General features: G+C 44.6%; 1 protein-coding gene and 1 pseudogene across 1 annotated transcript; one reads left to right on the forward strand and one right to left on the reverse strand.

Annotated features, from left to right (window-relative positions):
* Positions 1-39,410: 39,410 nt before the first annotated feature.
* On the reverse strand, positions 39,411-109,897 carry CLIC4 (chloride intracellular channel 4). The gene is made up of 6 exons (XM_032360599.1): positions 109,657-109,897; positions 75,614-75,723; positions 63,506-63,631; positions 57,133-57,239; positions 43,609-43,790; positions 39,411-42,888 (listed from the first exon to the last, which is right to left on the reverse strand). The coding sequence occupies exons 1-6, from the start codon at positions 109,726-109,728 to the stop codon at positions 42,724-42,726; spliced, it is 762 nt and encodes a 253-aa protein (XP_032216490.1). The 5' UTR covers positions 109,729-109,897; the 3' UTR covers positions 39,411-42,723.
* LOC116567306 lies at positions 66,794-71,763 on the forward strand (annotated as a pseudogene).
* Positions 109,898-144,179: the final 34,282 nt, after the last annotated feature.

Consider the following 144,179-nt stretch of genomic DNA (forward strand, 5'->3'; position numbering starts at 1 on the left):
GGGTGGTGTCTGCCAGGGATGAGCACAGCTGGTCCCTAACAGGCCAACACTCTGTTTCCATGAGTGCGTTGAGCTGGGGCCATTTTGTAGGCAATCTTGGACATTAGGAGGGGACCACAGTTCAAGCCCACCCCACCCCCCCGCACCACCACACTTTGGTGCCACAGCTGATGGGAGAGGAGCTGTGGCTTCTAGAGCCCCTGACTCAAAGCTCCATTGCCTTCCCCAAGCAGGCACAGACCAGCACGCCCAGCGCTTCCAAGGGGAAAACAGGCAGGAAGAAGTCCTGGGACTTGCTTTTGGGGGGGGGGGGGGCCGGGGTTGCTGTCCAAGAGCTTGAGGGCTGTGGGGGCAGTGCTGCAGTAACCACAGTGGCCTGCAGGTGGCAGCAGACAAGGACCCTGTGGGGGTCCCTCAGGGCGGTTGTTGCAGGGACTTCCTAATCTTGGGAGGTTCGTCAGAAGGGCCTGGAAATGTCTTGGTTGGAAGAATTGGCTTTCCCCGCTTCAGCTGTGCAGCAGTGGGTGGTCCCTGGCCCTGTCTGAGCTTCCTTTTCTATTCAAACAGTACCTGAGCATACACTGCCAAGCCCCAGTGGGTGTGTGGAATCACAGGTCTGTGATGGCTAAAGGCTCGGTGTACACAGCTTGAAGGAGAGGTTGACGGCCCTAGTTCAGCAAGCCCGGAGTCCTGGAGCCCTGGCCAGTTGCCCCCATGTCCCTAGAGCCGCCATCAGGAGCTCAGGACAGGAAGCAGCCCATTCAGGATGAGGAGGTCACTTTGTCCCGGAGTCTGGGAGCCCCTTGGCCTCCAGCAACTCCAGGAGTTGCTCTGGGCTGAGGAGTGTCTACAGTGTCACCAAACCCCACGCCTGCCCCACAGCCTCTGTGCTGGCCTGGCCACAGGCTGAGCGTGGCAGTGCAGGCTTTTGGACTCCCAGGGGTGGCCTCCTGGACACGGGGATGTGCTTGGCACCCCCTGAGAAGGGATGTGGGCCCCAAACAGAGGACTGCCCACCCCTCCCTCCCACCCCAGCCGGACTGCAAATGCAGGGCTTCGGGCCATGGGGATGGCTCTGGCTTCTATTCTGAGAGGGACATCCTGGAGGGGCTTTATGGCTCGAGATAGTGACACGTGCCCGAGGGGGGAAATTGTGAGGGTCTTAGAAGACTCCTGGGGGGCCAGCAGGGGGTATCCTGGGGAGGGTCATGGCTGGACACAGACCCCATAAACACAGGCACCCAGGTCTCTCCCCTCCCCCCGGCACGGCCCAGGGGACAGCTCTCAGCCACACCAGACACCCGCTTGGCCACGTGAGCAGGGAATGGCACCTCAGCGGGTCGGTTCATTTTGGGGTCGTAAATGAAATGAGCTGTCAAACAAATGGGAGTGGGGGCAGCCAGAGTGAAAGAATGAACTGTTCCTTGCGGAAACCCGGAGTGCCCCCATTCCTCCCCCATGAGGGCCAGGGAGTTGGAAGGGGGAGGGGCGCACCCCCCAACATCCGCACCCACACCTGTGTGGTCCAGCAGCTAGAGGAGCCTGGGGGGCCGGATTCCAGGCTTCCTATTTTTAGTTTTGCAGCTAAACTCGTGCTGTTTTATATATTTATATTCACCCGCAGAGAAAGCCTGCCCTGAGGCCGGGCCGGGAGGAAGGCTTCAGGGGCAGGGGAGTAGAGCAGCCCCAGAGCCAGTTTTCTGGAGCCACCCTTCCTTTGTGCCCACACGGGCTGCTGGAAACAGTTGTGGCCTCGCTGGCGTCCTAATGGATGGCAGCTGTCTGGGCCGCACCACGCCACTCTGCTCTTTTGGCCTAATGTCTGCAAGGCCTTAGCCAGACTTGTTCGCTCTTTTGCAAAACAGAGCCTCAAGCCCCACCATACCACCAGCTGCCACACGGCAAGAAGAAAAGGCAAATAAGTCACAGCCATGCTCTTGAGGAGCCCATAGGGCTGACAGGAGAACAGGTGTGCTAACCCATAGAATATGTGAGTGGATGAGACAAGATGGAAAGATCAGGAAGTTCATCCAGCAGAGATGGGGCAGCTGGGCCTTCTAAGCAGAGGGCACTGCCTGCACACAGGCCCGAAGGACAGGAGCATGACGGTGGGAAAGGTGGAGTAACAGCGACAGGATGGGAAGACAGGTGGGCCCGGGTCCCAGGGGCCTGAGGCCAATTGGAGGGGATTTGGTTATACAGGGACCGGGGAGCCAATCTGAGGTGTGGGGCACATGCAGATAGGTGTGTGTTGGAGGGGATAGCACTGTGGTGGCGTGGAACGTGGGCTGAATGCAGGTGAAGAGACCTGTTCACAGGCTACTGCAATAGTCCAGGCAAAGGAGGGCAAAGCCTGTGCAAAATGGCGGGAGGAGGAGTAAAGCGTTCCGAAGGCACTTTCAGCACTAAAGTCACAGGAACGACCCCATGCCCCAAACCTCAGCTCTGTCTTTCTGGGTTTCTCAGGGTTTGTAGCAGCCGATGGAGCCACCGGAGACAAGGTTGCAATAATAGTTTGCAATAAGAGTTTTAGTTCTTACCAGCTGTGCAAAAACAGCCCTGACCTCTCCCTGACCTCCCACTCCACAGGTTGTCCTGTCTCATGACATCCCCCTGACCACGACACTCAAGACCACCGGCAGCCTCTCAGACTAAAGCTTTCAGGTTCGGAGGCTCGTCCAGCCATCCTACTCTCCACCGGGCCTGAACATGTAATAGTTATAAGACCCTGAGTTTGAGGTTCCCAAGTTCTCTATATTACAAATTGTAAAATCACATTTAAAATTACACTAAATAAGGGGGCGCCTGGGTAGCTCAGTCGGTTAAGCATCTGACTCTTTGTTTCAGGTCAGGTCATGGTCTCAGGGTCCTGAGATCGAGCCCTGTGTCAGCCTCTGTGCTAGGTGTGGAACCTGCTTCAGTGTCTCTCGAAAAAAAAATTAAAATAAAATTTAAAAAAAACACACTAAACAATACATAGTCATGGGAGAAGAAGGAGATAATACAGATTACCAAAAAGAACACAAGAAAAATTTACTACAATCCCACCCCTTCAAAGATAATCATTGTTAATATTTTCAGTGGGTTTTTTTCCCCCATCTAGAACTCTCTTTTCTCTAAATATGTAAACACTTTTCTAGGGATAAACAGTTTTTAGCCTTATATACATTGTGTAACAGTATATCAAATAATGTATCTTAAAGATAGAAACAAAAGTAATCTAGAATGAAATCACTGGAAGGATGGGGTTATAGCTGTTTTCTATATTCTTCATTTTTTGGTGTTTTCCAAAGTTCTCCAAAATGAGCACATTTGTCAGTGAGATCACATACTAAACTTCTAGACCTTGATAAATATCCAAGCAGAGGAGTTCAAGATCAGATTTGGACCAATGCTTTTGACAATAGCTGAGGCATCACCACTTCCAGGAAGCCTTCCTTGATAACTCCATGCTTTCTCTGGGCATTTATCTTTGAAATAAGAACAACAACCACAACAATAACTGATACTGCCTGGCAAGCGCTGTTGTCAATATTTTGTCGTTTTTAACTGAGCTCCTTGAGGTTTATGCTATCACTGTCCCCATTTTACAGATGAGGAAACTAAGGACCAAGAACAAAATTCCCTCCCAGTCCTAGTGAGGGCGGAGCAATACCTGAAAAGTCTGTTTGCTTCCCATCAGCTGAAGGTATTAGGGGCTCAAAAGTAAGAACTGACTTCAGGGAAAAGGCACTATTTCCTGCACATATGAGTTCGTACCCCAGGGCTCATACTTGCATAAAGACTGATCATTAAAATGGAAAAGGAAAAAAGAAAAAGAAGTCAAAAGGAAAAAAAGTCAAAAAAGGAAAAAGAAATTGCTTTGTAATTTTTTTATCTTTTGTTTTAAAAACCAGGAGCAGATGGGACACCTGGGTGGCTTGGTTAAGCATCTGCCTCTGGCTCAGGTCATGAACCCTTGCTCCTGGGATGGAGTCCTGCATTGGGCTCCTTGCTCAGCAAGGAGTCTGCTTCTCCCTCTCCCTCTGCTGCTCCCCCTGCTTGTGCTCTCTCTCTCAAAGAAATCTTAAAAAAATAAAACAAAAAGCAGAAGCAGAAAGGATACAAGGCTTCATGGCCCTTTCACTGCTTCTGAGAGGGATGTGTCTGCCTTTCTGGGTCGTGATTCTCAGAGTCACGAAGCAGGAAATCAAAAGACGGAAATCCGTGTCTCAGCACCCTCTGGTGACCCCCCAGGCCCTCCTTCCCCATTTGAGAGGACGCCCCATGAATGAGGCTTCCTTGGAGGTGAGCCGCGGGGCCCCCTTCCCCCCAGATCTGCACACAGGGGGCCCTATCTGCCAAGGTGGCGGTCTCGCCCTGCCTCACACAAGTTCTATTTCTTTTTCCATGAAAACAACTCAGTCCTAAATCACCAATGCCTGAAATTAGAAAAATACGAGGCCCATATTATCATAAAATGATTTTAACACAGTGGGGCCTTCCTGGTGGCAGGAGGGGTAGCCGAGAGCTCCATGGCGACCCCTTCCAGTCACAGCCCCTGGAAATGCTCAGAGGGACGCGAAATTTGGTTTTCATTAGCAGCGAATGTGAGGAGTTCTGTCGCTCTGAATGGACCTTTGATTCTGGCTGGCGGTGGAATCTTTCCAGGGCCCAGTGAGTTTTGTTTTGTTTTGTGTTTTTTTCACAGAAAATGGGCCAGGCCCTCCTCGCTTATATCTCCCTGGACTACGCGGGGATTGGGCAACACCCCAACCTCTTGACTTCTAAAGTCAACACCTGGGGCCGGCAAGAGAGGCACCGAGACCATTCGGCTTTATTGACTCTGAGGTTTTATTAAAAATGTTATGTTTCCTTGAGGTCTGCGCCAGACCCAACAAGAAGACCAGCCAGTGAGGGGCTGGCCGGGGCCAAGGGGATTTTCAGCACCTGAAAGACAGCCTACCTTGACCTGATTTCTCCCACCCCAGTGACCCCCAGAAAGGGTCTTTGATTTAGAATCTCCACAGGATGCCTGGGTGGTTCAGTGGGTCAAGCCTCTGCCTTTGGCTCAGGTCATGATCTCAGGGTCCTGGAATCGAGCCCCGCATCGGGCTCTCCGCTCAGCGGAGAGCCTGCTTTCCCCTCTGTCTCTGTCTGCCTCTCTGCCTACTTGTGATCTCTTTCTCTGTCAAATAAATAATAAAATCTTTTTTAAAAAATTAAAAAACAAAAAAGAATCTCCACAGAAAACCCGAATTCTTCCCTTCTGTCCACTTCAAGTGAAAGAACATGGCCTGCTCTTTTATTCACTCGGTGGGTGCTGGTTCAGCACCCCTGGGACCGTTGGGTGCCTGCGAGGCAGCTACGAAGTCTCCTAGTCCCAGCCCCACACAGCAGCAGCCCTCGGTAGAGAGGAAGGCCATAGTCGAACCTGTCACCTGATTTCAGATAGTAATAAGGGCTGTAAGACATAAAATAGGAGAGGGAACTGGCGGAAGGCTAGAGCTCGGGACCTGCCCATCTCAGCTGCCAGGCCTGCTGTGGTCTCTCCAGTGGGCAGACCCACACAGTGGCTGGAATTGGGTATGCGGCTACTGATTTAGTCAAGACTTTCTTCGTGACGCCTGGCAACAGCGAGAAGCCAAAGCCGTTGACCCTTATAAGGCAGGGGCCGCAGTACACCTTCCTGGCCCTGCCCCGTTCACCATCAGATCATGGCCAGGGGACTGTCTTAGCTCAGGTTTCTGGAGGCAGGTCCGGAGGTAGGGCTCTGTGGGCCATGGGCTTTCAGGAGTGGAATGAGGGCAGGGGCACAGAGCAAGGGGAGAGAGCTAATCAGCGAGGTCTTTGGGCTGGAGTCGGGCCTCACTCTGGTCTCCCAGGGGCCTCTGAAGCATGAACTGCCCATTGAGGCGCCCCTCCCCCACCAAGAGCCCAACTTTTGGACTCACTCCAGGGTCAGACAGTCAGACTGTGGCTTGCCAATCCCCAGGAAAGATCTCTACTGTTGGGCAGAGAGTAGGTCTCCAGAGAAAGGAGCAGATGTGCGCTGTTAGCAGCCAGCACTCACACAATGTCTGCATGATGGACGTGGGTGATGCCTGTGGAATGCCAAGATGAACGAGGACATGGTCATGGAAGCTTCTAGAAAGTTACCCACATGCCCTTCATGGGCCAGTGCCCGCTTCCCCTGCTGCTGTGACTCTAGGGAGCAGAGAATGGCAAGCCCATGTGTGCCAGCCCCATGAAGACTCAGGGGTCCATCATGTTGATGAAGCTATCAAGAGCCAAGGGGCTGAAGCTGAGCTGTCACCTCTGAGACAACGCATATTGTTGTACCTTTCACCTTCTACCATGCAGTAGGCCAAAAAAAGCCCCCCAAAATATTTGTCCATGTTCAGTCCATGAAACCTGTAGATAGTATCTTATTTGGAAAAATGTGTCTTCACTTTAAGGATCTCAAGATGAGGATATCATCTTGGGTTATCTGAGCAGGTCCTAAATCCAATGCCAGATGTCCATGTAAGAGATACACAGAGAAGAGGAGGAAGCAATGCGACCACAGAAGCAGAGATTGGAGTAACGAAGCCAGTGAATGTCTGGAGGCACCAGGGGCTAGAGAAGGCAGAGAACAGGTTCTCCCCAGGAGCCTTCAGAGGAAACACAGCCCTGCTGACACCTTGATTTCAGGCTTCTGACCTCTAGAACGTGGAGGAATCCATTGTTTAAAGGCACTGACTGTCTCCATCCTCTTTGAGTTTGGAAGCAGCATATGCCACACTTGGGAATACTACTCTGCCCTATTTACTAGGTGATTAGAATACTAGTGGTTTTTTAAATAAGATTTTATTTATTTATTTATTTGACAGAGATCACAAGTAGGCAGAGAGGCAGGCAGAGAGAGAGGACGAAGCAGGCTCCCTGCCGAGCAGAGAGCCCGATGCGAGGCTCGATCCCTGGACCCCGGGATCATGACCTGAGCCAAAGGCAGAGGCTTTAACCCACTGAGCCACCCAGGTGTCCCACTAGTGGGTGTTTTTAATTGTGTTAAAATACACAATTTACCATCTTAATCACTTAAGTCTACAGTAGCCATCCTAAGTGGCATCAAACAGATTCACACTGTCATGTGACCATCTCAATCATTCACCTCCAGAACTCTACACCTTGTCCAAATGAAACTCTAACCCCATTAAACAACAACCACCCAACTCCTGGCGGTCAACTTTCTCCGTGATCTTGACTATTCTAAGTACCTCATTTAAGTGGACTCATACGGTGCATGTGCTTTTGTGACTGGCTGGTTTCACTTAGCATAATGTCCTTAAGATTCATCCACAGAGTAGCATATGACAGAATCTCCTTCTTCTTTAAGGGCAGATATTATTCTATTGTACAGATGCACTACATCTGGCTCACTCATTTATCCCTCGGTGGACACTTGGGTTGCCCCCATGCTCTAAGTATTTTAACGCTTCTATGAACACGAGTGTACAAATATCTCTTCAAACCCTGTGTTTCATCCTCGAGGGTACATACCCAGAGGTGAAATGGCTGGATTAGACGGTGGTCCTACTTTTAATGTTTGAGGAGCGCCATACTCTTTTCCACAGCGGCTGCCCCATTTCACATCCCCACCAACAGTGCACAAGGCTTCCAAGTTCTCCACATCCTCACTGTCCTTTGTTAGAGAAAGCGATCAGCTTTGAGACAAGAGAGAGACAACTCTGACAACGTACTACGATGCCTTGCTCTTCAAGCCACACAATCGAGAAGATTCCACAGAGCAAGAGAAGAAAATTGGGCGGAGTCATTGGCGAACCCGGTAGAAGTGTGCTAGTGCGGACCCCTAGGGTTGTCAGCAGCAGAAAACAATTCTCCTTCTGAAAAACAGTGTTTGACCTGCTACTGGGTCCTAAGAAAGACTGAACACTTGGGACATTATTACTTGACCTTCCAGTGTGGAGCTAGGGATGATCACATCCACAGGACATAATAGTAGGAGGGCATAGCAGCAACCCCATGTAGAATAGAAATGGTATACTGCTTCGACTCGGGACTGGGCAGATCCAGAGGAGCCAAGCAGGTGAAGAGGTGTGTTGGACCCTCCCTCCCCATGTCACCTGCTTCTGTCATCCCTTTCTCTATCTCTAGCCATACCCCTATGACCTCATGGTCACAGTTCCCTACAGTCAACTGACAGAGAAGCAAATGACAGGTTTGGTTCATGGGCCGGCCCACAGGACTATGAGCGAGGCATCTGGTCACCCCCATCGTATGGAAAAAGAAGTGCTTCTGTCGGCACTAACTCCCACGCTCAGATCCAGGCTGTTAGAAGAAGAACCACACAGGAGGCTCTCAGAAACAGAGTGTCAGCTGCAGCCTTTTCCCAGTTATGCCCTTGGCATTGCCTGGTGTCCCAGATGGCATTTTCTCCCCTCCAAAATTCATGTCCTTCCTGGAACCTCAGAATGGGATCCTATCTGGAAATGGGATCGCTACAGATGTAATTAAGATTAAGTCATACGGGAGTGAGGCGAGCTTTTAATCCAACAGTGTCCTTATATGAGGAAAAGACACAGAGACAGAGACCGGACTGACGTTCTACAAGACAAGGGACACCAAAGATTCCCAGCTGCCACCAGAAGCCAAGAGAAAGGCTTGGAAGAGACTTTCCCTCAGAGTCTCAGAAGGAACCAACTCAGAGGACACTTCAGTCTTGGACTTCCAGTCTTCGGTCTGTGAGAGAATACATTTCTGGTATTTTATGTCACTCAGTGTCAGGCACTTTTCTATGATAGTCCTAGGAAATGACTATATCTAGGCTGTGTGGGTGATGAGAAGATGGGCAGCACATGGAGTCTTTAAAAAAAAAAAAAAAAAAGAATCAAAAATAGGTGTTCAAACAAGTACTTGGATGCAAATATTCCCAGTAGCACTCTTTGCAACAGCCACAAGATGGAAACAACCCAAGCCGGTCAATGGTGGAATGGGTAAACCAAATGTGGTCTGTCCATACAGCGGGAAATTACCCAGCCACGAAAAGGAATGGAGGACTGATACACTACCACATGGATAAACCTTGCAAATAAAAGGCTCAGTGAAAGAAAAGATCACAAATGATATGATTTCATTTATATGAAATGTCCACAATAGGCAAATCCATAGAGATGGAGAAGAGATGTTGCCAGACGCTGGCGGCGGGGGAGGGAGGGGCAGGGGGAGATGAGCAGTGACTGACAAAAGGTACATTTCTTTGGGGACAATGAACTTATCCTGGAGTGAATGATAATGGTCGCATAACCTCATGACTATACTAAAAACCACTGAATGGTACACTTTATAAGAGGGTTAATTGTATGGTGTAGGAATGACACCTTTTTTAAACACAATAGTCTTCCCATCTGGACACGCTGGGGACCAACGTGCATGACTGAGACTTTTCTCTTTATGAAAACAGGACCTACCTCCCAGGACGGGTGGGCAAACTCCTGAGCTCATGCCGTGATTTGCAAATGTTAGCTTTCAGCAGCACCTTCTGATGAACTTGTCAAAAGATAAACTGCTGGCCACATCCCCAGGGTCTCAGATCCAGCAGGAGCCCAAGGATTTGCATTTCTGGCAAGTTCCTGGGGGATGCTGACACTGCTGGTCTATGGACCACAGTCTGAGAAGTGAATGGATTCATGCCAAGGGCTCTGTGTCTGGCCCCAGAGCAAAAACCCAAATGGCACGTGAATCCTGACATCTCCAAGAGGTTCACATGAGTCATGTTCTCAACTCCCCAGAGCTCCCTCGAAGCCATTTCGCATGGGCAAAATCTCAGGTGCTCCTGGGGATTTGACAGAGAAGAGGCTTTCTCAGGGGCAGCAAGACAGGCAGGCTTCAGAGGGAAGTGTTTCCATCCCTGCTCTGCCGTCTGCTCATTGATCCAGATATACCCCGGGCACTTGCCCCCAGTCAAGGGCCTGCTGGGCTCTTGTGGGAACACAAGGGTGATTAAAAGCTAGTCTCAGAAGGTCACGGCCAGGTGGAGAAGACGATGCTGACCCTGAAACAGTCATCGCAGGGGTGTGTCCGAGGTGCAGCCCAGTAAGGGATACTTGGAACAATCCCCAGAGACGTCCAGAAGCAGGCTGGTGGCAAAGCCGAGATTTTCCACAGGGTTCCGGTGCTCTTTCCAGCTCGGGGCCAGAGGCGGTAACAGCCGGCTGACCCCAGAGAAGCTGGCGGGCCCTGCTCATCCAGGGGCGGCTGCCCCATGAGATCGCTGGCCATGAGGGAACACAGGCACAGCTATTATGGCCTCAATCTCCGAGACGAGCTGCTTCTTAAAGGCAACCGGAAAGGAAGACATTAAAAAGGGCAATAGGGCAATGTATTTCAGTAGTTCTAAGAGGCTCCATTTTTCACATTTTAATATCTCTGAAAACTGGGGTGTGTCTTACCATAGCTGTTGGCCAGGGGCCCTCTGGATGGAGTTCTTAAAGTCAAGCATCTCTCTAGTGTGGGTTTCTGTGGCTTGGAAAAAAAAAAAAATCCTGGAGACAATACAGGAGTGTTCTTTGCCTCTAGGAACCAGAAGGCTGTGGGTACAGGGCAGGGAAGGTGGGCAAGCAGACGTGTTTTGCAGCATTCTTCCTGTGGGAGTCAAAAGTAGGGTGAACCACCCAACGTAGAGCCAGTGGAGGGCCCAGAGCCCGTGGCCATCCGTCCACCTATGGATTCTTGGAAGAAATGCTGCTTCCGAATGGATAGCTTGTGGCAAAGGGGATAGGGAGAGCATGAAGTTAGCCTTCTAGGGGTGCTAGAAATCTCTCTCTTCTAAACCCAGTGGTAGCTCAGGACTGTGCTGGTAAACTGGACCCCGAGAGGGGAGAAAAGCCCGGAATTGTAGCATTTGCCTGTTTCCATGGAGTAAATACTCCCACGATGGCTGATTTTGGACAATAAATAGTTTAAAAGCTGGTTTGCAAAATTCCTATGTATTTAACCATCAGCTCACCACTGATCACAGATGTATATCACATGGATGAAAACTCATCAGCCATACTTATGACTTGTGCACTCTATTATATGTAAGCTTTTGCTGAACAAAATGCATTTAAAAACATAAAGAGAGAGAGAGAAAAAAATCACCAAAACTTGCTGACACAGAGGACCATATTGTTTGAAAATGCACAGGTGGGGATGCCTGGGTGGCTCAGTCGGCTAAGCATCTGCCTTCAGCTCAGGTCATGATCCCAGGGTCCAGGGATCGAGTCCCGAGTCGGGCTCCCTGCTCAACGGGGAGCCTGCCTCTCCCTCTCCCTGCCGCTCCCCCTGCTTGTCCGTGCTCTCTCCCTTTCAAAAAATAAACAATCTTTTTTTAAAAAAGCACAGGATAGGACATCTGGGTGGCTCAGTTGGTTAAGCAGCTTCCCTCGGCTCAGGTCATGATGCCAGGGTGCTGGGATCAAGTCCCTCATCAGGCTCCTTGCTTTTCTCTCTGCCTCTGCCTGCCTCTCTGCCTACTTGTGCTCTTTCTCTCTGATAAGTAAATAAAATCTTAAAAAATTAAATAAATAAACATAAAAATTTAAAAAGCACAGGCATTGTTCACTCTGACTCAGAATGTGATGTTTATCTTCATGTAAATTTCATATCATTTCATTTTCATATAAATGTTCCTTTATGTGTGTACAAGACTGCTATCTGTATGTTATGCACCTAAGTCTGAAGGAGCTTTTGGATTAAGTGTGAAATTAAAAAATTCTAAGTGATAAGAAAGTATGGTCTTAGCCTCATTGAAAACATTTTTATTTCCTATGGCATATAAAATAATGGTATGTCTATATGCAGCGATGTCATAGATTTGTTGAGATAGAGCAATGCATTTGTGCTCAGTTTTACAGCTGTTCTCAAGAGTTGGCTAGATGGGTCTGGATTTGCTGCTGTGTGACCTTGGGCAAGTCAGCTACCCTCTCTGAGCTTCAAGTTCCCTACTTCTAGAATAGGAATAAGAATGTTACCTGCCTCCCACATCGCGGTCCCTCAGGGACGCAGACCAAGGGCTCAGCCAAGGACTGTAAACTGTCCCTGCTGTCATTACATAGACTCCTGGAACCCTCAGCTGTCAAATAAGCCCCGTCCTAGGTTTGCTGGGAAGATCCACCGAGCTAACACGTTTAACCAGGCTCTGCAAACCAGAACGTGCTGTGCTCACAAAAAGGACTGTTAAGAACAGTCTAAAGATTGTGAACAATGGACATGGGAAACACACCAGGGCCACGAAACCAGGACGGGTCACATCACCCAAGGAAAAGAGCCAAAAAGGGAACCGCAAAAACAGCGCCTCAAGGCTCAAACCCCACTTCCACACATGGAAACATCTGTCAATCTGTGGTTAGAGCCGCCGTCCCAGCCTGGCCGCTTGGTCATCTCAGAATGGAGAAGTGGCCATGGGAACGGCATCCTTGTCTGTAAGGGGCTGACGTAGAGGCTGGGACAGAAGGTGGGGGCCGAGGCACCAGAAGCTGAACCGAAAGTGTCCCAGTGAGGCCGTTGCACCCTCTGCCCAGCTGTGCTGTGACAAGACCACGTGGTCCACGGTTAAGGGACGTGGAGTTCCCAGTCAGAAGCTGGGTTCAAATCCCAACTCTGCGCAGATCCTCCTGCCGAAAACCGGGGATTAATCATAGCTACTTTCAGGGTCATTGAGAGGATTAAGTTAGATCACGTATGCAAAGCCCCGATAGGCTAGACATCCTGGAGGCGTCTTTGCAACATGGTGCTGCCCAAGGCCATCAAACTCCATGTCCCTGGTGAGTCAGGGGGGCCGAGCATGGAAGTCCACATTTACTGTGACGCGGTTAGTTCTGAACAGAGAATGAAGGATGAGGTGCTCTAGAAAGTCACAGGGTGTGCCCGAAGGTTCCCGGAAGAGCTCAAACTCATCAGATGGGTAAATTAGCCAAGCAGTGGAGGGTGGGAAGGGCATTCCTGGCAGACATGAGAGTGTAGGCAAAGCCTGGAGGCTTGAGGCAGCCAACTGTCCTACTATACAAAGGGGCTGACGCTCTGAAGACAGATCCCTTGGTTTAGGTGGGGAGACGCAGGGAAATTTCTCCCTTATTCTGAGCCAACATTCAAACTGAGCTGGCAATGAAATGGGCTGTGGCTGCTCCCTCCAGAGTTAGAGAGTGAGCTCCCCAACACCTGAAGCATTCAAGGACAAGTCATCACCGGGCCAGTCCCAGTTCTCTCGCCTCAAACACCTTCCTTCCTGTGTTGCAGGGTGGCCGGTGGCTGTGGGCTGCATGTCCCAGACTCCCTTGCCAGTGGGTCTCCAGCTGGGTTCTGGCCAGGCAAGGCACAGTCTGGGGAGACAGGAGAAGGGGATAAGGAGAGAGAAGCTGGAATCTTTCTCCCCAAATGAGATGGCCAGCAGCAACTGCATCTCCACCCGGGTTTCTGGGTTTTGCTGACCCTGCCACCTGTCCAGCTCCCTCCATCCCCAGGGCAGTGACAGGTTTCCCACATCAGCTAATCTCTGGGCTGACTCGTTATCCCCTCTTCGGCTCTCAGCTCTCCCATGACCTGTGTAACTAACTCCCTATGTTAAGTCTCTGTCTGAAATACCTAGAGTGTTTCTGTTTCTTGTTGGGCCCTAAAGGACAGAAGCCCTCCTGCGGTCACGTGACCGCAAGTCATAGCAGGGAGGCTGATCCGGAAGGAGATTCTCACCCAGCCATCCACGGCCCCCTCTCATCCCACTGCCACTTCTGTCTGATGGGGCCACAGGCAGGCCAGCCCTAACGAGACAGGTCCTGGAACAGAAACCAAACCCCAGCCCCAACTCCAACCACCGGAAAAGTCCAAGAGCCCTTCCATGGTTACCCCGAGTGGAGAGAGTCAGCTCTAGATCACAGGGAAGAATTGCATAGAGCGCTCCAGTTTTAGAGACTGGGTCCTGCTTGCAAGGCAGGCAAGGCCTCCAGTAGCCCTGGGCCAGCATCCCCATTTGAGGGTGGCAAAATGGGCCCAGGGGGGAAAGGGAATTTTTAAAATTCCCAGCAGGGGAGCAGCAGAGCTGGGGCTGCGAACCAGGTGTCCGGGCTCCTGGCCCGGGGCTCTTTCCCCACCACTGTGTTATCCTCTCCCAGCCTGCCTCTCGGAAACAGGGGCCCTCGAGGTCACTGCCGAGACTGTGTGGTCCCTTGATCTCAACTGGGTGTTTCTGTGGTCCAGCAGCCCCTTTGGGGATGTTTCCTACAGGGGCCCAAGGGCATCTGGGCCGTGGGATGCCTGTAGCCTTGTCTGAGAGTGAAAAGCTAAGGGTGACCTAAGTGTCATCAGCTAGAGGTGGGTCACAAGCATGGCCTTGTGTCCCTGGGCAGCCACGAGACTGCACGCGGAATGACCTCCGCCCGTGGCATTTCCGCATCAGAGCCCACGATCGGGTGTGCGTAGAGAACTCAGAGCCGGGGTCAGTGCAGGGTTAAGAGGAGCTTCTGCATTGGGAATAATGTGCTTTTCACTTTAAATCCTTCGTGCTGCTTCTGGGCCGGCCACAGGCACACCGTTGTTCTAAGAATAGTTAATAAAATTGTCTTTAGTATGTCACTTAAAACATAAGAAAAAAATGGGTTTGGGCTTTATGTGCCAAGTGGAAACAGGGCCCAATCAATGAGCTATCACTATGTGTAGTGTGCCCTTTGGGAGGAAAAAAAAAATTACTTACATATGGGGGGGGTCGGGAATATGCCCGGAAGGGGCCACACCAAACTGTCAACATACCTTAAGATTTGGGGAGGGGGTGGGCAGAAAATGATACTACTTTTTACTTTATAGACTTCTGAATTGTTTCACTTTTTTTTTTCCTATGAACTTGTTTTATTTTGTAATTAAAAGAAAAGAGGAAAAAAATCACATTTTCGGTTACAAATGCCTACAGTTGGCTGAGGTCACCTGTGATCTTCCTGGCACGTGGCAGACTCAGCCTGACCCTCCTCTGCCTTAGAGGGAGGAAGGGAGGTTGGACTAGGAGCCCTACCTTTACGTTGAAGAAAGCTGGGCCTTTTAGGACACCCAAAGAAAGATAAGAATGAAAGGGGGACCACGTCATCAGTTAAGTCCACCCCACAAAAGGAAGCTGCGAGGGCCCTTGTGTCTTATCTGCTTTCTGCACCCAGAGTTTGTGTTCAGGCCTGCAGGGTGGAAGGTCAAATAAGAAGGTTGGAGGTGGGAGACAAGAAGACTGGGGGGCCTGGAGCATCCTGAGGGATGGCTAGAGAGACGAGAGAAGACCCAGGTGCTTGCAACTTGGTAGTGGATTAGATGTGCCATGTGCTCTCCATGCGGTCCCAAGAGAAAGGACTGGACCCCATGGGAGGGGACCCCCAGTGCATGAACTGGCCATTGAGAAAAAAACAACAAAGCTGGAGGCACCACGTGCCCTGATTTCAAAGCCATCGTCATCAAAACAGTGTGTGATTGGTATAAAAACAGATCAACGAAACACAATGGGGAACCCAGAAATAAATCCACACACATATATATGGTTGATAGATCTATGACAAAGCAGCCAAGAACACACACTGGGGCAAGGGCGGGCTCTTCAATCAGTGGTGCTGCAGGGAAACTAGAGAGCCACCCGCGAGAGAATCAAACCAGAACCCTCTCTTACACCCGTCACAAAAATGAACTCAAGTGGATGAAAGACTTGAATGCAAGACCTGAAACTATAAAACTCTTAGAAAAAAACATGGGTGGGAAGCTCCTTAACTTTGGCCTTGGTAATAATATTTTGGACTTGACACCATAATAACAACAACAACAAAACAAAAGCAAAAATAAAAAAGGGGAACACATCAAACTAAAAAGCTTCCGTAGAGCATAAGAAACCACCAACAAAATAAAAAGACAACCTGAGTAGAAGAAAATATTTGCAAAACATATATCTGATAAGAGGTTAATATCCAGATCGCAGAAAGAACTCATAAAACTCCATAGCAAAAAAACAAACAAACAATCCAATTTTAAAAAGTGGGCAGAGGAACTGAATAGGTATTTTCCCAAAGAAGATATCCAGATGGCCAGTAGGCTCCTGAAAATACGCTCAAGGTCCCTCATTGTCAGGGACATGCAAAATCAAGACCACAATGAGATATGGCTTTCCACCTGTCAGAATGGTCATTATCAAAAAGATAGGAAATAACAAGTGTGGGGGAGGATGTGGAGAAAAGGGAACTTTCGTGCATTGCTGGTGGGAATGTAAATTGGTGCAGTTACCGTGGAAAACAGTATGGAGGTTCCTCAAAAAATTAAAAATACAACCACCGCATGATCCGGTAATTCCACTTCTGGGTATTTGTCTGAAGAAAATGAAAACGCTAGTTTAAGAAGACATCTGCACTCCGTGTCCATTGCAGCACGATTTACAATAGCCAAGATATGGGAAACAAGCCGAGTGTCCATCCATGGGCGAAGGGCTAAAGAAAATGTGGTCTCTAAATACAAGGGGATATTATTCAGCCACAGCAAGAGGGAAATCTTGCCACTTGCAACAACATGCATGGACCTTGAGGGCATTAGGTTAAGTGAAATAAATGAGACAGACAAAGACAAACACCGTATGATCTCTCTTATATACGGAATCTAGGAAAAAAAAAACCCAAAACCAAAGCCAACTGAACCCATACCTACAGAGAACAGATTTGCAGTGCCAGAGGTTGGGGGTGGGAGTGGGGGAAATGGGTAAAGGGAGTCAAAAGGGACAAACTTCCGGTTATAAAATAACCAAGTCATGGGGATGTAATGTACGTTATGGCAACTATCGTTAATAATACTGCATATTTGCAGTATTATTAGTAGTATTGCATATTTGCATATTAATATTGCATAGTATTGCATATTGTATAATTAGTATTGCATATTTGAAAGTTGCCAAGAGACTAGATCTTGAAAGTTCTCATGACGGGAAAAACATGGTGGCCCTGTGTGGTGACAGTTGCTCACGAGACTTACTGAGGTGATTGTCGGCAATCTACACAAAGATCGAATCATTACATTGTAGACCTGAAACTAATGTAATGTGGTATGCCGATTAAAATTTTAAGAAGTTAAAAAAGAAAAAAAAAGGAAGAGCTGCCAATAGACCAACACGAGATGGAATGAACTGCCTTGAGAGTGAGCGTCCTGTCATTGGAGGAGATCAAGCAGAGGCTGGGCTCTGGCCAGCGGGACACCGTAGAGGTGATTCAGTTGCAGATGGACAGGTGGATTCTCTGACGTCCAGAGTCCCTTCCACCCTGAGAGTCGATCCTGGGACAGGAGGACCCAGCAGAGAGACTGCCCCGTTCACTGAGTTCTCATTATGGGCCCAGCGCGGTGCGAAGGGTCCTTCCAACTCTAGAGCCTCAAGCCTCGCGGCAAGGCCGAGAGCGGGGCGCCCCTGCTCCCCTGTTCTACAGATGAGGAAAGGGCTCAGGGGACCAGGTCCCTCAGTGTCACCCCCATCACCCTCCTAAGCTGCAGGTGCCCAAATCAGCAAGGCCTGCCTCTCACTCGTCTCCCCTTCACCGAGAAGACACTTCGCCAGTCTGTCTGATTCTCTTTGTCCTCATAAAATACATACCGTCTTAAATCAGCACACATGCATTTTCATATTCTTACTTTAAATTAGAAAAAAAAAAATGAAGACCTCCAAAAGGTGACAAGAAAAGCACCATAAACTCCCATGTCCCTTTCACCAATTATTAACATTTTGCTGCATGTGCTCTCTCTCCGTGTATCTACTACACTTCATTTTGGGGGCCCATACGCACACATTAGGACCCTTCAGCCCAGATGTCCTGGGTGCCTCCGGAGAACAAGGACATTGTGTTACGTAACCCAGGACAGTGATCGCATTCAGGAAAGTTCCCACGCACAAACCCATTCCCTGACATTACAGTCCACATTCCTTCCACCAACTGTCCCAACACTGTCCTGTGCTGTCATTTTTCCATGTGCGTGTTTCCAATACTTGGGTTCTTTTCCCCATTCCCGCTTCTTCCACTCGGCCCAGGACGTGAGACCCCTGCGTGTCCCTGCAGCACAGGGCTGCCCTGCCTCCAGCTGTGGCATGCCCTCCCTGCTTCCCCCAACCCCGTCCCCCAGCAAGGGACCCCTGACACAGACAAGGCTGTGCTGGATGTCATCCTACCCTCCCCTAGACCAGCGATGCTCAGACTTTGCTCCCAAATGACCTGTGGCTCTTTTTTTTTTTTTTTTTTAAAGATTTTATTTATTTATTTGACAGAGAAAGAGAGATCACAAGTAGGCAGAGAGGCAGGCAGAGGGGGAGGGAAAAGCAGGCTCCCTGCTGAGCAGAGACACGATTCAGGGCTTGATTCCAGGACCCTGAGATCATGACCTGAGCCGAAGGCAGAATCTTAACCCACTGAGCCACGCAGGCGCCCGACCTGTGGCTCTAGTGAGAGGTCAGAGTCTGGTGCGGTAGGACGGCAGTGGGGCCTGGAGATGGGCATTTTGGACCCACTCCCAGGAAAGACTGACGCTGCTAGTCCCCTCTTGGAGCCGTGAAGTCCCTGTGCTTGCTTTTGCAGGGGACGGGAGGTTGGGGTTGGACCAGGAGCACGATGGCCGTGTCTTGGAGCTCGTGGACTTCACTGTCACAGAGCAAGGCCACTCTGAGCTCTGCAACAGATATCCCTTGTCTGGGCCCTGACAGAGGTCCAAGCTCTGCTGCCTCCCTCATCCCTCCCCCCAGACTCCCCACCCCCCACCCCCGACACTGTGACCAAGGAGGTTAACTGAAGCTGCGGTTTCCAGGGGCCAGCACTGAGTCTCTCTGTCCCCGAGCCGCGCTAGCATCTGCAAGGCTGGTTCCAGCCCTCCGGGCAAGACCCAGACCCCTGTCGGGGAAAGGCATCCAGTCTGTGAATGAATGCGTACACCCCGAACTGAGGATCCCTACTGTAGTCACAGACCTTGTCCAGCCCCCCTGCCTCTAGCTCGCCTCTGCTTCACAGTCAAGGAAACAGAGGCACAGAGAGGTGGTGCCGCTTGCCAATGCTGCACAGCCAGAAAGGACTTGCCCCAGCTCAGAATCACAAGGACAAAGCCAACGACTGGGGGAGCTTAAAATTAAAAACACCTCAGTCAGACCAATTTCAGTGGGGAGGAAATGACATTTCTAGAAGGACGCATCTTGCTAAGGCTCATGATCCGTGAATGGGCACTGGACCTTTGGGGGTTTTTTGAGGATGCAGGATTTCTGGGTTGACCAGGCCAACCCCTGCCTGTGGGGTGGTGGTGAGGCAGCCTCGAGAGCCATTCTGGAAATGTGTCCCTGAGCCTCTGTGGGTCCAGCTCCAGGCCCTTGCCTGGCCTGTCCACGCCCTCCCCAGTGCCCTCCCCCCACCCCTGGCACCTGTGGACCTCAGGGCCCCTCTTGCCCCCTTGCTGGTTCCTGCCCATTAACCCTTCCCCTTCATCTTCCTGTCAGGCCGGAGGCATGAGGCGCTCAGGCAGATGCCTCATCCGGCCCTGAGGGGGTACTTTGCACGCAGGCAGCACCCAACAGACTCTTGGCCAGGCTGGGGACTGAGAGTCACACCAGCAGCCTTGGAAAAGGCACCTGCCATCTTCCCTCTGGCCCTGCCTCCTGCTCCGCTCTGGCCTCCCTGCCGAGACCCACTCTTCCCTTCCTTGGCACTGTCCATCTGTTTATGACGTGTGCCCCAAAGAGCCCAGCAAATGACCTCTCACGTCCCAGTCTCTCTCCAGATGTCACCTCCGCAGAAAGGCCTTCCTGGGCCCAGCCACACCGGCATCCCACAGCCCGCCCTCACCACTGCCCTCCAAACTGTCTCACTGGCTTCCTGGCTGACCATCCCGCTCCGGCCCCTGGAAAGTCACCTCCAGGGACTAGAACCTTGTCTGTCATGCTCACTTGTCTTCCCTCAAGCCCTGGAGAGGGGCCTAGCAGGAAGCAGGTGCATTACAGATGCTCATTTCTAGAACGAATAAGCAGCACTTTACAGCTTACCTGCTGTTTTCGTGTCCACCACATGCTCACGCCCTACAAGCCTGAAAGGCAGGTAGTTTCTCGCCCCTTTAAAAGATGAGCAAACTGAGGTCCCGAGAGGTAAAGGGACTTGCCTGAGGTCTCTTACCCAGGAAGTGGCACAGCTAGAACACAAACCCAGGTCTTTCTGACGCCAAACATGTTGTTCTCGTGAACACATTCTTCGGGCTTTTTCTCCCCTAGTATGAGGACGGCGCTCTGGATCCCTGCCCTGCTGTGCCAGCCGCTCGGGGGCTGCTGTGACCAATGTCCATTTAGGGACCAACAAGTCCACACAGGGGTCCACCATCCGTGCGGGAGCTGGGCCACTCACCTCTCAGGCTTCAGCTTCCTCATCTGTAAAATGGGCATCTTTATAGCCCTCATAGTCGGCTACAGAGTTCAAACCATGGAGACTATTATTAATGTTATTTTATTTGTGTGTATATGTTTTCAATACACAAATAGACTCCCACTACATTTCTGTTACAAAAATAATAACAATAATAATAATAAAACACTGCAAATAAAGGAACAAACTAAGGCTCCAAAAGGTAAAGACACCTGCCCGAGGTCACGTGGGAGGAAGGAGTGGGACCACATCCCAAAGCAGCATCTTCCACTACCAGATGGCTGAACCCGTGTCTTCTGGGATCCACGGCCCACGTGGGGACAGACCGCCCAGCACAGCTTCCTTCTTTTCGTTTATTCATTCTCTCCTTCATTCAACCTTTGGGACGAGCAGCCCTCCCGTTGTGGTATAGACCTTCCAGCAGCAGCCTGACATTCTAGAACGGGGGCACAAGAAATGGACAGCTGTTCCCAGACGCTGCCAATCCCACGGGTCCTGCAGGGAAACAGATTCAGACGAGAAGAGAGGGGAGATCGTTGATTTAGCCTGCTTATAGTCTTAGAGGCAAACACACATTTCTGCCGTTCCTATAAAGAAAAACCCCACAACCCCACAACCAGAGCAAGTCCACGACAGGCAGAGGGGAGGCAGGGTAAAGCCCCATGAGAAACCAAGGGGCATGGCCAGGCCCACCAGAGCGGGTGCCCCAGCACTGGGATTGGGAAAGGGTCAAACGGGGGAAGTGTGGAGCTGTCAGCAGCGCTAAAGCCCCATTAAAAAAAGTCCCCGGACCCGGAGGTCATTTCCTCCTGCACAGCAGATGCATTACTTTTTATAACTGGCCAAACACAGGAGAAACGCAGGTTGGGTAGCCAAAGGGCCAATGGGGTTGGGGGGGGGAGAAAAGGAAACAAGGTGAAGTGGAGTTTTACGAGAGGCACTAAGTCGCCTCCCACGAGGGATCACACAGGCCTCTAACGAGGACGACTCCGGAAAGTCTAGGGGACTGAGTCAGGGGACACGCAGGCGACAGAGAAGGTTGAGTAAGAATGCATGTGCAAGTGTGTGCGAGTGTGCGCACACACACGCACATGCACACGCACACGCACACACCTACGTACACACGCACACACAGAGAAAGCGAGCCATGCTGGGAAAAAAGGCATCAGAGGAACAAAGCAAACCCTGCAAGGTAGAATTCTGGAACCATCCCCGAAGAGTCGTTTCCCGTAGAACCTTCCGTGGTCTGGGACCGTGGGCAATGAGGGAGAGACTGCCACTGTTGCGGGGGCCACCCAGAGTCATGGTCACCTGCAGGGAGCCCCGGGCTCACTTCCTATCCCCCACAGTCCCCTCCTTGGGCCTGGGAGCTGTGTCTGGCATAGTCTCTCTCTCTCACACACACACACACACCGTGCACACTCACACTCATTTACACAAGCACGGCTTTAATTTCTTTTCCTTTGGGTGGGTGGAGGGAGCTTCGAAAGGTCCTCCATGTTCGCCAAAACGGTGGGCGCCCCGCCCCCTGGGCTGCGGTAAGAGATCGTTTTTCCCCATTCTTGGAGTTGTGGGAAAGCCCAGTGACGCTTATAGGCACTCAGCACTGTGCCCGGTACAGTCCCAGTAAATGGGAGGCGTTATTTCTCTTTTTCATTTGTTTTTGTTTGGGAGGGAGGGGCACAGGGAGAGAAAGAATCTTAAGCAGGCTCCACAGCCAGCATGGACCCCAGTTTGGGGCTCGATCTTAGGACCCTGAGATCGTGACCTGAGCCAAAACCAAGAGTCAGACGTTCAACCAGTTGAGCCACCCAGGCTCCCGGCATTATTTTTCTTTTTATCATTGGCAGTGACTTGGGGAGGGCCTGTGCGAAGGAGATGGGAAGGGAAAAAGGAATGAGGAAGCCAGGGCAGGAGTGGTCAGGGAGCAGCCGAGGATGAGCGTCTGCTATGGGGTTAGGCCTCGTGCAACCATATGGGAGCCAGGGTTACCATGGGCCACCCAGAGTGGCGGTCAGGAAGGGAGACTGGAGGTGCATGACAGCAAGGACAACGGGGACAGCACGTCCACTGCTGAGCACTCTGGGAAGGGGGCAATGTGGCTTCTGTCACCAGGATGACGGAAGGAAGGTGGCCGGGGGAGATGCCTGGTGTCCACTCAGTTGTTCTTTGCCTTGAACTCTGTGACACTGGACTCACCACCGGCCACTCCAAGCCTCAGTTTCCTCTCTGGGTGTCTGGGGGCCCCATCTCCACACAGATCTCTAGCTCAGTCTGACATAATCCAGCAGCGCTCCCTCACCCAACGCCGCCCCCTCCTCACCTCCGAGCCTCCATAGCTGGGGGCCACGGCCAAGAATTTTTGCAAAGTACCTCACCCTTCAAACAAACAAACCAGAAGAAGGCACAGCCCAAGTGTCTTTTTGGTCCACTGCCTGATTTCCTTGAAACCCTGCCTGATTTCTTTCAGGCCTGGCTGTAGAAAACATGAACTTACCTAACAACTGAGAAACAACCCTGAGCTCTGATGTAGCTGCAGCGAGACATTTGTCCTAGGCAAAGGTGCCCCGGCCCTTCCGAGCGCCCACCCATCCAAACTGCAGAGGATCTAAGTGAGTTCGTCAGAGTTGACAGTGGGTTCTGCCAGAAGGGAGTGCTAGTCTGAGCCCGCAGAACGTGAGCCAGCATGGGGGGGGGGGGGGGAGGCGTAACTGCTCATTGTCTGAGGGACAGGGATGGCCTTGGGGAGGGGGTGGCCTCAGAAGCTGCTCCCAGACCACACTCCCCTACTTCTTTCCGGGACATGAGCCAGAGGCTTCAGGATCCCCTGACTTGGCTGTCGACCCCTGTAGCCCCTCCAGGCCCAAGCCAATGGTCACAGCCAGGATAGGGGGAGCCCAGGGTGAGTCTGGGTCCCCCGCCCATCCTGGGCCGCTCAGCTGGCAGGGTGACCAGGATGACTGGGTGCCCACGTGGACCACACCCAACCACACCTCCTTCCTGCCGGCCATCTCTGCGTCTGATGCTGCAGGGACAAAGAGTGACAAGACTGGGCCCTTTGTTGCCTGAGTCACAAGCTCTTGATGCCTTCCTGACCCCCCCTTTAGCCTTCAGGTGACTTGACTTCTGTCTTAGGGACTTGGGGTGCCAAGCAGCCCCCAGTAGTGACGTGGCTGGATTTGGAGGTGCTCTTTGCCCAGTGGTTCTCAAGGGGGCGGGACGGGGGCACATCAGGTACACCTCTAGGGGAGGTGGAGGGACCGACTGCTCAGCTCCATCCTCAGACCTCCTACATGGAATCCCCAAAACACTGGCATCCCCTGAGTTAGGCTCCCGGGCCCCTGACAATTACAATGGGGGACACAGTTCTTCAGGCTTAATCCCAAGAGCCAGAAGACGCAGGATGGAGCCCGTTAAGAGGTGTGCAAACTTGAGCACGTAGCTGGACCTCTCTGAGCCTGTCTTCTCATCCCTAAAGTGAGGGTAATACTGGCACCTCCTCCACAGGGGGCATGAAGAAAATACAAGAGCCCTCCATACAACTCTCAGCGCTGGGCTCGGCACAGAGTGAACACTCAGTAAACACCAGCTGTTACTGCTGTTGCCTTGGGGCAGAGAGGCCGCTGTTAACCACCACCCAGGCCACCACCCTGCCTTCTCTCAGGCCACAGTCTTCCTCTGCCCTGCCTCGCTAGCCAAATTATATCCCTCCCAGTCAGGACTGCCACAGGCGGTTGCACAGCTCGTACACTGCACAAAGTGCTGTGGCTGGAATTGGGGCTCAAGTTCCAGCTGACTCTGCCACTCGGCCAGGTGCACCGGCATGTGAGCAGTGCCCAGAAGAGACACATTTTCTAATCTGACCCAAAGGGCCACACAGGCAGCAGCAGGTGACTGTGGATCCCTGGCTGAGCTTGCCCCAGCCTCACCCACTCCCAGGACCTGGATCAGTGACTGCCAAGGTCAACCACTCCATCCGCAGCTCAGCCCCTCAGAGAAGGTGGTGGCCAATGGAAGGCTCCCCATCCTTCTATAATAAGAAAATGCCTGTCTACAGCACCCACCCCCCTAGCCCTGCGCCTCCACAGTCCACGCAGGCTGCAGAAACTGCAGTGTCTCTGCCTGACAGGCCCCAGCAGGAAGACAACAGTGATCCACTGGTTTGTAAAACTCTATCTATATACTTGGCAGACAACTTGGGGAATCTGAAAAATCAGTTTATTATTAGATGAGATTAGAACATGATAGTTAATTTTCTTAGGCATCGAATTATGTAGGAGAATGTCCAGATTCTTAGGAGATGAGGACTGGATTATTTAGGGATGATGCGTCATGATGTTTACAACTTCCTCTGAAGAGTTTCAGAGAAATTATAGAGATACAGATGTACATATGGATACAGAGAAATAGATGTGGGGGAGAAATGCACATAAGCAAAAAAATATGCCAAGTGTCAACAGCTATTATATCCAGGGAGTAGGTATGGAGATATGTGTTGGGCTATTCTTCTTTTTAAGATTCTATTTATTTATTTATTTATCTGAGAGAGAGAGAGAGAGAGAGAGAGAGAGAACACACACAAACAGGGGGAGGAAGAGAGGGAGAGGGAATCCCAAGCGCACTCTGAAATGAGTGCAGAGCCCGACACGGGGCTCGATCCCACACCCCCAAGATCATGACCTGAGCCGAAACCAGGAGTCGGGTGCTCAGCCAACTGAGCCACCCAGGGGCCCTTGCTGGACTATTTTTGTACATTTGTCAGTTTTCATAATAAAAATCATGAAATATTTTTATTTCACACATAATTTTTGTAAAGGAAAGGGTGAGAAATCTCCCAGGGTCAGAGTTCTCTCTGTCTTCCCCCCCAGCCTGCACTATGGTCTTCCTTTCTGAGAGAGACCCTCCTGGGCAGACCCCTGCCTGCTTCGGACATATGGAGAGTGTCCTCCCAGGGCGACGCCTTAGAGCCACTCAGAACCCAGGGCCCGGAAGGGCAGAACATCACTGCCTCTGACTCGGTCCTCCCAGGAGTGTAGATGCACAGCTCGGTCCCCCGAGTGCCCTCCCCCTTGGGATCCTCCTTTTAGAGTAAGGTCTTCCTTCCTGCATTTTGTATAACCGAAGAAACTGGAAATCACAGGATTGTCTATGAGTAGAGAGGATTCGAGGCCTGAACTGAATAGCTGTGTAGCTGCACGTTCGGACATGACAGTAGGTCTGTGACATTCCAAGTGAGAAAGCAAGTTTCAGAGAAACCTGAAGAATTTGTTGTTTTTAAAAAGAAAACACTAGGAGGGACGCCTGGGTGGCTTCGTTGGTTGAGCCGCTGCCTTCGGCTCGGGTCATGATCCCAGGGTCCTGGGGTAGAGTCCCACATTGGGCTCCTTGCTCAGTAAGGAGCCAGCTTCTCTCTCTGCTACTGCCCGTCACTCTGTCTGCTTGTGTGTGCCCTCTCTCTCCCTGATAAATAAATAAATAAATAAATAGAATCTTAAAACAAAACACTAGGTACATATGATCATTGTGTGCGCCTAGAGAAAGATCTGGAAGGTGGCCCACTGAACTGTTCACAGTGGTTACTTTAGGAGAGTGAGAGTAGGTGGAGGAAGAGAAACTTTCACTCTCGCGTCAAACACATCTGCATTTTTGGAATCTGTTCACAATTCTCAAGCACACACCCCAGAGCCCTCACTGCATGTCGGCAGCACAGCGACACCCTCTCTCACGCAGCTCCCACTATGTGTCAGACGCTGTTCTAAGGACCTCATGCCTACTAACGCATTTAATCCACACATTTTCCCCATCATCTTTCCCAATTTAGAGAGGACAGAGGCACAGAGCTGTTACGTAACTTCCCTGAGGTCACACAGCCTGTACGTGGCGGAGCTGGGATTTGAACCTGAGCAGTCTCTCTCCAGCAGCAATGCCACAAGCTGTTGCTATCCCCTCGGAGGCCCCTTCCGGCACTGTTTCTAACTCTCACAAAGCTCCCAGAGGACTTCTGTGCCCAACTCCAGGTCTCTAAGAGCCACTGAAGAGGCCGACCTGAGTTGGTCCAGGTATTAACGCAATGGAGGCTGGTAGAAGGTTTATCCTCTTGGCAGTGAGGGCACCAGAGAAATAAAGAAGGTGGACTCAGGGTAAGGCCCTGCAAACTCCAAAGCCCTTTCTCCTTCCCATGCACCTCTGGTGCCACACAATATTAGTCCTTGAAAATCAAAGCCCTTCTTTCTGCTTCTTCAGCAGATGAGGGAACTGAGGCCCAGAGACAGGGAGAGCCCCACGTCTGGACAGGTTTGGCCGGGACCTTTCAGGCCAAGGGAGGAGAATAAAGCCCCGTCCTATTGTCCAGGCCTTCCCCATCTTGCTTTCCATGGGTGGTGAGGACCGAGCCTCGAGTCCCAAGGGCCTCCCGCCGGCTGCCAAAGGGGAAGCCGTCTCCAGGACACCCCTCGCAGGTGGGACCCCATGGCTCCCACGCAACACCCCATCCTCAGCGTCACTGGGGCCTGGACAGAGATGTCACACTGTCCCAGAGCCACACCTTAGAATTCTGAGAATAAGAAGTGGCCCAACACCCCGGAGGAGACACACCCAGATGTTCACGGAGGCAGATCTGGGGCGTGAAACTGCGGGTAATGTTTATTTCCTTCTTTGTACTTTCCCACACTTTCCAAATTTTTATTTGGTGAACATGCATCACTACTATAATTAGGCAAAGAATACCGGACTTTTTTTTTTTTCCTCCAGGAGAAACCAAGGACGTATCACAGGACACCTTTGAGCCAGTGAGTGTAAACCGTGTGACACTTGCTAACCTAAGAAGAGGACATGAGAGAGGGAGAGAGCCAGGGAGCCAACATCTGTTGGGTGCCTGCTACCTGAGGTGCTGGGAATGCTACGTCCGTGGTCTCTCATCTTCACAACGAGCTTGGGCATTTGGTGTTATGACTCTTATTCTACAGGGGGATATACTGAGGCACAGAAAGCAACTGCTCCTCCCACCTCACTATGCTGCCTTTCCTTGAGGTAGTCTTTTGACTTGGGAATTCGATTCCCAAGGATGTATTTCTAAGAACTACATCAGTGGAATTCAAAAGCTGTAGGCCTAAAGAGGTGTGTGTCAGCAAACTACAACAGCAAATACTGTATGATCCAACAAGGTGACAGAAGACGCTATATAAAGGGACCTTCGGCCATGGGGAAATAGTTTCTCCATACATGGTAGCCAACCCGCTCAAAGGTCCTGCCTCCTTCTAGTCACAGGCGTATGAGGCCCCCCCTTACGCTGAGTAGGGCTGCCTTGGTGGTCAGTGGGCTACAGGGGAGCAACCTCAACGAGGCCATGAAAGATGTTGCAACTTTCACCTTAGTCTCTTGAACGTTCCTTCAGGGGTAAGCTGGTGGCCACTATGTCATGAAGAAACACAAGCCGCATGATGGAGGGGTCCGAATGGAGAGGCGCTGAGGCCTCCCGCCAACAGCCACACAAGTGTGCCATCTTGGGAACAGAGACCCCGGAGCCCCCTTTCAAGCCCAACTGAGCTGCTCCCCAAATTCTTTTTTTTTTTTTTTAATTTATTTATTTGACACAGAGAGAGATCACAAGTAGACAGAGAGGCAGTCAGAGAGAGAGGAGGGAAGCAGGCTCCCTGCTGAGCAGAGAGCCCGATGCGGGGCTGGATCCCAGGACCCTGGGATCATGACCTGAGCTGAAGGCAGAGGCTTTAACTCGCTGAGCCGCCCAGGTGCCCCTGCTCCCCAAATTCTTAACCTACAGAAATGATGAGAAAGTAAGCATTGTGGCTGGGTGTCTGTGAAGTTGGAGAGATCCTGGCCAGACCAAGGACATGGGTTCTTGTGGTCTTCTCGACCCTTGACCTTTCCCTAAAGCTCCTCCATGAAATTCTTTGATCGTTTAAAAAAAAAAAAATTAAAATAAGTGAATAAATGTCATTTTTTAAAAAATTTAATTTAAATTTTTAAAGATTTTGTTTATGTATTTGACAGAGAGAGATCACAAGTAGGTAGGCAGAGAGGCAGGCAGAGAGGGGGGAAGCAGGCTCCCTGCTGAGCAGGGAGCCCTAGGCGGGGCTCGATCCCAGGACCCTGAGATCAGGACCTGAGGCAACGGCAGAGGCTTAACCCATTGAGCCACCCAGGTGCCCCCTAATAAATGTCATTTTAAGTCACTAGGTTTGGGGGTAACTTGTTCCACGGCAGTGGATGAATGATGCCCCCATGCCACGGAATGCCATGTGGCAACGAATGTGAAGAGGCGTCTGCTCCGCATGACGTATGACAACATGCGTGAATTTCCCAGTGTTGAGCAAAAGAGGCCAGATAGCAGATGCTATTCTTTGTGATTTTATGGATACAGAGATCAAAAACTCTCAAAACTGGGGCACCTGGCTGGCTCAGCCAGTGGAGCTGGAGTGATCGCGGGGTTGTGAGTTCGAGCCCCATGTCTGGTGTAGAGCTAACTTAAATAAATAAATACAAATCAATCAATCATTATTAAAAAAACACTCAAAATTAATCTATGCTATCATAGTAGTGGTTCCCTTTGAGGGGGGCTCATGAGGGGGGCCAGTCAGGAGGGGTCCCCCAGGTGCTGATATGGGCTTCTCCATCTGGGGGCTGTTTAGTTCAGATCATGGGTGTGTTTCGTGTGCAAAATTCCATCAAGCTGTGCATTTGTTAAGAGTCCATATAAACACCCTATTTCAACGCGAGGTGTTTTAAAATGACCATTTTACATGCACTGTAGAAAATCTAGACCCCTGTGACCAGGCTCTGGTCGGTGACGTGGGAGATCCTGCCCAGGGATCTCTGTCCTACAGCACACACACGCACTGGAAGGCAGGATGGAAACAACTGGAAATGTCTGTGTTGTGGGGGAAGGGATTCCAGGCCCTCCTTACATCTTTAAGGATTTCATTTGCCATCTTTACATCTATAAGGATTTCCTTTAAGAATGTATTATACTGGGGGCGCCTGGGTGGCTCAGTGGGTTAAAGCTTCTGCCTTTGGCTCAGGTCATGATCTCAGGGTCCTGGGAGCGAGCCCCACATCGGGCTCTCTGCTTGGCAGGGAGACTTCTCCCCTACCCACCCCCCCACCCTCCCCCTGCTTCTCTGCCTACTTGTGTCAAGTAAATAAAATCTTTAAAAAAAGAAAAAAAGAATGTATTAAACTTTTCATTCTTTCATTCTTTTCCAAAGGAATGAACTAAAGGGCCAAGAGGTAAAATGCATTTCTGCAAGGGGTCTAACCAGAAAACTACAGTGTAGTCCTCTAAGCAGTGAGCTTTCTTATTCACCCGAAATCTGGCCACCCAGAAGAACTCCTTCCCAGAGATTTTACAAATTGCTCAAGTGTGGTTTCTCTGGCAGGATTGGTTATTGCAACTATTGTTTACATTAAAGGTAGAAAAGTGAAGGCCTGTTCCCAAGGTTCACGGAACAGCGGGACTGGGAAGGGAGAGAGAAGGTGTCGCAACATCATGGGCTAACAGAGCAGGAAGTATCACTTTGCTATGAAGTAAGAGGGAAAATCTGCGGCCCTGGGAGATTCTTGCCAGGGCTGATAGTAAAAGAGTCAGATCAGAAATATCACCCTCCAATTCCAAAATGGCTACAGACACAAAAGAAAGAGGAGAGAGTTCTCCAGTTTCTCTGAGCTATGAACTTTGAGCTCCCCACAGAGTTTTCCAGAACAGGTTTCATATTGGTCACAGTAGACCTCAGATACTCTGATGTTCAGCTACTGTCTTGAAGACAGAGAACCTGTTCGCGCAGCCCCTCCCCTATGTCTTCGCCCAGATCGGAAACCCTCCGTGGCTTCCCTGTTTGGAACCCTACCGCACAGCTTTAAAAAGGTTCCCTGATCTGGCCCCAATCTACGAATCCAATCCCAGCACCCAGAGTTGCCTCTTCTCTGGCCTCAAGGTCAAGGCCCCATTTGTATCCCTCACCTGGGAGCTCCCTTCCCCAACTGCCCTGTACTCGGGCAAGGGCTCTCTCAACTTCAAAGCTGTGGAAGAAACCGCAAAGGAAATGTTTGACAGATCCGTGCTACAAAAAGCAAAAAATTCCGGTGTGATTAAAAAATACAAGCAAAATTAAAAGACAAACAACTGGAAGGAATGTTTGCAGCAAATACCACAGACAGATGGTTAGAACCCTTAATTTATGAAGAACCCACAAAAATCAATAAAAAAAAAAAACACACAAAGATGCTCATGGAGAAAAAAGCAAAGGACATAATAAAAAACAAATATAAGAGGCCAGTAAACACGTGGAGGGGGGAAAAGGGATGCTCGATCTGTCCAAAGGCCCAAGAAATGCGGATAGAAGATTAGAAGTAAGATGTCATGAAGTGAGCCTAGACACTGCTCCCTGCTAGCTGAAGAACAGAGAGATGGCATTTACCCCCGGGGCTGGCGGGGAGCGGGGGAAGGGTGTAAACCAGTGTGAAATTTCTGGCAAGCCACTTAGTGTTATTTATCAAAAGCCTGAAAAATGTTCCTACTCTCTGTCTACATAATTTTTTAAGCCACTTACTTAGCAAGTTTCCAGCAAATAACCTGGTGATACGTGTCCAGACTCTTAAGAGGTTCATACGTCTGGTTCACATTTCTGATTATTTTCTCAGAAACATGGAAGTTGAATGACGGTCAAAGATACATGCACAGAGATACCCCTTGCGATGTGAGGGTGTGATAACAGAAAGCTGGAAACAACCTAAACACCCGTCCGTCAGCTGGGGAATCAGCGAGTCAATTATGATGAATCCATGGAACGGAAAACGTTAGGCAAATAGCCTTATAATAATCGAGAGTTCCAGAGGATGCGGGCAATGCTTATGATAGAATAGGTTTGTAATGGAAAGTAAGCTGTAAATCTTAAAGAAACAAAAAATTCCTAGCCAATAGGTGGGAAAACACACAATGAATGGGTGTCTCTGGTGGTGAATTTGGGGGAAATCTGTGTATGTGCTTCTTTACTTTTTTCTGTACTTTCCAACATTTCTACAATGGGCAGAATTAATTTGATAATCATTCAAAGGGTTAAAAACCTTTTAAGAAATTATTCTCCTCGATACACTGTTGAGTTTCCTAGTGAAAAAGCAATTTTCCCATTCCAAGTGGACGGAAGGTAGGCGCCATAAATACACACGAGGGAAGGAAAGTCAACGGCTGTTTCAAGTCTCTTGTGAATCGTTTCTCACCTTCTGCTTTTATTGCCTGGTTATTTGTGTTTATGTCTTTTCTCCCTTGTGATCCTGGAATCTCCTGGAAGGCAGAAATCACGTGTCTCCATTTATTTGTGATCAGCTGGGCCCTTGTGCCCAGGAGGCTCTTATAGTGTTATTTTTTTTAATGAATGGAGCATCTGATATAGTTACGTGTGTTTTAACAGAAGATAAGGATTATTTGTTAAACCCATTCCTTATGAAGTCAGGGGACTCCCTGAGAGTCAAGTAGAGGAGATCAAGATATGGTTTCAGGGGGCCACTCTGCCCCTACCTGGTGGCCATCCCATTGTCTAGCTGCTCTAGGGGTCCCCAATACTGCAATTAATTAACTAAGGGGCCGTGGGCAAGTCACTCATCCTTAGTTCCTTCATGGATGAGTCAAGGGCGCTGGTGTATTCCCAGCTTGCTGTCACCATGAGTTCTGAAAAGCATCTGATAATGAAAGTTGGCTCAGAATATCAAGTTAAAAGGTATCTTTAGAATGTTCCAGAATTTTTCTTAAAAAAAAAAAAAGGTTCTCTTGGTAATCAAACCAATACTATGCGACTGAGTTGGGCTTCACTTCATGTACATTTTTGTCTTTAGGTCCAGTTTTTAAAAAATAATTAAAATAGGCGACCTTAAGATTCTGCTAAGGACCGTAGGAGTCTTGGAGCATGGGTAGAGACTAAGAACGAGCTCTCTGCAGTGAGCTATTCAGGAGAACGACAGGACACGGTTGACATAACAGGGTTTCCAGGGAAGGAAAGGAAGGGAGGGATAACCCTGGCTTTTCTTCTCCCGCCCCTCCCTGGGTGGGGAAACTTCCCCGCCACCTCCGCGGGACGATTTTGCTGGCTTACAGTGACCTCTGCAGACAGCGGGGAGTTGCACATCCAACTCTGAACCAGGGAGGTGGGGAGGCCCCTGACGCTCTCCCTGGGCTCCCGCAGTGGCCTTTCAGTAGGCAGGACCCCTCCTCCAAAGCGCTTGGTGCGCTCGGCACTTCGTGTTGGATCGGCCCAGCAATGCTTGCGGGGCGCCCACCTGACTGAGCCCCGGAGCTGGAGCTGGGCGGGGTACAGTCCTGCGCCTCTCGGAATGCCCCCCCCAGAAAAGTCGACTTGGGGACCTCCGAACGGTTCCACCGCTGGGCCCAGAAATCGGCCTTGCTGAGTCCCCACTTGAGCCCCTCCCAACTCAGAGGAGGTGACAGCATTCAACCCAGCGCCCTAGGTAAATTCCGGAGCCAGTCGGACCTCTGTCACCTTCCTGGGCACGTGGCCCTGGGCAAAGTATCGAAACTTTCTGCGCTTAAAAGTACTTACCTTAAAAAAAGGGCGGGGGGGCGCTAATAATTATCCCTACCTCAATAGACTGTTGACCAGATTAAAAGACCTGAAACATTTAATTTACGTAGAAATCAAGATATTTAATATGTTCCTATGTACGTTATGTATAAGCTTCACACCCTAACGAACGCACGGCGTTTACTGAAAATCATTTACTCTTCCCTGACTGCGGAAGTCAGAGGAAGAAGGATCACTTCCAAAAATCGAGGTACGCCCGTTCTCATTGTGCACAAACCAGAATGCGGAATGCGTCGCCGGCGGTCGTCCCCCCAAGGACTGCCCCCACCCCGTCCCGTCCCGCCCCGCGGGGGTCCCCTAGCCCGATGGCACTCAGCCGCGCGGCCGGGCCTGGAACGGTGGCCGCGCGGACCCCTCCTCCGGGGAGCCTGCCCCGCGCCGCCGCCCTGCGCCCGCGGCCGCGTCGTCCCCCGCGGGGCTCGGGGAGCCGGGTCCCAGCGCCGGGGATGCCCGGCGGCCGCGTCGCTCGCCCTCCCTGCCGCCCCAGGAGCTCCCACCCGCGGCCTCGAGGGCGCGCGGAGGGACCGGGCTGTGCGGGGAGCTGAAGCCCGCGGGCCTCCTGGCCTCCCAGCAGCGGGTCCCCCTCCCCGGCGCGGAGGTGCGGGGTTGGGGGGAGCGGCCGTTCGGCACCGGAAGGAGGGGAGGAGGCCGGAGGTGCCTTCGCAGCGAGCGGCAGCCCTGACAGATCTGATAAAGAGGAAGGAAGCCCGCGACGCGGCCGAGCCGAGCTGTCGGCTCCCCAAACTGACGACGGTCTGCAGCTGTCGCGGCCGTTTGCCGCCGCGGGAGCCCCAGCGGGGGAGCCTGCGCCCCCTACTGGCCATTTTAGAACTGCACCCGACGGGCGAAAGGAAAGCTCGCAAAGGCAAAGCTAATGCTTCCTGCAGCGCAGGGTGGTAAGCCTTCCCGGGGCAGGCAGGGCCTGTCCGGGCCTGGGCCCTTTACCTTCCGCTCCTCGCCAGGGAAACCTGCCCCAGAGAGCAGACAAGAATAGATTTGCTCCCGGCGGAACTCCGCTGACCTGGCCACCCAATGACCTTGGCCGTCAGGGGTCAGGCCGCCAAGTCCACGCTAGTAAAAGTAGACACTCGGGCAGATGGCAGAGGACAATCTGCATATTGCTCCATGCCTTGGGCTCTAACTTTGGCTCTTTATCACTTAATAGCTGTGTGACCTTGAGCAACTTCCTTAACCTCCCTGTGCATCAATTTCTGCATTCATAAAATGGGAATCATAGTCTCCATCTCATAGGACTGTTATGGGAGACTAAGTAAGTTAATATACGGAAAGGCTTAGCACAGTTCCTGGCACATACGTTAAAAGGTCTTAGTCTTATTTTGCACTTGCTGCATAATTGGTTCCTCGTTCTGGAGATTCTCTTGCTGTCTTTCAGTCCGTTTCTAATTTACTTCTACTGTGGTCGGAGGACATATTTTGTATTGTTTCATTTCTTTGAAATTTGTTGAGACTTGCTTTACGGGCCAGCATGTGATCTACTTTGCTAAAAGTTCCATGTGTACTTGAAGAGAATGTGCATTCTGCAGTTGTTGCATATAAGTGTTCCAATGTCAATCAAGACAAATTGGTTAAGTGAGTTTTTCAAATTCCTTAGTGTGTGTTTGGGGGAGGGGGTGCTTTTTCTTTTTCTTTTCTGTTGTCCTGCCAGTTACTGAGAGAGCTCTGTTAAAAATCCCTAATGATGACGGTGCTATCTATGTCTCCTTCTGGCTTAATTTTTGCTATATGTATTCAACACCATGTTATCAGATGCATATAAATTTCAGACTGTTGTATCTTCCTAGTGAGCAAACTTCATTACAAAAGGATGCTATAAATGTCCTATATTATAAAATGTCCTTCTCTTCAGGTCTAGTAGTACTTCTTGCCTCAAAGCCTGATTTGTATGATAAATGGTTACATCTGCTTTTCTTTGATTTACTATGTCAGTAGATTGACTGTTCCATCCTTTAATTTCAACCTTTCTGTGTCCTTATAGTTGGCTTCTTGTGCATGTCATATACTGGGGTTTGATTTATTTTTTTTAATCGTTCAACACTTTGACTTTTCATCAGATTGTTTAGTCCCCTTATATTTTATAGAAGTACTAATGGTGTACAGTTTATAGCTAACTTTTTGCTTTTTTTTTTTTTTTTCAATTTGTCCTAGCTTTTGTTCCTTTAGTCCTCTTGTTCTTTCTTTGGGGTTCGTTGGTTTCTTTTTTAAACTCCTTTCCCCTCGAATCTTGGATTTTTAAGTTATTTGTTCTTGTAATTATCTTAATAGATACCCTAGATATTATAATATTTATTATAGTTTTCTTAAATCAGTACTTTTACCACTTGCCAAATAGTGTAAAGATCCTACAAGTACTTAACTCCACTTAACTTTCCTACTACACTTCCACCAATGTTACGTATTTATAATACATAACCACTGTTATATATTCCACATTATATACTTTCCTCCATTATATTTTACTTCTATAAGTCAGTTATATGTTCCACAAAATGTATTTCCACAGAATGCAAGTACGTGAATGTTTACTTCCACAGAAATGAAATATACAACAGTACATGTCTTCAAGACATTACCGTCGCTGTTTAAATAATCAATATGCTATTACATTTGCCTACAGGTTTTACCTTTGCCATTGCTTTTTATTCGCCCTTCTGGTTCTGTACCTCAGTCTGGGGCTCATTTTCCTTTGAGCTGAAGTACTTCCTTCAGTATCTTTAGTAGCACTAGTTTGCTAGTGCCGAGTTCTCTCTGCTTTTGTCTGTCCGAAAATGCCCTTTTTGGCTTAGCTTGTGAGAATATTTTCAGTAAGCATGGATGGAATTCTCTGTTGGTGGGGTTTTTCCCTTTTCTTTTTAACAGTTTAAAGATTCCCGTCTTCAGGCTTCCAACCTCTCTGCTGAAAAGTTAACCACTAGTTTTATTGTTACTCCTTCAAAGGTTATGGGCCATTCTTCTCTGGCTGTCTTTAGGATTTGCTCTTTGGTTTTCAGCGCTTTGACTAGGACGTTCTTAGGTATGGTCTCTTTGTTTTTATTCCATATGGAATTTGCTGAGGCTTATGAATCTGTGGTTTGGTATCAACAGTTTTAGAAAATTTTTACCTATTATTTCACCAATTACTACTTCTGCTCCATTATGTTTCTGTCTGAGACTTTAGTTACGTCTATCTTTGGATTGTGTTCCTTGTCCCCTATGCTCTTTTCTTGTAGATTTCTTTTGTTTGTGCATTCTTTTTACTGTCTTTTCTTCAGTTTGGACTTTTTCTGTTGACCTACCTTCAAGCACTAATCTTGTCTTCTGCTGTGCCCATCTTGCTTTTAAACCATAAAATGAATTAATTTCAGATTTGTGCTTTTCAGCTTTTTTTTTTTTTAAGCTTTATTGAGGCATAATTTACAAACTATAGAATTCACCCATTTTTGGTGAACACAGTTAAATGGCTAATAAAAATTTTTTTTTTCTTTTTCCTTTTAAGAATTTATTTTGGAAACTGGTGCCTGGGTGGCTCAAATATCTGATTTTGGCCCAGGTCATGATCTCAGGGTCCTAAGATCGAGTCCCACATGGGGCTCCATGCTCAGTGGGGAGTCTGCTTCTCCATCTCTCCCCCTCCCCACCCATCCACCCATGCTCTCTCTCTCTCAAAAAAAATTTTTTTTCTAAATAAAATATCTTGGATGCTGTTTAAATTGAGCTTTAATTCAAACACAAAGGAAATCCACATCACTAACTTTGCCAATTAACCTGTCAATAGACTGATTATCCAAAACTTGAGCATGGTAGAGCTGCCTCCATGCAATTTTAAAAAATTGAGATATAACTTATATACCATAAAATTCACCATTTTAAAGTACACAATTCAGTGCGTTTTTGTATTTTAGTATTCACAAAGTTGAATAACTGTCCCTGTTACTTTGTTCCGGCACATTTTCATCACCCCAAGAAGGAACCCCATACTCACCAGCAGTCACTCCCCATTCTTTCCTCCCCCAACTCCTGGCAACCCACTAATTTGTCAGTCTCTGTAAGATTTCCTTATTCTGGACATTTCACATAAATGGAATCTTAGGTGGCTTTTTTTGATTGGCTTCTTTCACTGAGCAGGTTTTCAAGGTTCACTTGTATTGTGCCTTGTGTCTGTACTTTTTTATGGCTGAATAGAATCCCATTAATGAATATAATGAAAAAAATTATATATAGTATATATGTGTGTGTGTGTGTGTGTGTGTGTATAAAATTTTTAGCCCATTCATCTGTTGACATCTGGGTTATTTCTGTTTTTTGGCTACTACAACGTGAAATAAGCATCCACGTACAAGACATATGTGAACAAAGTTTTATTTCTCCTGGTTATAAACTAAGAGTGGAATTGCTGGGCCGTGTGGCTGCTCTGTGTTTAACTATTTGAAGAACTGCCAGACTGTTTTCCAAAGTGGCTGCACCATTTTACATTCCCACCAGCAGTGTAAGAGAGTCCTGATTTCCCCACAACATTGCCCACATTTAATAATGTCTCTTGATTATAGCCATACTGGAGGGGTTTTTTGTGTGTGTGGTTTTAACTTATATTTCCCTAATGACTAATGTTAAGCTTCTTTTATGTGTCTCTTGGCCATCTGTGTATATTCTTTGAAGAGCTATCTATTCAAATCCTTGCTCATTTATTATTCAATTATAAGAATTCTTTATATATTCTGGACACCAGACCCTTACATGTAATCCATATTTAGAACTGATGGATCATCCCAAAATGACTCCTTATGCTTGCTGGCAATTCCTACTCCTGCCCACAGCACCAGGCAACCATTATGCTGCTTTCTGTGTGTTTTGGGTAAGTCCCTCCTGCTAATGAAATCTTGTCTCCTAAATATGGTGAGATTATGGGAGATTTCATTCTGCCTTTTGGTAGCCCTGGACTTAGCTTCTAGCATGCCACATAGTTCTGGAATTCAACAAATGATCTGTGAAAAAAACAATCATGTATTTGGGTTCCTGGGTTTCCAGTGTGCCCTATAACCAAGAGCCTTGTGATTTTCTTTTCCCCAGCAGAGGCCCTCTGCATGGGCCAAACCCAATCCTCAGTTTCAGGCCAGAATCAGTAAATGTCCCCCAGGGAAGAAAATGGCCAAACCATCAAAGGCTTCCTTCACCTCAGAAAGGCTTCCTTCTCTGAAATTCCAATTTATTTAGTCCTTATTGCTTCCAATTTTCTGATGTTCAAAAATATTTTGGTGTTTTTGTTAGTTGCAGCTTGAATGTTGTGTTGCTGTGACCCACTATATCCTACCCATCAATTACTGTAAACTTTCAAGTCTTTATATCTCATCAGGCGAGCTTCCTAGGTTTTCCTCCCTTCTCCAAATATATATATGGGTTATAGAGGGGAATAATTCTTCCGTATGAATTTTTTAAACTCATTTGTCTTAATCTCACACACACACAGACACACACGCACGCACGCACATTTGAGATTTTGTTGGAAAACCTACTGAATTTATAAATTACTTGAGACAGAATTAAAACTCTTCGTAAGCTTCCTATCCATGAACATGATATACCTATCCATGGAGCAAATTTCAATTAGGTCCTTTGATAATAGTTTGCACTTTTCTTCATAACGGAATTGCATGGTTTATTAGATTTGATCTAAGATTAATAGATTAAAAGGTTAGCTTCTTTTAAAGCATTTTATTTTTTAGAATAGGTAACATATGTTACAAATTTCTCAAATCTCAAAAAAGTATACATTGACAATTTCCCATTTTCCTCAGTCACCCAGATTTTGTCCAGAAAAAAATGTCATCCAATGTTACTAGTTTATTAATTTTAATATAGTTAGTATAAGTATGTAGTAATTATATTTTTTCAATATTTTATCTAGTAATCTGGCTAAATTTCCTTATTATTTCTGATCGGTTATTTTGTATTTCTTTTATGTATATGCATCATCTGCAAAAAGCATCCATTTGGTCATTTTTTTTCCATTCCCTATTCTTTCTACAGATTTTACTGCATTGACTAGCACACTTCTAATAAAGTAGCTGTAAAAAGTAGCCAAATAATAGCTGTGATAGAAGGCAATCCTGTCTTATTCCTGGCTTTAATGGGAGGGCTTTATTTCATATTTATATATGAAATTAACTGTAGGTTCTTGGCAGATGGCTTTTCAGGTAAAAAATATTTTAATCTCTGGCCCTACTTTGCTAAGAATGAGAATCATAAAAGTTTCTATCAAATTATTTTATGCACCTACTGAGATGACCATATGATTTTTTTCCCCTTTAATCTATTAAATGTGTTGAGTCACCCTCTCATGGAAAAAAGCAGTCTCAAGTAAAACACTTTTACCCCAGGTTGTTATTTATTTTCATGAGGTGGGGGAAAAAAGAACATTTTATGATAGTGAAAATATACTTTATTTTTTTTTAATACAATAGCTGCCAGCAATATACTGGTTCTAGAGAGAGAAAAGAAAATACAAGCATTCTATAATAAGCTTTCATTTGCCTTTTCAAGTAATTCTAAAGAAAATACTCCAATTCTGTTCAACATTAGGACTGAGGGAATTGAATTTTTTTCCATGATAAAAATATAATTTTGACAGCCCCAATCCTGATCATTTGTAAAGGATAGAATTTTTTTAAAAAGCCTATATAGTATATCAACGATGAATGCTTCCCTCTCTGAATCAAATACTGATTATAACCAGTGTAAGAAAATGGTTAATCAATAAATGATGAAATGTTTATCAAAATGTTCATGAAAAAATACATTGCTATTTCTTCTCATTTTTTACCTTGTAGATATTTCCTAAGTGGATATTTTAAATGTACAGAAACAAAAGCTAGCTATGTAACTCTGAAGAGATTCAAAACTCAACAGACATTAAAATGCCTAAATTCTAGAGTTGATCAACTTAGTGTAAGAATAAATGTCAGAAATCTCTTCACTGTATACAGATTGCTCAAGAGTTTAAAAATAAATTGTGTAAGCTGAGTTATCAAGAAATCAAATCTTATATATATGATTTTCATCAAAGTCAATGATCCTAATAAAAGATATTAGAGGGATATAGAAAATCTGCATCTACATTTTTTTTAAAAAGGAAGTTATATCAACTGAAATAGTAAAGAGCTTTCCAACTGTTCAACAGAAAAATTTCTCAGAATTCCTTGGAAAATAAGTGAGAGTTTTCATTCAGACTCTAATCTTGCTGAAGTGGTTCAGAAGGGGCTTAAATGAGGAAATAAATGATTTAGTTGTAAAAACAGCATCAGATGGTCTGCATTATATGAGTTCATACACACTACATGAACTGCCATGAAAACTTTTATGCCCTAAAATCTCCCAAGATTTTAAGCTATGATCTTTCCACAAGTATAAAATGAGGGAAAAAATCATGTTCTGGGTCATCCTTTTTCCTAGCTTTTGTCCATATGCCAATCTCAATTTCATCTAACTATCTTCCCTGATAACGTAATAATAAAATCTGTCTTTCTACATCAAAACCGTAACAGACAGCCCGGCCTTTCTTGGACATCTAGAGAGAGAGCCAAATACAATCAAGAGACAATGAAGAGAATAAATATCCAAAGTGAGAACAGTTCATGACTGAATTTCAGAATGTGGTTTTGTCCCTCTATTTTGAGCAATGTACCTCCGTGCTCATTAGCCCCTCTATTCTGCACCACTCAGTCCCCTGCTCACTGGGAAGAACAGACCCTTCTCCTGAATCCTTTTCATACTTTGAGAGCCCTAAGGCGAGGTTCAGTATCGCCTGAATGTCAAGTCACTACCTGTTTAAAAGGAGGTGGGAAGCGGCGATGGCTGCCTGTGTCCTGGTGCACACGGGACATTTTCACCCACTGAAACTACTGCTCTGGAATTTCTCAGTGATAACCTGAGTGCTTTTCTTGCAACCAGATAAGTCACTATCCAATATTTAATTACAAAAAGGTGGGTGCCCAGACTTTTGATCAGCAATAAGGAGTTGTAAGAAGGGCAAGGCAAAGAAACCTCCCTGAGCCAAATGGATACAATCTGGAGCTTATCTTTCTGTACCAAGCTAAGTACTGATAGGTTAAAAAATGCAGTATATGCTTATAAAAATCAGGTTGCTTCCATAACGCCAGTGATTACTAAATGTTAACACACCAAAAGGGTGGGAAACATTGCCATTTTAAAGCAATAATATAAATTTCCAAAAACAGCCTATGAGAAATAGCACATCTTAAACAAGTTACATATAAAAAAATTACCAAAAATGTATTTTAGTTACAACCACGGTCTTTGGAGCAGTAGTACTTAGGAAGTCCATTTTTTAAAAATGAATAAATACGTAGCAAACTTTTGTTTTATTTTTACCAAGTTCATCTTCCCTTGTTAGAGAACCAATCATTCCTGGTTTAGGACTTCGATTAAAAAACAAACAAACATGCAGAGTGCTATTCCTCAATGTAGCTTTAGAAAAATTTAATCGAAGGAAGTTCAATGATTGAGATTAGGCAAAACTGCAGTAAATACGTACTCACCATTACAACTATAATATAGTTCAAAAGGAGTGAACCACCCTCTACCCAAAGTTTAACAGTCACTGGGGAGGGGGAGTGGAATGGGAAAGCTGGTAATGTGTGTTTTACCTTGCTTTTGATATATGATGGATAATGCATCCTTTAGATTATCCATATTAATTAAATATGCTTCAGAAACAAAATTCTGCCTAATATTTTGACAGACCCAAGCTATATTCCTTAGGTTAATACCTGCGTTAATTCTGACATTACAAGTTGTTGTACTGCTGTAGCTAAATCAATTAAGTATCAGTTTATGTAGTGTTACTCAACAGATCTCTGGACAGCAAGGTCTATGCTTACCAAAAAGGGAGCTTTTTAAAATAAAGGAGGAAAGCAATAAAGTTCCAAACAAATGGCACTGGGCAGAATACACATAAAAAAACAACACATGCGGACAGAGTAGCAGGGGCCCATTGGTTTTTCTCATGCTTGAGGAAGATCTTGAGGGCATCATCCCTCTCTCTCTGAACTTTTAGCTTCTACAGAGCCTCAGACAGAACTGGCATGAAGGATAAATGTTTTTGCGCAAAAGTAAAAATCCATGTACAAAGTAAAAACAGCAAACTCTGTAGTGACTTTCTGTGGAAGGCTCTCTTCACTGGTGGTGACAGACCCAGGACAGACTGAACTGAAAGAGAGTATTCTGATACAGTAGCGGTCCTTTCATATACTCTTACTACATATTATACAATTCCCAGAATACATAAATATTCCTTGTACCATGCACTGTGCACCAATTTGGGGCTGACTGAGGAGGTCGTGGGTACTATTTTAACAGTTAAACACGGCACATCCGAAGTTCGGCCCTCTGTCCACTGTGGACAGACGAAACGGTCAGGGCTCCGGACAGACAGCGATCTACCGCTCTAGTGGGGAGTGTGGCGGCGTGTCTCTGAATTAAAGGAGAGGAGGGTATGGGGCAGGGGAGGGACACAGGATACAGAGTTTTAAACATAATACTGCTTAGGAGTGTATATTTAAAGATAGCTACTATACCTTGTCTATCCTTTATCGTTATCTTGAATAACTGCACGTTCATGCAAAATAAAATTTCTACTTTATAGGAACAGGAGCAGTCTGTTAGGAAAAGCATATTCTTAGGGGAAGATGCAAAGACATCTCTCTCATCAGTGACATTTACTTGGTAAGTCTTTTGGCTACATCACTATAGGCTATTTCGACCTCCTTATCACTGGGACAAGTGTTGGTGAACTCGTCCCTACTGTACGCATTAGTTAAGTATCTCCAGATGCCGGTCATCCCTTTCGGAATATCAAAGTTGCGGTATTTTTTGGCCACCACCTGAAATACAAAGACATCAAAAGTTAACATTTATTTTCCATGACTTGTAAACCAGACTTAGCTCTGATTTTAGGGCATATGAATTCTGTGAATCTCTGAGAACTGCTTCTATTTGGGAAGAAGTCCCCTTCATTCTAACTAGAGTTTTAAACAATGACAAGGGCCGCAGGGTAAGGTGACAAGGATTGCAAACGCCTGCCCTGGTGACCCAGAGGGACAGCCGGGGGAATCCCCAGGTAAATATTTGAAGGCGCACACACGATTCTGTTTTCCTTGGTCTTGATCTTTGTCATACAACTAGTGTTAACTACTACTCTATTTAGCATAGTGTCTTACACAATAAATGCTCAGTAAATATTTCTTTGCCTTGTATGGATGTAACCAGGTGATCAAAGAACAGAATTTGACAACATAAGTCAATGTAGTAAACTCAATTCAAACTTTCCTGCTACATTTTTGAATTTTTAAACAGTCACACACACACACACACACACAAATTCTTCATATGCCTCAATTTTAAGACATAATTTTCCATTCTACTAACCCTAGGGTATTCCAACTGATGCCTAAATAGCATTAAGTTATAATGTTCGGGGTTCCTAGTCATATACCAGATCAAAAAGAAAAAAAAAAAAGTATGTCACAGACAAAGAAAGTGCTATCTTAGTACAGAGAATATGTGGTCTAATGGCAACGTGACACCACATCCAACTGGCCTACCTTGACAATGTGCAGCTTGGGAAGCAGGTTGCAATCAGCTAATGTCATTTCATTGCCATCCAGAAATTTACGTGTAGAAAACTTAATGTCTTCCATACTATTCTCATCAATTTCATCAGGGAGTGGAGAATTCAAATATTCATCCAGTTTCTGCAGGGTTTTCAAGAGACCCCTCTCCAATGCTGAAAGAAAGATGGGGATACTGTAAGACAGAAAACCACCCAAGCCCCAAAGCAGCAGCAATACTCTTCCGGTCAGTAACTATTTTATCAAATGTTTACGCTGACATGAAGTGCCGCAGAACAGGACAGGCAAGGTTCCTGCTCTCCTGGAGCTTATTTACGAGGGACAAGGGATGAGACAAGCAAGTACATTTGTTCAGGTAAATACAGAAAAGGGCATGACAGTTTCAAAAACTGGAATCTGTAACAACTCAGCAACTAAATGCCCCACTTACAAACATACTATGACCTGACACACTTGCTGTTCAAACTAGAAAAATGAGTGAGAAAAGGCAAAGCTATTAATTCAAGTCTAGGAAAGAAAATTTTGCCAAGACAGAGATTCTTGCCCCGAATTTGAATGCCTATTTCCCCAGTAATATTTGGATTTGTAACCAAGAAACATGCTAAGATCCAATACAGACCATCCAAGCAATGAAGTTTTTGTACTGTCTTGTAATACATAGGAAGCCAAGAACATATAATAATAAAATTATTATTTTATAATAACACGCAGGCATCTGAGTAGAGAGTTCAAGTTACAATAGTGAATCAGGGGGCTCTTCAACCAAATAGATTAAGAAGCTATGATTGTTAGAATTCAGAGACGAGTGGGACAGAGCCACGCCGGTATACCTGGAAAGTCAAGGGTAGTGACCTTTAGCAGAGGGGGTGGGGATGTCCTTAGAGAGGAATAGGGAATAACAACAGACAAGTCTTCTATTATCGCTTCTTATCCTTTACCTTCCCAGGCCCCCTTCACCCCCCACTCCCAGAATGCCAAGCTCACACTGCTGACTGCAGTGCTCGGTCACGGAAGAAAGCTAAACGTCATGAGGTGACAACCAATACAGTTATAAGTTTGAATAAATTTAGTTCCATTAGAGAAAAAGACAAAAGTTTTCTATGCTGCTCTTCTTCCAAATTGCTCCCACCCACTCGTGCCTTGGCCCCCTCCTAGCAGTGTAGACAACGGATGGCAGTCTGAGCTAGATAAGGGGCTGTAGGCATCCAGAGGAGTAAGTGGATTTTAGACATACTTAGAAGACAAAAACCAACAGAGCTTGGAAACAAAACTGAGTATGGAAAAACGATCGATGTTTTTAACAAAATACAGGCGTGAGCCCCTACTACATGCCAACTGTTACTCTAAGCATCGTTAAACCTGCTCTTGGACAAAGCAGTTTGCATTTACATTTTGGGGAATGGGCACAGTACAGAGAAACGGCCAACAAACGATTCCCAGGGCAAACGCTGGTATCATTTGCTGCCACATTTCCCTGCCTAGAGAAGCAGGTTCATGGGGTGAGGACATGAGTTCAGTGCGTGCTGCTTTTGAGGTGTCCGTGGGACATCCGTGTAGAAGTGCCAGACAGACAGCTGGGCCACAGTGTCTGGAACAATCTGGGCTGGAGCAGTACGACTGGAAATCCTGAGAACATCAATGAGCGCCGAAGCCAGGGAAGTGAAGGACGGGCGGAGCGCCCAGGCGGAGGGCCCAGGGTAGTGCCCTAAGGATCATCATCTGTGGAGCTGCGCCAAGCAGGTAGGCCACAGTCACTGTCACACAGCATTCCACTGTGCGATTATGTAAGTGCTCGTCCATCCCCTTACTGGGGTCTGTATTGTTTCCGGTTTGAGGCTCATGACTAATCGGGTAGCAAACGTTCTTGGACAAATCTTTCGGTGCACCTCTGTTCCTAGTCCACTCAAAAGTGGAGCTGTGGGTTACTGGGTATACCTGTGCTCAGGTTGAGGAGAAACTGTGATCGACTTGCCAAGTCCCACACGACAAAGAGCGGTGCAGAGACGTCCCAGTGACTTCACACCTTCAACACCACTCGGTAGGGTCAGCTTTAGTCCCTTGGGGGGATGACCAATCAGGTGTAACACCTTCTCCTATTTACTATTTGGATATCCTCTTTCTGTGAAGTGCCGTTTGCTCATTCTTCATTACATAGCTTATCTTATTTGTAGTTCTCTATAAATTAGTTGCAAACCCGTTGTGGTTTTTCATGTTACGTGTACCTTCACCCTTTTCACTCCCTAAATGGTGACTTTTTACAAATCAAAGTTACTAAAACTAATGTCCAATTAATCAATTGTTTCTTCCACAATGAGTGCTTCGTCCAGATTAAGAGGAAATCTTACCTATCCCCAAATTATGAAGATACCCTCCATTATCTTCTAGAAGGTATATTATTTACCATTCATATTTATATCTACAACCGTCCTCGAGCTAGTTTTTGTGTAGGGTGTGAGACAGGGGTATTTTCTTGACTCCGTATTCGGTTCTATTCGTCACTGTTCTATTAGTCTATTCTAGTATTAATACAACACTGTTTTAACTACTATTCCTTTATAAGTCTTGATATCAGATAATATTAAGTCTCTCTTCAAGATCATTTTTGCTATTCTTGGTTCCTTCCATTTCCCTAATTAATTTTAGAATCAGTATGTCAATTTACACACATGCGTGCATGTACGCATGCACAGAAAACTAGCCGGGCTTTTGAATGATCTACAGATTCAACAGAGCCCAACTTGAGAACGGGCATCTTTATAATACTGAGGCTGCCAACCTATCAATACCGCTTATTTAAATTCATCTCTTTCAGTGTTGTATGTTTTCTATGTAGAGGCTTTGCTCATCTTTTATTGGATTGATTCCCCTAAATACCTGACTTCTTTTAAAAATATCTGACATTTTGGGGCACCTGGGTGGCTCAGTGGGTTAAAGCCTCTGCCTGTGGCTCAGGTCATGATCCCAGGGTCCTGGGATTGAGCCCCACATCGGGCTCTCTGCTCAGCAGGGAGCCTGCTTCCCTCTCTCTCTGCCCGCCTCTCTGCCTATTTGCGATCTCTGTCAAATAAATAAATAAAATCTTTTTTTAAAAATCTGACATTTCGATGGTGTAAATATTTTTGCAGTTTTCTGTGGTTTGTTGCTAGCATGCAAAAACACAACTGATTCTTCTAATGGCCTCATACACAGTAACCTTGCTAATTCATTTTTTTTATTCCTACAGTTTCTCAGTAGATTCCTTTGGATTTGCTACATACACAATTATATTGCTTAAGAATAATGACAAAATTTGTTCCTTCCTTTACAATGCTCTTACCTTTATTTTCTTTTTCTTGCCTATCGTATTGGCCAAGACCTCCACTACAGTGCTGAACAGAAGTGGGGACAGTGAGCACCACTTCTTAGTTCCCAGTCTCAAAGGAAACATTTTACTAGTTCCCTATTACATATGATATTTGCTCAAGTTTTTGTAGATTCTCTCTGCCAAATTAAGGCACTTCCCTGCTATATCTAGTTCGTTAAGGAAAAAAAAAATCATCGTACCCTAAGTATCAAATTTTATCAAGTACTTTTTCTGCTTCTATTGAAATGATCACATTTTTCTCCTTTATTCTATGAATTTATAGAGATAGTTTCATGTTTAAACAATCTTCTGTTCCTCAGTTAAACCCCACCTGGTTGTGTGTATTATCTTTTCTCATATTGCTGGATTAGGTGTGTTTTATTTTAGACTTTTGCATCTATGTTTGGGAGAGACTAGCCTGAAATCATCTTTCTTTTGATGTTCTTGTGTGGTCTGAGTGTCAAGGTTGCCCTCAAAAAGCAAGCTGGGGGGCGCCTGGGTGGCTCAGTGGTTTAAGCCGCTGCCTTCGGCTCAGGTTATGATCTCAGGGTCCTGGGATCGGGTCCCGCATCAGGCTCTCTGCTCGGCAGAGAGCCTGCTTCCCTCTCTCTCTCTCTGCCTGTCTCTCCATCTACTTGTGATTTCTCTCTGTCAAATAAATAAATAAAATCTTAAAAAAAAAAAAAAAAAAAAAAGCAAGCTGGGAAGTATCTTCCTCTCTCCTGTTCCCTGTAAGACTGTGTAACGCCAATGTTACATCTTCCCCAAATGCTTAGAAGAAATGCATCGGTGGAGCTATCTGGGTCTGGAATTTCTTTAAAGAAATGGTTTTAGGGGTGCCTGGGTGGCTCAGTGGGTTAAGCCTCTGCCTTCGGCTCAGGTCATGATCTCAGGGTCCTGGAATCGAGCCCTGCATCAAGCTCTCTGCTCAGCAGGAAGCCTGCTTCCTCCTCTCTCTGCCTACTTGTGATCTCTCTGTCTGTCAAATAAATAAATAAAATCTTTAAAAAAAATCCTATTTAAAAAAAAAGAAATGGTTTTAAATTATAGCTGTAAGACTATTTACATTTTATGCCCTCCTATAGTAATTCTGTTACACTATACTTTCTGTAAATTTAACTGATAGTGTTTTCAAATTTATAAGCATAAAAACTTTCATAATACCCTCTAAGAATCACTTCAATGTAAGTCCTGTAACAATCCCTTTTCATTTCTAATACTGGTTACTGCAGCCTTTCTCATTTTTCTGGATTTTTCTTATCAAGATTTATCAATTTGATAAAATGATATATCAATTTATCAATTTATTGACTTTTCAAAGAAATTTTAGCCTTGCTGACCCTCTGTCATATTTGTTTACTATTTCAAGGAAATCTGCTCATTAGTATTTCCATTCTCTACCTTCTTGGGTTTAACTTGATCTTTTCCTACCTAACCCTCGAGGTGTAGACGGTCAGATTTCCCATCTTTTTTTCTAATATAAGCACTCAGAGGTATAAGTTTCCCTTTAAGCACAATGTTAGCCATATCACATAAATAGACATTTGTTGTCTTTCATAATTTTATTTTTCTTCAGCCCATGGGTTACTAGAAACGCACTGCTAAGTTTTCAAAGACATAGAAATTTTCTAGCTGTGATTTTTGTCATGGATCTCTAGCTTCTTTTCTTTGTGGTCGGAAAAAAATATATTCTGTATGATTTCAATTTCCACTTTTTGGAAAAATTTTCAGATTTGCTTTATGGCCCAGCTTTACAGTCAATGTTGATGAAGTGTTCTACGAGCATTTGAAAACCAGATGTATAAGTCAGTCACTGGGGACGGTGTTCTAAGTACCTATCAGCGAGACTACACGTGTTCGTTGTGTTGTTCAGTCCTGCTAGACCCTCTGATGCCTCGTCTTTGGGTGATTCTAACAGTTATTAAGGGATTGAGTTAAAAATCTCCCACCAAGACTGTGCATTAGTTTATTTCTCTTTTAGTTCTATGAATTTGGCTTATATATTTTCAGGCTAGGTATTTAGTAATACAGATTCAGAATCATTCTTTCAGGTAGATTACCCCTTTAAATCAGTTTGAAACATGCTTCATTATGTCTAGTTGGTGCTTCTTAATATCTCCTTGTCTGGTATCGGTGCAGCTTTGCCCACTTCTTTTGGTTGGTATTCACACTACTTTAACTTCACCTTCCCTGAATACGTGTGTGTTTCACGTGTATGTTGTATTCGTTCTTGCACATAAGCAACACTTTTTTTAAAGATTTATTTGTCAGAGAGAGAGAGAGCGCACACAAGCAGGGGGAGCAGGAGGGAGAGCAGGCAGAGGGAGAAGCAGGCTCCCCGCCAAGCAAGAAAATCCATGCAGAACTCGATCCCAGTAGCCTGGGGTCATGACCTGAGCCGAAGGCAGCTGCTTAACCCACTGAGGCACCCAGGAGTCCCAACAACATATTTTGGAGCCAGCTGCCAAGTGATGTCTTCGACTTGGAGTATTTAAGTCATCTACATTGAACGTAATTATTATAAACTTTGGTTTAAATCTGTCATCGTACATTTTGATTTCTACTTGCTCTGTGTTCTCTTGCTTCTTTTGGATTAAGTTTTTAAAATTTATTATTAATTTCTCCCTCTATTAGTGTATTACACACTCTTACTAGTCTTTGTTCCCCTGTAAAGTTCACTTACAACTTTCAGCACTTCCAGGATAAGGAAAGGGCCTCATAACCCTCTGCTGTCACTACCTCCCTCCTGTCCTGAAGGCTGCTATTGTCATGTATATTCATTTCACTTGGATTTTAAATTCCACAAGGTGTTACTGTTTTTTATACAGACAATATTCATTTACACTTTATAATGTATTTATACTACTTTTTGCTTTCCTCCCTTCTTGCATCTCTTGCTGTACATCTGAAGTCATATTTCTTCTTGCTGAAAAACTATATATTTCTTCTAGGGGGAGTCTACAGAGATACGTACTCAGTTTTTGTTTGTTTAAAAATGTCTATTTCACCATCACTTATTAAAGTTCATGAATAAAAAATTAATGTCTTAATTATTACATTCTTAGCATTATTATTATTATTATTATTATTATTATTACATTATTAGCATTTTTTTCAGCTGAAACACTTGGTGAATATATAATAGAATCAATTCTCAGAGCAGCCATGGGACATAGGAAGAGTGGATAATATCCTACTGGAAAGATACAGAAATGAAGGAGAATCTGCCTTATTCTGAACATCAAATAAAAACGACCCTGACTGACATCTTAGAGAACGTGGGTATGTTATGACCACTGGAACCGTAAACTAAATAGTGAATTTTGAGGCTCACAGAAAAGGTGGTAAGAAAAAGCTGACCGGTTTAGCAAGTATGTGAATCCAGGGGAATAAATATAAAGGTCAAATCTTGAGGCAAAAACAAAAAATTATTTGGATGTGCTTGCTTGGAGAGTATTTCACTACTTACAGAACTTTAATTCACTTTTAGCTCTCTGAAGAGCTCTGAAGATTGTCTTCTGGATTCTACTGCTGCTGCTGAGAATCAGTGCTCACTCTCGCTGCTTTTACCTTTTACAGAATCTGCCATCGGTAAGATTCTGTCTCGTTCTCAGCAGGTGCCTATGTACACACAGGTGTGGTTCTCTTTATATTTGTCCTGCTGGGGTGGCGTAATGTTTGACTCCATGGCCTGTTACCTTTCATCAGTTTTGGCAAATTCTTGGCGATTACCTCCATGTCTTTGGCCCCATCTTCCCTCCCCTTCTGGGACTCCACTTACAGACATGTGTTCCTCTCTCCGTTGTGTTCCGCAAATCTTGCACTTATTCCTCCAGTTTGTTTTGTTTGTCCTTTTGTCTCTGCGCTTCCATTAGCTATTTCCTTCTGACCTCTCTTCAAGTTCACTAATTCTTCATCACTGTCTCATCTGTTCGGTTCATATACTGGATTCATAATCTCAGATATCATATGTCTAAATTCTAGGACTTCCATTTGGTTTTTTATAATGTCCAGTTCTTAGTTCAAATTTTCCACATTGTTCTTTTAGCTTTGAATATGAATCTCTATTAAAATCAGTATCTGATAACTGACTATCTTGTCATTTTTAATATGTCTGAAAAATATGTATTGGTGGGGCACCTGGGTGGCTCAGTCAGTGAAGTGTCCACTCTTGATTTCAGCTCAGGACATGATCTCAGGGTCAAGATATGGAGCCCCTTGCTGGGCTCCGTGCTGGGCGTGGAGCCTGCTTGAGACTCTCTCTTTCCCTCTGCCCCCCCACGCCCCGCTTGCTCGCAATCTTAAAAAAAAAAAAAAAGGATTAGTTATGTTCAGTCTTTTAACGTTAGCACTGTTAGATTTTTAGAGTTGTTAAATTTTTAAACTCAGGGATGGTTTATATTAAACTAATAGTCTACTAAATCATGAACCTCTTCCTTCTAATTCTTGTTATTAAATCAATGCATTATTCTTGCTTCCTTAACTGGACTCTGTTTTCTTTGAAGGTAAAGTCTGTGTCTTGTGCCTCTTCTGTATAGCCCCTAATGTTCACAGCATTCTACCCAAGCACGAATTAAACACCTGTTCGATATCTGTCACAGACGGAGGAAGGCCAATAATTACATATAAAAGTTTGGAGTTTCTTAAATGTCTAGAGAAGATTCAAAAGGAAATCAGGTGAATATGTAGAATAGATACTTTTTTTTAAAAAGCCAGGTGAGTGGAGATATTTGTATCTTGACTGTTCAGATACAAATATCTGTGGGAAGCTGAAAAGGAGGTAGGAACGGCATATTGCCATAGAACATAAGAGCCATTTTAAAATGTAAAGAAGAACTGATAAAACTTTTTACTTAGGTAACATATCAAACACACTGGAATGTATACATGTCAAGTGACAGATGACAAGATCAAGGATCTACTTATTTTATGAATAAAAGGCACTCTAGCCATAGCCAGGATGAAGCTAGTAGATTTCTTAGAAAAAAGAGTTAAGCAGAAGGACACTGGAGCCCAATAAACTAGAGAAGCTGAGCTGTAGCTGTGGAAGTCACAAGGAACCAAGCCTTTTAAAAGAAAAGGTCAAAAATACAGAAGCAGTAAATATAACCTTTCATTGGTTATATGCAAGTTACTGATCATGCACGCAGTCATGAAATGTTAAATTTATAAAGTGCCAAGAGAATAAAATGTGAGAAATAGCTAGGTTACTTAAGGAGTCTAGGGCAGGATGGAAATTTCATGGTGTACTTAAAAGGGGGTGGTGGGTGGTGAGAAGGAAGGGACAGCAGCATCTCGGGACTGTCAAAGAACCAACTTAACTCAATATGCTTCCTATCAAAATCAGTGAGTACAGACTAAATGCACATTAGATATAAGGATTTATTCTTCGACCAGATTACAACGAACGGAGTTGTGGCCTCTATGGAAGATAATACTGTCTGAATTCAAACACTGAAACAAAGTCTGGGCAAGTTTGTGACCTTCAACCTGCTCTAAATTCATCCTTCTCCTGGATTAGTTTTCAAACATATTCAACAGAAAAACTAAAATACTCTGAAATTATAAAGTTTGAAACAGATGATGTTTATAATCCTAGAAGCGATGCACAGACTAAAACTAAGTCACTGGTAAACATTAAAATTACTATTCTTTCTAAAACTTTGGACCTAGGTAAGCACCTGCAATGAAGCTGAATTGCTGTACCTCCTAGAAATATTAATTTTTCATTAAGAATCTCAGAATAAAGGGTATATTAATGTAAACAAAGAATGGTGAATTAGTTTGATTCGACTCTTATGTAATAACCTGAGGAAGGCCAACAAAACTGAGAAAACCAGAGGGACCAAGAGGTACTAAAGAGCATCATTCAAAATGAAGTTTTGAAGACAAACCACAAAGGAATTAAGATAAAGAAAATGTCAAGACTAACCACTAGGAGGCAGTAGCAAGCTATGAAAAAGGAGCTCCTTGTCTTAGCGCAAGCATTCTCTAATAATACCCTTGCTGTGGTAATGCTGGTTATCTCTAAGGAAGGTATTTAAAAAGCTCTCCAAAAAAATTAGTACTTAACTGTGATAGAGGCTATCCGATTAGTTTTAGATTAATTCTGAAAATCAAAACACCCTTTTTTGCCTATGAGACTATAGCGAAATTTTAAAACACACACAACACACGCACACGCACACCCATGCCAGGGTCAGAAGTGAGGGGAAATGAATACTTTCACATTAGTGGGACTATAAACTGGTGTAGACTTTTGAGAAACAAAATCTTCTGACCTATTTGGAATCTAGCACAAGGACATTCACTCGCACTGTTTGTCACAATAAAAAAACTTGAGACAATCTAGATGACTATCAACAGGGAAACAGTTAAATAAAAATCCGTATTATGGAATATTAAACAGTATTTATAAAAAGTGAGGTAGATCTACATTTTGATATGGAAGGACTTCTACCACATAATATGTGAAAAAACAATTGCAAAATATAAATATACACATAAATGCACACTCACACACAATATTTGCAAAATTACATAGAAAAAAAGGATGAATATTAACTGTTGGGGAAGAGCTCAGATGAGGTTAAGAAGGGGCACTAAAGTTTTACTGAATTTATTTCTAAACGCTTTTAACTTTTTCAACAAGCATACATTAGTCAATTGTGAATATAATTTGAGTAAATGCAAAACAGAAAGCATTAGATTTAACATGACCATATTCGCTGTAGGAAAAGACTACAATTCACAATGAAGAATACCAAAATTATGAGCCCTTACAAGGATAAAACTGTATTTTAAAGCTACTGCTAATTTCAGTAAAGGGCAGTCTCATGCAAACAATTTTTAAAGGCCAATAGAAAATAGGGAGAGGTCAGGAGTATTTAAAGATGATGGGGCGCCTGGGTGGCTCAGTGGGTTAAGCCTCTGCCCTCAGCTCAGTTCATGATGCCAGCCAGAGTCCTGGGATCAAGTCCAGTAACAGGCTCCTTGCTCAGTGAGGAGACTGCTTCTCCCTCTGTCCCTCCCCCTGCTCATGCACTCTCTCTCTCTCACTCTTACCTTTTCTCTCAAATAAAATCTTTTTAAAAAAAAAATAAAGATGATTAAATAATAATAATACAATTTGGTTCCATAGCTACAATGATGAATAACCATCCTCTGATTCCAAACACTTCCACAGAGAGAGAAAAAAAGGAAGGGAGACAGGCAGGGAGGAATTCTGAATAAAAAGGAATGAATGAGAAGCTATAGATTCCTTGCCTCCACTTAAAAATGAGAATTTGGACATTATGAAATATGCTCTAGAACAAAATGGCAGATTTCATCACTACTAAATTCACTGGGCTCTTAAGAGTATTATAAATACCAACACACTAATAAATTATCTACTAGTTATATTTGGGAGTTTAATAATTTATATATATTAATGAAATCAAAGAAGTGGGAAAAAAGAAAACAAATCCAGATCTGGAACAGGTCATATCTAACCCATTCTAATAAAAGGAATTACCTATTAATTTCTTTTAATGCTTCAAAAGATTACACAAACTTACTTCCGATCAGCTTGGACATGTTACCAAAAGAATTCATTCATTCATTCTTTTTTTTCTTTCTCCCTCCCTTTCTCTCTCTCTCCTGTATTTCCCTTTGTTTTATTCTTTAAGCCCTATTTGTGTATTTTGTACCCAATCTAAGGACTGACACTTCTCTTTCACTGACCCAATACCACAGCATCTAGGCATCGAATCCCTTACTTAGAATTACATCTTAAAAGGTCTTAAAATTGCCCAAACATATTGAATTTTTGCAAAATATTTAGTAGGTTGGTAAAACTGATCAAAACTCTGCCTACTCTGAGTTACCACGTAAAATGACAACTCCATCTCTTTGTAAGTGGTTCATAGTTTGGGAGGAGGAGGAGCTGGAACACTAATTTCCAAGGCTGATTTAAGGCATTTTATTGCACTAAATAGACAAGACACCTTCAACAGATCTACATATACTCAGTAAGCTCCAAAGTGATTTGGAATATTGTTTTCTAAAGTCTCCTGGCAGTGACAGGTCCTATGGGGAAAGTTGCTTGGCAACTGGAATTCTTATTTACCAAGAGGTAATTTAATATAAAGCCTTCTAGTGATCCGTTATGTTGTTTGTTCTCATTGGTTACAACATTATAAGGACAGCAAGCGTAGGTGGCTACTTAAGACAGCAACAAACTGATAGGAAAAAAAATAGAATACAAAGTTATACTTAAGTGAGTCACTTTCTCCCATGTTCTCTCCCCTCTATCCCATCACCAAAGCAATTGTTTGGTTTTGTTCTTTGTGGGTTTTGTGTTTTTTTTTTAGCAAACATATTTTATTTCCCTTTCCTCCCCACCAAGTGTCAAAAGAAATTCAGCCACCCCCCAGCTTCCAAAAACTACACAGAGAAATGAAAACATTATGAATTGAACTCAGATGGTTCAGGAACTATGGGCAAGAGCATCTGGATATAAAAGGATGATTTCGGGGAGGCTTGGATGGCTCAGTCAGTTAAGCAGCTGCCTTCGGCTCAGGTTATGGTCCAGGGTCCTGGGATCGAGTCCAGCACCAGCATCGGGCTCCTTGCCCGATGGGGGAGCCTGCTTCTTTCTCTCCCTCTGTCAGCCACTCTGCCTGTTTGTGCTCTGTGTGTGTGTGTGTGTGTGTGTGTGTGTGTAATAAATAAAAGCTTTTTAAAAAGGGGGGGAATGATTTCATGAAAAGAAATCCTCTGCAGGCAGGAAGGGTATGACAGAAAAGATACTGTCTGTGGACAGGAGGGGCTCCATCGTAACTGTCTGTTTAGAGTATAAAATGCTTACACTGAAACAGCAGGCAGAAAAAGAGCCAGTCACTTAGGGAAGTTGTCCCTAAACCAAGGCAGCTACTGGAACACACTGAAGAGCTGTAAGCCAGGCCCAGGCACTACGGCCTTTCCCTCTTTCCCTCTGCTGCAGAAAAACATCACATGCAGTGAATATCATGCAGTGATATCATGCAGTGAATATCATCCCAGAAACCCTTGAAATTCAATACTAGATTATAAAATACCGCAATTTTAAAATTTAATAATAAAAAAATACCAGCCTGAATGGCTTGGATCTCTGCCCATAGAAACCACATAAGGAAATCAGCGAGTGCTTCCCTTTTTTAAGATGCTTGTTTAACCGGCACTGATAATTTCTTCCCTTTGGTTTTCTTGTTCATTTGCAGCCATAAGTTTCTACCCAAAAGAACTGCACCCACGCCACCAAACTGTCCAAAACCATGACGGATTAAAGTGTCTTTAGGAGCTGGCGTTTTTGTTGCTGTAATTACTTTTAATTAAACACTAATGTTCTCTCTGGAGAGTTTTACTCAGACAGAACAATGCTCGGCATCGCAAAGAAGAAAAATGACTGAATGGTGTAGTTAAGACAAGGCTCATTAAATGGACCTCTTTCAAAGAGGCTTCCCTTCACCACACATACGTTTGGTAAACGAAATAAGATAGTGTTGTCCTTTGATATAGAAAATAAGGACTTTGTATCTGTACTACCCTAAACAATTCTCACATGAAAGCAGGACTTGAAACTAAAATCCCCTTTTAGGATGCAGAGAAATTAGGAAGATGGGGGAGATACATGCTCTCTTAGACTAACTCCCCAAATTGCTCTTAAAGGTGAATTATCACAAAAACCCACCCAGGCTGATTTCAAGTGACCAGAACCCAGCAAGAAACAAAAGATTTAGTAATAACCTAAAGGAAGTTGTATCGATACATTCCAAAGCACCACACCCACACCACTCATTGTTTCTGATGTCCCGTTAATTCTCTGTATAGTTCCCCCTTCAGGAAAACAATTCATTCGATAAACATTGTATTGTACATCTACCATCCCAGGCACTGTCCCACTAGCCAAAAACAGGAAAACAGAAATTTAAGGACTTACCCTGCTTATCATCAAATCTCGAGTCAACTTTGAAAGCCAGTTTTTAATACTTAATGGGAAGGTCTGGACTCCAAAATATTAATTTAAAATCACTGTCCTAACAGGATTTTTGGATTTACTTAGGGCTTTTTTGGTATATGTGCAGTGGTAATCCAATCATTTGTGGGGTTGTGTGTGTGTGTGTGTGTTTTACCTTCATTAGCCTCTGGCCTTGAATTCTTGATATATGCGGAGAATTTGGCAAAGATGTCCATTCCAGCAGTATTTGATTCAGGGTGTTTTGGTGAAAGCTTCAAGTACCTGAGGGGGAAAAGTGAGAATGGATGATAGATCCTTGTAAGTTCTCTCCATCAATAAACCACTGTGCTAGCAGTTTCTTGACACCTTTTAACAGTTATTACTTTAAGAAATGCCATCATCTATTTTCTATGGTATTTTTAAGATGTGTTTTTTCTTGAGGAAACAAAGCTCTGCAGTGTTTTTGTTCACATATTAATTTTCTTGGCAACCAAAGGACATCCGCACTCTACCTCCATTTTATAAATTAGGATGTTGGGGAAACAGTCTACTTGCTCAGAGGCATGTGCCAAACCAATGGGCATCTTAGAAAGAGAAGTCTGGAGCAGCACTGTCCAAAAGAACTTTCTGTAATGATGGAAATACTCCATATCTGAATTTCCAATACGGTAGCCATTTCGTGAAGCGTGGCTGGCTATCTGAATATGAATTTGAGTGAACCGGTGTTACAGAAAGTTAAAAATTCACTTCTGCCATTGCGGAAGCCACATTTCAACTACAGAGCCTTCTTGAAACAGAAATGCCTACCAGGTCCCTGGCAATCGCCATGCACTGAAACACTCGATGCTACCAGAGAACCCGGAAAGCGGGTAAGGCGGGCATCTCGGGTCATCCACAGTAGTTTAAGGACAAAGATAGCAGGAAGCATATCACTCACTTCAACTCCACACTTGGGATTTTCCAGAACGTCCCATGGGCTAGATATTGGTAAGGGTGGTATGGAGCAACAGAACAGTAAGACTTTGGGAATTCTGCTCACAAGTGCTCTTACAAAGTTTATCTGCTTTGAAAACAGACATTCATGACACACAGCCTTTTTTTGTTTTTTTTCCAACCACACAAATGTGTATTTTATATATTTAAATTCCAAACACACATACTCAGTGTCTATTTCCTCCTCAAATTGGAAAATATATGTGAGAAGACTCAGCTCCTCCCTCCTCTCTTCCACAGACAGCTACACCCACTAGGAGTCGGCTCCACAGGAATTCTGACCATTAGCACCGTTTTAGGGAACACTTCATCTGTTTAAAGGCCCTGTAAAATTTCACTGGAAACTGGGCTTGATGCAGTCAAGACTTTGGGGGGGGGGGGGGGGGGAACCGAACATTAAACTGGTAATTTAGATTTCTTCATGTATTTTAGGATGCTGTCTTGCCACTTTTTTAAAAATTAAAAATGAAGGCGAGGTATTCTTAGGAAGAAGTTTAGTTCAGTTGCAAGCTGTAGTGTCTGGTTAGTTTTTTTTATTCAAATTTTTTTACATGTGCAATTCTGAATTCTAGGAGAGACAGATCTAAAAAAATGGATACCGGAGATTTAAAAATACCTACTGAATATATATATGTTCAATTCATCTTCCTTTTTAATATCTCTCTATTTTTAAGCTTAAAGATTTCTCTTATAAATAAAAATATTTACAGAATGAATTTTTCAGTGAACAATTATAGTAAATGAATTTCATGAAGTTACAGATTATGTACACTAAATTAGTAATATATGATTGCTTGATTTTTTTTTTTTTTCCCCTCCCCTTAACTGTAGAAAACTTTATCCTCCTTTTTTTTCCCCCTGCTTGTGCTAAAAGAGTTAATTCCAGGTTCAACATCCCTGAATTCCCTTTGACTATAAAAACAACCAGGCTCCAGTTTAAATGTTTTTACTGCTTGTAATACAGTAACTTCATTGACTCATTCCATTTCAAACAAAAAATAGCACAAAGAACATAAGTGACTCTTCAATACACTATGTCTTCCACTAGCCAAGTTTCCAAAATTCTTCTTTTTTTCCCAACCAATATTTAGTAGTACCTCCTTTTTCTAATGAAGGCAGCTGGAAGGCAGGCTTACACCGCAGATCATTTATACCTTCATTGTTCACATATATTCATTGATTCCAATTATTAAGGGTCTACTCTGTCTCAGGCATTATACTAAGTGCAGAGGTTATACTGATGAGCACACAGAGGCATACTAGAGACCTATTTTAATGAACAGGTAAGAATGCAGAAGGATTTGCAATTGGCATATCCTTATCCATATGAAAACGGATGCTATTACAATTCTTAAAAACAAAATAAAACAAAACAAAAAAGTACTGTTCTCTAAAGCAGGTTAAACAGGCCCTATTCTTCTCCAAGACAAACCATTAAATCCGTACTACTAACTTAATGCATTCGATACCAGAACTGCAAGAGACCATTCACCTAAAACTCTCATTTTGCCTAAAAGGAAATTATATTCTAGAAAGTTCATATACTGGGTCCCTCAAATCCCTAGACTAGTTAAAAGTGCTGCCAAACTACAACTGGTCTCCTGTCCCCAAATCAAGTGCTGTTTTTGTTTTACTACAGATCAGATTCTCTCTGAAAGATAAATTCTAAACCAAGAGGTCCTCAATCAGTTGCCAGCTTATTCTGCATTCCCCCAAACACTGGATTTTAGTAATTCATCATTAATCACTGTCCCAAATAGCTTGATAAAGCAAAACTTTTCAATGACTGACAGTCTCATTTCAACATTTGACAAAAGGCAGGCAAATAATCAATAAAAGGCCAAGTGTCAACAACATCATGGACACGAGCATCCAGGGAGTGCAGACTTTCAGATCCGTCCTTTAGTCTGTATGATGTCACAGACTATTAACGCTAAGACTAGCTAAGAGTATTTCCATCCTTTTAGGAAAGACCTCAGACATTTTCTTTTTCATGGGAATGTAAGAATAAAGTCTGATTATACAACCCATTAAGTTACCCTTGTAAATTCAACTTTCACTGTATTTCTCACTTTAAAAAAGCAGGGGGGGGGGGACCTGGGGTGGCTCAGTGGGTTAAGCCTCTGCCTTCAGCTCAGGTCATGATCTCAGGGTCCTGGGATGGAGCCCCACACAGGGCTCTCTGCTCGGCAGGGAGCCTTCTTGCCGCCGCCACCCCCCCCACCCGCCCCTGCCTACTTCTCTGCATATGATCTCTCTCTGTGAAATAAATAAAATCTTAAAAAAAAAAAAAAAAAAGCTTACTAACACTTTATAGGGTCCTTCTCCAAAACTGTCAACTCCCCTTCCCTTCTATCCTGTCATCAGAAAGTGAGCCATGCACTCAGGTCTGCCTCAGTTAAAAATCCAAGTTTCAAAGCTTTTCTGGACAAAGTATTCCCTCCATTCAAGCAAGGGGAGTGAAATATATATTTATAAATACTTTCCCCAGAGGAGAAGATGGATCAAGTTTCTTCTTTCGAGGTAGACTGGTCACACAGACCAGCAAAACTTCCTTGCTTTAAGCTCTTCACTAGTCTCTAGATTCTGAACAACTCTGGAACAGTTGCCTGTATTTATCTTTGTCATGACTGAATCAGAAGTGCTCACACAAAAACACTCTGTTCTCAGTATCATCAAATGCCAAAAACATGTTATTAGAAAATGCTAGATTCTGGTCTGCCAGCTTGTGCAACTCCTCTGCCTTTTCTCTTCATTCGGTCTAGAAACAAGAAGGCTCTCACTCAGCGTTAGGAGGAGGATGAGCCCTAGTTAAGGCCCCAAGGCCCTCCTTGTTCTGGAGGGGAAAGGCGGAGAGCCAGGCCCGTCCTTGAATGCCCTAGAACACAGGAAAGGGAAAGGAATGCCCCGTGATCCTGGAAAGAACTTCCTCTAGCTCCTCCTCTAGAAACAATTCTGCATGATAAAGACTCTGCTGTCTGTCACCTCAGGGGCTGTGGAGCCCAATCAGGGGACAGCACTCCCAGTGGAAACATGCTGTTCCAACGCAGGGAAATAAAAACTCACTGAGGGGACGCCTGGGTGGCTCAGCTGGTTAAGCGTCTGACTCTTCATTTTGGCTCAGGTCTTGATCTCACTCATCTGAAGTGAAGCCTCACCTATTTCTTAAAACGGATTCATTAAATTTAGTTTGACAGCCGCCTTCAGTCCCACTAGCTCATTGCAGGAGAAACTATCTTTGATTTCTCTCCTGCCTTTCCTCCAAGCCTGAGCCGGCCTACAATTTTACACTCACTAAAGCACAATCCCAATTACAGACTTACATTTCACCTCTTTTGTAAAAGTCAAACTCAGCAAAATAAAAAATAGAAAAAGAGGAGGAGGAAAACAGAAGAAACACGGGTTTTTGAAGTCTTACAGGCCAGGCTTTGAAGAGCTCTGCCACCAGTAACTATAAAACTAGGACAAGTTAGATTCTTCGTCTTTAGTTTCTCCACAAAGTCTTGGAGAAGAGTGAGATAATCCACAGTGCACAGTGCATGGCACATAATTAGCCCTGGAATGTTCGTTAGTAACAGCAGAGGCATCAGCAACATCTAAAGTACTTGCTTCTATAAACAAAGTGAAATTTTCAAAACTTTATTTAGAAACTCTCTTCAGAATAAAAACTGTAACAGAAAGACAAGGAAAATAATGGAAATAGGGATTGGGATTAAAGAGTACATTTAGCATGATAAAATAAAATAAAATGATTTACAAAAAAAAAAAAAAATCCCACAAGAAAAATACCCTTCAATTTAGCACACCGCGAACCCGTTAGAACTAAAAGATCTCCAAGTTTTAAATTAAATTATTTAAACTGAAAGAAGAGACAATCTCTGGTTAGAGTAGCTCTATGAATATGCCCAAACAAAATCAAGTTGAAATTTCTATATATAAAAAGCAAAGTGAGGGGCGCCTGGGTGGCTCAGTGGGTTGGGCCTCTGCCTTCGGCTCAGGTCATGATCTCAAGGTCCTGGGATCGAGTCCCACATCAGGCTCTGTGCTCTGCAGGGAGCCTGTTTCCTCCTCTCTCTCTGCCTGCCTTTCTGTCTACTTGTGATCTTTGTCTGTCAAATAAATAAATAAAATCTTAAAAAAAAAAAGCAAAGTGATAATATTTATTTTGGGGGTGCCTGCCTGGCTCAGTTGGTGAAGCATCCAACTCTTGATCTCAGGGTTGTACATCTGAGCCCCACAGTGGATGCAGAGATTACTTAAAAATAAAACATTAAAAAGAAAAAAAAGAAGAAGGAAGAAAATGTTTATTTGAAAGGTCTAATTAAAAATGATGATACATCTTACAGAAGCTGCTAAGAAACCAGAATATTTTTATATTGGCTCTACCATTATCTTCATGTCCATAACCTCTGAGAAATATAGCAAGAAGGAATAACTACAATTGTTGTTCCTACAGTTGAAGAAAGCCTGGAATGCCTGTCGTTCCTTCATTCACCTGTGAGATGCCTCTTTTTGTACATTAAAGCTAATCCAAGTGTTCATTCTTTTTTAAAGCCTTTCCTGGTTCCACTCACTTTCCCTCACCACACCACGACCTCTCCATCCATACTGGAGTGTGTTTCCTGAGGATAGGAATTATGTCTTATTCATTACCGTATTCATAAGGCTTTGTTGCCTAGTAATTGTAGAATAAATGAATGAGTAAATTCTGAGTAACTGGATATTTTAGAACCCTCTGACCCAATAATCCCAGTTCTGGGAAATTTATCTGGATATGGAGAGTAAGAGTCAAATCAACTAGCAAGAAAGGCTTGGGCCAGAAGAAAAACATTTCAGTTTTTCAGAATAATGAAACCAGAAAAGCCTAAAGCAAACCCTAATGTGTTGAACCTATGCCAAGATTACAGTACAATGCAAAACGGCACATTTGCAATTCAGGTAACTGTCCTTGTAGTCCATCTATCTGTCACCCATACCTCTAGTTGAGTACCTTAAAATCATGACCATGTGCACTAATGTGCAGGACCTGGGAATCTAGAACACTTCAAAGAAATACTTAAATAAAAACTGAATCCCAGGGACACAGTCTAAATAGTCAATTCCCTTGGGTGACAGCTTCAGACAGTTACCTTTAAAATGACCTGATAAGAAATCCCCCAGCAACCTGAACCGCCTGCTTGGAGCTTCCAGCTGGGTTCAGTCTGAATCTGTCTCTCCCCGTCTCTTCTCTTCTCAGTTGGGGACCAATTCCCCTCAAAGAACCAGTCTTTCCTAACCTAGTTCTCACGTCCCAAACCTACTTTCAGTGTATACGCTATAGCTTAATCACATTCCTACCTATGCTTATTGGCCTAGGCAGAAGCCTGTTCTGACACCAGTGTAGCATTAACTGTAGCATTAATTATAATGAGTAAAGAGAAGCCCTAGTCACTAAAGTTAACGCTGTATGGATTGAACTCCTGTACCATCCAGAGAAAGATCTCTAAGGGCCAGAAAAGACCAAAACTTTAAAGAGAATGGCAATATTTTCATGCATATCTTTCTTTGATACTCACTTGGGAGGGCATAAGACTTCTTCGAGAAATTCTTCAATCTTATTTACATCTGTTTTGACTTCATTGTTGAAAGTTATAAATGGTGGGTGGGTCCCAGGAGCCAAGTTCTGCAGGTCTGCAGGCTTCCTGTTAAGCAAAATAGTCAAAACTGAATCATTTTTTTACTCTGGGAAGGCAATAATACTTTAAATACTCAGAGTCTTTCTAAATGTTTATGTATATAAAAATGAAAATGAGTATAAGAATTAGTATTTGGGGGGGACGCCAAGGTGGCTCTGTCAGTTAAGCATCTGACTCTTGATTCCAGCTCAGGTCATGATCTCAGGGTTGTGAGATCAAGCCCCGCATCGGGCTCCATGCTGAACATGGAGCCTACTTAAGATTCTCTTTCTCCCTTTGCCCTTCCCAGCTCGCACGTGCTCGCTTGCTCTCTCTCAAAGAAAGAAAGGAAAAGTAGCAGTATTTTTTCCACTAGTTTAACAGCTGCAATACTATTCTACTAAGAAGAAAACCTTCACAAAGCACAAAATTCATGGTAAGAAAATCAGGAATCTCTGACTCTAACCAAAAGACAAAGGCCCCCATTCTTATTCTAAATTCAACTGAAGTGCTTATTAGAAATGGCAGTAGAATTGAGAGGAAACAGTCTCTAGTCTCAGCTCCAGCACCAACTCAATGTATGGATGAGTAAACCATAACTTCTCTAGGTCTTCCTTTTTTTCTTTTCTTGTAAAGTCAGGAAGAAGAGCAGCTCATTCCTACAGTCCTTTCTAACTATGAGATTCCAAATTCAGCAGCTACCAATTTTCCATTTTCGTAGAAGTTCACACTCAACAAGGAAAATGATCACCAGTCAAAATGACTTCGGTATATAAAACATGGCATAACCAAAGGTAAAACACAACACAGAAAGGGCAAAATATTATAGTGAATAAGAAGGGCTCAAATATGTCTTAGATTAAGAATTTTGTCCAAGTTCATTAAAAAGCCATCAATAAGTTAAACAGATAGGTGCCAACATAAACTGATACACAATAGATCAAATAAGTGAACACACAGAAAAATGTAAAAAAAAAAATTAGCAAAGAAATTGAAGAGTAAACTATGATGACATCTCTCTTCTATTAATTAGGAAAAACTGAAACTACTCAGAACACTGATAAAGATGGTGAAAACATATACTTACAACTACTAATAGCATGGAATGTTGGCACCACTCTATTTAAAAGCAAAATGGCTCACTTGAGCCCACCAGTGAATCCTAGGATCAATGATAATGACAAAATAGCGAGTGTATCCTAATGATAAAACACAAAGCATACATCAACATCTATGATGTTGCAAAGTTGAACCTGAATCTAGAATCAGACCTCTTAAAGCAGTTGTCTCTTAAAGTACGATCCAGAGGACCATTTCACCAGGCGGTCCAGGAGGTCAAAACCATTCTCATAATACTGAGACATCATTCAGTTTTTCCACCCTCATTCTCTCATGCCTGAATCGTAGGCTACTAGTTGTGTGGTATCACAAAGTGATGTGTACACAAACAGACATGAGAATCTGTCTTCTATTAAGGCAGACATAAGAAATGTACCAAAATGTAAAACAATGCCACTCTTCTAAATAACTTTGTTTTGGAAAACATAGTTTTAATTAAAAACATATTTTTGTGGGGACGCCTGGGTGGCTCAGCTGGTTAAGCCACTACCTTCGGCTCAGGTCATGATCAAGTCCTGGGATCAAGTCCCACATCAGGCTCCTTGCTCGGCAGCGAGCCTGCTTCTTTCTCCGCCTCTGCCTGCCACTCTGCCTGCTTGTGTATGCATGAGCTCTCTCTCTCTCTCTCTCTCTGACAAATAAGTAAATAAATAAAATCTTTAAAAAATGTTTTTGGGATAACAAAATTACAATTTAACAAAATCACGAGTGTTCTAACTAGTATATACGCTTTAAATTTCTCAGCTTTAATTTCTAATACAGTAAAGTTGATAGATATAATCCACATAACTGAAAGCTCTTTGAGGCCTTTAATAATTTAAGAGTATAAAGGAGTTCTGAGACCAAAAATTTCATTTAGGAAACTTGAGGAGATGCAGGACAAAGTTAAATGATACTACAAAGAAGCAATCAGCCAAATACAGAATACGGGACACTCTACAGTTCAAAAGAATAGATGTCTACCAGTCAATGGCATGAAGGAAAAAAGCCACAAATGGTAGTTGGAAGGAAATGCTGCAGATTAAGAAAAACTTAAGAGACATAACAACCAGATATAATGAGTAGAATTTGTTTGGATCCTGATTTGAACAAACCAGGCAAAGAAAAAAAAAGATATTTTGGAGCTAATTTGGGAGATCGGATCATACGCTGGGGACCAGACGTGATAATGACAGGGTGGTTGGGTCAGAAAACGTATGTGCTGCTTGGAGATGTACGGTGAAGTATGGAGGGCTGAAATGACAGAATTTCTGGGATTTGCTTTAAAACATATCAGGAGGGAGAAAAAGGAAAAGAAAAAAAAGGGACAAAGCAAATGGGTAAAATATCAATAACTGAGTTGAAGTTAGAGGGAAGTTTATTCTATTCTTGCATATGTTCAAAAGCTTTCATAATTAAAAAGATAAACTTCAAAAAACTGAAAACTTTAAAAAGGCACCAAAAAACTGCTTCAAAGAACTTTCCCCCCTACCTATTATTATAGCCCTTCCTTCCTTCCTTAACACAAATGCAGAGAATTTGAACAAAGGATATCTCTAAGTGTACCATGAAGGTGAAATACTTTGTCACTGAAAAGGATTTTAAAAATAGAGTGTACCTCAAAATCTCTACTCATCCCAGTTTATCCATTTTTCTTGGTCTTACACATACTCTTTCACAGTCCCTTCCCCTTTTTTTCTCCCTCGACCCCATTAAGATTTGGAATGTGCTGCGTCTATGACTACATTCCAAAAATACAAAGGCTTATTAATGATCTGATCAGTCCAAATTTTCTAGCTCAGAATGCCCCCATCCAAGCTCTGGAGCCCATCTCCCTCACAAAGAAAATAAAACATAAAAACATAAAACATAAAACCAAAGAAAAATAAAACATATCTTCTATCAACTTGTATAAGTACCTAAGCTCTGAAAAAGGACTTTTAAAAGTCAAAATCTGATTTGATATTCAATTCTGATTCCTTTCCTGAGCACGCTTTGGTCTGAGAAGGTAAAATTGAGCACAGGATGACAGGAATACAAGAAAGCTGAGTGAGTCTTTCAGATTCATTTATTTAAACGGTGACTTGTGCCATGAAACTCCTGGAACTCACGTAAGTACTCGACTCCAGATCAGAACTAGTCCATTTCTAGGTTTCATTTCTTTGGTTTGTTTGGTTAGTCCTTTTTACTTCTCACCCTGACCACCTGCTCTTTGATCACCAACAAGTCCAACAGGTCCCAGACCATGCCATCTTTGGTCTTCAGTCCCCCTCACATTCCCACTCACAGCTCACTTTATTTCTTCCTCAACTCACCAAGACCTTGTACATAACCAAGGATCCAGACACCCTAACAGTTCAGAGTGTATAATTTATTTTCAAATGTTAACATTTTAAACATTTTTTTAAAGATTTTATTTATTTATTTGAGAGCTGGAGATAACAAGTAGGCAGAGAAGCAGGCAGGGAGAGAGGAGGAAGCAGGCTCCCCGCCGACCAGAGAGCCCGATGCGGGGCTCCATCCCAGGACCCTAGGATCATGACCTGAGCCGAAGGCAGAGGCTTTAACCCACTGAGCCACCCAGGTGTCCCTCAAATCTTAACATTTTAAAGCTAAAAGGGGGGGTGGGGGCAAGTGGGTGGCTCAGTTGGTTAAGCATCTGACTCTTGGTTTCAGCTCTGGTCATGACTCGTGGTCATGGGATGGAGCCTCCCATTGGGCTCCAAGCTCAGCAGGCTGTCTGCTGGAGATTCTCTCTCTTGCCCTCCCCCAACCACCGTCACTCTCTCAAATAAAAAAATAAATCGTTTTTTTTTAAATATTTTATTATTTGATAGACAGAGATCACAAATAGGCAGAGAGGCAGGCAGAGAGAGAGGAGGAAGCAGGCTCCCTGCCAAGCAGAGAGCCCGATGCGGGGCTCGATCCTAGGACCCTGAGATCATGACCTGAGCCGAAGGCAGAGGCTTTAACCCACTGAGCCACCCAGGTGCCCCTAAATAAATACATCTTAAAAAATAAATAAATAAATAAGACTTTTCTCATTCCAAAGTTATAAAATATATTCATCAACATTTTTATGACTAACAGTCCCTTAATGCCTAAATGTAAGGTAGTAACATACATCTGTGTTTTACAAACAATTTTTTCATGAATAAGGTAGAGTTATTAAAGGGGGAGAGAGGATAGATGCTTTACAATAACCCATGGGGGGAGGGAAACAAAATAAGTAATGGCTATTCTATAATAAAATACGACAGCTTTTAGCTCTCTAAATAAAAATATTTATTAGGGGAGGGATAGAGTTGGCATGGTAGAGAAGAAAGAGCCAACGACTGAATAAAAAGGACCTGGCTGATTAAAGCCCCAAATTGGATAGTTCTGCCATCCACCAGCTATGTGACAAAGGAAATCACAACCTCTTTGATTTCCTGCTCTGTACTGCGATGTAAGACCTGCTTTGCCTGTGAAGATCAAATCAAATAAGAACATGAGCTAAACCAAAGCATACAAATGAGATGCATGGCTGCTTTCAGGCTCACATTAACACAGCTTTATGCAGGAGATGAGTCTTGGCAGTTTTTAAACTCTACTTGAGTCTGATGGTTCAAAACTGGTTATCTAGCATTAACTGAATGGCAATAAGAAATTGGATTAAGAGAGGTTTATAAGGTAGGTGTCTGTGTGGCTCAGTCGATTAAGTGTCTGCCTTCAGCTCAGGTCATGATCTTGGAGCCCCAGGATCAAGTCCCACATAGGGCTCTCTGCTCAGTGGGGAGTCTGCTTTTCCCTCTGACCCTCCACTCTCTCTCTCTCAAATAAAGAGATCTTTAAAAAAAAAAAAAAAAGAGAGAGAGAGAGAGTCTTATAAAGTAAAGTGAAATCAAGCAAAGGACTACCAATTTTCTACTAATATCAGGGACTAGTGAATAGTCCACTTTGTTTCTGCTGAAAAGCTGTCTCGGTTTTTAAAAAACAAAGGTGATGAAACTGTTCTCTAGGATTAAGTGTTGAGATGAAGAGCAAACATGTTGGGTCCTTACTCCAAGTCAAAGTAGGTCCCAAAAGAAAGTTGGACACGTCTAAATGGATCAACGGACTTCAAGCTACAAGCACAGAGGTGACTTAGAAACTGGATCGAGTCATCAGCCAAGCAGAATCTCTGTACTCCCAAGGCCTCAGGTGTTTTGTTTGACCCACAAAGGCTCATTTTACAGACGCTGCACAGAAACTTAACATTTCCGAAAGTGCAGTGGGACAGAAATGAAACCGAATGGACAGGCAATGGCTAAAAATGTCAGGACATCTGTGGTTTAGCTCATAAAAGCCCTTCAATAAATACTCAACGATACATTCAAACTGATTCCCTTAAGTGACATCTAGAAAAAGCAAAGTGCTTATAATTCATGCCATAAGATAAGAGCACACATACTCTTCAATGTCTGGGGGTTTTCTTGTTTTTAATGTTACTTATTTATCTGAGTAGTCTCTCTCTCTCTCTCTCTCTTTTTTGCGGGGGGGGGGGGTCAGAGTAGATGAAAAAAAAATTCTTCTGTTCTCTCTCATTTTGCTTCTTGTTGAAGAAAAGGAAACAAAGAGAAACAAAATAACACGAGACAGAGAGGGAAAGGAAGACTAGGAGGAACCTCATGGGACCTAATACTTTAAGCAACTTAAGTGGCTTAACTTCAATTAAAGTTTAATTCGGTACCCTTGCGACAATTGGAGACACTGGGCCAGTGGCTCAGTTCCAGCTGCTGCTTTTAAAACAAGTGCAGTAGGGCCACAGGACACTGGAGCTGGGGTTTAAAGATGACCTAATTTTGTAACTGACTCCACTAAATGGAGGGAAAAAATATTAAGTATGTAGAACTTATATTTTTTTAAAGGTTTAATTTATTTATTTATTTGAGAGAGAGAAAAAGAGAGAGCGTGTGTATGTGTACATGGTAAGGGGTGGGGGAGAGAACTCAAGTCTGCTGAGCATGGAGCCCACCTGGGACTCAAGCTCACAACACCAAGACCGTGACTGGAGCCGAAACTTAAGAGTCGGATGTTTAACCGACTGAGCCACCCAGGGCCCCCTAAAACTTCTATTTTTAATTGAGTTCTTTTTGAAGGTACTAATTTTCAAGGCATAAAATTCATCCACACAAATCAAGAAAATACTGGACGCTGTATGGCGAGTATTCTCCCTTTGTTTCAGAATACTTTACTCCTATTAATTATTCTTCACTAAGTTTGCCATATTCTGACTAAAGTCACCAGCTGAATGAATGAATCATGGATTCACCAAAACATACACACCAAGATCCCGGTTACTAAGTCCTGGTCTAAGTGTCCCAATGCAATAGTTAAAGGGATTTATACTGATACATGGTATACTGCTAAATCTTTGTCTACTTTAATGTCAATTTACAGAGCAATCGTGTTAAAACAAAACAGGAGGGACGCCTGGGTGGCTCGGTTGGTTAGGCAGCTGCCGTCGGCTCAGGTCATGGTCCCAGCGTCCTGGGATCAAGTCCCACATTGGGCTCCTTGCTCGGCGGGGAGCCTGCTTCTCCCTCTGCCTCTGCCTGCCATTCTGTCTGCCTGTGCTCGCTCTCTCTCCCTCTCTCTCTCTGACAAATAAATAAAATCTTAAAAAAAAAAAAAAAAGGGGACCCACCAAAAGATTTCAAATATAGCTTCTATAATTCTTAAGAGATTTTCTTAACACAGTTGAGAGAGATTATACACTGATAGGTTGAGAAAAGCATTCACCAATAATGTTTTTCTACTTCAGCTCTTAGGGACGTCAACAGGCTCTATCATCTTTGAAATCACTTTGAAAAAGACCGTTAAGACCTGGCAGTGAAGCTTGCTCTCTCTCTGTATGACTGTCCATGTCTGTCTGTTTCTCTCCGTGTTTCTGTCCCCGCACCCTCAAAACACACACATAGGGCATCTCTGTGATTCAGAATGCGTTTGTGAAACATGTATCTTGATTGGCAGGGGTAACAATGGCTTCACGTAGCTCAAGTCAACCTCACAGAGGGAAAGAAGGGAGTCTGTACTCCTGACTGGCCAACAGCAGGAAATGCAGGGTTTCTTGGAAAGGCTGGCCTGTCCCATTCCATTCAGTCTCTCTGTATGTGTCATTCACACCACTGTCACCACCTGGAAACCAAACTTCTCTCTCAGCTCGCTGAAGCCATTTTTCAGAAGGATGGAACCACAGAAACATGACAAACGATCTGAAGAATCTATTTAGAAAACAGATTTTGTTCTGAGTTTATAAATGACTTTCAAGATAGGCAGAACTATCAGTTTTATGGCTCTATGGCTCCATGTTAAATGGTTACAAAATTGTTAAAGTTTAAACTATCTTAATTAGCTTCCAAAACTTTGGTATTATTACAGCAACTTACAAGTGCGTCTTACAAAATATCTTACAAATGGTATGCTGACATGTGAAGCAGAAGGAAACCATTTGTGACAATGCAGAGGATGAGAAAGTTTTAGCATTTAAGGAGGACATGGGAACAGAAGCATACATTTCCCAGATCTTTTAAAAGCAGTCTTCTCCAATTTATTTATTTTCTCAGAGACTATCACAGAAGAGGGATTTTATTCACTGGTAATATAGCAGGTATCACTACTTTTACAATAAAAAGCTAATTTAAAAAAAAAAAAACTAATTTCTTTCCATACCGACAGCACTCTCACAAACGTGGTAAACATTCCTAAAACCCACTGGGCTTTCTAGAAGGGTGGCAAGCACCAGCCCCACAAAGTGACACAGTACAAGAAAGAAAAAAGATTCTCTTTATGCCCAGGGAAAGCAGCGTTATGACAGGAAGCAGAGTGGCTATGGTTGGCTTACAAAGCTGATTTTCCAGAAAAAGGCTAAAACTACAAAGAAGATTGTGCTGAGGCTTGAATGTGTTCAGCCCAACTGCAGATCTAAGAGAATGCTGGCTATTAAGAGATGCAAGCATTCTGAACTGGGAGGAGATAAGAAGAGAAAGGGCCAAGTGATCCAGTTCTAAGCTTCATTTTTTTTTTTTTAGCTTCATATTTTATTATATTATGAAGACAATAAAATCTTGAGGTTATGTTCACTTCATTTGGTTGCATTTGGTCTTTTAAGAGGGAAATAAACTAGTGCCATCAATTTAAAAAAAAAACTAATTTCTTTTTCATTTCTACTCTCATTTCTCAAAACTAGAAAAGCTTGGGCACCTGGGTGGCACAATTGGTTAAGCGACTGCCTTCGGCTCAGGTCATGATCCTGGAGTCCTGAGATCGAGTCCCACATCGGGCTCCCCGCTCGGCAGGGAGTCTGCTTCTCCCGCTGACATCTCTCATGTTCTTTCTCTCTCTCCCTCACTCAAATAAACAAACAAATAATTTTTTTTTTTAAATAGAAAAGCTTACCTAACAAGTACGTGACACTCATTATATCCAAGTCAGCATCTCGTGTGTGTGTGTGTGTGTGTGCGCGCGCTCACGCGCGCGGGCGCGTGTGTGCACACGTGCACCTGCGTCAGAGAAACAGAGACAAAGATAATAGACAGGGGTGATGGCGGATTACTGTTGTCACACTTTCTTCTTTCTCTTCCCTTTGCCTGTCTCTTAGGCTTATCTGTGATTGCTGATCTAAAGATGCTGATCATTGATTTAGAAATTTCTGGGTGGGGCACCTGGGTAGCTCAGTGGGTTAAGCCTCTGCCTTTGGCTCAGGTCATGATCCCAGGGTCCTGGGATCAAGGCCCGCATCAGGCTCTCTGCTCAGTGGGGAGGCCTGCTTTCCCTCTCTCTCTCTGCCTGCTTCTCTGCCTACTTGTGATCTCTCTCTCTCGCTCGCTGTCAAATAAATAGATAAAAATAAATAAATAAATAAATAAATAAAATAAAAATCTTAAAAAAAAAAAAGAAATTTCTGGGCGTGATTAAGGTAGCAGAAGTCTTCAAACATTTTCATCAATGCCATAAACCTGTCAGCCTAGAAGTAGGATATAAAACAATGAATTTTATTCAACAACAGATCTGAAAATGGTCTGATGAGTAGTGAAAAGGACCTCGAATGGTGTTTAGCACACAGCAGACACTGAAGAAGAAGATATGTTAATGTTCTCCTTCCTTTTCCGTGAATTTAAAAATGAGATAACTGACCTCCAAAGATGAGGTGTTCTGCCCAACGTCCTAGGGAAACCAGTGACAGGGCTCTCTCCACACAGAACCAGGTCTCTTTCCCTCCTCCACTGCTCCCATTTGATGACACGTGATAACATCTTTAAATATGCCCCCATATTTTAATATTTTCATTTATATTTACTTGAAGGTTTTGCTTAAATGGTGGTTGATGTAAGCTTAAAATCCTTCTGAAACCTGGGAATTTTTTTTTTTTTTTTAATCTACAAGTTCTGCAATACAACTGTGATGCGAACAGAAAATGAGGTTTAGAAATGACTCCCCCCAAAGCATGAAGGCAGCGCTGGCAGGCAAGCAACAGGAGGCTGTGCCGAGCCTCACGGGGGCACAGGAGTACCACCAGCAGAGCCATTAACACCAACTGCCATTCAAAGGGAACGTGTCACACGGTGCCAGAACTGGAAACTAGCTTGTTCTTATGGATGAAATGTCATGTAACAATAATTTTCTCAGAGCACAGAGTGGGCCTCTAAATAGCTCGCAGTCGAGTCTTACTGCTCTCCACCAACGGTTAGTTCTGCGATCAGTCCTCTTCAGCAAGGAATTAGCAATTACTGGGAAAAGCAAGAAAATAAGCCCTAGAGGCATTTCCTCCCCCACAATTTTATAAGAACAGTCATATCTAAAGTTTTAACGTTAAGATTATTAACGTTAAGATTATGAACGGTACTTTTTTATTACGGGGTGTTTTACTCCTCTGTGACAACTTTATCTTACAACAGTTTTTTGAGCCCATGTTCACTCTCCTGAAATCTCACTCAAGACTCTAAGTGTCTAAGTTCCTAGAAAAGGTCCAGAAGGATAAAGACCAAACCAAAATGCAGTGGTATCTGCGAGGGGAAAGCGAATGACTGGGGTCTGGGGGCGATGAGGGGATTCGCGGTCATGTACTACTTCTACACTTTCCCTGGCCCTCGGGAAGCATGTTTTAGATGCACCAGTGAACTAAGATATCTAAAGAAAACCAGTATAGGCTCCAATTGTAAGTGTTCTCTGTTGATTTTATACAAAGCCCTAGAAAATAAACAGACATCTTCTTTGGATGGTAATACTGACTAATTAGGAAGCCCTGAATCTTTCATCCTGCCTCCCATGGGTGACTTTTTACACGTAGGTATATTACTCTGAAACTTGCAAGTCCTCAAAGATCAACCAACATACAGAAATAATGTCTTCAGGAGTTTGTACAGGAAAAGGGAAACAGCCATTCTGAGTCCACTTCCTCTCCTGAACCAGAGTCCCTGGCTCACGGCGCTATCACCGGTAGGAAACACAATCAAGCACTGTGTTGAGCTGCTCAAAGAAGGCTTTCTCGAAGTGTGGCAGTCAACTCACTTGCTCCAAGCCAAAAATGGAATGGGAGAAATCCATGTATTTTAAGACACAGTTAGGGTGTGTGCCTGGTAGTATGGTCTATTTTTAGAAGTTACATTGAGAAACTTCCTTTCTGAGTGCATGTAAGGAGAAAAAACAGTAATAGAAGGGTAAAGGCATGAATTATTTCATTCTTACAGCAGCTCTGTCCAAAATGAGGTAGGCAAATCCCTGAAAGAGCCCGCAGTTTGAGCTCTTACTATCCCCAGAGGCTTACCTCTGCATTCCCATAAGTAACTGAAGGGGTTCCTGGAAGACTCCATGGCTTATTTTCAATAAATAGATCTTAAGTCTCCAAAAATCTCAAAGAAGTGCACTAGCAGTAACTAAAGAATAAAGTGTAAGAAACTGACAGAAGTCCAGGGAATGCCAGCTGAGAACTGGGAACAGGATGACAGCTCCCAGATAACTCGCTTGGTGACACCCAGAGGAATAACACACATGAATTCCACCACGCATCATGTGACAGCCTGTCCACAGTCTTTCCTGGACACTGTTCGTGACTGATTCGCTTAAAATAATAAGCAACAAACCACGTTGCTGCCTTTGTGTCAAGAAGAATACATTTCCACTGCCCAATCCTAGATTTTCTGTTAGTGTAACTGCTCTTAACCCTTGATTTAAGTGTCTTTTCCCCTAATTATGAACGTCCTTCACCTCAAACCTGCTTGCTAAGGAAAAACAGAAGCTCCTGAGTAAACGGAGAGCTTACGCTTTATCAGGGCTCTTCCCAGCCCTCTCCACTTTGGTCTGTTGAGAGCCAGAGACAACTCTTCAATTAGCAAGACCAATCACAGGGCCACAGATAATCACTCTTATTTTACCATATATTTAACCAAATATGGTTAAAATCATATTACAGAAAATTCCCATTATTCCCTGAAAAGCAGAATAAATCAAACAGACCAGAGCAGCATTCACCCTCCTAAAACCCCACTCTTGTCTTCAAGGATCCAGATTATACACACCATGTGTTTGGAACATTCTAAACCAGAAAGCTGTCTGCTTAGAAAGTTCTTCAGAGCTCCATGTTTACACTGGAAAGTCAAAACTGTCCCTGAATCCACACTAAAATTTAGCTCCTGGTACGGCTCTTGAAATTAAAGGTAAACAGTAAGTTCTTAAAAATACTGAGTGCCTAGTAAATGCAATTTACTGACACTGTGAGTTATCCGTAATATTTATACAAGTTAAATTTGTCCACAAATCAGCTCAACTTTAATAAATATATTTGTTTCCTTTAGAAAACAAACATATGCAAAGTGAGGAATGGGGAGAGAATCAAACTGAAAACAGTATATACTCAACTTAAGTTGATTTCAAACTGCAACCAAGTCTTACCTCTTCAGGTCCACAGTTGTGACACTAAATACAACTCCTTTGAGCCAAAGAATCATGAAGAGCCTCTGGGAAAAGGGGCAGTTTCCTATGCTTTCACCATCACTGCCAGCCTGGAAAAGAGAAATCAACATTGGAGAAGGTCAAGGTGGTGATACTCAAAACAATAGACCTTTTTCTGACTTATACGCAAGGGTTTGAGAAAACAGGAGAAGTTGCACTGTAGAAGGAAGGGTGGAACCTCGGGTCGCTTATTCTGCTCTTTCATTTGCATCCCCTGCCCCATCTTCTTAAAAATGGCCACTCTTGTTACAGCACTGTCCTAGAGAACTTTCTGCAATGGTAGAAATGATCTGACCAAATACAGTAGTCATTTATAACGTATAGCTAATAAGCGCTTAAATGTGCTAATTCCACTGAATTTTTTAGTTAGCCTTTTTAATTAATTTTATGAAATGTTAAGTCATTTCCTGTTCTGTGAGACGGTATTTTTTTTTTAATAGGGCACCATAAAGGAGAAAACTTGCAGGTTTCCAAAGAGTTAATAAAATAATCACCAACGCCCACCTATATAAAAAAATATTCATTATAAAATCCCATATCCTGTTTTACACATTCCTTCAAGGAGCAAGAAAACAAGATATCTTTATTAAAAAAAACTATCTGTAACCCTACTTAATATGAATGGAGCAGATGACAACTTCCCCTAGCTCAATGATGAGATAGAATTTTCCTAAAAATCAGGGTGGAACAGATCTTTACTTCTGTCACATATGTAGCCAGTTTACAAAAGGAGGAAGGGGGGAAGCCGGGCACAGGAGCGGGGAAAGCAAGCCAGCATGGTGGAAGAGAACATTCTGACGCATGCTACAGAGCAACACAGCCATCTCCACCACAAAGTCTGTGGAGAAAGCCAAAAATAAAACTTTCAACAGCTCATTCAGAGATGCATGGCTCAAGTTCTGTTTATTATCCTAAAGTAACTCTCAAAATATTCAGAAGCCATTTCAGTAAGATGTTACATTAGTAGAGTTACTAATTCCTAAACTAATAGGGAGACAGGGTGGAGTAAAACAATAAATAAATAAAAGCAGTTACCTGATGAAACATAACACCACTAACAAAATACATGGGCATCAGAAGAGGATCCCAGAACCTTACCCTAAACAGACAGCATGAGAGAGTTACAAATGAATTCATTTTTTTTCTTTTTAATCATTCTTTACCAGAAATGAAACATACACAGAGCTGTAGTCAGAGTGAATCACATTAATTCCTAGTACTGCAACTTGCAAAAACTTAACTTCCTAAAGAAGGTCTACTTCTTAAACTCTAATGTGATTAAGAATAATTTAAATTTAAATTTAAATGAGGATTTCTGGGCCTTATAGCCAGAGATTCTGATTCAGAAGAATTCCTGGTTGGGCCCCAGGAATCCTCATTTTCTTACAGGCGCCCAAGGAGATCACAAAGCAAAGCATCTGCTCTACACACTGGGAGACACTGGGGTGGGAAGGTCAGGATGAGTCCTTTTTCAAAGTACAAGTCAGTTCATAGTACTAAGTCATCCTACGGTACAAAGTAACTGGAACTCAAAGTTGCTTTTTTGAAGAGGCCGGCCATCCCAGCACCTATAGAACACGGATAACATACCAGTGAGTTTATCACAGATAAGAAAAAGTTAAGATATCATCTTTCTATATAGCTTGATGATTAATATTTTTATACAAGGTTGTGGCCTTAGATACTCAAATCTTATTATCATTCTTTTTTTTTTTTTTTTTTTTTATTTGACAGAGAGAAATCACAAGTAGATGGAGAGGCAGGCAGAGAGAGAGAGAAGGGGAAGCAGGCTCCCTGCTGAGCAGAGAGCCCGATGCGGGACTCGATCCCAGGACCCCGAGATCACGACCCGAGCCGAAGGCAGCGGCCTAACCCACTGAGCCACCCAGGCGCCCCCTTATTATCATTCTTGTTTCGTTTTCCCCTCCTGGTATTAACATGCTTGGCAGCAGAAATAGAACAACAAGAAAATGAGTACCAAATTTCAGACTGACTGAAAAAGCAGTAAAGATTGGTAGACAAAGAACAGGTCTGACTCACCTTGTCCTACTTCATTTATCTGTAGAATGAACCATACTTTCCCAAGATGCCTGTCACAGCAGTGTTAAAATAATTATATTGGTAAAGAATTTGCAATAAAGATATTATATATAGGCACTTGGAAAGACATTAAACCCAAGGCATGCTGGAGAAAAACAGTGACAAGCTACAGATCAAAACCACCACACCACCATTTCCCACGACAGTCTGCAGAGCCTACGCTGGAGTTCAGACAGAAGGATCTTGGGACACGGACGCTACATGAAGACTTAGTCAGGATGCAAATGGCCCCTTTCCTTTCACCCCCCCTTGCCTATAATTTTCTAGGAAATTTTACCAATGTAGTCTCTCAGGCATATCCAAAGCTTGTTGCCTATCTCATACCCTCTACAAAACTATTCTTTTACACACACACAAATGAAAGTATGCGTTTTTCAAGATAGATCTGAAAAGCTGCTATTTTAATCAACTACTGCCAAAACTCATGACAATTCAAATAAGAAAAACTGCCAAGTACAAGTTTTTCTGAACTTTTAATAGCATGAGAAGATTAAGAAGTAATAACCAGATAATGTTTTCATCAAATATAGTGAAACTGGAAAGATTCAAATCTCCAGAAGTCGTAAGTCAAAAAACTTCCCCCTTTAATGCATGTTGTCATAATAAAGTTCCATTTCAACATTTCAATAAAATACCACTCCAGGGAAAGGATCAAAAGCATGCTCTTCAATATGAACTACGTCAAACATAACCTATTGGTACAATCGACTGAGGAGGATGTTCTGGCATAGCGGAAAGCATTATACCCTGAAAATCAGGATACCTTATTCTACACCCAGTTTTTTATTATAACAAAAATTAACATGTAGGTATATCTAATAACAGCACCTAAGAAAAGTATACCTTTAAAAAAAAGAACTTTGCTTTTTACCGCTTCGAACAGTACACTCATTATTTTAAAAGTAATTAAAAACTGAAACCCTTGCAGAAGGTCAGAGTTCCCCTACCTTTGAACCATTCACTAGTTGCTTAATCTTCTGGATTTTTATTTTCTGTGTATGTACTACTTTTCTCTCTTAAAAATGTGATCACACTATATATAACCTTTTTATGATCTACATCATTTTATTCTCAATTTCATGCAATCACCCCTCTGGAGGCTGTAATGTGCCCTCCAGCATGGTGTCCAAGGGGGCCAAGGAAGGAGCCAGGTGTTTCAACCCTGCCAGCCAGTAAAAGGAAGACCTATTCCTTCCTCCCCACTCGGGGTTGGGGTGGGGGGGTGTCAGAGGAGGCCCAGAATACAGTAGTCAGGACGTTCACAATCAACCAGAGGTACCGTCAATGGCGACTACGTAGGGAACTGGAACCCCCACCCCCGCCAAGCAGAAATGGTAGCTGCCCCAGGGGTATCAATGGAGGCCACAAGTTATTCATTCTCTATCGGGTTGTAACAAGGCAGTGTCCTTGTCACCCATCTCTCCGCCCACCCTCCTCTAGAGACCTGTCAGAGAAGTCTTATTTGAGTGTTAGAGAAGTTTAAACCAAGCTTAAACAAGATCCAGAGTCTCACAGCATAATATGAAAATGTCCAAGTTTTGATCAAAACTCACTCGTCATACTAAGAACCATAGCAAACTAAATGAAAAACGGCAATCAGTACTGTCGCCATCAGGACGACAGAGATGTTAGAATTTGCTGATTAAGATTTTAAAGCAGCCGTGGTAGAAGTGCCTTAATGAGAAATTATGAACAGCTTGAAACAAGTGAAAACACAGAAAAAAGTCTCAGCAAAGAAAGAGAAGATGTAAAGAAGAACCAGTAGGAAATTCCACAATAAAATAACCGGGAAAAAAAAAAAAAAGAGCTCAGAGGATGAGCTCACAGCCGAACAGCCAAATGGAAGGGAGACAGGAAAAAATCACTGAACTGGAAGATAGACTAGAAGTGACCTGCTCTACACAGAGAAAAAGCTGACTGAAAATATCAAACTTCCTCTGTATTTCCATAGTTTGAAGTCATCAATCTAACAGTTATTTTTGAAGGCTTCATTTGTGCTATTCATCCAACAATTTCACATGTATAAGTTTATTCTGTAGAAACATTTATACAGATGCCCAGGCAGGAGTACAGTCACAGTTTTTCCCTGCGGTGTGTGAAGTAGAGCAGCTACTGCCTGAGTCTTCTGTCTTAAGCCTACGCTGTCCCTTTCCTGGTCCTCTGGCTAGAGAGACTGGACTTCTGTTAGAGTGTTGCCTGCACCTTTTGGTGTTTCCAGCTGCCAACTCCTCTAGCTCTGAGTCTGTGATAGATCAGGCCAAAAAAAAAAACCAAAACCCAAATAACTCATCTACTCTGCCTTCCCAGAAGCAGAAGTCTCTCAGACATATTAAATTTAGAAAGCAAAATTAAAAATGTAGAAAATGAGGTATATCCATACAGTGGAATAGTATTCAATAACAAAAAGCAATGAGGTATTTTGATATATGCTAGAAGTTGGATGAACTTTGAAAAAATATGCTAAATAAAAGGAACCGGTCAGAAAATAAAATCACAGGACACAATTCCATTTATATGAAATGTCCAAAATAGGCAAATCCACAGAGATAGAAAGTAGATTAGTAGTTACCTACTTAGGGCTTTTGTGGGGCAGGAAGGAAAGGTTTGGGAATGACTGCTAACAAGTACAGGGATTTCCTCTGAAGTGCTAAAAATGTTCTAACATTGGACTGTGGTGATGGCTGTACAGCTTTGTGAATACACTAAAAATCACTGAACCGTACATTTTAAACGGACACATTATATGATATATGAATCATATCTCAACAAAGCTGTTTTAAATATACAGGCACAAATTACAAGTATAAATATACACATACTAGACATAAAGGATCAATCCTCCCATTCATTTAGGTTTTGTTCTTCTAAAAGGGGCAATTTTGTTTAACTTGCTATCGGAGGTTTCTCTCACACACTATTTCTCACCCTTCTTCCTCCAGGCCTCTGTTGTAATTCCTGAATTGCCTAATACCAGTATTTAATCAGAAACTGCCAGATTAACTCTTACCTTGCTGAAGAGGGGTCAGTGGCAGATGCCATAAATATTTTAATGTTTTACTAATTCAGGGTTAAGGAATGGCTCACTTAGAAAACCTAGTTTAATCAGTTGCTAGAACAGTCATTTTAAAATACCCAAGAAGGTGAGCTTGAACTTCGTTCCTCTCTATTTCTTTGTGTTTAAGGGACTGTGGAGGTGATGGTTGACTAGGGTAAGAAAGACAAGCCTGGGACCTGAAGGTAAAAATGGGCTCCTGACCATTAAATTATTTTCTTTAACACATTTGCTAGGGAATGCACACAACAACATGCCGCCAAAAGAATAAACTTAAAAGCTTTAAGGCTTCATTTACCTTTAGTGTGGATCCTATTTCACTTAGCTGTCTGAATACACAAAATGGCTTGCGCGGACTTCGATTAAAAGTCTCAAAACAACATGATAAATAGGCAAAAATCACCTCCTTTCTATTACTCATTTCTTCAGTTTTTCCTAACTACATGCCAGGACCATGCTAGGTCCTCAGGTTCAATAAGCCACCGTCCTTCCACGGGCTCTGCAGAGCATGAAGGAAACAAGGCTGAGAATCAGACTCAGAGGATTGGAATCCTGACCTCATTACTTCCTAGATGCGTAATCTTCAGTCAATTACTTAACATCTGTGAAACTTGACTTCCTACACCACGTTACTAGGGGGTCAAATCAGTTAGGGTACACACAGTTCCTGGCATATGGGAAGAGTTTAGTAAACGTTACTGGACTATAAAGATGCTTCAGGCACAGAACTCAAGGCCTAACGATGCGCTCTTCAGTTCATGTGCTTAGTCATTAGAATCCCTACTTTATTCTTCCAAAAAATAAGAAAGGGGAAAGAACTGTGGAACGAATCCCAAAAATGGAGCCAAAGGATACATGGCGGAGCATTTACTATATCCCAAGCTCTGGTGATGTAAATAATATACAGCCAACGGCAGGGCATGGGAAAGACCTCAGATGCTACCATTTTCTGGTTTAGTACCACCGGGCCCTTGAGTCTACTCTCCAGGTTTGGTTCTATGCAATTTACGGAAGAACAGATTTGTGTGAAATGACAGGAGGATACCCAGCTACAAGGGTTAGCTGAAACTGCAGGCTAGGCTATTTGAGCTCCACATAAAACATTTACCTTACTGAAAAGGAATGCTCTACTCTCCCCAAACAAGCTCTTCACATGTATTCATCTAGTTCATCCTTATATATTTTGACTCAGCAGAGGAAGGTGGTTAACTAAGAGCCACACCCACAGAATGCCACCACTTCCTAGCTGTGTGACTTTGAAAAAGTGATTCAGCCTCTCTGGGCCCAGTTTTCCTCTTCCACAAAATGGCAACAATAAGATGACCTACCTAGTTGGACTGCTGATGGGAACCAAAGGAGTTAACAAATACAGGGGCTTAGAACCCTTTCACACTTTTTGATATTTGTACTACGCACATGAATCTTTCATTTCAAAAAATAAAAAATAAAACGCAAGCAAACAAAAGTCTTCCACCCCAAACATATGAATAATGTGAAACAAAAGTGATAGGGGCAGCTGGGTGACTCAGTCGGTTAAGTGTCTGCCTTCAGCTCAGTTCACGATCGCAGGGTCTTGGAATCTAGCCCCGTATCAGGCTCCCCTGCTCCCTCCCACCCCCACGTACGTGTACACACACACACACACTCCCTCTAAAATAAATAAATCTAGGGGCGCCTGGGTGGCTCAGTGGGTTAAGACGCTGCCTTCGACTCAGGTCATGATCTCAGGGTCCTGGGATAGAGTCCGGCTCTCTGCTCAGCCGGGAGCCTGCTTCCTCCTCTCTCTCTCTCTGCCTGCCTCTCTGCCTACTTGTGATCTCTCTCTGTCAAATAAATAAATAAAATCATTAAAATAAAATAAAATAAATAAATCTTTAATAAATACAAAATTAAAATAAAATACTGATTACCAGGCCTCACCTCCAGACATCTGGATTCAGTATGTCTTTGGTGGGGTCCAGGAATCTGCATTTTTAACAAGCACTTCAAGCAATTCTAATTCTGATGCATTTGGTGGACAGACTACACTTTGGTAAATACTTACACAGAGGAAACATATGCCAAAAATAAAGACTGGAAAGTTTACTCCACAGTCAGACTTTGAACTTGAATTCCTCGTGATGCCTTCCGGACTCTGCTCTTTGTAGACCAGCAACCCGGTCACCATTCGTTAGACACAGTTTTGGTAAATAACAGCCTCCTCTCTTACTTTAAAGGAATACTACTCTATCTGTCCTCAATGCAGGATATATCGAAACTTAAACCAAAGGAACCTAAAAGCTCTTAAAAGTTAGACACTCAAGGGCACCTGGCTGGCTCAGTCAGTTAAGCCACTGGCTAAGGGACTGACTCTTGGTTTAGGCTCAGGTCATGATCTGAAGGTCTTGGGATTGAGCCCCACTTGGGGCTCCATGGTTGGTGGGAGAGGCTTCTCTCCTTTCTCCCTCTGCTCCTCCCCTCCTCCCCCAGCCTGTACTCTGTCTCACTTGCTCAAATAAAAATCTAATGACAAAACAAAAACACCTAGACACTCAAAATCAAGACCATTCTTATTTATACAAACTAAGAAGCAGAAGCAAAACAATGTTAACAATAACCATTCTAAGGGCTTATCTTACTTCCAAATATAATGTTAAGGACATTATGGTGACAAAGATCCCTCTGTAGATCAAGTCTTTTATTCTGTGGGACGGTTGTAACTGGTTTAGAAGAACAATTACAAATTTTAATTATTATATTACTAAATGATTGGACTTGTCAGGAGAAAAAAAAAGGTTCTTCTGTGATGTTAGGGACATGGACCAACACCTGACTTGAAAAACAGACTGGATTTTCCACTTAGAAACCATGGAACTTTACACTTGGGTAAGTCACCTAAGCATTTTGGCCTTTTAGTTTTCTCTTCTGGAAGGGCAGCAGGGGTGGGGGAGTGGTCTGGGGAAAGAGGTGGGGGGTTGAAGATTGCTTTACAGAAGCTGGTAACTATAATTTTGTGATACCAGATACATATTCCTAATCTTAGGGAATACAGTGTGTGCAACTTCAAAAGAAAGAGCAAATAATAAAGTGAATGGGGTAATGTGTTAATAGGTAAACTGGGTGGTTTCTGTACTGTTCTTATTCCTACAACTTGAAAGTGTAAAATTATTTCCAAATTACTAGTTTTTATATTCATCTAATTTCCACTTCTGTATGAATAGTTTCTAATTATAACTCATTTTTACTGTACCAGTTATATATTATCTCCAAGGACAGATAAAAAAATCAGTATTTTTAAATTAAAATTTTTTATATTTCTTAATCATCCATCAACCATGTAAGGCCCTACCTACACTAAATATTGGAGATCAGTGATGAATAAGAAAAGGCATGGTTCCCACCTTTGTATTACCTATGTTCTACAAAGTTGAATCTGAGTAATTTAAGAATATGAAAACACACTAAAAATGAAACTCAATATAAGATACAGTATAACTCAAAATACATTCCCCATCTGGGGCACCTGGCTGGCGCAGTCAGTGAAGCATGTGACTCTTGATCTCGGGGTTCTGAGTTTGAGCCCCATGTTGGGTGTAGAGATTACTTGGAAATAAAACCTAAAAAAAAAAGAAGCCACATTTCCCAACAACTGAAATAACACTTTAATATTTTCTCGAAAGTGTCATAAATATCCCCCAATAAATCACGCTTTTGAGAGTTTCAGTTTTAAGAGTTTGCCATGGCTCCTCCTCTGAGTTAGTAATTCAGATGTTAACAGGAAACTCAATGTTATCTTGCTTTAGTCTTAATCACCAAACTGAGGAATCATTCAAAACTATTCAAATATATGTCCTTTCACTTTACTTTATTTTCAAATATAAAAAAAGGAAAGAGCAACTAAAAGTATAAGACAAAGATAATTGTGCTTAACCATATAAAATAAAATTTATAGTAATTACTAAAGTCATCAAGACTCAAGGTTACTTGAAGACTGTTGGAGGAAATCACTAAAATACACAAATTAGCCCACAATTTAGTCTTAGCTAAATGTCCTGGTTTAGCGATACAGCTCTGTTTTTTAAGCTTCTTCCACCTACAACTGTAGATAATTAAACCTGTCGAGAATGTGAAAGAATTCATTTTCCTGTAGTTTCTCAGTTCTGTTTCCATTAGTAAATGACCAAATTATGATTCAGTAACCTAATGCAGCTGAGAATTGAACTAACTATAAAAAGAAGCCTGTAAACATGTACAATAGTCTTTAAAATTAGATCTTTGCAAAAGTTCTCACTTCTCCTTTCCCAAGATGACTCCCCCACCCACGTCCTTGAGGACCCTGTACCATGATTCCATTATCCCCTCCCATCTGTCCTGTACAATGGGCCACATGAACCTGGACACTTCTATGACTCAAATCTCCTTTTCTCCCACAGAAATACCCACTGCTGTCCCTGTCCTTCAGGTGAAGTTCAAGCCTCACCTCAAAGAAACCTTTCTAGATCACTGTGGCCCAAACCAGTCACATGTCCGCTCAACTTCTACTCTGGCTTCTCAGACTCGGAGATCAACACAAATCATCAGAAGATCTTGCGAGGATGCAGCTTCTGATTCAGTAGATCTAGGGTGGAGCTCAAGATTCTGCCTCTACAAACTTCAAGCAACAGCAAGCCTGTGCCACTTATTTAACAATTAATATTCAGTTGTCTTGTGATCTCCTAAATGGTTACTGTGTATTATTACTTTATGTTTATATCCCTGCACTGTATCTCCTGGGCTAGACTGTCACTTCACTGTGATGGCATACTTTTTTTTTTTTTTTTTTTTTTACCCTTCCCATAAGACCTCATCTGCTGCAGATGCCTTACTACGTATTAGCTTTCTATTGATTGCTAACAATGAAAGCCTCAGGAGTTACAAAAAACTCCAGGTGATCAGTATAGGGGGAAAAAAAAAAGAAAAAGGCAAACCTTTCAGATTAAGGCTTCTCAAAAATTTAAATTAGTTCTCCAGGTGAACTTGGGACAGAGCAAACAAACCACAGAAGCCACTATAACAAACTCTGAGAGTTGCCTGCCCAACACCCATTCTCCCACTTTTTATTGCTGCTAGAACTCCCATTTTTGATCTGTTCACCCTTCCCTCAAGGGACACAATGTGTAATGACCCAATCTCCAAAGCTGGGATTAATCTGGACTGATTCTAAGTCTAAGTCAGCCATGATAGTTCCATTCCTCTTGCCAATGATAAGCAGCAAGACTTGGTGATGAGATCCAGTCCCAGTCTTTGCTCTTAAGACAAAGATTCCAGAGGAGGAAATCCTTGGATGTGAATGAAACCTGCGGCTGCTGTGGCCAATGTGACCGAAGCCAGAGGCTGCACCCAACACCAGAAAACAACAGAGCCAAGAGAATTGCAAAGAAGGGAGCCCAACCCAGATCTATTTCATATTATGTATGTTTCCTTGGTAGCTAAAGACAATTTGAGGTAGAGTTTTCTGTTTTTCACAATCATAAATCATCCTCACCATGTATCTCCAGTTATGAGTAGCAGGAAGAATAAAAACATTTATTCGGTAAAGAAAGAAAAAACACAGTTCTCAACATAAGTTAAAGGAGATAGAATAGCCACTCGGGGCTCAGGTTTGCTTATAATTAATTCTATTTTCTACAGACTGCCATTTAGACTTTGCTCTGGGATTTCGGTGGGCTGGGTAGCTCTTGCCACTGATGTTCAAGCTATGGGCTCTCTTCCTTATTTATGGGACAGCTCCCAGAAACAGGACCCCCTTGCCCAGGATCCAGGCATATTTATTCCACACACAACATATACTTACTGAGGACCTCCTGCCTCCTGTCTCCCAAGCACTGGGAGTTGGCACTGGAGAAACAACTGTCAGATAAGACCTGACACCTCATGAAATTTAGATTTTTATGGAATAAACAGATAATATATCAATTTAAAAACATATACTATAGTAAGTGCCAAAAGCAAAACAAAGTAAGAATAAGGATAAGGAGCACCTACTTTAGAGAAGATGACATAAAAGATCTCTTAGACCTAGAGAATGAGAAGGAGTCAGCTGTGCAAGAGCCAGCGTGAGTACGAGAGAAAGCACTATTGGCAGGGGCCAGATCAAGAAAGATCTTCCAGACCAAATTAAGGAATTTGAATTTTATGCTTACAGAGGGAACATTTACTCACTTATTTAAGAAATGTTCACCAAGTGCCTACCGTACAGAAGGAAATCATTTAATACAATGGTTAACAACAAGGACTCTGGAAGCAGTGTCTTCTTTTATATTCTACCTAACCTACTGTGTGATGCCTGGTACACTACTTAAGCTCTCTGGGATTTTGTTTCCTTATATGTAAAATGGGGATTACCTACTTCATAGTCAGGAAATTAAATGAGTTAATAGGACAATCTCTTGAAACACTGCCCAGCATCTGGTTAAGTGCTCAGTAAAAAGTATGTGCTAAGTAGAGAACAATTTCACGACTTCATTGAGCCTGGGGGAAATGCCAGAGAATGGGGTAATGGGATACCACTGAAGGGCAGGCGCATATGAGGGCAAAATCCAACTTCCATTTTAAGACAATAAATAATAACACTTGCTACCATATGGAGAACAGGCTGCGGACATGGAGCTGGCAAAGAATGTACACTGGGAGACTTGGAATGTGGCTTGAATTTGAGGCAATGGAATTAGAAAGAAATGCATGGGTTAAATTGAATTGGGAGGGTACAATCCTAAAGACTTGTGAGGATGTGAGGATTTACATGTGGAAAGTGAAGGAAAGAAAGAAACCAACCCCCAGATTACTGGTTTGAGCAACTGGGTAGAGGAGAGCCTCAAGACAGGGGTGGCGGGGCGCCTGGGTGGCGCAGTTGAGTAAGTGACTGCCTTCAGCTCTGGTCATGAGCTGGAATCCCAGGATCAAGTCTTGGTCCGGCTCCCAGCTCCACAGGAAGTCTGCTTCTCCCTCTGACCTTCTCCCCTTCTCATGCTCCCTCTCACTCTCTTTCTCAAATAAATAAAGAAAATCTTTAAAAAAAAACAGGGGTGGGGGTATGCCTATACTCTGCTGGATAACAGAGAAATCCCTTCAAAAGATAACCGTACAACTACCCCCTTGACTTAAAACCAGTTCTTAAGTGTGAAAGGCTACAAACCAAAATTGATATTGCTGACCCCACGACATACGTTAGGAGAGGTGGGGACAGTATTAACTTTATACACCTCTGTACTGTTTTACTTTTCCTTTTTTTTTTTTTTTTGGTGGGCAGAGGATTTAAGAAAATTATAAAAGAAGATAAATGTTCAAAATGTTTACACATGAGGGCGCCTGGGTGGCTCAGTGGGTTGAGCCTCTGCCTTCCGCTCAGGTCATGATCTCAGGGTCCTGGAATCGAGCCCTGCATCAGGCTCTCTGCTCAGCAGGGAGCCTGCTTCCCCCCTCTCTCTCTGCCTGCCTCTCTGCCTACTTGTGATCTCTGTCAAATAAATAAATAAAATCTTTAAAAAAAAAATGTTTACACATGACAATCTTATTCCTGTCCTTAACCACTGCCAAGATACTAAACTGCTTAAAGATGACAGAACTTCTTTAGAATTCTTCATACTGCTTGAAAAAATGCTGAATGCAAAGTAATCACTCAAAAATGACTAGCTTAAATAAAGTAGGGAATGAATGACAGTTGAGAAAGATTCTATTGAGTATTTTTGTACTGTTACATACTTGAAACATAAGCTGAAAATGAAAACAAACACTCTAATCTATACTCAAATAAAATCTGAAATGTCTCAGCTAGAGTTGTTTGTTAAAACAAAGTGTCAGATATACAATGACCAGACTTTCCATCTAAGCACAACAGAACCATAACAAAAACAAGTTCTGCCAGAATGTTTAAGTTATATTCACCCATCAAAAGCCTAAGGAGGAACAAAGTTTCTTATCTCTTTGGAGCAAATTATATGTCATATATAATTAAAAATACTGACTGACAATAAAGGAAAAAAAAGATAACCAAAAGTAGAACCCTTTTCTTCTGCCTGGATCAACCTTGATTCTACTCTCTATGGGAATCAAATACACAAATGAAAATGTCACCAAAGTGGCCTAGAAACGAGTTAACAGCTACTGTTTAATTCAGCAGTTTACTTCTCACTTGATATGCACTATTATGAAAATGTTTTATATATGTTAATCCTCACTATAACCATAAGAAGTTAGATACTGTTTCCCTCATATTTTGGATAAGGAAACAGATTTTTTTTTAATCAGATAAAGTGAGGAATCGTTTTTAAAGATTTTATTGATTTATTTGACAGAGAAATCACAAGTAGGCAGAGCAGCAGGTAGGGGCGGGGGGGTGGAGCAGGTTCCCCGCCCAGCAGAGAGCCTGACCCAGGGCTCAATCCCAGGACCCTGGGATCATGACCTGAGCGGAAGGCAGAGGCTTAACCCACTGAGCCACCCAGGTGCCCCAGGAAACAGATTTTAAAGCCGCCTTAGGAACCTGCCTTAGGTCATACAACTGAGGAGCAGGAGAACTGAAGTCTGATGTCTGATGTCCATTCTATCAATCACTTTTACAATTTCTTACACCAAGGTGAGAAAGAGATGCTGAATCTTACCTGCCTAATCTCATGATTTTATGGTACAACCACCATCTCATTCCTATGAACATTACTACCAAGTAAGATAAATTACATGAACTACATTCAATATAAAGTAATCTACAAATGTTATTTCAAAATTTTTAGTAGCCAGATTTTTTTAAAAGTAAAAAAGAAGGGTGCCTGGGTGGCTCAGTGGGTTAAGCCGCTGCCTTCGGCTCAGGTCATGATCTCAGGGTCCTGGGATCGAGTCCCGCATCGGGCTCTCTGCTCGGCGGGGGGCCTGCTTCCCTTCCTCTCTCTCTGTGATCTCTTCCCTTCCTCTCTCCTACTGTGATCTCTCTCTGTCAAATAAATAAATAAAATATTAAAAAAAAAAATAAGAAAAGGGGCACCTGGGTGGCTCAGTCAGTTAAGTGTCTGCCTTCAGTTCAGGTCATGATCCCAGGGTCCTGGGATCGAGCCCAACATCAGGTTCCCTGCTCAGCGGGAAGCCTGCTTCTCCCTCTCCCACTTCCCCTGCTTGTGTTCCCTCTCTCGCTGTGCCTATATCAAATAAATAAATTTTAAAATCTTTATAAAAATAAAGTATCATAATTTCAACATGTAATTGACATGAAAAATAACTACATTCTTTGTACTAAATCTTTGAAATCTGAAGGTCATGTACCTGGACTCATCAACTTGACATTTAAGCTCTCAGGAAAGATTTAGTCTTATTCCACATTTATTTGAACAAGTTTGTCTGGCTTACCAACTACAACAGATTACAACAGAAAAGTAGGGGCTGCATCAACAGAGCTAAGCTGGCAAGGGAAGAAATCACACACACACACACACACACACACACACACACACACATCTCACACATGCACACACACAAAACAGATCTAGATCCAAAAGGCATAACAGTTGAGGCCACTTAGCAGAAGGGCAAAAATAGTCTTCCATACCTCAACAGTTCCCCAGGTCATTGCCACATTACAGAATTCATCAGAATGCTGGCATTAGGGGCGCCTGGGAGGCTCAGTGGGTTAAGCCGCTGCCTTCAGCTCAGGTCATGATCTCAGGGTCCTGGGATCGAGTCCCGCATTGGGCTCTCTGCTCAGCAGGGAGCCTGCTTCCCTCTCTCTCTCTCTCTGCCTGCCTCTCTGTCTACTTGTGATCTCTCTCTGTCAAATAAATAAATAAAATCTTTAAAAAAAAAAAAAAAGAATGCTGGCATTAACCGGCAGTTAAATTCAGCATTTTAAGAAGTCAAGGAAGCATTAATATATTTTGGAAATATTTTCATTTAGGGGCACCTGGGTAGCTCTGACTTTGGCTCAGATCATGATCTTGGGGTGCCAGGATTGAGCCCCTCTTCAGGCTCTGTGCTCAGTGGGTAGTCTGCCTGTCCCTCTCCCCACCTCCTGCTGCCCCTCCCCCCAACTCGTGAGCTCGATCACACTCAGGTGCTCTCTCTCTCTCTCTCTCTCTCAAATAAAGAAAATCTTTAAAAAAATTTTTTTTTCATCTACAATCAGTTTAAGAACTCTCTGTACTTACTACCTTTGCAATTTTCCCATAAATCTAAAACCATTCTAAAATTATAAGGTCAACTTTTAAAAAACAATGCAAGGGTCACCTGGCTGGCTCAGTTGGTTGAGCATATGACTCTTGATCACAGGGTTGCGAGTTTAGGCCCCACACTAGGTACAGAACTTACTTTTAAAATCTTTGTAGAAAGTAAAAGCAAATGAACAATTTGAGATTCTGGTATGGCAAAAAAGTTCCCAATGATCAATCCTCTGCCTGCATAACAAGAATAACTCCTAGACCAAAGCAACCATTTGACGGCACTGGTGAGTAAACAAAAGCAGGCAAATGTTGGAAGGGACTGAACTGACATTTGGAAGAAGGGGAAAATGCTGGACAACTTTCCCCAATGTTTATCTTTTCATCTTGTGCCATGCAGGGCAACTAAAATTCCAATGGAAAATTCACAGTTCTGCTGGTTTGAAGAACAGCACTCAGAGCAACCACTGCCGCTGGAAAATAAAGTAGAAGATCATAAAAAAGAGAGTGAAAGACAGGAGTCCTAAAATCTGAATAAAACTCTGCCCAAGTCTCTAGCTGATCCCTGACATACATAAGCACAGTACAGATTCCAGGCAGGACACCTAAAAGGACTGAACTGAAATCTGAGATGCCACCACCACAGGGGCAAGAGTGCTGCAGTTTGAGTTCAGCTGACTTAATTACCTGCTTTAAAAAAAAAAAAAAAAAAAGAGTAGCAAAATCAATACTCTTCAGAAGAACATAACAAAATCCAAAGATTCTACAACTTGTCACTCACAATATCCAGAATACAATCCAAAGCATTCTCCACAGGAAGAAACAGGAAAACACAACCCATTCTCAAAAGAAAAAATAATCAAGGAAACACATCTTCTGCTGACCCAAACACTGTAATTTGCAAGAAAGGACTTTCAAGCAGTTATTATAACTATGCTCAAGAACATAAAAGAAATATATGCTCAGGGCACCTGGGTGGCTCAGTTGGTTAAGCATCTTACTTTTAATTTTGGCTCAGGTCATAATCTCAGAGTTGTGAGATCAAGCCCCATATCAGTGTGCACCCAGCACACTGGGTCTGCTTCTCTTCCTCTCCCTCAGTTCCTCTCCCCTCACTCATCCCCAGCACACTCTCTCTTGCTCTCTAAAACAAACAAATAAATAAATACTCTTTTAAATAAATAAATAAATAAATAAATCTAAATAGATAAATCTTAACCAAATTACTAAAAAAAAGAAATATATGCCCTTTACGATTAGTTACTTGCACTCTGCTCACATACAAAATATATATCTTTAACTTTTCCATTGTCTAAGACTCATTCTTTTAACATCTTCTAACCAAAGATAAATTCATTAACTTCCAGAGTTTTCCTTTATCAGCCAAAGACAAATACACTGGGGGAGCAGGGGGTAAAATTCTTATGCAAGTCAAAGCCCAGCAGCCACTTTCCCTAAGGGTAGTTTAAAAATATACACGCTGTACTATAAACTAGACTCAGAAAAAGACCTAGGATGAAAGAAAACTTCCTTACCAATCTGCGTTTATGGCAGCTACCCGGTTTTAGTAGATGAGAGGTATTTCTCTTCATCAACAAGTTCCCAGATCTAGATATTCCACTAAGCGTTCAGCCACAGGACCAAAATTCCAAATTCTCCCTTTATAAAAAATCTAAATTCTCCAGGAAATTCTTTTTTTTTTAAGAGTTTACACTTTAGGTAAACAAAATCAAAATAAAGAATTCAGAGGATAAACAAGATATGGAAGCAACTCTAAAAACATAATTACATGACATGGTTATGCACAGAGAATCAGCTATAAAGACACACATCACAGTACTGTTTAATAGGTAAATTTTGGATCTGTAAATAACTAAGAACAGTGGATTAACAATAACAATGAACAATGAAAAACTACAGTCATAAAAATGTATAGAATCACAGGTATCGGCACCAAACAAACATAAAATGCTATAGAATTTTAATATAAAATATTATCAGTCAATAAACATATGAAAGAGTGAATTTTTCTCTGGTATTTTATTTTGGATTATCTATGTTTATTAAAATATATTTACAAAAAAATTTTTTAAATAACATCCTCAACAATGTACTGCAGCTGTGAAAAGATAACATTTAGAGTTCTTAGCTGGTCTAAAATAAATTTCAAATATCTGAACAGTACAAGATGTATGTTTATTACTGAAATGCTTACTTGCTATTTCAACACACAGGCGCCTTAAATATGAAAAATAGGCAAATTCTAACCTAGAAAAAATAGTTCTGTATCTGTCTTATTTTAGACACAACAAACAAAATCTTCCTTTTATTTTTCAGGTAGTTCATTTGAAAAATAAAACATTTCCAGTCCAAGAATTCACTCTTGAAATAGTCTTCATTTCACTGACAAACTGCATTATCACTGAGAATTTTTATTACTTCCATTTACATTTTTTTTCCTAATAAACTGCATCTAATTATGAATTTAATTATCTGGATATGACTTTTAAATAACAAGTCTCAATTTTCTGTCTGGACCTAAATACCCATGACTAAGGCTACTTAGGTACATTAAAATATATCTGGATTAGACTGGACATTAGTTCTAAGAAACACACCCACTTTATAGATGAGAACAACTACTTGAACCTGGTCTTCCAGTTATGTAATTTGAAGATTCTAGACCTCTAAACCCATCTGTTATTAAGTCTGGATCAATGGCTATCTAGTGAGCACCAGACATAAAACCCAAATTACATGTCTCCAGTTCAATAATTGAATACTATTTTTATCTCTGGTGTTTTACTATGAGGCAATACAGAAGCCAACACCAAAAACAGCCTTAAAACTCTCTTACATGCATCTGTCCCCAGACTTCACATATCAATTTGCCCCAAAACTCCAATAGACATTTACTCAATTACTGAGCTTTCTACTAGGTAATGAGATTATGTTGGGTGGAAAATATAAAAGATGAAGAAAATAGTCCCTGATCCCTGATCTCCTAGAATTTACACTCTGGCCTGAAACAAAGAAAGGATGAGAAATGATTCAGATGAACAGCAGAATAGGCAAAAGCACAAAGCTCCAGACAAAGAGTGGGAAGGATTTGCTCTGCGGAGGGAGCAACAAGGTCAGAGAAGGAGCTAAAACTTCGGAGAGCATTAGTTTTCATGAATTAAAACCCCTGAAATTATATGTTAAGCTAAACTTCTTACAGAATTGGGGGTACTCCAAAAGATTTAGAGTAAAATATACCATAAAGGTATATAGTTCTTCTCTTCAGAAACATAGCACAGTCCTAAGTGCCTGAACACTTTGGCAAGCTTGCAAAGAGCTCTGAGAAGCTCAAAAGCTGAAAACAGTGGTTGTCAGTAAGAGTATTCCAGGGAGCTTTTAAGAGTTCTTATTTGAGAACAAGTGCTTTGGCCAGAAACAGATTTATTCCTTCATTCTGTTCTACAGTATCTGTGACCAACCCATCAGAAGAATCCTATTACCACTTGACCACACTGAAATCTGACTTCATGGTTAAAAGGTGAAAAAAAGACAAGAAAATGCTAATCTCACAAAAGACAAAAGCAATCTAGTCTCACGCAGTAAAGATACAAGTGAAAAAAGATGTAGGGATAAAACCACCTTGAAAAAGAGAGAGAGTTACAGATATGAAAAAAGAGAGAGAGAGAGAGATTGATTTGGGGATAGGAAAATGACAAGAGGATCAAGAAACTAAAGAAACCAACCTATTTATAACCTCCCGCAAAAAGGAGATAAGCAACTCTTCTTCATACAGAAAGAATTTGTGTGTGTACGTTTGTCTTAAAAGATTCCTTGTAAACTGTTTGGTTTTTCTTTAACAGACAAAGGAAGACAGACCATAGGACTAAACAGTTTGGTGCCCTTTTTAAGTGATCCAAAAGTTAAAAAAAAAAAAAAAGTGAAACAAACAAACAAACAAAAAAACCCAGATCCAAAAGCACTGGCTGATCTCATTAGCTCTGCTTAAGAAACTTCATAGATGTGACCTCACCATGGATTACACTTCTATATTTAGTTTATACCTAATATGGATAAAGTCCCAAACTAACAGCCGTTTCCTCTCTCTACAAAAAGAAACTTCCTTGCTTTTTTCTTTTTTTTTTTTTTAAATCAACAATGCAAAGACTGGTGTAGGCTCCTCTAAAGGGAGAGGTTAAAAAAAAGAAAAAGAATTTTAAAAAGGAACACAAAGAAAATATTAACAATTTGGTATGTTATTTCTGTTAAACTTGGACTGCTTTGACACTTATAAATTGTAAAACGATCCTAAAGTAAAATATGTGATGTATCAGTCAAGTTCCTTAACAAGTTTATAAATATACCCTTTAAAGAACTTTATGAAATACTAATTAACCTGGACCCAAAAATGCACAGAGGTGAGGTCATGGAAATTTTACAGTTTCCTTTTCAAATCTAACTAAGAGAACTGAAAGCAACCGAACTCAATTAACGAACCATCTAGACTCGTTAATTGTTAGTATGTTTTAGGAATACCCTTAAACAGTCTCAAAAGTTTTTATTTTTTATTTTTCAGAGTGACTGAATACAGCTAAGAGTGAAAACAAAACTATTTTAGATAAACATTTGAGTTTCAAATAAAGAAAAAGGATATAAACAAATAAAAAAGCTCTTAGTGGTTAAGAGTCAGGCTCTGGATGACAAAGACCTTGGTACAAATCCCAGTTCTGCTACTTACTCGCCCCCACGACCACACAGAAGGAATGACCTCTGTAAGTCTCACATGTAAAATAGTATCCATAGTACCTATTTCAAAGTTTATAGGAGGATTAAATTAACTAACGCCTAAAGGGTTTGGCACACTGTGCTTGGACCAGAGAGAGTAAGCCCGTAATGCTGTTAACTTATAACTTTTATTCTGACTTTAACAGAAAAACAAAAACTTAACTCTTCATTTTCATTTATCAGTGTACTCTATTTTATACAGGAATAAATTAAGTAGTTTCTTTTTTTTTTAAATATGTTACCCAACCAGGCAATCTTTTTTTTTTTTTTTAAAGATTTTATTTATTTATCTGACAGAGAGAGGTCACAAGTAGGCAGAGAGGCAGGCAGAGAGAGGGGGATGCAAGCTCCCCGCTGAGCAGAGAGCCCGATGTGGGGCTTGATCCCAGGACCCTGAGATCATGACCTAAGCTGAAGGTAGAGGCTTAACCCACTGAGCCACCCAGGCGCCCCAAATTAAGCAATTTCAAGAAGCTTAAAGCATTATCATAAAATGAAGTGTTTTAAAATCAGTTTACGATCCTTGTATCACCCATCAATTACAGCCATGCTAACGTTTTAAAGTTTGATTATCATCCCATTATGGTACAAAGTAAAAATTTAAAACAACAACAACAATCTCAGGGTCTAGAAATAAATTAAGAATTAGGAGACTTCAACTCTCTCTACTCTTACCCCTTAAAAATTACTAAGCATAAAACCTGTCAATCTAGGGACGCCTGGGTGGCTCAGTGGGTTAAGCCGCTGCCTTCGGCTCAGGTCATGATCTCAGGGTCCTTGGATCGAGTCCCGCATCGGGCTCTCTGCTCAGCAGGGAGCCTGCTTCCTCCTCTCTCTCTCTGCCTGCCTCTCTGCCTACTTCTAATCTCTCTCTGTCAAATAAATAAATAAAATCTTTAAAAAAAAAAAAAAAAACCTGTCAATCTATACTAGCTCCATTTCTTCTGCTACAAATTAAGTAGAAAGAACCTAATCTCTCCTAAACATTTCTGTATTTCCCATAAAGAAAGCATTACACAAATGTCAGTTAATATATGACCTGCTCGGGACGCCTGGGTGGCTCAGTTGGTTGGACGACTGCTTTCGGCTCAGGTCATGATCCTGGAGTCCCGGGATCAAGTTCCGCATCGGGCTCCCAGCTCCATGCGGAGTCTGCTTCTCTCTCTGACCTTCTCCTTGCTCATGCTCTCTCTCACTGTCTCTCTCTCAAATAAATAAATAAAATCTTTTAAATATATATATATATATATATATATATATATATGACCTGCTCAACTTTATAAGTCAATACCACAAAAATCAAGGAATAGTACAATGTAGTAGCACAAGGAGCCATTATGGCAAATCCATAATTCCAAAGTACTTCTGCAGAACCACTAGATCCTACAAGCCACAGATTACTCCTCTTTACTTCTTTTATGCACTCACTAGAACAGAAAGGAAGAAAAAAGAAAACCACTCTTACTAATAATAGACCCTTAAGCTTTACCTACTAGTCCAGAAAGCTGCTGAGGCAGAGTCTAAGACAGCAGAGTCCAACCTGAATGTCCTTTAGTCATCTAGAAAGTGTCAACAGAATCATGGTTCATTTAATTCAGGAATAAATTCGAGTCTAATCTTGGATTTTTTTTTTTTACACTAAATATACACTCTTCTGATAAAGAATGGTAAGTTCCCCCGCCTATTTTTTTTTTGTAGTGGCACCCTGGCAGATGCTTCTCTTAGTAACATCCTGGAAACTGAAACCACATATACTGAACACATCAACTAAGCATGAGAGGTGTCTGGGTGGCTCAGTCGGTTAAGTGTCTGCCTTTGGCTCAGGTCGGGATCTGGGGGTCCTGGAATTGAGCCCTGCGTCAGGCTCCGTGGTGACTGTGGAGCCTGCTTCTCCCTCTCCTCCCTGCTCATATGCTTTCTCTCTCCTCTCTCTCTCTCACTATCTCCATTGCTAGCTCTGCCTCTCTCTCAAATTAATTAATTAATTAATTAAATTTTTAAAAATAACAACAAAATAAAATAACCATGAGCCAATACAGTCTTAACTCTGCATTCCAGAGGCCCATGGAATAATAATAAGCAAACAATGCTTGCTATAGGTCAGACTTTGAGGTTTTTTTCTTGTATTAACTCTTTTAATCTTTACAAAAGCCCAAGTAGTAGTTACTATTGCCCTAGTGGAGACCTGAAGGCAGCTAGTGAAAGGCAGCACCAGTACTGAAATAGTCTATATGGGCCCAGAGTCCATGCTCCTAACCACCACAGCATGACAACAATGAAACAAAAATCCAGTCTTCCAAATGACAACTCAACTGCCTACTTGAAATACTATTTCTAACCATCTTCAGCTCCGAAATAGACTATTTAGTGCCTACAAAGGGAATACAAATGATACTTCAAGTCAACCATCATTCCCCCTCTCTGTCTTTGGGATCTCGAATCGCTAGAAAGAACCGAAGGCTAGAAAGAACCTTCACAAGCAACACCAAGGCAACACTATGATCTAGCACAGGAGTCCCTACTGAGTCATCAAGACTGTGACTGCAACTCTTCATTCCACTGGCCGTCAAGCCACACGCTCAGGGACAGGACACAATTGTGGACTTTCCCTTCGTTCTTTTCTATTGTGCAAGAAGAAAAAGTAAATCTTCATTTCAATTTAAAATAACAGTCTTAAGGCACTAAATCAGTATGAACTGAGCCTAGTCATTAGCATCATATTCTATTTCTCTGGTTTCCTGTACGAAGATTTCTGTGAATTTAATAAAAATCTGCTTTTCCCCAAGTACACATTATCTCTCTTTTTTTCCCACCAGCTTCCTCTGGAATCAATCCTATGCAAGGAAGAAAAAAAGCTTCTGTATATTCCTTCAGCAAACATTTTATTGAGTTAATACAAGTAATGCAGTTAATACAGTGTCTGGCACATAGAAAGCACCCCATATATGTTTATATTACTTCCATTAAGTATGAAATACTCTTCTATATATTCATTCTGGCTCAGGCATTTGGGAAATGCAACAGAAAAACCAGTCAGTGGTAATAAGCACATCTATTCTAAATATACACAAAACAGACTTTCCTCGCAGTGAAAAAGGCATCCCAGTGAATTACTATAACTCCCATGGGAAATATTTTCCCCTCTGACATGATGGTGTAGTGTTCCTTCCAACATTGTAGCTCTTTCAGCTCATAATTTTTTAAAACGCCTCCCCTCAACATGTATCCCCTTCTGGCCACCAACCCATCCCTTGTACATTGCCAGGTTCCTTATTAGAGCTGGCCTCACACTTCCCCCTGCTCTTGTTTCTACTCATTCTTCTGCCTATGCCCCTCTGGCTTCCCCAGTAAGGGACCACCATACAGACCAAGGCTGCTACAGTGTTACCAATGACTTCCAGGAGGATAAATCAAACAGATCTTCATCTTACTTGACACAAATATTCACTCCCTTCTTCTTAAAAGCCTGTCCTGGCTTCTGTGGTACTTCGCTCCTATGGTCCTCCTCTTTCCCATGCTGCCCTACTGCAGATCCTCGCTCTCCTTCTCCAGTTTCTTGTCTAATGTTGCACCCCCAAGTGTTGAGAGCACCTCAGAACTTGGTCCTGAGCATTTTCCCTGCTACTCCTAATTCGTCCACTGCATGATCTTACACACGTTAAATACCACATAAATATCATATATATGTATCAAGTCTGAACATCAGATCTGTATATCCAACTTTCTACTAGACATCTCCACTTGACATCTGTCACCTAAACTCATCAAGTCAAAACCTGAACACTGTCTGCCCCTCCTCCATCTCAATGAAAAGCACTGCTACCAATCAGCAATTCTGATTAGAAACTCACACACATCTCCTTCAGTATCTTCCTATTGACTCCACCTTCAAAACTTATCTCAAATCCACTCACTTCTCCCCATCACCACCCTAATCCAAACCACCATCATCTCTTTCTCAACTACAATAGCCTCCCTATAATGTGCCTTGTTTCCACTCTTGCCTCTCCTCTCCAATTCCATTTCCAGACTACTCATCTTAAAATGCACATCAAATCATGGCACTCCCTTGCCTAAATCATTTTGAGACCTGCTCTTTTTAAGAAGGATAAAATTCACCTGACCTCCAAAGACCTCCATGATGTGGTTCATCTGTATCTCACCCTGTACCTCAGTTTTGTTCTCTCTATTGCAGTCATACCCTCAAACAAAAATATTTCTTGAATATTCCTAGCCTTCACATATATCAATTCCTCTAGCCTGGAATCCTCTTAATCACCATTCATCCGAACATCAATTCTAAGAGAACCCCCAATCAGCTTCTATTTAATCAGATTTCCTATCACTCCTTCTCAAGATGCCCTACTCTTGTCCTTACTGTAATTATATACTGTCTTTATTCGTGTATTTCTTTAATATAAGCCTCTCCCACTAGACAAGGGATTATATGGGGTCTTAACATACTCAAATATAACATGTCAAAAACTAAATTCCTGACCTCCTCCCTGTCAGAACCAGCTCTCCACAGCCTTCCCATCTCAATTAATGGCAGCTCCACCACTCTATAATTTCTTCAGAATGAAAATCTCAGAATCATCTCTGACTCCCCTGTCTCTCATATTCCACATCATGAAATCCTGTTATCTCCATCTTAGAAATACATCCAGAATCAGACTACTTCTCACCTTAGCCCAAGCCATCATCTCTCGCCTGAATGACTAAATAACACCTAACTGGTCCCTCTGCTTCTAACCATGCCTCCCTATATTCTGTTCTCTGCAAAGCCATCCAAATGTCGTTAAATCAAAAACAGCAGCACCCCTATCATTCTCCACCCTCCTTACCCTACTTCAGTTTTCTTCATAGTCCTTATCACTAGCAGACACACATTTATCCTTTGCCTCCCCCACCTGAATATCAACTCCAGGCTGTTCCTTGATATAGCCAAGTCACCACAACACTACCTCAATATCTGTTCAATGACTGAATAAAAAAAGAATGATTACTGTCCAGCAGGCAGAAATAAGGAGTGGGAGATGGGCTGGAGAAGTCAAAGATACTTCAAATGAAGGAAACACCAGCAAAAATCTTACATGAAGACCGAGAAGTCCAGGGCATGCTCAGGATGAGTCTAGCTAGAATATGAGCTAAATGTGCAGCTGCTATGGGAGATAAGACCCGGAACATAGCTGGGTCATGATCTGAAAAACTCTGCCAGATCAAGTGGTTATATCTAATTCCATAAACATTTACTGAATTACAGTACATTTGAGGCAAAAAGTATAGGTTTTATTTTATTTTAGGCAGATTAAAATTATAGAATATTAATACATAAATTAGTTATTGAGGGAAAAGATACCAGTTTCTGGAAACAACTGATAATACACCACACTTAGTACATTCCATAATACTAACCACCCTTCATCTGTCAGCAGAAAACATAGACACTTCACTCATCTCTGAGTCAATCAGTTCATTTAGGTTGTCACATAAATCATTTCTTAAGGTCTTAACTCAACTGGAATTTTTTTTAGAGGTGATGGGCAAAGGGAGAGGGAGAGGGAGAATCTTAGGTAGGCTCCACGCCCTGCACAGAGCCTGACACAGGGCTCGATCTCACTTCTCCAAGATCATGACCGGAGTGGAAATCCAGAGATATAGACTCAACTCACTGAACCACCCAGATGCCCCTCATTTTTAAAAGCACAAGACAAAAAGTAACTATACTACATAGGAAAAAGCCATCAACTCTGGTGCATTTACCCACCTGCTGCTTGTCCATTAGGCTATACAGTGAGCTCCTTGAGGACCAGAGACCTCCTCTTATTTCTTTCTCTCCAGCACTTACTGCATGGAATGTATTCAACTAACATTTGCTTCTATTAATATCCCTATACTATGCTGGACCATTTCTAGACAAGATTGTATCTTATCTCCTCTAACTATAAAATGGGCATCTACCACAAGGTTGAAGAGGAAAATTAATACCAAAAAATAATTTTGATTTTCAGAACAGATTTCTCCTAAAGAACGTAAAGGGACAGACTACCTTCAAACCATTTAATCAGTATCTATTCTACGAACAATTCTAGGTTTGGCAAATTTCACGAAAAAAAAGCTTGCTTTCTTCTAGCAAAGATCAAACAGGGTAAATGCTCTTTTAGTGCCACTGGGAAATTAAATACAGACACAATCTGAGTTGCTTTGAAAAAAAAAATGAAATAAAGTATATCTCCTTTAAACCAATTCACAACTTAATACATGTTATACACTAGACTGGGCTTCATTTTTCATTCCAAGTATTTTGCTGTCATGAAGAACATTAAAATACTCTCATCCATAAATCATGCAAGTTTATAGAAAAGACTATAACATACAACAAAATAGAAATAGTAGCCATTTCCAAAAGAGGGGTTATAAGTAATTTTATTTTATATGTACTTTTTTGTGTTTTCAAGGTTGTCTATGTAAATGAATACGGTTTGTTACAACTGGGGGAAAAAACACATATTTTTTTAAAGAACCCATTCCATATAAAATGAATACACTATGAAGCAGAAAGGATATGACATTACTTTCCAAACTGGGGGCCAATATTTAAAAGAAAGCAGATCAAAATTAGATACTACTTATGCTAAGTGATTTAAAAACAGTGTATTTGTAAGCAAGGGTCCTGCAGACAATTACAGAATGCAAACAAAGCTTGTGTGACTGATGGCTAGCAACTGTTTTTACATGGTTTAATGAAGAATCAATAAGCCCTCAACATTTCTAAGCCAATATTCTGAATCCCTGTATTAACTCAAATATGCTGTAAATCAGAACCACACATTCTTCCTAAGTTTATTTCTTTGAAAATTTTTCAATTCTGTCTCAGACATCTGTATGCGCAAAACCAAACTTTCACTTCCTAAGTTTTTATTTCTTTGAAAAATTGTCAATTCAAATAGATTTTATTCAAATAAAATTCAATTTTATTTAAAATAAAATAAAATTTAAGATACTCTTAGGCCATCTTTGGTATAAACTTTCACATACAGTCTGACTTGTCTACATTAATTTGTTACTTTCATAAATTTAGACTAATACAGTCTCCTGGTTTTAAATAAAGGGGAAAAAAACCCAAAAACCAAACACGGCTAATTGATATTCCTTATACCAATACTCAGTACTGAGCACTGAGGGATAAAAGCCAAGTCTTTTTGACGACAGGATTAGAAGTTCCAAGAGAATTCACAAACTGATGCCCTGAATTAAATTTAGATTCCTGTTAATTCATACTTGGAAGGTTTGTAATGATGTTATTTTCCTTCAGAAACTACCTTTCCATTCTCTACAAGAGTCTCTAAAATGGGTGAACTTACCCCTCTCTTTGATCAAAATCTTAATTAATGACTTAATCACACTTCCCATCCCGCCTAACATATTTCCCTTCTATGGACTCACTAATTCCCTATCCAGGAGACACCTGATACTGAGAATCCAAAGCACTAATGAAACAGGAAGTGGGAAAGTCTTGCTCATCATTCTTTTACTGGCTTCTCAGCATCTCTATAAGCATCCTTTCAATCCAACTGTAATTTTTAGGGACAGCCAGGTTCCCCCCACTGCCTCTTTCCTATCATTATTCATATCATGTTAGGCTTCCCATTGGTTCAGTCCCCTACCTCTGCAGCCCCTTGTCTCTTCCCCATCTGGGGTCCCATTCTCTCAGAATTTTACAGTTAAACCAAAATCATGACCTTGGCCTTTACAAAGGCCTTCAGGAATAGGTGAGACATGTGGAAAGAATAGAGTTCCCACTAACTTCACATTTTACATTCATTTTTTTTTTAATATTTTATTTATTTACTTGAGAGAGAGACAGTGAGAGAGAGCATGAACGAGGACAAGGTCAGAGAGAGAAGCAGACTCCCCATGGAGCTGGGAGTCCGATGCGGGACTCGATCCCGGGACTCCGGGATCATGACCTGAGCCGAAGGCAGTCGTCCAACCAACTGAGCCACCCAGGCGTCCCGACATTCATTTTTTTTAATCTCCTGAACTTCCCCCTCTGGAAACCTCAAAGGAATGGCAAACCAATTAGATCCAAGGTAACATTGTCTTACTGTTGAATTCATTTTTGTTCAATTATAAGAACAAAGTTCTCAGCATCACTTCCTATAAAAATGTATTTCATTTGTGTTTAAAAAAAAAAAGAAAAAGAAAAAGAAGGAGGTTGAAGACTACCCTTGATACAAAATATACAGAACTCACTTTATACTGGCAAAATAGATGAGGGTCTGCCGGTCTCTGAGCTCTAGCTGCACCCTCCCAAACGCCACTAAGAAGTTGTTGGATAGACAGCAATCCAAAACATAGGGAGTGTCAAGAGAACAAACAAGGCTGGGAAAATTGTATTCATGAGCAAAAACCTAAGTTAGGTTTTAAAAGTCTCATCCTCAACCTTTAAATAACTTGTCTCCTTGGCACTACAGATTTGAATCATTCCTGGCTCCTTCTTTCAAAAGGATCAGTCTATCTACTGTTTCCTGAATAATGAGTCTACAAATAATGTCAAAACTAGCATTTCTATCTCTCTCTGTCAAATAAATAAATATTTTTTTAAAAAACTGACACTCCCATTCTTGGCTTTTCCCAATCCAACTATTCCACCCACTTTTTCAAGGTCAAGTCCAAATCTACTTCCATCTTTCCCCCAACTCTTCTTTCCAATAAAATTTATAAACCTAAAGATAGGAAATGTTTAAAAATTTCTTATAACTTCCATAGTACCTAATTCAGTATGAGGCACTTAATTCACTCCACTAAATGCTTTAAGTCACAGAGAATCAGAGAGAAGTGACCTTAATGATGACTTAGGTCAAACCCTTCTACACCTTGCTTATATGAATTATGCTTGACAATCAGAACTCCACCATTTACTTTTTTAAAAGCAATGGTTCTTAAACCTGTGTCAGGAATCCCCAGAAAAAAAAAGACCCATATAGAACTTTTTACGTAATTTCAAGGATTTATAGATTCTCCTGAATCCTATTAATGAAGCCCACATTTTAGAATATACTGTCACTTAAAAAAAAAGAATATTATATTGTCATCAGCAACAAAAGTAAGTTTTTTTTTTTTTAAGATTTTATTTATTCATTTGACAGAGATCACAAGTAGGCAGAGAGGCAGGCAGAGAGAGAGGACGAAGCAGGCTCCCTGTTGAGCAGAAAGCCCGATGTGGGGCTTGATGTGAGGCTCGATCCCAGGACCTTGGGATCATGACCTGAGCTGAAGGCAGAGGCTTAATCCACTGAGCCACCCAGGAGCCCCCAGCAAAAGTAAGTCTTTACTGTTGCTAAGCCCTATTCCTAATGCTTTCCAGAGAATGATATATGGCTAAATCACATTTCCCAGCCTTCCTTGCAATTAGATAAAGCCATATGATCAAGTTCTCCCCTGTGGAATGAGAAAGGAAGTGAGAGGCAGAAAGTCTGGGCTAAGGGCCTTAAGAGACATGTGCCTCCTACAAATTCCCTACCTCCCACTGGCTATAAACAGGACTTCCCTGCCACCAGCTTTGACAGCTTAGGGGAGTTCAATGCTCTCCGGGTTGATGGAAAAACAAGTTGCTAATGCTGTGGTCCCTAAATGACTCTAAGAAAGAATGCCACCTCAGTGTCTAAAACACTCTCCTTGGATTGCTAAGTGAGAAAGGAAATATAACTTCCATCTTGTTTGAATCATCGTTTGGGGTGAATTATTTACTAAAGCAGCTCAGACTACCCTAATTAATACATACAGATTAGCAGCTGATCCCCTGAGCAGCCCTATAAAATTGTTGTTATTATTATTATCCTGGTATTAGAGGTCAGGAAATTGAGGCACTGAGAACATAAGAAACTTGCCTGATACACTACTGGAAGCCAGAGTCAAGCCAAGTAGTCTGGCTCCAGGGTCCATGCACACTGGAAATCCTGCCAAATATTTCAAAAGGAAGAGTTATTCTTGGGTGTTATGCCGCCCTGCACCAGACTAATTTTTTACAACCACCACCCCAATCCCAGCAGTTTACTGACCACTGCCAACAGGGATTGTACTGGTTCAAAATTGTGCATCAACAACTTTAAATTCCAGCCCATAAGGGGCGCCTGGGTGGCTCAGTCATTTGAGGGTCATGGGATGGAGCCCCAAGTAGGGCTCTGGGCTCAGCAGGCAGTCAGCTTCTCTCCTTTTCCCTCTCCCTCTGCCCCTCCCCCTGTTCACAAGCCTGTGAGCACAGACATGGGTTCTCTCTCTCTCCCTCTCAAGTAAGCAAATCTTTAAATAAATAAACAAATTCCAGCCCATAAAACTAAACTCTACAGAGGGAGTCCTTCTATGCTGAGATCAGAAATACCATCGCATCATACCAAAGCTACTGGTAGGGGCTGGGGAGGCAGCAGGGTCAACCGGAGTTGGGCTTATACAAGCCAAAAGAAAAAAAACAAGAATCAGTCATTTTCAGTTTCTCTCATCATGTGATTTAATAACTAATATTTTTACTTAATACAGAAATCTTGGTTTCCAAAGTCTGAACACAGCCAAGAAGAAATATTGATGGAAAATTGGCAGGTACAAGAAAAGACTAGTACTACAAACTGGAGGGAGGAAAAAGCAGGTAGATCAAAACATACCAGGGTTTTAGAAATAAAGGACCAAGGTCTGAGACTCAGACTATGAAGATCTAAGTAAGTAGTTCCCAATTCCAAAGCATATCAACACATATATAAACAGCAGAGTGCTAACAAAAAAGGAAACAACCTCATTTCAAACATTTGGTACCCTCTTATTTTCCAGGCAGTCAGAACAGTATGTAGACTTTACCTTCAAGGAATTAAATGTCTATCTATAAGGGGAGATATGCATATAAATATGTACATACAAAATGACACACACTTAGTATCTATTTTCTGTGTATCAGAAACTGTTCTAAGCTTATTACATGCTCCATATACCAACTAATTTATTCCTATGAGCTTGGTCTATTAATATCCTAACTGTACAGATGAGGCACAGAGAGGTTTAAGTAGTGTGTCCTGGAACACACAACTAGTAAGTGGACAGAGTGGACTAGAAATTTTAATTACATTCAAATTATAAGGGGCCTTATGTCCTTGCTAAAGGATCTGAACTTCACCCTATTGGTTAGTGGTTCCCAACTAGAGCTGGTATATCATAATATACACACCTACCTGGCCCCTCTTGGTGAGGGAAGAAGACATTCTCACTGTTGAGGATGACTGCCTTTATATGCTTCTTTTATTATAGGGAGGGTGCCCTACCCTCTAGGTGTTGGAGTAAACAAACACAAATGGAGAACTGCACTTATCCAGGTGATGGGGAGCCAAGGGACTCAGGGGTAGAGAACTCCAAAAACAACACTCACCAGGAAGGCAACGTAGTTGTGAGTCCAATCACACTAGTTAGTAAGGTCCTGGCCTATTTCTCTTCAATTTAAAGCTACCTAAACTGGGAAGCTCAATATCCTTTTCACTCACACGCTTTAAGTGTAGATAATAGTTTTTGGCTACAAATTCAGATACCTCTTGGCAGAATAATTAACAGTTTAGCATACCATGCTAAACAACCATGGCCTCTGCCCACTCACTGCTTTCAAAATAACCGTAAAATCTTCCCCCATTTGCATTTCCCATATATCGGTTTGGAGAAGAAAACAAGCACACTCTTTAACAACAACCAAAAAAACCTCCACCACAATTTACCTGGCCCTTTTTTTCTTCTTTGAAACAACTATCCTGGTTTATATCAGCACAATGTTTTACCTAAGCAGAATCACAAGGCAGCAGAAAACCTTTCACGTCTTATTCCACAAAAAAAGAAAATAAGTCTCAGAAAGGGAAAACAACTTGCCCAGGGAGTACAGAACTGTGTGGCCCGAACCCTGGGTCTCTGTCACCAAGCCCTGTGAGAAAGGCTCACAATGAGTGGTAAGCAGGATGCTGTTAGGTGGATCACAACATTTTTTACGTTAATAGTTACACACAGGAGAAATATAATCACCACATCGAATCAGTTTCAGATATTACTGCAAGATACACTTAGTAAATGATAATACACATCAATGCAAATATGGAAAACTGGGAAGCAGGATACAGTCACTCAAGTTTGAGAAACAATGCACCATGCTGCTCTCATTCTAACTAAAGGGTTAAATTAATAGTAGGCAAAACATTAAGCATAGATCTCTTCCTCTCTAATTCATATAATTCATACACTTCGTTTCATTTTCTTGTCTTCTTGTATGGGCTAGGACCTCCAGAACACGGCTGAAAAGAAACCATTACTGATAGTATCCTTACCTGATTCTAAATTTAATGCTACCTCTAAAGTTTCACCATTAAGTATCATGGTGGGTTTTTGGGCTTTTTTGTTTTTGTTTGTTTGTTTGTTTGTTTGTTTTAGAACTTCGGAAGATACATTGCTGTTGAGTTTACGGAAATTCCTTCCTATTCCTAGTTCAATAAAACTTTCTGAACATTGATCTGTAACCCACCCTTCTTCCTTCCACCCATCTTACTTTCTCTTATTTCAGGTTCCTTCCTACATCCTCTGCACTTCCCAGTACTGTATCTGCCACAGAAACACACAGAACCTTTGATGACATTCTGGGGGTTCTGCACCTGTCTGCTGTACCAGTTCCTCCAACCACAACGTTTCTAACACCAGTAAGTGAAAGAAAATCCTAAAACATTGTTCTGATCATGTCTTCTCTCCCATCTCTCAAACACACCCTTCAGTTATCTTCCCTTCTTTAAAATAAAAACTCAGGGAAAAAAGACAAAATTGTTCTAAATTCCTGTTAACTTTCCAATTCACAGCCTAGCTCCGTGTAAGTAAGTGACTATGAGAAGAATCTCAAGGATTTTCAAGTTTTGAGGGAGGCAGCTGGAGCCAGAGGCTCCTAACTTCTCTCTCCTTTGCTGAAAAGAAAAATATTAAGGAAGCTAGGAAAGAGATAGGGATAATATCTGTAGGCAAATAAGGTAGTTCCAGGAAAGCGACCAGAGGGGAAAATCAACTGTTTAAAGCCCAAGCAAGTTATGAGTTCTTCCCCCCATCAGCTTTTCGTTCAAAACAAAAGGGCACTCAAAATCTTTCCCGAGGCAGCAACACCAAAGGGAGCAGCCAAAATGTTGCATCATACAAACCACTCCGAGTTTGAGAAACAAAAACCCCAGATGGTGGTAAAATACCTAAGACAGGAAAACCCAAGTTGGGAATCTTGGTCCTTCCCGGAAGCCTTGCTGCTCTTCTTAAAAAAAAAAAAAAAAAAAAAATTAAGATCGCATCGAAAATTAAACTTAAGAGTTTCATGCCAGCGGGAAGCGAAATGGTCTCTGACAAAGCATTCCAAGAAGTTGGGTTCATCATCTCCCGACCGAGAGGTTTCGGCCCCGGCCCGGGGAGACGCGGGGGTGAGGGTGGGGTGCAGTCGGGCCGGCGCCTGGGCGGGAGCGGGGCTGGGGGTGACGGGCCCACCCCGCCCCGGCCCGGGTGCTGGGGCAGCGGCGCGTCCCACCCAGACGCTGGACGACGGTCTGGCGGCCGCCGGAGCCCGCGCAGCTGGAGGCGGTGAGCACCGCTCCGCGTGCAGGCTGCCGGGGGTCCCGGTCCCGCCCCGGCTCCCTCGACCGGCCTGGGCGGCGGGAAGGCGCGGGTGGGCCGGAGACAATGGGCGGAGGGCGCGAGAGCAGCTTCTCCCGGCCGGGGGGCGGGCGCCGCGCGAGGGCGCAGCGGGGCCGCGGGGGCCGAGGAGCGTCCGGGGTGCAGGGACGCCGCCCCCCCACGGCCGGCCGGGCGGACGCCGGGGGCTCAGCGCGGCGGGACGGAGGGCGAGCGCTCACCTTGACGAAGAGCTCGATGACGGGCTCTTTGTCCTCCTCCTTCAGCCCGTTCAGCGGCATCGACAACGCCATGGCCGGTTCGGCTGCGCTCCGTGGACGGCGGCGGCGACTGCTCCTGCTCCGGGGGCTGCTCGGGCTAAGGGCTCCCGCCGCGCTGCGCTGCGCCTCCCTGGACAGTCCCGGCGTCGAGCTCGCCTCAGGCTCCGCTACCCAGCACCGCCCCACGCCCCGCGCGCGAGTCGGAGGCGGCCCCAGCCCGAGCCACTTCAAGCCGCGGGGCGGGGACCGAGGGCGGGGCCTCTCCGGGGGCGGGGCCAAGGCCCTGCGTCTCAGGACCCCGGAGGAAACGGGGAGGCCGAAGCCCGGGGGGGTGTGGCCTTGGGCGCCGGCGGTAAAGAAGCTCAGGCTCGGGCGGCAGGTGGGGGGGATTCCGAGCCACGCCTCCCGAGGGGGCGGGAGGGAAATTCCCCCCCGGGGGCCGGAGCCTGACACCGCCTCCCGCCGCGGCGCGGGCGCGTCTTCGCAGCTGCTGCTGGCGCCCTGCCCGGTGACCTCATCTCTTCGGCTGGCCTGGGGGGGCGAGGAGGCACCTCCCGCTCTGTCCCCCCGCTGCAGCCCACTGGACCCAGCCCTTTCCCGCGGGCGGCCACCTCCTCAACTCCCTCTGTTAGGCGGAGCTGCCTTCCGGAGGGACAACTCTTTGGAAAGTTTTCATCCCCTTAGAAACACCTATTTTGGGACGCCTGGGTGGCTCAGTGGGTTAAGCCTCTACCTTGGGCTCAAGTCATGATCTGAGTCCTGGGATGGAGTCCCCCCATCGGGTTGTCTGCTCAGCTGGAAGCCGGCTTCCAGTCCCCCGCGCGCGCACACACACTGCCTGCTGCTCTGCCTACTGTGATCTCTCTGTCAAATAAATAAATGAAATCTTAATAAAAGAAGAAGAAACAAAGAAACACCAATTTTTTCCTCTGACTTCTTTTTCCTTCGACTCTCGGGTCACTTCTATCTTGGGAGCCAGCATATTGACAAATGTATCTTCCAGGCCTTAGGTGGTAAACAGCAGGGACAGGATCCCTTTCCAAGAGCCTGCTGTCTTGAGCTGCAACCCCAGTGCCTGAAGGCCAAGAAGGATTCCCAAGTCACTTCCGTGCTGTTCCCCCTGCCTGAACTGATTTCTTAACACCCGGCTCACCTGGCCAGCTCCAGTGTGCATCAGAATCACCTGAGTGCTACACCCACACCTGCTTTATCCATCCAATGCCCCTTCTCTGGAGAATCGGGAAATTCACATTTTAACAAGCATCAGGACAATTTTGATATAGGCGGTCCTCAAACGGAGAAACTGCCCTAGGTTTTCAGCTCCTGAAGGCAGGGACTGTGAATCTTCAAGCCAGGCAGGAGGCAGGAGCCTAGTCCAGGTTTGCTACTGCTGAATGCCTGGGACAAATGTCCCCCCCACTCTGGGAAGAGTTACTCGTTCCCTGTTCTGACTTTCGATAATACTTGACTCACAACTTTTCCCCTCTTTCCAGGTGAAGTTGAATGATGAAGGCCAGTCATGGGAGGTTTGTCTCTCTATACCCTTAGTGTACTAACACATCTCAGTGTTGGAACAAATTGAATGTATGCATGAAAATACTGTGAAATGGGGCGCCTGGCTGGCTCAGTGGGTTAAAGCTTCTGCCTGCGGCTCAGGACATGATCCCAGAGTCCTGGGATCGAGCCCTGCATCAGGCTCTCTGCTAGGCAGGGAGCCTGCCTCCCTTCCTTTCTCTCTGCCTACTTGTGATCTCTGTCTGTCAAATAAATAAGTAAAATCTTAAAAAAGAAAATACTGTGAAACCTGCAGCTTCTTCCTCTCCCAGACCATAGCAAGTTGTTCAAATATTCTGGTAGGGACTCTGAATGAGACAGTGTCCGCAGAGGTCAGGAGCACTGCTCTAGAGTCAGAAGAAGGGCTGATTGGGACACCTGGGTGGCTCAGTCGGTTAAGCCACTACCTTTGGCTCAGGTTGAGATCCCAGGATCAAGTCCTACATCCGGGCTCCTTGCTCAGTGGGGAGCCAGCTTCTCTCTCTCTCTGCCTCCGCCTGCCACTCTGCCTGCTTGTGCTTTCTCTCTCTCTGACAAATAAATTTTTTTTTTAAATCTTAAAAAAAAAAAAAGAAGAAGAAGTGCTGAAACCCCTAAGCTTTGTTTCATTATGGCAGGAGGGGCGCTCTTAACCAGTCTTTGTCTTAACTGCAAGTGCTCTTCAGTGGCTGTTAGCTCTGCCCTGAGCCTTGTATCATCCCCATTCACCCCTGCAGGCTAGGATGATGTCATATTCAAATCCCTCCTTGACCAGCTTGTTCGTTGAAAAGAAATACACGCTAGGGTGCTGCCCTCCCCAACAGGGACTCGAGCCTAAAACAAACTGCAATGCCTGTCTGGACTCTGAGAGGGCCTCAGTATTCATTTTTCACGAAATTATGACCTGAACCCAAGGTCCCTTCCAGCCACCTCCCTCCACCCTGCCTGAAAAGCAACCACAGTGGTCTACCTAGCTCAAAGCTAATCCAAGTCCAAAATGGTCAAATGAGGGGCACTTGGGTGGCTCAGTGGATTAAGCCTCTGCCTTCGGCTCAGGTCATGATCTCAGGGTCCTGGGATTGAGCCTCACATCGGGCTCTTTGCTCAGCAAGGAGCCTGTTTCCTCCTCTCTCTCTGCCTGCCTCTCTGCCTACTTGTGATCTCTGTCAAATAAATAAATAAAATCTTTTTAAAAATTTCTTTTAAATGGTCAGATGAAACCCCAGAAAAGGCCCCAAACTGGCCCTGGAGCCAAGGAGCTTTTCCAGACATCCTAGTCTCCCAGGTATGCCTGAGGGTTTATCCAGTTCACTGTGAATCAGCAAACATTCCCCATGGTGTCTGTTGCAGGTCACGTACTGGTCTCCCAGCACCAGGATAAGGAGATGGGGAAAGCCTGGGAGCAGGGGTCTTTAGACCTTCTTGACTACACTCAGATCTTAGCTGAAAGGAAACCAAACATTCTCCTCCACAGAATGCCAAGGCAGTGGTGGTCTCCAGGGCTCAAACCCCAAGCCTGTGCTTAGAAACCTGGTCACAGTCACTCTTACCTGGTTTACCCAGTTTCAACCCCATGGGCTTACAGGGATGGGCAGAGAGGAGGTGAGTTGGGATGTTTATGCAGGGGAGGCTCCGGGAGCACCTTGCATTCAAGTCTCATTTTCCAACTGTGAAACGTATGCATAGTTTGCATTCTAAACTCATGTTTGTTTCTATAGCACACACACCAACTTTAAAGATGGGTGGAGATGTGTTCTCTTTCCCACCTCCCCCACACCCATCTGACCTCATCTTAACTGCTCTCCCCTTTGCTCTCTACCCCAGCCCCACCCACCTCCTTGCTATTCCCTCAATAGTCCAAACACACTCCTGCCTCAGGGCCTTTGCACTTGCTCTTCTGCCTCCCCCAGAATTCCGGCGACTCCCACTCCCTTGCCTCCTTCAGGTCTTGGCTCTCATGCCACCTGCTCTGAGAGATCTCCCAAATACCCTCCTGTCTGACAGTGCAAGCTGTTCTATCTCATTCCATCCTCCTCTTTATCCCCTCCACACCACCATGCTCAGTTATCTAGTCTACTTATTTCTTTGCATCTTGTCTGTGTCCCCGCACTAGAACATCAACTCCTATGAGAGTAGGGATTTTTGTTTGATTTTGTTTATGGCTGTATTTCCAGCTCATGGAACTGCTCATGGTACACAATAAAAACTTAGGGAATGAGTGAACTTTTTTTTTTTAAGATTTTATTTATTTATTTGACAGAGAGAGATCACAAGTAGGCAGAGAGAGAGGAGGAAGCAGGCTCCCTGCTGAGCAGAGAGCCCGATGCCAGGACCCTGGCAGAGAGACTCGATCCCAGGACCCTGAGATCATGACCTGAGCCGAAGGCAGCGGCTTAACCCACTGAGCCACCCAGGCGCCCCACAGTATGGTCTTCTATACCCCGGGCATACTCCGGAGGGTCCTGCTTGCCTGGTCTGAGAAGCCAGGTGCTTTTTATGTGTTATGATTGCCACTTGCCAAGGAGTCATGTTTTCCAAAGGACAAGATGGCGCCTCCAGAAAGCTTCCCCTAATGACACACTTTCCTCCTCCCACTCTTGATTATGGCTGGCCGACGGTCTCCACCCCCTTTCTACAACTGAGGCAGTAGAGAGGTGCGATGCGCATGCACTCGGGGCCAGACTGCCCCGTTTCCACCCTGTCATGTCCTAGCTCAGCATAACTTACTCAGTCTCTCTGTGCTACAGTCTCTTATCTGTAAAATGGACCTAAAAATTGTACCTATTTGATAAGATCATTGGTGAATGAATCTATGTTCAGTGCTCGCGAGTGGTGCCCGGCATGTGGTCAGTGCTCTGTAGGGACCGTTGGTGTTATACCCGTATGTGCGCTGGCTTTGACCACTGAGTTCCCACACTGCATGCCAAACACCTAGCTGGTTGTTTCCAGAACCAATCACATCTCTCCCTCAGGGGGTGTCAGAGGAATAGTTTTCAAGGTCCCCATTTTACAAATAAGGAAACAGGCTCAGAGGAGATAAACAGAAGCTGTTCAGCTGGGAAGACGGTGGGCCCGAGATTCAAACCCATGACTATCTCTTCACTATACTGTCCACTAAGTGGGTCAGGGAAAAGGTGGGCTCCTACTCATCCTTCAAGACCCACTCATACATCCCTCTGCTCCATGGAGCATCTGTCCACCATGGCATTGGTCTGGACGCTACACCACCCAGCAAAGTCAAGGTCAGGGTGGTGGCGCAGTTCTCGGCAGCGTGTGCTTCCCTAGCAGACTGCCTGATTTCCAACCCCAGCTTGGGTGGATTACTCACGTATGTTTCCTCATCACTACAGCAGGCCTTAGAAGAGAACCTAACTCATAAAGTCATTGTGAGGATTAAATGAGATAATACCTGCATAAAGCATTTCATGAGAAGCATTTAATAAATGTGAGCTATGGTTGCTATTCATATCAGTGTGTTCTGGTTTTCTGTGAGCTTCTCAGAGCATGGAGATACGTGTCATATACATCCTTACTTGAGCTAAATATTTCACTTCCTGGCCATGGGATTTCGAGCAAGTTACTTTCTCTGTACCTTTGGTTTCCTCATGCAAATGATGATAATTGCAATCCCTACGTCACAGGCTTGTGATGGAGATTATACAAGTTAATAAATGTAAAACACTTAACACAGTGCCTGGAGTATACTACGTGCTCAATACATATTAATTATTATTTACACTCTACTATGCTTAACTTAGAGCCCGGTGCATTACATAGGATAACAATAGTCAGACTAAGTGAAAGAATAAATAAAATAAATTTCAAACATTGCCTTTTAACTTCCCATTTCCTAAGTACATATTATTGTTTCTCTCGCTGCACATATTATATGTGTTCAATTATTTTTTTAATGATTTTTATTTTATTTTTATTTATTAGACAGGGAAAGAGATCACAAGTAGGCAGAGAGGCAGGCAGAGAGAGAGGGGGAAGCAGGCTCCCTGCTGAGCAGAGAGCCCGATGCGAGCCGAGCTGAAGGAAGAGGCTTAACCCACTGAGCCACCCAGGCGCCCTCAATTATTATTATTTTTTTAAGATTTTTTAAAAAATTATTCATCTGAAAGAGAGAGAGAGAGAATGAGAGAGAGAGAGCATGAGAACGGGGAGGGTCAGAGAGAGAAGCAGATGCCCTGCGGATCAGGGAGCCCAACGCGGGACTTAATCCCAGGACTCCAGGATCATGACCTGAGCCAAAGGCCATCACTTTACCAGCTGAGCCACCCAGGCGCTCTGGTGTTCAATAATTCTTTGGTGATGCCAGCCAACCCACCTATGGAAAATCCTAACACAACTTTGAATTTCAACTCTGTTCCTATTACTGTGAATTAGGTCCTATAAAATCTTGCTAATGGTGACTTAGCCATAATTCTGGCTAAAGTTTAACACGAATGCTGTGTCCACAGGAACACCTCAGGGGTGTTTCCAGCCTCCCTATAGATCTGGGCTCCGCTGGAACAATCAAGCAGAGGAGCTGGAGACATATTTCAGTTTGGCTTTTCTAGGCCCTTGGGAGAGCGTTCTAGTGTGTGGGTCCAAGGACTGACATGTTCCTCCTGGTCACAAGCCCCAGTGGATGGACCTTCATTAGGAAAAGGACCATCCAGGTACCATTTGAAAGAAGGGTACAAAGGAAAAAATGGGTTCAGAGAAGTTAAGCAGTTTGCCTAGGGTCACACAGCCGGTAAGTGGCAGAGCCAATAATCAAACCCAGATCTCTTTATCCATGTTGCTCATACCCTAGCCAACCATCTTCTCATAAAGCTGGTCTTAAAGAGTTCTTATGAGTGTTTAAAAAGATGGCACATAGGGGCATCTGGTTGGCTTGGTCAGTAGAGCACGCGACTCTTGATCTCAGGGTTGTGAGTTTGAGTCCCACGTTGGATGTAAAGATGACTTAAATCAAATCAAATCAAATTTTTTAAATGGTACATCAAGTTTTTAGCACAGTGTAGGCATTCAAAAACTGTCATCTTCTGCTTTTTCGGCACAAAACCCTCCTCAACTCAGTTTCTCCTTTGCCTCTTGATCCTGAAGTCAAAAGATGTTGCATAACGGGTCTTGATTCAAATTCCACCTCTGCCACTCACAGTGGGGAAATTTGGGCAAATTGTTCCACCTTGTTAAGCCTCAGTTTCTTCTTCTGCCAAGTGTCAGAGGCTTATGTGGGATCAGGGAAGGAAGGGAAAGTTTACACAGATGTGAGAGGCCATTATTCATATCAAAAAGAATTTATTAACATACTCACAGGATCTACTGGGTTGGCTGTCTTCAATATTATTTCCAGAGAAAACCAGCTGGAAAGCTATTGTCAACAATAGGAGACCTCACAAAAAGCGATGAGATACAAAGTTAATATTCTTTAAGAAAACAGTGTCTTTCTATATACAAACCCTATACACCATCTTTTAAATTGTAATGGGACAAAACATCTCATTTATTAGAAGTGACCAAAAATATAAAAACATTTAAAAAGTAGGAAAGCATCTTAATAACACATACAAGTTCCCTTTGGGGAAAATAAATGGTTATGCTTTTGAGAAACATATATGTGTGAAAAAATATATATATTCACAAAAAACTTTGAAAATGCTTGGACAAATCGAGAGGCATGATTTATTCTTGGATAAAGAGAATCAAAATTGGGACACTTGGGTGGCTCAGTGGGTTAAAGCCTCTGCCTTCAGCTCAGGTCATGATCCCAGCATCCTGGGATCAAGTCCTGTGTCCGGCTCTTTGCTCAGCAGGAAACCTGTTTCCACCTCTCTCTCTGCCTGCCTCGCTGCCTTCTTGTGATCTCTGCCTGTCAAATAAATGAATAAAATCTTAAAAAAAAAAAAAAAGAAAGAGTCAAAAATCATTGTGATATTAAGTCTTTCTATATAATCCAAAACTTAATGTGATACCCATTTGTCATCTTTGCATGTCTGCATTTCACATGCACACATCTGTGAATCATCTTTTCATAACCTGTAATTTATCTTTCATCACATATGCATTTTTCTCTGGAAAGAGACACAAGAAATTGCTAACGGTATTTACCCCCCTAGAGGAGAACCGCTCACAGGGGACAAAGGTGCACCTTTGTTTACTATACACTGTTTTGTTTCATAACTGAAAAATTCTGTCCTTCCGTATGTATTACTTTTCCAAAAATTGGTTTTAAAAAGAAATAAACAGCGGTGACTGGGTAGCTCAGTCAGTGAGGTCAGTCTGCCTTCAGCTCAGGTCATGATCCTGGAGTCCCCGGATTGAGCCCAGGAGTCTGCTTCTCCCTCTGCCCTTCGCCCCATTTGTGCTTGCTCTCTCAAATAAATAAAATCTTAGGAAGGAAGGAAGGAAAGAAGGAAGGAGGGAAGGAAGTTAATTGAAAGAGCATTCTGAGCACAATTAAGACTAAATTTGTGGACAGTCGCCTTTCCACTTGTGCTGTAGGGAGCTATGTGACCTCAGGCTTTCACCAGCTTGGTTTCCGGTCCTGCCACACAGTGAGGTGGGAGCAGGAGAGCTCAGGTCTCCTTGCTTGCATTTCTTTTCCAGTGACTACATCCAACCTCTTCCCTGTAAGGACTGGTCTTGAGGGTGGTGACCCAGCCTCTCTCTCTCTCTCTCTCTCCTCTCTCTCTCTCTCTCTCTCTCACACACACACACACACACACACACACACACACACAGTATTAAAACAATTTCAGTGCAAGGCACATCTGCTTCCCTGGGAGCAGAAACCCTACCCGCAGCCCCTTTCCTGCCCTGCTCGCCTGGAGACTGTCTCGTCTTGGGAAAGTTACAGGTTTCATTTTGTCACTTGGAAGCTGCAGCAGCCAGGAAGGGAACCAGAGTTGACTCGGAGCCAGGGCCTTAATTGGATTGGATCCCTGTGGAGGCCATTAGCCTCTTGCTGCAGCTTGGCAGGGAGGAAATATTTCCTCCCTCGCCCCAGTCCCCACTTGCTCATGGCCCGGCCAAGATCTTCAATGGCCTACCACCCAAATAAGGTCCTGTATTAAGTTTCCAATTATTATGACTCTCCCTTCCGTTTGAGCAGGTTTTTACTGTTTCCAGGCACTAGCAAATACTGTGAGTGCTGTGAGTAGTCTCGTTTGATCTCTTTATTTACTCATGCCATAAAGTTTTACTGTGAGCCTACTGTGTGTCAGGCACTGTTCCAGGCCCAGGTCAGACAGCATCTTGGTTTTTATGAAGATTATATTTTATTTGAGGAGACAGACAACAAACCCATATCCAGGAGAGTTTGCCTACCCAGAGGTAATAAGAGGTAACCACGGAGAACAAAGCAGAGTCAGGAGATGGGGAGGGGTGCTGGGGGCAGGGAACAGGAACAGCCTCTCTGATAAAGTGACATTTGAGTTAAAGATCTGGAGGATGTAGGGCAATATCGGGCCAACAGCGCTCTAGGCAGAGAGAACAGCAAGTACAAAGGCACTGAGGCAGTAATTTCCTCAGGGTGTTGGAGAAACGGTAAAGAGGCAGCTGAGAAATCAAACCTTCAGACAGTTTGGTGACCTGTTTGCCGACACTTCCTGCCAACAGTTCAGTGGATCTTACCCCCGCAGTGCCCTGTGAACACTGAAAAGTAGCAGAGGGTTTAGAAAAGCTTAGTTAGCTGGATAATAGAAATCATCCCAGGATGATAAATAACCCTTGCACAAAACAAACAAACAAACAAACAAATGAAAACAAAAAACAACCAAAAACAACAACAAAAAGCAAACCCAGATGTTTATGAGGCTATCTATGGCTAAACAAAAAAATAAAAACTATGTATATCTCTCTCTCTATATATATATAAAATCACTAAACATTACAAGAGAGAAATAGTATTTGTTGGCTGAATACTGTGCTTGTAACACTGTACATTGAGCTTTCAATATGAGGAAAGTATGACTCAAGGAGGACACGTGACTTGCTTAAGCCCACATAGCCAGGGCTTTCAACTCAGGTCCCATTATATGCCTGCCTTCACTGTGGCCCATGAGCATTGTGGGAGCAAGTCCACATCTGTCTTCTTTACCCTGGCACAGAGCACAGGGCCTGGCCTGGAGTCAAGACTAAAAAAAATGTTGATTAAAGGGTTATGCCCTCCATCCTCAAAGCCTTTTCTGATTCTAATGCACCCCTTTTGCTTCCCTGCTAAAATGCGATCCATCTAATCATGGAAATATTCTGCGACTGTTAAAAGTGATTGTTTGCTTAAATAAGGCATAGTTCATCTATACGGTGGAATAATACGTAGTCATTAAAAATAAGGTTGAGGGTTGCGGTGAATAAGTCTACTGGCAGGGGCTGGCCACCAGGCTGATGGCTTCTTGCACCTGCTGCTCTCAGCTCAGTGCCCCTGGATGCTCCCTTAGCCCAGACCCCACCCCTACTTCACCACGGCTCCAGCATCCCTGTCAACCCTAACATAGCAGCCTGAAGGCTCAGAAAGGATAGTGATCATCGCTATTGTCACCATAATTATTATTCGATCTTACACTATTTTTGGAGGTTCACAGGACACTTAATATCTGCCTGATTGAGTGGACTGTGACCACAATCTCATTTAATACCCACAACCCCATTTAATACCTGTGATACCTACAACCTGAACTGAATATTATTATTTTTTTATTTTTTATTTGTTTATCTTTTTAAAAAAGATTTATTTATTTATTTGACAGGCAGAAATCAGAAGTAGGCAGAGAAAGAGGGGAAAGCAGGCTCCCTGCTGAGCAGAGAGCCCAATGCAGGACTCGATCCTAGGACCCTGGGATCAGGACCTGAGCCGAAGGCAGAGGCTTTAATCCCCTGAGCCACCCAGGCGCACCCCCCCTTTTTTTAAAGAGTATTTCTGAGTAATCTCTACACCCAGTGTGGGGCTTGAATTCATAACCCTGAGATCAAGAGTCATGTGCTCTATGACTGAACCAACCAGGTACCCCTGAGTTGAGTATTATTATTGCTCCCCATTTTACAGAGGAAACTGAGGCTTAGAGTGGTTAAATCACTCGCCTAAGTCAAACAGCTGGTAAATGAGCGGCAGAGCTGGGATTTGAACCTGAGTTTAGACTGTACACTGTGCTACACTGTTCTGCCCCTCTCCCACAGCCATTGGGTGGGCAGTACCCCTCGTTCAGCAGTGTTTCTCCACTAGATGCTTCCTCTGCCCTCTGACCTTTGCCCTAGGACTATGAATACAATCTTCCAACATAGACAAATAGCTCTGACCACATAGGGTCCCGCCCAGAGTTAGTGGCCCTGACTCAGAGGAGCTGCTCATTTCCTTCCGCCTAAAGGTACAGAGACAGCCAAGCTGTTGCCCCAGGAGAACCCCGGGGCCGGGTAATCTTTCTCCAGCTGTTTTCTTGCTACCTGAGAGCAAAACTCGGCAACCATCTCCAGCCATAAGGTTTGATTTGAATAAGGATATTTCTTCCCCATCCTTGGCCATTCATAGTTCATTTATTCGGTACTTTGAGGCCTGAACAATCAGTCCTTTAGATCACAGCTAGGTAGCAGAGGGGGCGTTAAACTATTTGAAATTCAAGCAGGCGATGGTATTTTTTTCAAAGCTGAGAAGTGTTCTTCACGCTTCAAAAGAATAAATGCGTTCCCCAGCTCTGAGCTGTGCTGAATGTCCAGCCAGAGGAGACCCTGCAAACAGGGGAAAAGGAAAAGCCTAGAACCGATGTTTTCCCAGCTGCATCCCACGCCCTGGGGGCTTATCTCCCTCCCTTGTTGGCTTGGAGATACCTGGAGGCCCACAGAGCTAATGCAATATCCGAGTTTCACCAGGACCGCCTAGTCTTTGTGTATTCACCAGGGGACAGTCCCTGGCAGGACAACAGCCTTGCCTGAGCTGCTCCCGGACATGGCCAGGGTCCTGGGGGATGAGCCCAGTACTGTTTTCTTCTCTCATTTGGTTTACCTCTGCATTTTCAGGTGGGGTTCCAGAAGGAGTTCCTTCTTCCCCTGCCGTTCTTTTCAGCAGCTGGAAACACCGCTGCCAAGGCAGAGACCGGAGTCCCTGGAGTCACCCAGCAGGCCTCCCCAGAGGGTGAGAATGTCCAAGCCCCACAGAAGGCTGATCTAGTATGTGAAGCAAGGCCCCATCTCAGTCCCTCAATAGGGGAGGATGACAAGGAAACGGAAGGTAAAAGGGGGCCGGGACCCCTTCCTGCTGATCAGAAATAAACACTACAACAAGGGCGTCTGGGTGGCTCAGCTGTTTAATTGTCCAACTCTTGATTTCAGATAAGGATCTCAGGTTCAGGGGCACCTGGGTGGCTCAGCGGGCTAAAGCCTCAGCCTTTGGCTGAGGTCATGGTCTCAGGGTCCTGGGATCAAGCCCCACATCAGACTCTCTGCTCAGCAAGGAGCCTGCTTCCTCTCCTCTCTCTGCCCGCCTCTCTGCCTACTTGTGATCTCTGTCTGTCAAATAAATAAATAAAATCTTAAGAAAAAAAAAAAGCATATCAGGTTCACGGGATCGAGCCCCATGTAGGGCTCCACACTCAGGGAAGAGTCTGCTCCAGATTCTCTCTCTCTCCCTCTGCTTCTCCCCCCAGTTGTGTTCTCTCTTGGAATAAATAAATAAATAAATAAAATCTTAAAAAGAAAAAAAAGGAAAGAAAGAAACACTGTAAGAGTCAGCAAAATCAGGATATTTATGTGACCTTAAAGTATTCCTACAGAGGGCTCACTACTTGCAAAGAAAAAAAAACAAAAAACAACAAAAAAAACACAACTGTAACATTTAGTGTAGAAACCAAACTACCTCTTAACTGTTGATCAAAATGAACATCACCCTCTCTGGGCAGACAGACATGGGGTTGCTCCTGGAAATTATGCTCACAGTACCAGTTTAAAAAATATTCCAGCTGAGGGGCGCCTGGGTGGCTCAGTGGGTTAAAGCCTCTGCCTTCAGCTCAGGTCATGATCTCAGGGTCCTAAGATGGAGCCCCGCATCGGGCTTTCTGCTCAGCGGTGAGCCTGCTTCCTCCTCTCTGCCTCTCTGCCTACTTGTGACCTCTGTTTGTTAAATAAATAAATAAAATATTTTTTAAAAAATTCCAGCTGAGAATGTACAACCTGAATCTTGTCCTGAGGAGCCATCAGACACACCCAAATTGAGCAACATTCTATTAAAAATACCTGGTCCTGGGGGTGCCTGGGTGGCTCAGTGGGTTAAAGCCTCTGCCTTCGGCTCAGGTCATGATCCTAAGGTCCTGGGATCGAGCCCCATATCGGGCTCTCTGCTCTGCGGGGACCCTGCTTCCTCCTCTCTCTCTCTGCCTGCCTCTCTGTCTATTTGTGATCTTTGTCTGTCAAATAAATAAATAAAATCTTAAAAAAAAAAAAAAACCTGGTCCTTACACTTCTAAATATCAATGTCATGCAAAGCAAGTTGCATTCAACTTTCCTCATTCCTCCTGCATGATTCCTCCCCTCCAGAGCCTTCTGTCTAGCACCCCACTGATGAAGTCCCAGAACCTAAGTCAGGTTCGGTGGGGTGAGGAGGTTCGGAGCCGACGACTAAAGAAAGAATTCTTAAGACGTCATTGGTGCAAAATGGTGGTTTATTAAAGCACGGGGACAGGACCCGTGGGCAGCAAGAGCTGCGGCTGCCCCGGGTTGTGAAGGTGGGCATGTTATATACCCCACGGTTGGGTAGGTGAGGACAAAGGGGTGTTCAGAAGGGCTATTGGGGCAAAGAATACTATCAGGATATTGAAGGCTTAGTTGCTATCGAGTAAAGACAATTGGAAGTCTGGTGGAATGTTCCATTCCTGCTATCAAGCATCCTTGTTAATAAGATTTAGGTTTAGAAGAAATTTAACTTTATTTACTTTTCCTTCTACTTCCACCTCCTTCGGTTTTTATGGAGGGGAGGGTAACATTAGGCTTGAGGAACTGAGTTCTGTGTCTTTGGAGATTGGGCTATTGATAAGGTTAACTTCTTTGTTGTAATCTCAAGGAAATTTGCAAACCAAGGGAGACTCCTGTCTTGCAGGATTGCGATCTCAGCAAGTTAACTATTTATCATTTTATGGCAGTCAGGGGTGCCTGAGGAATGCTACACATATGGAGGGGGGGGTGCAAGGCGCCAGCTTTTGCTTTGTCCTCAGCCAGCCTCTTGCTCCCTCATCACCCACCTCCTATTGTCTCAAGTGGGATTGGGAATTCATGGAACCAGAAACCCCCTTTTCTGTTTCCTGCTTGTCAAGGCATTCAGGAGTGTTTCCCTCTCTGTCTGGAGTATAGATGACTATTGTCTTCCCCAAAGAGCAATGTGTGTAGTGGTTAAGGACTCCAGTGTTCAATTCAGACTGCCTGCGTCAGGTGCCTTTAGCAAGTAACTAGTCCGTGACCTGTGGCAAGTCTCTTCACTTCCATAAGCCTCAGTTTCCCACTGTTATTCCTAAACTGTTCTCCCCGAGTTTGCTGATTACTGCTGGAGATTAGAGGGAATTACTCAGAATTTGCATGAGCTCAGACTCCATCTGAGTCTGGGGCAGAGAAGAGTCAACAGGGTTTCCAGAAGCGAGGATATTTAGCACAGATATAAACCGAGCATCTGCTGTGTGTCAGGCCCTGTGCTAGACCTCATGAACACCACCAAAATAAAACCCCAGTTCTCATCAGCTTCTGTTCTTGCAGAGTGACAGCCAAGTTCTGTTACTAGCAAACAAATAAACACATAATGCATGGGGTGGGGAATGTGCTATGATGAAAAAATAAAACAGGTGTCGAGGCTAGAAGGTTTACCCATCTGTGAAATGGGGATATTGCATGGATCTAACTCACAGCCCCCCTCCCAAGGATTAAAGGAAATCGCATAGGGAGGACGTGTAGCTCGATTTCTGACAGCGCGCTCAGTACCTCACATGCTTTGCAAATGCTTAAGAAATGGCTATTCGTGTGACTGGATCGTGTCATTTCTTTAACAAGAATTTTTTGAGAATTCTTTAATATGTACCAGCCCCTGAGCGACTCTCAGGATGACGTGTCTGATGCGTCCTAACCACGGTGTGCGAGAGGCTCAGAGCAGTCTAGCAGGGGGGACGGATCCACGGGCGGTTCCAAGTACGATAAGAACCAAGAGTTATCGAGTGTTTACGGTGTACCAGTCACTATTTTGAGCATTTTATCTCTATTAAGTCATATCATCTTCCACAATTCTGAGCTAAGCGCCGTTTTACAAATGAGAAAACAAGATCAGTGAGGTTAGATCATGAGCCTAAACTCAGGAATCCCGGTCTGTTATGGGAGCTCTGCGGAGGGCCCCCGACAGGACCGATCAGGGAAGGCTTCTTGGAGGAGGGCCCATTTAAGATTAGGTTTTCGTAATGAGTCGATATTAGCGGGGCAGGATGGGGGAGGGAGGCTGTCCAGGTACAGGGAGCAGCTTGTGTGGGGGCCTAAGAGGAGAGAAGGAAGGCTCTTCTGCTTCCCAGCCACTCCTCTGGTAATGAAGGAGCGGAGAGGGGACAGAAGGGCGGGGCTGGGCGGGGAGGACCCTGTGTTTTCTGAAGAAACGTGGCCTTCCTCTTGGATGGGGAGGTGCAGTGAGAAGCCTGGGAGGAGCATCTACCTGCCCTGGTGGTGGTCCTCCAGGCAGAGGGGCGTCCCCAGGCTTTTGCTCCCTGAGCGGTTTCGCTCCCTGAGTTCCCTGAGCGCCCACTTTAGGAGAAACAGCCACATGGCTGGGAGACCCCCTGCTGACCCAGGGTCTCTCCAAAGGGATGTCTCATAAAGAGCCAGAATAGAGAATGAAGGGGGAGCCCCTAGTCGAGTCCCCAGGACGGCAACTGTGGGACCCAATGGAAATCTGGGGCTTGCGTCTGGTTAATATTCTTGAGGAAAAGCGAATTGAAACAAAACAAAAATTTTAAGGGGCCCCTGGCTGGCTCTGTGCGTACAGCATGTGACTCTTGATCTCAGCATTGTCTGAGCCCCATGCTGGATGTGGAGATTACTTTAAAAAAGAAAAGAAAAGAAAACTTAAAAAGAAAAACAAAAAACCCACACTCTTTTACAGAGTTATGCATGCATATGGTAAGAGAAATGAATAATAATTCAAGCAGTTCCATGGACACTACAGCCCAGAGCCCGCCTCCCCCATCCTGCCGCATTTCCCCTCCAACCAGCCCTGTGCTTGACCATTTTTCTAGGTTGCCTTCCAAAGACATTCTATGCATATATGCATAGGTTTATGTAGACATATCCAACAGAGGAATTTTAATAATGAATTTGAATGTTCTTCTTTGGTGGGGGCGGGGAGTCCATTAAAAAGTAAAATATGTTCATTGTAGAGAACGTTGAGGGGAAAAAAACAACAACACAAAAAGTAGAAAAGCAGAACAAAGCCTGAGCAGCAAAGGCAATCGCTGCTCACATTTTCAACCCAGGATTTCTGCTTTAATAAGAAAAACAAATAACATTTGAATGGCATGGTAAAAAGCCGCTGGGCGTTCTCCACGTGTTCCATCTGCCCCCTCTCAATGGCATAATATCTGAAATAATGCGGGTTGTTATTCCTTCAAGTGAGCAAACAGGGATTTGGGGAGCTAGTCCCAGAAAGCAAGATCTCCGGGCTCTAGCGCTCCTTTCCACACCCACTCCCCACTTTTTCTCCCCCATCTCTCGGGCTGCAGGAGGGGGGCCACCTCCCTGCCCAGCAGAGACAAAACCTGGCTTCCCACCTTTGTCTGCCAGAGGGAGGTTCCCCTGACAGGGGCCACCACCAGGCACAGTGACTCATGCTTTTACGTCCTGGCCCCATGTGGCAGGGGGGGGGGGGGAGGGGGGGTCCTCTCTCTCCTCCTGCTGCTGAGATGGGGACCCGGTGAGGAAGGTATGGGGCACATTGAGAGCCCTGGCACTGGGGCCAGAGGGCCCTTTGGCAACTGTGGGACTTCTGCTTTCTGTATCTCATTGTCTTGAATGCCCGAGAAATGCGTGCGCACGTAGCAAGTGCTCTGTAATGCTCTTACCATTCTGGTGCTCTTGGCTGGGGAGGAGGCAGAGAGGACCCGGCTCTGTTTTCTGAGGGCCATGTCTCCACACTCCCCATTCCCAGGCTACTCTGCCCATAAGCCCCAGCTTCCCAGAAGCACACAGATCTTTGCTCATGCTGTACCCTCTGACCCTCTTCTCAGGCTTTCCCGGCCGAGGAAATCTTTCTCATAGTCCAGGATTCAGAGGTGAAGCCTCTAGGGATCTTCCTACAAATACACCTCCACCCTCAGTCCAAATAAACCTCTTCCTCCTCTAGATCCGGCACCACCGGACACTGGATGAACACGCTGGATTCAAAGGATTTGGGTAACCCAGGGGTCCTCCCCAGATCCTCCAGCTGACAAGGGAACTAATGAGTTCCTTAAAATTGCATCCACAACCCTCCTTTCTCCCTTCCCAACAGAACCCTCTGGCCAGCCCCCTTAGTCTGGGAAAGCTCACCCCCATATCAGTTCCAAGCATTTAGACGGAGAAGGCAAAGCCAACCAGCTCCTGGCATTGTTTTGGTGCTGTTATTGGTCCAGGGATGACCCTAGGACACAGCTTGCCCAGTCAGACTTAAGGGAAAAACCCTAGATGTCTGGTATAGAGGCACAGCCTCTTTCCTTTTGCTGGGGAAGAGTAAGGATGCTTGACAGTCTACATGTTACCTGCAGCCATCTTGCCACCAAGAGGGTAGCTGACTTTAGACTGGTTCCAATGTGCAGAACAGGACACAGAAAACTCCTGGGTCCTTAAGCCATCATCAAGCCATGGAATCAACCAATCCTGAGGTCAGGAATGCGTCAGGACTTCCTGTTGGTGAAATAATAAATTGCCTTAATGTTTCAGCCTACTGAGTCAGGTGTCCACATCACTGACCACAGCACAAGAGCTCACATTTAACATTTTGAGCACTTCCTATGCTCCTGGCACTGTTTTGAGAGCTTTACGTGCCTCAATTCACTTAACACTCACAACTGCCCTCGTGGGTAGATGCGATCCATGTCATAACTCATAGCACATTTTCTGGAGTGAGACCTCCTGGGTTTCCACAGCTCTGCTACCTATTGTGGAAACGTAGCCAGCTGTGTCCCCTCCTCTGCCTTGGCGTCCTCACCTGAAAATAGCACCTGCTTCACAGGGTTGTAGCAAGGGTTAAAACAGGATAAGCCACAGAGTCCTTGTACCTTAGCCTTTATGCCATTTTTCTCATTTTATAGACGAAACCAAGGCCCAGAGAGTCTAGGACAGGACCTAAGTTTCCATGTGCAGTACGTGAGTCAAACCTGCACGATCGAGCTCTTCAGTCTGTAGTCTCGACCACCAGATTCAGAGCCCTGCTGGCCACGTGGGGAGAAGCCCAGGAGATGAGCAGGTTACAGCCGGGTGGCCCATCTCATTGGCCTCCCGGGACCGCATCCATTGAATTGGCACTCTCCAGACCCATCTAGGGCCTTGTGTGTGCTGTCCACACCCCCACTTCCAGTTCTGGAACACCACCGCCCATAAGTGGTACGGGGGCCCGGGTGTGGCTGGCGGTTGATCTAGGAGGTTAGGGAGGACAGTGTGGGGAACCACCGCTAAACAAATGAAATTTGATGATCAAATATCCTTTGTCTCAAAAGTCTGGCCAACATTTCCACCCTGGGGGAACATAGGACTTTGGACAGGCTGCCTCTTTCTTCAGGCCTCATTTGGCTGCCTGTCCTTTTCTCCCATTTGCGGTCGCAAGTCTTCCCCGTTTCCTTGGCCGAGGCCTTCCTGTAGGCTGTGGCCAGGGAGAGGGCAGTGCCCTTCGCATCCGAGGTGGCCGCCCGTGTATATGGCCACGCAAAGACCCTCCTCTTCACGGAGGAATGCTGGGGCCAGGTTCCAATGTAACATCCCTCCCTCGGCCAAGTCCGTCAGCATCTTGAGGCTCTGGGTTGTGTGGATTCCGGCCTCTGGCTCCGGGCCCCAGTCTTGTTCCAGTGAGTGTCCAAGGAAGGAAGACAAAGTCAACGCACGCTGAGTCCTTCCCGACTCTGTGACTCCCCCCACCTCCCCGGCTCCCCCCACCTCTCCATGAGTCAGTACCGAAGCCAGGCCCCAGAGCCTTTCCTGTCCCCTTCCCAGGCTCCGGAAGAACGGCAGGATGGGAGCTGCACCCAAGCCATTTTTGGACTTGGCCGAGTGGCAGGTGTTGGCAGGCTGTCTCTAGGGGCTAGGCGAATTGCTCAACGCCCCACATCCCACAGCCAACCTCCTTCTCCTACCCCGAAAATGGGAGAATCCCAGGAGATGAGTTAGGGATGCCCATGGATAGGTGGGAACACTGTGCACCCCAACTCCTGAATAGAGAGGACAGGGTCAGAGAAGATCAGAAGATGAATCTGGAGCCAGAGGACCTGGGTTCAAATCCCCTAGCACATTCACTTTCTGCCTCAGCTGCCCCATCTGTTAAACAAAAAAAAAATGGGGGGATGCCTGGGTGGTTCAGTCAGTTATGTGTCTACTTTCGGCTCAGGTCATAATCCCAGGAACCTGGGATCGGGTCCCACATCAGGCTCCCTGCCCGGCAGGGAGCCTGCTTTTCTCTCTGCCTGCTCGGCCTCCTGCTCCCCCTGCTTGTGCTCCCTCTCTGACAAATAAATAAATAAAATCTTAAAAAAAAACAACAACAGGGATACTAATAGTCCCTCCCTCCAAGATGGCAAGGAATAAATAAATTCATATCTATAAAGCACTCAGAAGAGCGCCTGGCACATAAAAAGGACTGAGTTGGTGGCTGGCTGGCTCCGTGGGTAGAGCATGCAACTCTTGATACGGGGTCATGAGTTCAAACCCTCACGTTGGGTGATGGAGCCTCCTTAAAAAAAAAAAAAGCACTAAGTTGGTGTTTGTTTAAAGAAAAACATAGATTTGGTAAATATTTAGTGAGGCCCCCCCCGTGCCATGTTCTGAGGATACGTCGATAAGCAAGAACAAGGACAGACCTATTCGGTAGGGTGGGCGGGGGCCCAGGAATCTGTTAGCACATAGCCCCCACACTCAAGTCCAAACTTCACTGAACTAGCGAAGAAACTGAGGCACGGGAAGGGACAGGCCATGGCCAGGGTCTTGTAGCTGGAGAATAACAACAGAGGCACTAAAGCTTACAGAGTACTTCTAATGGGCCAGACACATCGTTGTTTTATTAGTGTCTTGTCCTGGTCCCCAGGGTATAAGCGAGGAACAGAGCACAGAGAGGTTAAGTAACTGGTTCAAGGTCACACTGTTAGGATACGGTAGAGCCCGGACTGAACCTTAGGCAGCCTGGCTCAGCAAACAGCCAAATAAAACTAATAATTAACTGTTGTCTCTTGGGTGTCCACAAAGGTACTGCAAAATACATCATCTTCTTTCACCCTCCCCCACCCGATAAAGTGGGTACCATCACTGTCCCATTTCACAGATGAAGGAACTGAGGCCCGGGAGAGGATGCGATTTACCCAAGTTCTCGCAACGAAGCTCTGACACAGCTGGGGTTTCTAGAAACTAGGCTCATCCTGCCTTCCCAGACCTCTTAATTCCCAACCACTTTCCCTGGCCTGGCTGGAGCCTGTTCTGTCACCCTCCATCCCTTCTGGGCCCAGGGCAGGACGTGCAGAGAATGCAGACGCCATTGAACCACAGTCTGGACAAACAAGCATTATGAGCAGAGTCCTTCTGCCAAGCAGAGAGAGCCCTAGAATGTAGCCAGAGCCAAGGGGATGCTGTTCTGGCCCAGCCGCAGCCCTGCTCCCTGCAGCCTGACCCCAAGATTCCAGATTCTCTGAGAAGCCTGGACTCCTCCAGGCTCAGAACACACCAGTGGTAACAGCCGTGCTCAGCTCTCCTGGATCGTCCACACACCTTCTGTGAGGGTTGGACTTCACAACAACCTTATGAAGAAGGTTCTAGCATTATGTTCATTTTGCATAGAGCAGGACAGTTGAGTGTGAAGAGCATTGACTCTGGAGCCGGAAAGCCCGAGTTCCAACCCCAGCTTGGCCACTTCCGGGTCGTGGCCTCGGGCAGCACTTAACCTCTCCGGGCCTCAGCTCTCCTGTCACTAGAATGAGGACAATAATTGTTCCTCAGCCTCACAGGGCGGGTAAGAAAACTCCAAGTGCCAGGACATGGAAAGCACTTAGAACAATGCCCAGCACATAAATAAGCACCACGTGTTTGCTATTTTAAGGAAACCGAGGCTCAAGGAAGTTCTGTGACTCGTCACTCAAGGGCCATGTAGAAGAATCGGGGCTTGAACTCAAGTCTGTTTGCCTCCAAAACAGCCCTCTTGTCACATGTGAGGGGCACAGTCTCCTGATGAACGAGCAGGGTATTTAGGCTGAGGGAAGACAGACATTTTAGGTTGAGGAAAAACAGCATTTGCACAGAGGTGGAAATGGGCTGCAGAGCTGCCTGCTGCTAAGACCATCCCCACCCCCACAGCGCCAACACCCAGCCACGAAGGCGAGACTGAAGGCAAGTCATATCAGTCCAGAAGCATTTCTTGAGCACTTACTCTGTGCCAGGCCAGGCACCGGGCACTAAGAACAGAACAAATACCAAAGGTCTTGCTCTCAAGAAGTTCAATAATCTAGTGGAGGAGCTGGGTATAGAAGCAAGCAAATCACCAGGAACCAGCCAAATAATGCTTCCAGAAGGGACAGGAGCAAAGAGCAAATTCTCCCCAGGGAGGTGCTGGGGAAGGCTCCATGAGGGAACTGGCATGTGAACTGGACGTTTAAGAGCTGAGCAAGGACAGGAATGCCTGGGTGTCTCATTCGGTTGAGTGTCTGTCTTCAGCTCAGGTCGTGATCCTTGGGTCCCAGGATGGAGCCCCTTATCAGGTTCTCTGCTCAGTGGGAAGTCTGCTTCTCTCTCTGCTTCCCTCCACTTGTGCTCATGCTCTCTCTCTCTCTCTCTGTGTCAAATAAGTAAATCTTAAGAAAAAAAAATGCTGAGCAAGTACAAAAGGGGAAAGTGAGTCCACCCCAAGTAGAGTGTCCCACAGAAGTCACCAAGCCCGTGGGCTGTTTGGGGGAATGGCGAGTCCAGAGCAAGGCAGATGGGAATGCAGAAGTGGTTTGAGGCCACAGGAGGGAAGGCCACTGTATTGGTCGTAAGTCCTGGGTTGCAAGGGACAGAAAACACAATTCCAAGAGACTTAAATGAAATGGTAATGTATAGACTCAAGAAACAAACAAACAAACAAAATAATTCAGCTTATCTGCTTCAGGTATAGCTGGATCTAGTGGTTCAAATGATGCCACCGGGACTTGGTCTCCCATCTTTCTGCTTCCTTTGTTAGCTTCACTGCAGAGTAGGTTCTTTCCAAATGAAGGCAGCTCCAGGCTTATACCCTCCCAGTTCCAAGCCCCGTGGAAGGAAAGAGTCATTCGTCCAAATGTTTAAACACGGATTCTGAAATTGAATCACCCTGGAGTGGTTTGGGTCACATGCCTGTGCCTGAACCTGTCACTGTGTGGGGGTGGGGAAGAAAACACTCATTGGCCAAACTGGGGTCACATTACTATCCCTAGGTGTGAGCCCCACCCAAATCACAGGGATTGAGAATGGGGGAAAGATGGTTTCCTAGGTGAATTTCAAACATCAGCTTATCTGCAACCATGCTGGCAACCTCTGCTTTCAGAAATTCAAGTTCTTATTAATATATTCTCCTATTCCACAGTAAGTAGTTTGGTGAATTTCAAACATCAGTTTATCTGCAACCATGCTGGCAACCTCTGCTTAGATGGCTTCCTAGGAATAAAAGGATTAGAAGATCAGAAGAAGCAATAGATGCTGGGCAAAGGTGGCAGTCTGGACCCCAAGGCCATGGTCCTTTCGGCAGTGGGCAGCTGGTGAGGGCTTTAATTCACTGATCAGCTTAGATTAGATTTGTGCCTTGGGAGTGGAGAAGGGGGAGTGGAGGGGGACAGATATATTTGTGAGAAGATGCAAGTCCCTTTAAGAGATCCTGGAAGACAGGGCACCTGGGTAGCTCAGTAGGTTAAGCCTTTGCCTTTGGCTTGGGTCATGATCCCCCCTGCATCGGACTCTCTGTTCAGCGGGGAGCCTGCTTACCTTCTTCTGTCTCTGCCTGCCTCTCTGCCTGCTTGTGATCTCTGTCTGTCAAATAAATAATTAAAGATCTTAAAAAAAAAAAAAAAAAGAGAGAGAGAGAGATCCTGGAAGCCTGGGCAGAAGACATAGAGAAGGGGGTGATGCGAAAGATGCCTGGCTGGGATGCCCCAATTGTTACTGGAAGGGTTTTTCAAGGACCAACACCACGTCAGCCTCTTGCTATGGGCCCGCAGATGCCAACAAGAGCGTGGGCTGAGGGCCCAGCCTTCCTCCCTGCTCAGAACCCCATGACTAACTCTTTCCCTCCATCTGCTCCCACACTTACTCAGCCCCCCCATCCCTACTCTGGCCCAGGCCCCAGAGACCCTGATCTCCTGTGGCTCCCATTGTGGGGTGGTCAGCTTGACATCAGGTCGTCGTAAGGGGGTGGCTCAACACCTCTACCTCTCCCAGCCTTGGCGGCCCCTTCCTTAGTTTCCGATCTCCCACTCCACACCCCCCAGGCCTGGGACATCACCTCCCAGGCTACAGGCAGGCCAGCTCCTCTCTCTGGTGAAAGGAGGCTTTGTGAGATCAGCCTGAGAGCTGGCAGGCGCTGGGCTGGCCCACGTGGCTCTCCCAAAGGCCCTCATCCAGCCATTCCTGTTTCTAGCCACTTAGGCCTTTCCAGAGAGCAGGGAGGAGGCCAAAGGGGGCTTGAGCCGCTAGGGGGGACTTCTGGGCCTGCAGCAGCCAGGCTCCCGGTATAGGCTACATCCTGGTTTCCATCTGCCTGGGGTCTGAGGGAGGAGCCTGGGGGGCAGGGCTGGCTGCTGGAACCTTCAGAAACTTGGAACAAGAGGGCCTTGCCAGCTGGACCCCAGCAGATCTGGGGCTTTCGCCAAACTGAAAGCCGTGGTGTGCCAGACAAGGCCAGAACCCTGTTGCCCAGCAGCCCAGCCAAACTTGGAGAGCTATGGAGGGAGAGGCAGGGCACTGAGGCCATCCAGGAAAGGTTATGAGGTTTGGGGGTGGGTGGTGAGAAAGGGAAGAGCTTAGGATTTACAGCGTCAGCACAGACTGCCAGAGACCTTCCAGACTGAACCTGTGGTGTTGTGTCACAATACTGGGCTACTGTTTATTGTAGTATTGGGCACTGTGTCAGAAACTTCATATACATTATCTCATTTATCCTCATACCAACCATATAAGGACAATACTATCTATCCATGGGGCTGTCTTGTACGATTGTCCAGGTTGTTCACTGCACAAGGGTCCCCGCCAAGGAAGACATGCGAAGGCCAAAATCCCCCCAGCCCTCCACTTACCAACAGTACCCTGCAGACCTGTGTCTATACCAAGATCCTATTCACCTTATGTCCCAGGGAAGCAGACTCTGAGGAGATGAAATGACTGGTTCAAGGCCCCAAAACTAAAACATCGCAGAGAGAGGCTTCAAACTCAGGTCTGTCTGACTCCAAAACCTCTAACTTAACCAGTACTCTCTGTGTTCAGGCCTGTTCACCTGGACTCCTCTCTACTTTCCTCTTTCCTTCAGACTCAACTGCTCAGAGTTTGCAGGGTGGTGTGAGCAAAAGCCTGGACTGGGAAGCAGGCCACTGGCTCACAGTCCTGGCTCTGCCTCTCCACATTTCCTCTCCACGCCTCATGCTCCTCATGAAATGAGGGGTGGGTATGCCAAGCAGAGCTCTTCAGGAGGAAGCAACAAAAACCAGCTTTGGCTTTCTTAAACAATATCAACAACGAAAACAAATGCCCTGGAGGGATCTGGGGCTGCCCACAGAATGGAAGGAGGAGGTAAACCAGGCCTGGGAAAGGCCAGAAACCATGGCCACTCAAGGATCCGGCAGCAGGGACCAGGGAACTGTACCTTGAGGGGAAGGGTTGCAGCAGCCCCACACAACTTATGCCCGTAGCAAGGGGAAGGATGGTCGGTCTCCCCGTAGGAATGACCCGAATCATGTGGGCTCTGGGAGAGAAGATTCTCGAAGGCCGCAAAGTTGCAAAAGATGCAGGTAGCATCTCTCTGTCCCTCCCAGCTGGGGTGGAGAAGGAGGCTGAGCCCAGCTGCCTTCTCCTCCCCGCTCTGCCACTGACTGGTCATATGTCCTTGGGCAAATCACTTTTCCCTCGGGAGCAGACTTTCTTTATCCATAGAAGGAAAGTGATCATCTCCGGGGCCTTTAGTAACCCATCCCAGAGGAATCTGGGATGTTAAAAGATGGTCCTGGGAGCAATTGCTCAACCTGAAAGAATGAATCACGAATGGTGGAATTTCAGGCATCCGTGAAGATGGTATTGGGTGGGGTTTTGTGTGTCACACCCAGTGGAAAAACACCCACCACACCTGGGAGACTGAGCAAGGAGAGGGGCAGCTCACGATCAGGGCCCCCACCTCATGCCTCTGGAACCTTCGGCATGAGTGGGCTGTGGGGCCCCTCGCTCGGGAGCAAGAGGTGGGTCACTTTGGAGATTTCATTCCCCAGAGGTGTTCCAGGCAGAAAGAAAATATGGCCAGCCAACCGGAGACATGCGGCCTCTGGACCCCTCATGTCCCAGAGCCTTTGTGGAAGGGATACACAGATTCGTGACGGCACATGGAGGATATCAGTTGTGCAAGGAGGACAGCAATTCTCCTTTCTGGGCCTCAGTTTCCACCTCTGTCAAGTGCGGATAAGGTCACTATTATAGCAGCTTTCTGGGCCCTTCTGAGGAGCAAATGGAACCACAAATAAGAGAGAAAACCTAAGGAACTGTAGGGCCCCGGTGCTGAGGAAGGACTGGCTTGGAAGCTTCCCGGGGCAGGGCCTGTGTCTGCCTCGTGACCGGCTGTGTCCTCTGTGCACCATGGGGTCCCGCCTACAGCAGGGGCCCCAAGTGTTGGTTGAATATTAGTAGCTCACAGGTCATCGGTACTTATGTTCCAAGCGCCGCTCTAAGAATTTTCCACGTATGTACTCTTTAATCTTTACAGTAAAATAGATACTGTTCTTTTCTCTATGTAGAGATAAAATTGGAAGCACAGAGCCTGTGTCACCTGCCCACGGCTCTGCCACTAGGAAGAGGTCGAGCTGGGCTTTGAACCCAGATGGCCTGGCTGTGGGGGTCTGTGCTGTCAGACATTAACTCGAGCTGCCTGGATGGCTGAGTAAGTGAAAGAGTACGTGAATGAACGCTCGTGGGCATTTACAAATGAGTTCTGGGTTTAGACTTCTCAAATCTCTGCACTGGGGACGCAAGCCAAAACTTCTCATTTTTATTAATCTATCAGCAGATTCTGGTATTTTCCAGAAGGTGCATCACAAATGCATCAGTGCGTCCCAAACCAGTCTTCTCCCCTTCCTCCCAACCCACTCATCCATCCTCTTCCTCTCTCCCCCTACCTCCCCACCCCCAACTTCAGCTCATACTATCCCTGAGGACAGTTGCCCAAGACAGAAACTTCCAAGTCTCTGTGGATATCTTTCCATCTCTCACCTGGACAGTCTTCGAGCCCCTTCCTTCCTCAAGGTCATAGCAGACACTTGATCTCATACCAAGTTCATCTCATACCAAGTCCTAGTAGGCCCTGTTGTGCTCTAAGGGTTCCTGAAGTTGGCTCCCTTATCCCATTCCACTGTGATGGGATCCATGGCTTGTCCCCAGGTCCAAGGAGACTATTGTTGCGAAATGGTTTGACCAAAACTCGGTAGCTTACAACAAAATTATCTTGTTGTTTTTTTTCTCACAGCTCCGGGGGTTCACTGGGCCTACCGAGGCATTCTTGCTCAGGGTTTTTTGTGCGGTTGCAGTCGTGGTGAATGGCGTTGGAGCAATCTTGAGGCTTCCTCAAGCCCATGGCTGGTAGCTGACACTGGTTGTCAGCAGGAATCTTGGTTGAGGCTGGTTGGCCAGAACCCCTACACTTGGCCTTTCAGTGTGCCCTGGGCACAGCGTGGCAGCTGGATGCCAAGAATAAGTGTCTCTAGGAATAGGAAGTGGAACCTACCAGTCTCTTAAGATTTAGGTCTTTCTTGGGACGCCTGGGTGGCTCAGTTGGTTAAGCAGCTGCCTTCGGCTCAGGTCATGATCCCAGCGTCCTGGGATCGAGTCCCACATCGGGCTCCTTGCTCTGCAGGGAGCCTGCTTCTCCCTCTGACTCTGCCTTCCACTCTGTCTGCCTGTGCTCGCTCTCACTCGCTCGCTCTCTGACAAATAAATAAATAAAAATCTTAAAAAAAAAAAAAAAAAAGATTTAGGTCTTTCTTACCATATTCTATTGGTCGAGCAGTCACAGGACCAATACCCGAGAAGAGGGCAAAGAAAAGGAGTGTCAGAGCATTTGGGGGCATGTTTTATTTTTTATTTTTATTTTTTAAAGATTTGATTCATTTATTTGAGAAAGAGAGAGCGCATGAGCAGGGAAGAGGCAGAGGGAGAGGGAGAAGCAGACTCCTTGCTGAGCAGGGAGCCCATGCAGGACTCCAGGATCATGACCTGAGCCGAAGGCAGACGCTTAACCAACTGAGCCTCTCACGCGCCCCATGGTGGGGGGCATGTCTTAGAGCCACACACCTTCTCATCTCTCTGGGGACTTTCATGGTGGGGGTCTGTTTCCCCCAGCTTGCCTCTGCAATTCTTCTTTTCCATGCGACCTTTCTTGAATTTCCCCAATGTCACGTGTCCGGATGCAGGGGACAAGCACTGACTCCTGGGTGGTGGGTGAGTGGCGCTACATTGCCCTGCGACCACGAGCAGAGGCCTTCCAGCTGCACATCAGACCTCTCTGCTCTCCGCGGTCCTTCGGCCATCCTAGCCACACCCCCTCTCCCCAGCCTCCTTCCTGCCTGGGCTCCATCTTCCCACCAGACTGCTAGACCCTCCCCAAGCCTCAACCCACTCACCTCTTCTCTTTCCTCTCCCTTTCCTGGTTCCACACCCTTTCACACCACGAACAACTACGTTCTCTCCCCACTCCTTCCCAGTGCCTCCCAGCTGCGTCCACAATTACAGTGTCTTTTTAGCCAAGAGAGCTGCTGCACACAGGCGGTTTCCTCCCCTAGGAGGCAGTTCCCTCTCCTAGGAGGAATTCAGTTACCAGAATGCTCCCCCTTCTTCACTTTCGGGGGTTGGAAGGGCCCCAAGAGATTCCTCTCGCTCAACATCTGACCATGTTCTTGGGAGCCGTATTACTTCTCACGTTGGTCGTGGATGTGCCCTAGGGGTAGTGTGGTCAAATGTGTGTGGGAGACCCTGGCTAAGTTGGAACAGGCCTTCTCTGACAGCAGCACCATCTACTAGCACTTTCTGTGAGCAAGGACATTCTCCGGTTGCTTCTGTACTACATGGTAACCACCAGTCGTACATGTCTATCAAGCCCTTGGTTTTATGGCTCATGAGACAGAGGTCATGAATTTTAAATTTTAATGGATTTTAATTAATTTTAATTTAAGTCATCACATGTGACCAGTGGCTACCATATTGCACAGCCTAGCCTCAGTCAGAGTCTAATATTTGACTTAGTGTTAAATGGCTTTTTTCCAACATATTTGGCCAAAGATTCGGTCTCTCTCTCCCTCTCTTTTTGTAGTATTCCCTTAACCCTTTTCTTTTTTGCAGTTTGGGAAATGCTCCTCTGGTCCAATCCTTATTCGACAGCAGAAGGAACTGATCTCTGGAAGGAGAAGGGACTTTCTTAAGGTCACACAGCAAGTCAGATGCCCAGCTGGGACTTGAACTCAGTGGAGTTCTCTCTCCTTGGTCCAGCTTTGCCCCTCTGGTCTTTGGACAGCTTTCAGGGCTGAAACCCGGACAGCTTTCAGCTCTGGGGCAGGACCTCACACATACATGGACTCCTTTCATCCTCTCAATAATCCTGTGAGCTGGGAATCATTGGGGAAACTGAGGCTCAAAGGGAGGAAGCGGCTTACCCAAAGCCATATATGTGGCCATACTTGAAATGAGCAGAGCTGTGCCCAAAACGTACAATCAGCAGGAAAAAGGTGGGGAAGCGCCAGGAAGGAGAAGAATAAGTCTCTGTAAACAATTAACAAAGTATTGGGGCGGGGGTAGGAGCACAGGGAACTGGCCTAGGCCCAGAGGAAAATCAGGATAAGCAGAGAAAACGTTTGTGTAAACCAAAGCTAAAAATGACCCCAACCAAAGCAGTCCAGGGAAGGGGCGGGCCTCCGGTCTTGGGCGGCCATTCTATAGGTTGGCTGGCATCCAAGGAGAGGGTGGGGCGGGCAGCTTGGTGTGAATGCTCTGACCAACGGGGGCAGCCGTGACAAGAAGGCGAGTGGGAGAACCAATCAGATCCTCTCTTATATGGGGCTTGAATTACAAGGTGTAAAAGTTGTTTATAGCCACAGAATGAGGGAGCAGTTGGGTTACCTTGACCTAAGCTTGCGTAAACACTGCAGTCACGGACTTGAGCACATGAGCAATGGCTGGTTTGAAAGAAAGGATGACTTAAGAGCCCTCCACCAGTAATGAGTAATTAGGGACAATGGGAGATATTGTGCCGTGTGGGTTAGTAGGAGCTCCATCATGGAGATATGCAAGACTTCTGTCTGGGAAGGTGGGGGCTGGGATGGGGCTTAGCTCAGCTGACTGCACTGGGGAGGCATCACTTCCTCCACCATCCACATTGGCCTTAGAGAAGCCACCCCATGCTCAGCCTGCTCCCGCAGCCCCCTGGTCTTGGGCGGTGGGTGGTGGCGCCTGGCCCAGGGGTGGCTGCCAACCCCAGCTTCTCAATCAGGTTCACTCTTCTAGAATTTGTGATAGAGACCTACCTAGGTACCAGTCCCTGTTGACTGTCTGAACGGAGAGGACCCGAAAAGCTGGACTGGAGGCAGCCAGGAGCCTTTCCAAAGCTAAGGCACAGGGGCGGGGGGGGGGGGGGGGGGGGGGGGGGGGGGGGGTTTGAGGGTGGGGAGTCATGACATTTTTGATTTTCTGGTTTTGTTTCTGGCCTCTTGGGAGCTCTAGCTGCTGTTTCCTGTCCTTGCCTTACACAAGGATCCTGCCAGTATGCCCACCCCCACCCCCCACCCCCATTTATGCTTCAGCAGGCTGGGCTGAGTGGGTTCTGTCCTTGTAATTGAAGTGGGGCCAGTGTGTGCTCAGTGTGACTGGGCGGTGGGGGAGTCATGTATTAGCTGTTGTGCCCTCGAGAGCCCATGTTCTTTGTGAGGTACATACTTGACCCTGGACAAGCCACTTGTGTGGGGAGGCGCTGGAGAAGAGGCGCTTCTGATGGCCAGCTTTCTGTTGCAATCCTAAGTGCCTCAGAAAAACGGCAATCACTCAAGGAGTCAGTCATTCATTCTGCAAATGTTTGCTGAAAACCTCCTATAGGCCAAGCATTGTTCTAGGCAACAGGGATCAAGCAGTGAATGACACAGACAAAAACAAACAGAACCCTTTATACAGGTTGGCCTCAGTTTCTCTATCTGGAAAATGGTGCACGGAACCAAAAGCTCCTTGAAGTTCCCCTAGACTGAAGTGTTCCTTGGTTCACTCACCTGCCCCTAAAACTTGCTTGCCCTTAGCCCAGACAACCTGAATCTGTACTTGAGGCTCCTAGAGGGGGGCCGCACAGGGGAGCTGGAACCTGAGAGCAAGGTGGGTGGCCCGGGATGGCTCCCAGGCTCATGTTGCAGACTCAGCCGGGCCTGCCAGCTGGCCTGGCCGCAGCCCCATTCCCGGCCACCCTTCGCCTGTGGTGGCTCAGCGCTCCCGATTTAGCCCGGGGGCTGCCCCACCCGCCCTCTGACTCAGCCGCCTGGGGTTCCTCACAGTCCACCCTTCACCTGTTGGCCTGGTGGATCCCCAAATTCCAGGCAGAGGTCGAATACCAGGGCCACCACTTTCTGGCTGCATTATCTCAGTCAAGCTTCTTTGTCTCTCTGTGCCTCTGTGTTTCCCTCTGTGAAATGGGGATAATAATAGTATCTTACCTCATAGGTGATGGCTGGCATGAAAAGTGTTACTCTCTTATTACACACAGGCTCCTCGTGGAGCAATGGGGCTGGCCTGGGTTCCACAACGGGAGCCTGTTTTCTCCTCTATGAAGTGAGGATAATAAAGATGTTGGAAGGATAATAGGCAAAGCAAAATGTCTCTGCGTGTGTTTGAATTCGCTCTGCCTCAACAGGTGGACGACCTTGAGAATCTCTCTTCTCCTCTGAGGCAGAGCCCTCCTTCCTCACAAGCAAAACCTGGATGTTGTTTGCCCTTCTCTTGGCACCTGGGGCTGCCAGGAAAGCCCCACCCCAGGACAGCCCCCCGCCCACATTTACCCCTTCCCTCCAAGGGGTGTTGTTCCCTTACCCACTGATCGGTTTAGGCAATCTTGGCCAATAGGAGGTGAGGGGAAGTCTGCAGGGACGCTGAGAGGGTCTCACCCCTCTTAAAATGGGTGACAGGGAGGAGAGAGTTCCCTGTTTGTCTCCGGGTGCCATTGTGGGTCCCCGACATGCTTGCAGCTATTTGGGGACTGTGAGGAAGGGATGAGCCAAGGTGTCAAGGAAAGAGCCCACAAAGAGGGAAAGAGCCCGTGCCTTGATGGCCTGTGACGTCCCTGGATTACCGAGCCGGAATTTGCCAAATGTAGAACTTTGGGGGTTTTGTGAAATGAATGTCTTTATCATTTAAGCGACTTTGGGTAGGCTTTTCTGTTACTTGAATCCTAACAGGCAGACTCCCCTGAGCCTCCGTTTCCTTGCCTATAAAATGGAGAGGACATTCCCACTTCCCGGTTCCTGTGAACAGTGAAAAGTCTAATGGCCTCTGCATAACCAGGGCTCGCTCTCGTTTCTCTCTGCCAGGCCCAGGTCCAGGCGCCCCGGGGCCACGTGGCTGAGTCACTTCTTCCTGCTGGTGTGGCCCCAGCTCCCCAGTGTGCCTCTCAGGCTGATTGCGTGTTCCCAGTGGGTCGGCTCAGGGAGCACCAGCGCCAATATCAACCCCCCTTCCCCACCCCCCCCCCCCGCCACTACACACACACACACACACACACACACACACACACACAGAATGAAAGCAAACCAGGGAACCAGCGCTGGGTCTCATACAGAGAGGTGGTGGCTAGGAGCCTGGGCTCCGCGGCAGCCAGACCTTGGGTCTGAGTCACAGTGGTGCTCCCACCTAGAAGTGTGTCATCAGTTACATTCATCGCTTTACATCTCAGCTGTTTGGTCTGTAACCTGGGAATCACAGTGGCACCTGTCTCACAGATGGGCTGTGATTAAATGGGCAAAGTGGTCAGGTGCTTGGCACCTGTGAGCGGCCCGAAAGGGGCAGTTCCCTTCCATCCTGGAGTCCCCAGCTTGGCCCACTACGGCTTCTGGGTCTTTCAGAGCCTGTCGCTTCAGGGATTATTATCCTTTCCAGCTCCTTTTTGGTTTTGTTTGTTTGGTTGGATTTTAGTAGTCCAACTTCCTCAGATAAAATCTGTGTGAAGGACATTCATAGTGGCTTCGCTTCTAATAGCTAAAAACCGGAACGATCCGAACTGCCCCCAGCGGGTCGATGGGTGAACAAATTGTAGGGTTTGCACGCAATAGAATACTGCCCAGCATTACAAAGGAACGACCCACTGAGCCAGGAGCCAACATAGAGGAATCTCACAATAGTTACGCTGAGTTAGAGAAGCTGGAAGAAAGAGTATCTACTGTGGGCTCCCGCTTACGTAAAATTCTAGAAAAGGCAATGAGAGAAGGAGATCAGTGGTTTCTGAATCACGGAAGGGGGGGCGGTTAAAGGAGGACAGGGGGAAACGCTTGAGTGGATGGATATGTTCACTGTCTTGACCATTGATGGACAAAATTTATCCAATGGTACACTTTTATTTTTTATTTATTTTTTATTTTTTATTTTTTTAAAGATTTTATTTATTTATTTGACAGACAGAGATCACAAGTAGGCAGAAAGGCAGGCAGAGAGAGAGAGAGAGAAAGGAGGAAGCAGGCTCTCCGCGGAGCGGACAGCCCGATGCGGGGCTCGATCCCAGGACCCTGGGATCATGACCTGAGCCGAAGGCAGAGGCTTTAACCCACTGAGCCACCCAGGCGCCCCTCCAATGGTACACTTTAAACATGTCCATTTATTTTTTTATCTGTTTTCCCTTGGTAAAGCTGTCAAAACAAACCCCAAAAATCTCACGTGAAAACCGAATGTGTAAAAGTTGTAAGAATGGAACGGCTCCGGGTGGTGGGGACGAGGCCTGGAATCCCAGCACATGCCCTTGGCCTCTCCTCCTCTCCTCGGCCCCCTCTCCCACCTTCCCTCCCCCACGCCCCCACTCAGGAATATCCACAGCCCGCTTGGCCTTGACTTAGCACAGTTGGAAAAAACACAAATGCTTTTGAGGAAGGCAAAGGGCCTTGCTCAGAGTCACACAGCCTGAGCGGAGCGTAGCCAGGGGCAGAAGCTGCGTTTCCTTCCTGTGTAGCCAGAACTCTTTCCAGTTAGGTGCCTCGAGGAGGAGCCCAGAGCAGGAGCAGGACACAGTCAGAGGTTTGAGTGTGTACACAGCCCTAGCAGGCCCCAGGCTCTTGTTCTTAAGGATAGTTCGCTCTCGCTGGGAGCAAGACAGACTTGGGGTTCAGGAGGAATCAGGGACATGAAATTAAAAAGGTGGCTTGGTGTGATATCCCCAGGCTGGAGTACTATTGATGGCCTCGGTAGGGCTGGGAAGTGTCGTCCCTGATGGAGGTTGGTGTCCCCTTGGTAGGACAGGCTGTGGGGGCTGGTCAGTGAGACCAGGGTACTGCAAAGACAGGGACTGAGAGGGGAGGAGTAGAGCCAACCCATCCAGGCCTTTCTATGGCTGATGCTGGGTCAGGCGATGACAGACTTCCCCACCCGTGAGCCCTCTGGAATGCTTGGAACTCAGTGATGACTGTCCAGAAGTTTCCCTTCCCCTGCAGGGCCTTGGACTGGAGGGAAAGTTCTAGATAAGCACCCGGGGCTTTGGCCTTTCATCCTGCTCTGCCTCCTCTTTCTGGGACCTCTTGTGTGCTGGGCCCCTTGGCCCGCCCTCTTGAGCCTGTCCATTTCCGGCCTCAGCTCCTGCGCAGCTGGGATTAAGGAAAACAATGATCTATTAGACTTAACAGCTCTCAGCAGTCTGCAAGAAATGCCCACATAGGTCTTCACTAAAAATCTCTCTCCCTGGTCCTCACAATTCAGGCAAGAATCCTTATCCCCATTTTACAGACACGGAAACAGGTCCAGAGAGACGTGTGGTTTACCCTGGCCACGGGATAAGTGCTCAGTTTGTTCAGGAACCCAAGGCTCTGACCAACTTGCTTTGGGCCAGCCTATTCCCACCTACCCTTGTGCTCCGTAAATACCCAGAGACACTGTCGTGGGACAGGCTTGGGGACATTCAAGCTGCGTTGGAGCTTCATTTTGCTGCATTTTCTGTACTTACTTTACCCCCTGGATTCCGGTTTCCTTATCTGTAAAAGGGGGTAATAATAGTAACCAGCCATCGGGGTTGGCATGTGAAGGACCACAACGGTCACACATGAAGCGCTTGGCACATGGTGGGTGAAGAGCAAATGACAGCGACTGTTTTGTGACAGGCCCTGGAGGGGAAGCTTTGTGGACCCTGCCGCTCTAGCTCCTCCAGACTCCATCCTGGCTGTGCGGAGAAGCAAAGGAGATGGCAGACGGCAAAGAGCGCGCCATGGGTGCCTTCCTCTCCCCTGGGAGGTGGATGGTCACACAAGACCCAGCTGTCCGAAGGGAGGCTTCTCCTGAAACTTCCTGTCTGCTTTGGACCGTAGGGAACTAAGAACATCCGA

This window comes from Mustela erminea, chromosome 10 (genome assembly GCF_009829155.1).
Source record: "Mustela erminea isolate mMusErm1 chromosome 10, mMusErm1.Pri, whole genome shotgun sequence".
Classification (NCBI taxonomy): Eukaryota; Metazoa; Chordata; class Mammalia; order Carnivora; family Mustelidae; genus Mustela; species Mustela erminea.

Bases quoted from the DNA above. Each gene is read 5' to 3' on its own strand.
- CLIC4 (XM_032360599.1), bottom strand. From the start codon at position 109,728: ATGGCGTTGTCGATGCCGCTGAACGGGCTGAAGGAGGAGGACAAAGAG. The intron at 63,632-75,613 runs GTAAGACTTGGT...TTTGCTTAACAG, and splicing joins ACAACTGTGGACCTGAAGAG to GAAGCCTGCAGACCTGCAGA. The intron at 42,889-43,608 runs GTAGGCCAGTTG...TTTGTATTTCAG, and splicing joins CCAAGCTGCACATTGTCAAG to GTGGTGGCCAAAAAATACCG.